A 144,179-nucleotide genomic window follows, 5' to 3' on the forward strand; every position below is an offset into this window, starting at 1 on the left:
AACTATATTAGATGGGGTTAATGGGAATTGGGAGTCGCACAACAATTGGGAGTGTTCACTCCTTCCTAAACAGCTTGGACCATTAACCAACCTACCTATATTCTGCAGTGATACCTGCCAAGGTGGCCATCTTTGTTGTACCATCTGCACCACAGAATCAGATGGGGAAAGTTGCTTGTTGGTTTCCCTATAATTATGGAATTTTCTTCTTTAGAGACTCAGTAGATCTGGACTCTGAAAAACAGTTTGCATGATGAAGTTATCACCTGAGAAATATGTTTGTGGACAGAATTTCTACAGAAATACTGGGCATTGCATGCCGCGATAGCTGTTGGGTGTGGGGTACCAACTAGGGCTGTGCATAGCTTCCCCAATCTGCCTTGTGCCCCCAATCAGTGACCCCCCAGATCAATCCAATTCATCTGGTGCTGCTCTCGGGGCTACCTGCTCCCCCCCAAAAAAAAACAATTCAGGGGCAGGGTTAAGAAAGGTTGAGCAGAAGGCAAACTGCAGCTGAATGGAGACAGTGCTGCAAATGACAAATACAGGGCATAATTGAAAACAATGCCTTATTAAATCCCTACACCCAGTTCATGAGAATCATAAAATCGTAGCATTGTAGGGTTGGAAGAAATCCCAAGAATCATCTTTTTTGATTTTGGTTTTTTTATTAAAGATTTTCTTGTTTTACAGAAGTAAGTGTAATGTCTCTCATATTTTTTCCATGTAACATTTTTACAAATCAATTTCATTTGTTGAGACATTAGGGGAAGAAGAAAAAAAGGGGGGGTGGAGAGAGTGAAGATGGGTGGGGGTGGGGTCGGGTGGCGATGTTTCTATTATGCTTAATTTATGTAGGGTTTGGTGTCAGCGTTGCTTGTTTTGTTCACTTGTGTTCCAATTGTGATGAGAGAGGTTGGGGTTGGCCTAGAGTGTGGTTGTTTGTTTGTGATTGGCTGTGGTGATCTTTGTTTTCATGTGTGAGTGGGGTGGGTGGGTGTTTGGGATCAGGTTAGCCATATTGATTTGTATGCTGTTGGTGGATTATTATCATTGTCTTGTTGGGCTGTGTATGTGATAAAGGGGAGCCATACCGGGGTGAAGGCATCTTCTTCTGTTTGTCCCCATGTCAGTTTCAGTTTATTGGTCAATTTTTCTAGTAGGGCTGTTTCCCATACTATTTGGTACCATTGGTCCATGCTTACTCCTGACAGGTCTCTCCAGTGTCTGGTTATGGTGTTTCTGGCTGCTGAAAGTAGGTGGGTTATGAGTTCTTTGTGGTGTAAATGGGCATTGTTGTCTTGGAAGATGTCCCCCTGCAATGCAGGAATCACAGCCATTCAACCTCTGCTTAAAAACCTCTAGTGAAGGAGAGTCCATCACTTTCTGATACTTATTGCCACACTTTCCCCTCCCCCTTTGAATGCAATCTCCTTCCTCATTAATTTATAGAGAATAGTTGGGGTGAGATGGGAGAAATTTTCAGCACACTTCTATTCCCTTTTCCATCCCAAGGCCAACTTCAATCTTAGTTCAGCTTCAATTAACATCAATCTTCACTGAATTTCAATTGACTTGCCTGCCAATTCTCCTGAATTATTCCCCCCACCTCCAACACACACACACACACACACACACACACACACACTTTCTGTTAAATAGTCCTGGAAGTCATCCTAAAGCTGGACGGGGTGGGGAGGTGAGGAGTTGAAATAACGTGCGAGTCAAACTATTAATATTGATCTCAGCACTTCCTGCAGTTTAGCACAATACAACCATCATCCTCACACATTTTCTTTGACAGAAGAGTTGAGTGTGACAGCACTAAGTATTGCCACCTCACCTCCTCTCCCCTCTTCTTCTTCTTCTCCAACCCCATTCTGTATACAACACTAATGTTTCACTTGAAATGTTGAAAGAAGAAGAAGACTCTACAACCTGAAAAAGAGGCGATGCATGTGCTTTTGTAAACCAAGAAAATCTTTAATAAAATATATTTTTTTAAAAAAAAGAATGAGTACAGGGGAAGGTAAGGTGTGTGAAGGTAAGAAAAACTGGTCTGTAGGGAGATGGGAAGCACTACGAAGAAGTGGAGTCACAGGCACCAAATGTCATCTAAGAAACGCAGCTTCTGTGGCAGGGCCGTATTGCATAACGGAATCTTTCCTTCACGTTGCATAGCTGTGAGGCAGCCTCTGCACAGAAGACAGTAAGCAGAAATGACAGAAAGGCCAAAACGGCGTCACAATAGGGGTAGTTCATCACAACTTGTCAAGAGAAGCATTTGTCCTTGGTCAAAGACAGCAGATGAAGACACAGCCGGGCGGAGGCACTCACCCTGCGTGACCATTTTAGCTTGCTGATTTAAAAAGGCCCAAAGTGTTAAAAACTTTTATCTTGAATTTGCTCACAGATTTTATTTACATCTTCCTTCCTTCCTTCCTTCCTTCCTTCCTTCCTTCCTTCTTTCCTTCCTTCTCTCTGTGTTTTTTAGTTTGTTTTGTAGTTTGTTTAGGAGTGGCATTATATGTCAGGGATGTGTATACCTGTGAAGAGATCCAAGATTTAGAACCTCAAAGCCAAAGTGAGAGCATTTGGGTCAAAATTAAGGGAGAGAAGAATAACAGGGACCTCATTGTGGGAGTTTACTATAGATCCCCAAGCCAAACGAAGGACATGGATGATGCCTTCCTGGAACAGATGGCCAAGCATGCAAAAGGAAGGGAGATAGTAGTAATGGGGGACTTCAATTCCCCGGATATTTGTTGGATGTCAAACTCAGCCAAGAGCATAAGGTCAAACAGATTCCTCACTGGCCTTGCAGACAACTTCATTGTCCAGAAAGTGGGAGAAGCAACAAGAGGAACAGCCATTTTAGATCTGGTCCTAACCAATGTTGATGACCTGGTTAGTGGGGTAGAAGTGGAAGGATCATTAGGCGCGAGTGATCATGCTCTTCGGAAGTTTACTATACAGCGGAAAGGAGCAGCCAAGCATACTAGGACTTAATTTCTTGACTTTAAGAAAGCCGACTTCATAAAACTTAGGGAAGTGCTGGGTGAGATCCCATGGACAGTAATACTAAAAGGAAAGGGAGTTCATGATGGCTGGGAGTTTGTTAAGAGGGAGATAGTAAAAGCACAACTTCAGGCAATACCAATGAGACGGAAACATGGAAGGTGCCTAAAGAAGCCAGGGTGGCTATCTAAAGAACTTTTAACTGAGTTAAGATTAAAAAAGGATGTGTACAAAAAATGGAAAAGGGGGGAAACCACCAAAGAGGAATTCAAACAGCACGTGTAGACACAAAGTCAGAAAAGCTAAAGCACAGAATGAACTCAGGCTTGCTAGAGAGGTTAAAAGCAACAAAAAAGGCTTTTATGGGTATGTTCGTAGCAAAAGGAAGAACAAAGAAACAGTGGGGTCACTCAGAGTAGAAGATGGTGAAATGCAAACAGGGGACACAGAACTCCTCAATGCCTTCTTTGCCTCAGTCTTCTCCGATAAAGAAAACAATGCCCGACCTGAAGAATTTGGAGCAAATGATTCAGCAGAGGAAACACAGCCCAGAATAACTAAGGAGATAGTACAAGAATACTTGGCTAGTTTAGATGTATTCAAGTCTCCAGGGCCAGATGAACTGCATCCAAGAGTATTAAAAGAACTGGCAGATGTGATCTCAGAACCACTGGCAGTCATCTTTGAGAATTCCTGGAGAACAGGCGAAGTCCCGGCAGACTGGAGGAGGGCAAATGTTGTCCCTATTTTCAAAAAGGGGAAAAGAGAGGACCCAAATAATTACTGCCCAGTCAGTCTGACATCAATACCCGGGAAGATTCTGGAGCAGATCATTAAACAAACAGTCTGTGAGCACCTAGAAAGGAATGCTGTGATCATCAATAGTCAGCATGGATTTCTGAAAAATAAGCCATGTCAGACTAGCCTGATCTCGTTTTTTGACAGAATTACAAGCCTGGTAGATGAAGGGAATGCAGTGGATGTAGACTACCTTGATTTCAGCAAGGCATTTGACAAGGTGCCCCATTATATTCTTGTAAAGAAGCTGGTAAAATGCGGTCTTGACTATGCTACCACTCAGTGGATTTGTAACTGGCTGACTGACCGAACCCAAAGGGTGCTCATCAATGGTTCCTCTTCATCCTGGAGAAGAGTGACTAGTGGGGTGCCACAGGGTTCTGTCTTGGGCCCGGTCTTATTCAACATCTTTATCAACGACTTGGATGATGGACTCAAGGGCATCCTGATCAAATTTGCAGATGACACCAAACTGGGAGGGGTGGCTAACACCCCAGAGGACAGGATCACACTTCAAAACGACCTTGACAGATTAGAGAACTGGGCCAAAACAAACAAGATGAATTTTAACACGGAGAAATGTAAAGTATTGCACTTGGGCAAAAAAAATGAGAGGCACAAATACAAGATGGGTGACACCTGGCTTGAGAGCAGTACATGTGAAAAGGATCTAGGAGTCTTGGTTGACCACAAACTTGACATGCGCCAACAGTGTGAAGCGGCAGCTAAAAAAGCCAATGCAATTCTGGGCTGCATCAATAGGAGTATAGCATCTAGATCAAGGGAAGTAATAGTGCCACTGTATTCTGCTCTGATCAGACCTCACCTGGAGTACTGTGTCCAGTTCTGGGCACCACAGTTCAAGAAGGACACTGACAAACTGGAACGTGTCCAGAGGAGGGCAACCAAAATGGTCAAAGGCCTGGAAACGATGCCTTATGAGGAACGGCTAAGGGAGCTGGGCATGTTTAGCCTGGAGAAGAGGAGGTTAAGGGGTGATATGATAGCCATGTTCAAATATATAAAAGGATGTCACATAGAGGAGGAAGAAAGGTTGTTTTCTGCTGCTCCAGAGAAGCGGACACGGAGCAATGGATCCAAACTACAAGAAAGAAGATTCCACCTAAACATTAGGAAGAACTTCCTGACTGTAAGAGCTGTTTGACAGTGGAATTTGCTGCCAAGGAGTGTGGTGGAGTCTCCTTCTTTGTAGGTCTTTAAGCAGAGGCTTGACAACCATATGTCAGGAGTGCTCTGATGGTGTTTCCTGCTTGGCAGGGGGTTGGACTCGATGGCCTTTGTGGTCTGTTCCAACTCTATGATTCTATGATTCTATGATTCCTCAGTTCCACATCAAGATATTTATTTCCTCACGGTCCACTTGTCAGCTGTGAACCTTTGGCACCTAGTTTGTGGCCAGTCAGGTGAACCCACATTATGTTTTTGGCTGAAAGTTGTTCTAAACTGTTTTCAAAATGCATTCAATTGTTGTAATCCACCCAGGGACCTTAGGATGAAGGATTCTTTAATAACAACAACAACAACAACAACAACAACATGTACACCACCGCACCACAGACTGGACCTGATTTAACAGCCCTTCCTTCTCTGTAGGAAAGCGTGGGGATCATAGTTTTGTGAGGGGGCTGGGAACTGAAATTGACCTGAAAGGATTTTTTATGTATTATGTACTGAGGTCAGAACCAAATCACGTGGTTGGTGCACAGCTGCAGCAAAAAAATATTGTTAATAAATAAGGTTAGAATGACTAACAAATGCAGGTAATAAAACAAATGGACTGTCAATGAATGGCTAATGAAATGAATGCGATTTGTGCAAATAAATAATGAAATGAGTGTGGTCTTTAAAATAAAAAAGACTAATGGAGAAATAAAATGAAAAATATTTTATAGCTCACCCCTTTTGGAAAGTTTATGGTTCTTATCTTGCCTTAGGATCATCCCTTGTTCCATCATACTTTGCTTCGCTTCTCCAATGCCCCAGCCTCCTTTGTCATGGTGTTGTTTGGCTGTCTCACCTTGTTGTGTGCCATACTTTAATCATTGTCTCTGAACTTAATATGCAGGAAAGCAGTGTAGCTCTGTGGTAGGGCATCTGCCTTGCATGTCAAAGGCTCCAGGTCCAATCCCTGGTATCTCCATGTAGAGCTAGAAGATATCACTTCTCTGAAATTCTGGAAAGCCTCTGCCAGTCTGTGTAGACAGTACTGAGCTGGATGGATCAATGGTCTGACTCAGTATATGGCAGCTTCCTATACAATGGTACCTCTGGTTACATACTGGAGGTACGTTCTTAACCTGAAACTGTTCTTAACCTGAAGCACCACTTTAGCTAATGGGGCCTCCTGCTGCTGCCGTGCCACCGGAGCACGATTTCTGTTCTCATCCTGAAGCAAAGTTCTTAGGTAAAGGTAAAGGGACCCCTGACCATTAGGTCCAGTTATGGCCGACTCTGGGGTTGCGGCGCTCATCTAGCTTTATTGGCTGAGGGAGCTGGCGTACAGCTTCCAAGTCATGTGGCCAGCATGACTAAGCTGCTTCTGGTGAACTAGAGCAGCGCATGGAAACACCGTTTACCTTCCCGCCGGAGTGGTACCTATTTATCTACTTGCACATTGACGTGCTTTTGAACTGCTAGGTTGGCAGGAGCAGGGACCGAGCAACGGGAGCTCACCCCGTTGCGGGGATTCAAACCGCTGATCTTCTGATCGGCAAGTCCTAGGGTCTGTGGTTTAACCCACAGCGCCAACCCAAGGTAATATTTCTGGGTTAGTGGAGTCTGTAACCTGAAGTGTATGTAACCCGAGGTACCACTGTATCCCTAATTTCTAGACTGGAACCTGTAGGGTTCATGCTGTTTTAGCTGCTGTTGGCTGTTTGGACACTTACAGAAAGTCATTGGTTAAGAATGGAAACCACCATTTTACTAACAAGCTGCAGTTAAAGAGGGGAATGGCCAAAACATCAGAGCGAAACAAGGTATCCGTCTGATTTCTGCCTCCTGACAACCTGAGCAGGTTTTAACGAACAGTTCCCAATCTCCGTTAATTTGAATAAGATTAAGAGTCTGCTTGCTCTCTTGGTAATGGCATATTGGACGTACTGTGCAACGTGCTAGCAAGATGCCTTTTTAAAAACAGCTTCATTATGCTCCCTTCAGGTAGAGGGGATGGCCAGAGGCAAATTCTTGCCCGAGATGGATCACTGGGCTGATCTGATATGGCAATTCCTGCGTTTTCTGTGTTCACAACGAAGATAAGGTTTTAACCAAGCAGAAAGGTTTCACAGCTGGCTGGAACAAATCCATTTTGTTGTTATGGAAAAGGGAAGAAGGGGGAAAATACATTTTTAATCAGAGTTTACCGACATTAGTCAACCAGTTGTCTGCCTGTGTGGAGTGGTGCTGGCAGGAGGATTGTTGGCAGATCGATGGGAAGAAACAAAATTTCTTTGCATTATTGCACCGGGAAGCCATGTTGGCTGAACAGGCTGGGCACAGAAAATGGAAAACGTTCAGAACAAGAGTGGAGCCAGAGTATAATTTGTCAAGGGAAGGGTGCTGCCAGGGCAGAGACTGATGGGTCATGTTAGCACTTGTGGAGAATTCGGAAAATTATGGGTGGAGTCAAAAGAACATGGGAAAGCGTGTTCTCCATCATGGAGAGCATGTGTTGTGGTGGGGGCTGACAAGACACTCCGAAGTTGTGGGGCGGGCTAATTGATCATTGGCCACTGTTGTGATAGGACTTCCCTTGTTGTTGGGAAGAAGTTAATGTTGCCATTCTGTGATTGACAGCCTGAAATGTTAAAGCTCCCTGCACGAAGCGTAGAGCTTCCTCTTTTCGCTCCATGCATCAGATTGCCCGACCCCCCTCCCTATAATTAGGGTTGTTCGCTTTGACCTTGCTATGCCTGTCATGGGGTCATCTGCTCTTGGGGCAGGGGCCCGGTAGGAATTTTGTCTATATGGCTGATTGGCTGGTGCCGTTTGATTTTTGCCTACTGCGTAGCAAATCGTCACAACTTGTAAGGTTGCGGTTAGGCATTGGTTTATGGTTTGGTTGGTTGAGGGGCATGGATTGGCTGTGCCTGCCCCTCTAATGCTGCTGCTGCAGGGTATTCCATTAAAGGAATACAGAGGCTCACCATTGCTTTTGTCCGAACCCTGTCAAGGGGCTAGGGCCGTCACTATCCCCCAAACGTACAGTGGTGCCCCAGAAGACGAACACCTCGCAAGATGGAAAACCCGCTAGACGAAAGGGTTTTCCATTTTGGAGGCGCTTCGCAAAACGAATTTCCCTATGGGCTTGCTTCGCAAGACGAAAATGTCTTGCGAGTTCCTGCGGGGGTTTTTTCCCTCCCCTCCCCTTTTTCTAAGCCGCTAAGCCGCTTATCAGCTGATCCGATAAGCCGCTAAGCCGCTAAAAGCCGCTAAGCCGCTAATAGCGCTAATCCGCTAAGCCGTCAATGGGCTTGCTTCACAAGACGAAAAAACCGCTAGACGAAGAGAATCGTGGAACGGATTCTTTTCGTCTTGCGAGGCACCACTGTATTCCCCCTTTCTGGCTTTCACAGACTTGCAAAATGCCAGTCTGTCCCCACTGGGGGCAGATAGTCGCAACCAATGCCTAAGCAACCACTCTTTTTATTTTTTGTATTTTAATAAAGTTGTGGCCAAAATTATGCCAAAAACCTTAAACAAAAATTCTGTGTGATGTGTGAGTTATTTGGGGTGGCTTGGGGACCTCGACACGCAAGAACCTGCTGAATTGGGCCAATGGCCCATCTTGTCCAGCATGCTGTTTTTGCAGGGTCCAACCAAATGCCTATAGGAAACCCATTGGCAGGATCTGAGCACAAGAGCACCCTCCACTTTTCAGATAACCTTTAAACTCCTGAAAGGGAGAACTTCCAGTTTCCATTTTAACAACCTAGATTACTTATATGTTTTGTTGCTTATACTGGTTGCAAGCCACTTTGGGATTAATTTTTTAAAAAAGGAAACCAGGTTAAAAATTAATCAGATTAATTTAACTGAGCAGTTCAACAATGCAGCCAATGAACTGTCAGGGAACTGCCATCAGAGCCAGAGGCAGAGGGAAGGCTCCAGAGCGATGCCGGAGAGGGTCCCAGCAGGGAGAGAGGCAGCCCAGCTGCTGGGGAAGGAAATCAACGTTACACCAGGAGAGAAGGGGGGCAGATGGGGGAATCGGAGAAAAGGCTCCAGGACTCTTCACCGGAGACTAGTGGGGAGAGCACGGGTACTCCGCTGCCCACACCCTCCCTGCGCAGAAGACTTCCGTGCAGGGAGAGTAGGAGGAGACAAGGCGTCAAAGAACTTTTTTGCTGGAAGAAGTTTAAGAAACTCCCACTGACGGATTCTGCCAGTGACTGAGACAGCCACGAAGTGAAGGGCTGTCCAGACAGAAAGGGTTCAACCAGGCAACCAAGCCAAGAGCGGCGGCAACTTACGCATGAGCAACCCCCTAGAACCATTACATGAACCTACGGATTCCCTTCACCTAGACCTTCCAGCAGAGGCTGAACAACCATCCATTTGGGATGTCCCAGCTTCCGACTGCTTGCTTATAAATTCCCCTTCAACATTCTGATTCTCTGTGTCCATTCATGCTACTCTTTCTTCAGTTTGGGGAAGGTTTTGAGTAGCATGCAGGTCGTGGATGTCAGGTGGTTGCCTAGCAACCTCACCCTTTGATTTGATTTGCCAAGACCAGAAGCCACGACGCTGATGGCAAAACAAAGTGGTAGGAAAGCTGTTGAACCATGTGGGGAACAGTGGTAGTGGGAGAGATGAAGGGACATTTTGGATTGCTCTAAGTTTTCTGAACATCTAGGATTGGCTCTGGTAAATTATGTGTATGTATAAAGTAAAAAAATGTAAATGCACAATTTCTACTTTTGCTAATTAAATGGGATCGGGGGGAAATGTGCATATACTGTAAAGGATAATCAGTTGGTGTGTCCCCTGTAATTTCGTGGAGGGAGATTTAATGGCTGAGTGTAGCATTAGTAAAGAAAGAACACCCCGGAGAGAGCTGACTTGGGCTTTTCCTTTCATTGCACAGCTGCAATGTTTCGTCAATTTCCTTTGGATGCAGATCAAATTGTAAATTGCCACCATCATCGTCTGCTAAAGCTACTGTGCATTGCGTAGTAGAATCACAACGAAAATAAGATGTCATTTTATAAAAGCGTACTCATGTTTGTTTGTTTTAAAAAACTTATAACAAGGCGGAAAATGGTGGGCTCCTTATCTGACAGATAGTCCAGTCTCAGGGAAGTTAAGAATGATAATTTCACTGTTATCTGGCTTGCCTTTATTGGATATTTAATTTTTTTTAAGAGAACAGAGCTGCTAACAAAATATGTATTAGTAGGGTAGACATACGGTGGTAAAGGTATAGGGACCCCTGACTGTTAGGTCCAGTCGCGGATGACTCTGGGGTTGCGGCGCTCATCTCGCTTTATTGGCCGAGGGAGCCGGCATACAGCTTCCGGGTCATGTGGCCAGCATGACTAAGCCACTTCTGGTGAACCAGAGCAGTGCACGGAAACACCGTTTACCTTCCCGCCGGAGCCGTACCTATTTATCTACTTGCACTTTGACGTGCTTTCAAACTGCTAGGTTGGCAGGAGCAGGGACTGAGCAACGGGAGCTCACCCCATCACGGGGATTCGAACTGCCGACCTTCCAGTCGGCAAGCCCTAGGCTCTGTGGTTTAGACCACAGCACCACCCACATCCTAGACATACAGTGGTACCTCGGGTTAAGAACTTAATTCATTCCAGAGGTCCGTTCTTACCCTTAAACTGTTCTTAACCTGAGGTGTGCTTTTGCTAATGGGGCATCCCGCTACTGCTGTGCCGCTGGTGCCCCATTTCTGTTCTTATCCTGGGGCAAAGTTCTTAACCTGGAGCAACCACTTCCTGGTTAGCGAAGTTTGTAACCCAAAGCTTCTGTAACCCGAGGTACCACTGTACTGAACCACTCATGGATCATTCCACTTTATTCTGCAATGTTTCCTTCATAATGCAATGTTGTCTGAGGGGAACTCTTGCCCTCTAGTTCAACAAAATTGGGACAATCCCTCTCCCCCAAAAAATTTCTTATGAACAATTACAGGATTTCTGCAGGAATCTAGGGGGTATGTAACAACTGGAAACAAAGCAGGATGCCTGCTCTGAAACTTTTGGGAAGGAATGAACAGTGCTGAAAGCCGTATGAACCACTCCAACAATATCATGAATGCAAAACTGAAAGGTCATTTTGAGGCACTCCCATAGGAAGGCATGGAATGAGGGAAGGAGGGAGAGGGAGGAAGAAGGGTCTGGTGGGGAAATGTCTGCTGCGTCAGCTGCTCTCCTCCATGATGAGTACAGCTGCCCTAAGCCTGGAATGATCTGGGGTCCTGTGACATTGAAGAAACCTATGAAGAAAGGTTGCAGAATTTGGGATAGTTTTTAGTTTAGAGCATCGGTAGGCAAACTAAGGCCCAGGGGCCAGATCCAGCCCAATTGCCTTCTAAATCCAGCCCACGGACAGTCCGGAATCAGTGTGTTTTTACATGAGTAGAATGTGTCCTTTTATTTAAAATGAATCTCTGGGTTATTTGTGGGGCCTGCCTGGTGTTTTTTTTACACGAGTAGAATGTGTGCTTTGATTTAAAATGCACCTCTGGGTTATTTCACCGTAAACGAGTGGTTCTATACCATTTCTATACCAGCAGGTTCTTCTTATGTTCTTATGACATCTTCAAATAATCAGTGGCAGGGGAGGGAGAGAAATCAAACGGAGAGAATGAAAAAGAAAATGCAGGTCAATCAAGAGAATTAAACTCTTAAGAACCTCCAAGAGCAGACCATTAGGTAACTCCCAACATCTAAAGGAGAATGGCAAAGTGTGAGACAATTCCTGCAAGACATTTGTGAGATAAAATAGCCACAGCTTACAGCATTGATCCATAGCAGTTGAATTTGGCTCAGGACTCAGGAGCTAGAAAATTTCCCAGCATCGGTCTAAATGAAAGGTTTCATCCACAAAATGGTTAGGATGCCTTTTGTCCTTACACAAATGAGTCATTTTTCATTGCTAGAAAGTGAAAATGGAAGAGACAAAGTATTAACAAGCTTAACCAAAATAAGACCACAGAGCCAAAAGGTGTGCAGAGAGCAAAAGAGACTAAAGGGAGAGCTGAAATAATAAGATGTTGTGACAGTCTTGGTGATCTTAATGGCTTAACAAGAAGAGCACAATGCAGAGGAGGAGGAGATCAGTCCCATGGCAGCTGAGTGGATTACAGGAGAGGGGTGCCATGATTCAGGACCACAATATCCAGAAATCTCCTGAACAGATCAAAAAACACCCTTCTGGGAAGATAGTTTTGCCCAAATCAATGGAACTTCCATCTAACCTATAGTGCTCAGGATCACGGCCTCAGTGGGTTTAGATTTCACAGGTGCTACATGAAAGGCAGTTGTCAACAGAGCAGAGACGCCATCTTGCGAGGGTCACATCATGTGTGTGAAGTTGTGTGTGACATCAGGACGTTGGGAGGAGCCAGGGGCGGTGCCAAATGCAGCAAGTGAATGGCTTCAATGGCTAGCAGCTCCTCCTCTGCCTCCTTCTGGTACCACCACTGGCTGGAGGCTGCTTTGACCCTCCTAGTGTTACGTATTGTGATAGGAATTTTATGGTCTTAGATATATGGTAATGTTCATAACCGCACATACATAGATCAGCACAGGAAGACCAACCTGGAATAATTTTGATTCCTAAACTGACCAAATGTTTTCTCTGCAAGGTCAAAATGGAAAAGCCTCCCCATTGTCTCTTCCTTCATAAATCCTGTCTTAAGGGTATGTCTGTGTTTGAATAAGGGTGTGAGCCTTATCATTACAAAAGACTGGCCAGGCTCCTCATGGGGAGGCAGATAGTCACAACCAATGCCTAAGCAACCACTCACATTTTTGTATTTTAATAAAGTTGTGGCCAAAAATATGCCAAAAACCTTAAACAAAAATTTCTGTGAGTTATTGGGGTGGCCCTGGGGACCTCGACACACAAATCTCTGTGTTGTCTGCTGTGTCCATCCACAATTTAATAACTTCCCCTCCGCAACAGGAGGAGAAGAAGATGGTCACTGGAAAAGCACCACACTTGGCTCTGTGTTTTGCCTCCACACTTTTTGGACATGGGATTGGCCCCTACCTCAAAAATATTGGAAGGGCAAGGGACTCAGTCCCTGGGAACTGGTGACCCTGCAACAGAGTGGGGGTTTCCTGGCCTGGGGCTGTCAGCACAGAACACCTAGGTGCCAATGTGATTGAACCCTCCAAGCAGCCTATTGGCTCCTGACTTGACCTAGCTTGGCTATAGGAATAGGGAATAAATGCAATTCAGTTCACATTTACAGTGGTACCTTGGGTTACGAACTCCACAAACCCAGAAGTAGATGTCCCAGGTTGCGAACTTTGCCCTGGGATACGAACACAATCCACTTGTGGGGCCGCGGGAGGCCTATGTAGGGAATGTGCGCCTCGGGTTAAGAACGGACTTCCGAAACGAATTAAGTTCATAACCTGAGGTACCACTGTACCTCTGGTTACGTACTTAATTCATTCCTGAGGTCTGTTCTTAACCTGAAACTGTTCTTAACCTGAAGCACCACTTTAGCTAATGGGGCCTCCTGCTGCCGCTGCGCCACCAGAGCACAATTTCTGTTCTCATCCTGAAGCAAAGTTCTTAACCCAAGGTACTATTTCTGGGTTAGCGTAGTCTGTAACCTGAAGCGTAGTCTGTAACCTGAAGCGTATGTAACCTGAGGTGCCACTGTAAAGGCAAACCTGTGTAATCTGCACTTTCCCAAATGATACCTGAATTGAAACATCTCCAGCCTTCAAAATTTGAACTTCTCTGTGGTTTGCAATTCAGTTTTCACATACAGCCTGAACGCCAAAAACTAGTTTCATAAATGCATATGGAAGGATCGTGAAAAATGATTATTTAAAATTATGCACAGAAACAAATAAAGGAAAATAAAACTAAATATAAATGTCAGACTACATTTTCAAATTAATATATTGGAAGATATTTGGACCCAACAGGCATATGGGTATTTTGAGGTCTACTAGTAAGGTACACAAGATTTCTCTTGTCAGGTTACAAAGAAGGAGAGACTTGTACGTAGTATTTTAAGGTAGGTCTGCAAGGGGATGATTTTAAACCATGCAAGCAGGTAGTGATCCATATGAATGAAGAATGAACCAGGTAAAAAGTCCAGTCAAGCACAACTCCTCACACCACTGATGTTCAAAGCCTTCTAATTCATCAGCGACACGTGGATCAAAGTCTTAAGATCACCTTGAGAAGTTCAAAACATTTTTAATAAGTTCTCTTTTATAGTTGGCAGACATTCTATACAAGGAAAAAGAACAGTTGCTGAGAATATATTAACTTGGCATGAAAACAGCCTAATGCACACCAAAGATGATTCCACCCATAAATCGTTTGATTTTATGGTCACGTTAAACAAAGGATAGCTAACATGCTGTCCTCAAAATGCTGCTAGACTACAACACCCATCACCCTTGACCATTGGCAATGTTGGCTGAGGCTGATGGGAGTTGTAGTCCAACAACATCATCAACAACATCATGACAATCCCTACTTTAAACTCATGAAAGCCTTTTAGATGACAAAACATCATCCATGCACAGACTAAACCTTTAACTGGAGCTTAGTGACAATTTTTATTTTTGTTCCCATTGTAAGAGGGTGATGTTATGGCGTTAATGAAGCCAATTAAATTCAGCAGAGACCAACAAGGCGGAGAGAGTGACCCAGCAAAAGCAAATGCCTGTTGGGCTCCAATTCACTAGCAAAACCACACTCGCCCATCAAGAAGAGACCTGTCAGCTCAGTTTATGCTGATAAGGTCAGACAGATTTCATAGCTGGGTCTTGCTGGGTCTTGCTTTATTTTCTTTCCGTAGTCTTTGAATTTGGGAAGCTTTCAAGTCATTATATAAGCAACTGCTGCAAACAATCATTTTGAGAAGAAAGAAAGAAAGAAAGAAAGAAAGAAAGAAAGAAAGAAAGAAAGAAAATGTTGTAAACAAAAATTGCCCTTTTCCCTTATGGGGTATCCAAGAGCCCATATAGAGTCCTTACATAGGTTCCCTATTGGTAGGAGAGAATAACAGAGGCCAACCAGAGAATATTGAGAAGCAGAGCAGCTAGTAAGCTTGATCTTTATCGATCTGTTGCAACAGGGTGCTCCCCTCACCCTCAGGAGAGAGAAGGAACCCAGAAAAATGGCCCGCAAGGCCTTATAAAGACTTTTGAAATTGCCACCCTGTAGATCAAGACCACCCCCAGAAACATCATACATACATCACAGAAGAAGCGGTCTAAACAGAAATTTGAATGTTGTTTATCTCTTGTCCTTGTTTATCTCCTGTCTGGCAGGTTACTTGATTGGATTGCCTGGGGACCCTGGTCAGTCTTTTGTAATGATAAATACTTAGTTCCTGGGCCAGGTCACAGGCTCACACCCTATTCAAACACAGACATACCCTTAAGACAGGATTTGTGAAGGAAAAGACAATGGGGAGGCTTTTCCATTTTCTTTTGACCTTGCAGAGAAAACATTTGGTCAGTTTGGGAATCAAAATGGTTCCAGGTCAGTCTTCCTGTGCTGATCTATGTACGTGCTTGGTTGGTACACTTATGAACATTTAACATATATCTAAGACCTCAAAATTCCTATCACAAAAGAAAGATTCATATTTGGAGGAGGTTGAGTTGTGTATCGCGTAGGTCAAAGCTGAGGGTGCAGAGTTATGAATTCTCTGTGGGCCCCTGTGCAGTGAAGCTTCGAAGGGATGAGTGGGGAATAAAGGCCACAAAGTTGTGGTAAAATAAGGCCACAACTTTATTGATTGAACTAGAATAGGTTTGGCATAATCACAGGGCGTGGTTCTGTTGACTGGCTAGCCAGAATGTTTGTCAATATGCTCAGTGCTTTTTTTTTTTGCTTTTTTTCTAAAAAGCTTAGGGGGACTCTCATTTTGTCTCAAGAAAATCACTATTTTATAGTTTAAATCAGGGAAAAGAAATACAGTAAATGGACAAAAGTACAAAGACTCACAAAATGTTTAAGGGTATGCGTACCCCTGCACACACACCCAAACCCAGAAAAAAGCACTGGATATGCTCCTAAGGAATTATTATTATATATTTATTTATATCCCACCTTTTCCACTGAAAGGGACTCCAGGTGGCATACAGATAAAAATAAGAACAGTTGAATACATAAGGCGGGAAACAATCGTTAAAAGCACACAGAGAGAAATATTGAAACCATACAAATAACTGCCTATGAACATATGCGCCGGCTCCATGGGGCCTGAGGGGGCCCGAGCCACCTCAAAAATTCGTTGGGGGGGGCTCTGCCCCCCCAATAATTTAAGAAAATTATTAGTTATATTATGCTTTGTAAAATCACAAAATTATGTTGGTATTTTTTATTTTCCTTGTTTGACGATAGTTACCTTTTAAAATACATTCAGTAATGAGTTAAAACAAAGCCACTCCCGATCTAGAGAGGGGGTGGGGTTGCGGGCTCTCGACCCATCAACAATCTCGCGGGGCTGACGTCAGCCCCGCGAGAAGCGGGGATTCCCCCTAGCTCATTAATATTCACCGCCCACGGCGGCAGCCAATCGGCTGCCGCAAAGGGCGGGCCCTCACAGGTTCACTTAAGGTCGGGGCAGCCCAGGGCTCGCCCCTTTCGTTCCCCCAGCAGCAGCGGTTTGGAGGTCTTGAGCCCCCCCAATATTTTTTATAAGTCGGTATGGGCCCCTGCCCCCCCAATATTTTTTATAAGTCGGTGCCCCTGCCTATGAAGAACATCAAACACAGAATTCCACTGACTCTGTACCCACATCTATTAACACCTTCAATCAACCTACGCCTGCACACATTCACCCACCCATCGTCATGGTGGCATACCACATTGACCTGTTCATGTGTTAAGACCTGTGAGAGATGCTCTTCTCCATTTCCTCCTAAGTCCGGATATGTTTCATGGGAACATAGAACTTCTCAATGGCTGCACCCAGGTTTTGGAACTCATCTCCCAACCTGCTGCAGAGATGCCCTCCTAGACCCTTCATTAGAAGACTTCTGCTGAATAATGAAGACCTTCCTTTCTGCCAGGTTCACGTCCTGACAGATTGGCTATTATTCTGCCTTGATGTATTGTATCATCATTTTATGGTTCTTTATTTTCGGGACCTGCCATTTTTAACTTCTCTCCTTGTTAGCTTTGAAATATTTATTATGTTTTGTTCTGTAATTTTGCAGGGTTTTTAAAGTTGCCTCTGACATTAAATATGGTAGGCATTCTAGCTTTCCATATTCAATACTGTATATCTGTTTCGGTTTTGTTTTTGTTTTTTGCTATCTATCATCACCAGTAGTGATGTATGGAAGTGAGAGCTGGACCACAAAGAAGGCTGATCACCGAAGAATTGATGCTTTTGAATTATGATGCTGGAGGAGACTCTTGAGAGTCCCATGGAGTGCAAGAAGATCAAACCCCTCCATTCTTAAGGAAATCAGCCCTGAGTGCTCACTGGAAGGACAGATCATGAAGCTGAGGCTCCAATACTTTGGTCACCTCATGAGAAGAGAAGACTCCCTGGAAAAGACCCTGGTGCTGAGAAAGATGGAGGACACAAGGAGAAGGGGACGACAGAGGACGAGGTGGTTGGACAGTGTTCTCGAAGCTACCAGCATGAGTTTGACCAAACTGCGGGAGGCAGTGGAAGACAGGAGTGCCTGGCGTGCTCTGGTCCATGGGGTCACGAAGAGTCGGACACGACTAAACGACAACAACATCTATCATCTATCTATCTATCTATCTATCTATCTATCTATCTATCATCTATCTATCTATCTATCTATCTATCTATCTATCTATCTATCATCTATCTATCTATCATCTATCTAATCTATCTATTTCAGGGGTTGGCAAGGCTTACCGGACATGGGGCGAATCTCTCTCACAGAGATCCTCTGTGGGCTGGACTGGCACAGTGCGATGCTGGAAACTGCGTCTGTGCATGTCTGCGGTGCTGGAAATCACTTCTGCGCATGCCCAGACGCCGAAAATCGCTCCTGCGCAGAAGCAATTTTTGGCATCTGGGCATTCACGGAAACTATTTCCAGCACTGCGAACATGCGCAGATGCGATTTCCGGCATCTGGGCATACACAGAAGCAATTTCCAGAGCCGCAGAAGAGAGTCCCCACACCACGCTGAGCCAGTTTAGCACAGTGTGCGGGGACTCACTGAGCGGGTGACTCGGTTCAGGGGCAGCTCATGGGCCGGTTAAGCAACCCTCATGGGCCACTTCCGGCCCATAGGTCTTAGGTTGCCGACCTCTGATCTATACCATGTGCAGATGTGTGCATGTGGTTTCATCTGTGATCTTGCTATCCTGATGGTATTCCATTGATTTTACTCTATTTCTCTCTCTCAAACTATTTTATGCATCTTTTGTGGCTTTCGCTTGTTTCTTCGTTTAATATTTGTGTGCTGGCTCTTGTTGCTATTTGGTGTTGTTTTCCAGCAGAGAATGAAGCTCGCTAATACGTGCATTAATAAGAAAGAAAGAAAGAAAGATTTAATTTATGATGCACATTTGCACACTGGCTCAGAGCTGTCTCCTTTCAATCTCTGGCTACCAATCTATAGAAGCCGAATGCACATGCCGAAAATGCATGGCAGCAATCAATAGTGAGAAATCAAGTAATATATTCAGGAGGCTGCCAGTGCTTTCTGTAGTGCTGTTCTTCCTACTGAAGAGGCAGAGAGACAGAGTCGAGGCTTTCACCTTTTCGAAAGCGCAGGATGTTGAACAATGCTTTGATTCAGTGTTTGGATTGGTTTCAGTCTGTGGATTTCATCGGCCTTTTTCTTGACCTGACACTTCAGGTCCGTGCTTTAGAAGGAGTGGCTCAACTTCCCAATCAATAGTGAAATAAAGATATGATGCGATGAACTCTTTGTAAATATATACCGTATTTTTTGCTCTATAAGATGCACCAGACCATAAGATGCACCTAGTTTTTGGAAGAGGAAAACAAGAAAAAAAATATTCTGAATCTCAGAAGCCAGAACTGCAAGAGGGATCGCTGAGCAGTGAAAGCAGCAATCCCTCTTGCTGTTCTGGCTTCTGGGATAGCTGCGCAGCCTGCATTCGTTCCATAAGACGCACACACATTTCCCCTTACTTTTTAGGAGGGAAAAAGTGAGTCTTATAGAGCAAAAAATACGGTATATATACAGAAAAATGGGAGGTCATAAATCTGGGAAGGATATTGCAGATATCAATACTGTGCAGTTTGAAGTGACTGGATGCATTGTCCATATCCATAACAAATATTATTCAAATTTTACTAGCAGACCACTTCAGAAACAAAACAGAATACAATAAACGATACATCCAAAACACCCAGGGAATGTCTTGTGTAGTTCAGCACAGGCTTAGCATCTTAGAAAATATGAAATAACCCAAACAGACCTAGAAGCAAAGGCCTCTCATTCTTTAACAGCATCAATTGCCCTTGAGCTGTTTTCCTTAAGAACTTCATTTACATCTTCTGTTCCTTACGGCCTTCAGAGAAAGACTAACAGCCACCACCCTTGCAAAGATGGCAAATTTTCAACTCAGTAGCTTTGTCCCATAATCAAAGATTCACTCTCAGCAAAGAGCAGAAAAAAATCAACGGGTAATCATTAACCCACTTAGGAGCTTAGGGACCCTGAGAAAATTACTGTGGAATAAAACCCCAATGTTAGCAATACACATTTAGCCATTTTCCATTTTAAACATTCATTAATACACAAGTGTTTTCCATTTCTGTGCCAGTTAGATCAATTATACTTAGCAGACCCTGCCACTTTTGTGTTCTGTATCATGCCTAGTATTCTGCTGCTGCTGCATCAATGGGTTGAATCCAAATGTAGGGGGGGGGCACTTGTGTCTAAAAAGAGAAATCATAGAATGCAGGAGACTCAGCTAAAACATCCATGACAGATAATAATAATAATAACAACACCAACAACAATTTATTATTTATACCCTGCCCATCTGGCTGAGTTTCCCCAGCCACTCTGGGCGGCTCCCAATCAAGTGTTAAAAACAGTACAGCATTAAATATTAAAAAGTTCCCTAAACAGTGCTGCCTTCAGATGTCTTTTAAAGATAGGATAGCTGCTTATTTCCTTCACACCTGAAAGGAGGGTGTTCCACAGGGTGGGCGCCACTACCGAGAAGACCCTCTGTCTGGTTCCCTGTAACCTCACTTCTCGCAGTAGGCCCTCGGCGCTAGACCTCAGTGTCCGGGCTGAACGATGGGGGTGGAGACACTCCTTCAGGTATACTGGACCGAGGTCGTTTAGGGCTTTAAAGGTCAGCACCAACACTTTGAATTGTGTTCGGAAACACTGGGAGCCAATGCAGATCTCTCAGGACCGGTGTTGTGTAGTCTCGGCGGCCACTCCCAGTCACCAGTCTAGATGCCGCATTCTGGATTAATTGCAGTTTCCGGGTCACCTTCAAAGGTAGCCCCACATAGAGCGCATTGCAGTAGTCCAAGCGGGAGATAACTATAGCATGTACCACTCTGGCGAGACAGTCTGCAGGCAGGTAGGGTCTTAGCCTGTGTACCAGGTGGAGCTGGTAGACAGCCGCCCTGGACACAGAATTAACCTGCGCCTCCATGGACAGCTGTGAGTTCAAAATGACTCCCAGGCTGTGCACCTGGTCCTTCAGGGGCACAGTTACCCCATTCAGGACCAGGGCATCCCCCACATCTGCCCGCCCCCTGTCCCCCCAAAACATTACTTCTTTCTTGTCATGTTTTAACCTCAGTGGCCATCTAACCTCTGCTAATAAAAACCTCCAAGGAAGGAGAGTCTACAACCTCTGGTGTAATTCTCCTTTCTTGTAACTTGAAGCCATTGGTTGGAGTCCTACCCTCCAGAGCAGGAGAAAACAAGCTCGCTCCATCTTCCATGTGACACTGTGTCCAAAAAGAGGACATTGATTTGCATAAGATTTGCATATGCTAATTTTAAGTATAGGTGTCAATTTGGTACAGTGGTAGCTCGGGTTACAAACGCTTCAGGTTACAGACTCTGCTAACTCAGAAATAGTACCTTGGGTTAAGAACTTTACCTTAGGATGAGAACAGAAATCGTGTGGCGGCAGCAGGAGGCCCCATTAGCTAAAACAGTACCTCAGGTTAAGAATGGTTTCAGGTTAAGACCGGACCTCCGGAACAAATTAAGTTCTTAACCAGAGGTACCACTGTAATGTAAATAGAAAAACTGTATCTCAGCACAGTGGAGAAGTCTGTGACCAGGTGACCTTTGCACTTGCCAGATGGTCAGCTTCAAGGTAGCAGCTCCAAGCTCAAAGGGCTGGGAAGGGGTGAATAGGAACCAGAGACACTTCCCTCCTCTTCTACTTGACTGGATGAAAGACTCTTCTGCAAAACGACTCTTCTGCAAACAGAAGGAATCCTCCCATTTCTGGAATGGCAACGCCTGATACAACCCAGTGTTATATGATTGCACCTTTGCTATTTACTAGCAATGGCACTTATAGAAATGGCCACAGTATCACCAAGGTTCTGATGAATCAAACGACCGCATTCAGTCAGCTGCCGAACTTGCTATCATCTATCATTTTAAAAGTCAGAGATCTATCCAATAGTTATGGAGGTTTCAAAGGTTGCAGCCTATGCTTATCTCAGGGTTGTTGATGTTACAGATAGGTAGCCGTGTTGGTCTGCCATAGTCAAAACAAAACAAATTCCTTCCAGTAGCACCTTAAAGACCAACTAAGTCAGTTCTTGGTATGAGCTTTCGTGTGCATGCACACTTCTTCAGATACACAGGGTTGTTGATGTTCTTCATCGACTTTATCTGATTGTGCAGGTAAATTGGCCCCGAGAACAGCTTTCCTGAAAATTGGGATGTTCTTCACTTTATCCGATGCATCACTGGGCTCTCTGTAACTAACAATGCTCATGAAAATGTTAGATTGCTTTGGCTTCAAGAATAAATGCAGAGATGTATGGCCAACCCTACCATTGGGCAAAGTCAGCCCAGTCAGCTTCTGTACATGGAAGGGGGTAACAGGCACCATTTTGTCCTTTACCCCAGGCAGCAAAATGTATTGGGCCATTCTTGTCTCTGTGTCAAAGCTATGTCCACATTTCCTTCCAACAGTGAGTGAGGCAGCCCCATGGGACCTGTCCTGAAAGTGAACTATCAGTGCCAATTTAAGTTCTTTGTGCAGGTGTAAAGGTAAAGGGACCCCTGACCATTAGGTCCAGTCGTGACCGACTCTGGGGTTGCGGCACTCATCTCGCTTTATTGGCCGAGGGAGCCAGCGTACAGCTTCTGGTTCATGTGGCCAGCATGACTAAGCCGCTTCTGATGAACCAGAGCAGCGCACGGAAATGCCGTTTACCTTCCTACCGTACCTATTTATCTACTTGAACTTTGACATGCTTTCGAACTGCTAGATTGTGCAGGTGTACACAGCCCTAAATGCACTCAACCCAAGTACATAAAGGAGCTTGCATACCCTCCAACATTTTTTTCTGATGAAAATAGGGGTGTCCTGTTCCATCATAATAATAAGTTGGGTCCTCCATCATGGAGAGCATGTGTTGCGGTGAGATCACCAGAAACTGCCTCCCTGTTCTGGGGCGCAACGATTTGGATGGCCACAACACCCCATTGGTTGCCCCTCTGTTGCTGGGACAGAAATTTGGTCAGTTGGGTTGGCTATTGGCTGCTGAGGGGCTACTTAAGCTGCTGCACGTCGCTGAAGAGCTTAACTCTCTTGCAACGTGCAGCAGATCACCCGCCCTCCTCTCCTTATATTTAGGGTTGTTCTTATGGCCTTGCTATGCCTGTCTAGGGGTCATCTGTTTTCGAGCAGGGACCCAGTAGGAATTTTGCCATTTGGCTGATTGGCTGGGGCCACTTGGTTTTTGCCTACCGTGTAGCAAATCATCACAATTTTGTAAGGTTGGCGGTTAGGCATTTGGTTCAATGTTTTGGGGAGGGGACGTGGTTGGCTGTGCCTGCCCCTCCATTGCTGCTGCTGGGGAATTTCATTAAAAGAATCCAGTGGCTCGCCTTGCTTTTGTCTGAACCCTGTCAAGGGGCTAGGGCCACGCCAGAGCCCCTGGGAGCATCTGGGGTGAGCTGTGAGATCGTAGAAGTTCTCACTCCCCCAGAATGCTTTCCCTTACTGACTTATGGTGGTGCCCAGTGTCCGTCCTGTTCCTGCCACCATGCAGGTTCAGGTAGCCTGGAACCAAAGCCTAAGCAACCACTCACATGCTTTAATCAATAAAGTTGTGCCCAAAATTTAATGCCAAAAACCTTAAACTAAAATTTGTGTCTATTGTGTCTTCATTTGGGGGTGGTATATAAAAACATAATAAACCATTAAACATTAAAAAATACTTCCCTATATGGGGTTGCCTTCTAGTGTATTCTAAAGGTTGTATAGTTACCGTATTTTTCGCTCTATAGGGCGTACCTGACCATAGGGCGCACCTAGTTTTCAGAGGGGGAAATCAAGGGAAAAAATATGAAACCCCCCCCCAGCTCTGGGAGCAGCGGGCAGCCTGTGCGTTTCTCCCAGACCTTCTCCCTGCTATTGTGGGAGGTGGGGGAATCCCCCCAACTCCCGCAAAAGCCCACAGGAGGGAGAAGGGACTGACTCAGCCAGTCAGTCCCTTCTCCCTCCTTGGGGAAAAGCCCTCAAGAGCGGCACGCTCTTTAAAGGCTGTGCGGCTCCTGCGGGCTTTTCTACGAGGTGGGGGAATTCCCCACCTCATAGAAAAGCCCGCAGAAGCCGCGCAGCCTTTAAAGAGCACGTGGCTTCTGTGTGCTTTTGCGGGAGGTGGGGGAATTCCCCCATCTCCCACAAAAGCCCACTGGAGCCGCACACCCAGGTCCAGGAGCAGCGCGAAGGTGTCACACGCCTTCCTGCTGCCCCCCGAGCCTGTGGGGGTGGCGATGGGGGGAAGCGCTGCTTTCCCCCACCGCCAGCCTCAAAGACCAGACTCTCCTGGCTTCAGCGAAAGCAACGTGAAGCCTCCGGAGCGCAGGTTTCGGAGGCTTCACATTGGTATCGCTGAAGCCAGGGAGCCTGCATTCGCTCCATAGGATGCACACACATTTCCCCTTCATCTTTGGAGGGGAAAAAGTGCATCCTATAGAGCGAAAAATACGGTACATCTCCTTGACTTGGGGGGTCACATAACTCCATACCCTCCCACATTTCTCCGATGAAAATAGAAACATTCCTAAGGATGTTTTCCTAAGGAAAAACGGGACATTCCAGGATCAAATCAGAAACTGGAAGGCTTCTGTAAATCCTGGAAAATAGGGACACTTGTTACATTATCTGAACATTTCCTCCAATATCAACAATCCCAGACCCGATGAATAGCGTGGGAGGTCCTGCTGGTGACGCGCCAACTGGGGGCTGCCCAGTTGGCTTCGTAACTTGTAACAAGGTGTGAAGGAACTGGGACTTGCTTTTATGGATGGTTATGCATGGAAATGTGTGTTTTCTTGTCTGTGCATTTGGGTTGTGTAGCCTGATAGGAGGAATTGTGATGCAAAGGCAGTGGATAAAAAACGGCTTTTTGAAAACGTGAGCAAATCACAGTGGATCTCAGTGTGATAAGGAAAGCCACTGGGAGAGAAAGGTGCAAAGAAAACTACAGTATACGAGAGAAAGTGAGATTCAGCAGTAGAGTAAGTACTGAGAGAAGAGGGAAAGGTGATTGCATTTTAATCTACTTTATTTTGCTCTGCTGGGGAATATATGGGTTTTCTGTAACTTTTCCATGTAATATACTTTTGCTTAAAATGCCATATTTTTTCCATCTTAGTATTTCCCCCCACATTTTTTATACACCTGTGAGTTCTCAGTGTATTGTAAACACCCTCAAACCTGGAAGCCATAACCTGTACTACCCTACCTTGAGAGGCATCAGGGAGACCATAGGGAAGCATTTAGGCTGATTAATAAAGGCAGGCAAGTAAAAATATCCCCCATCCTTTATCTGGTGGCAGCAAGATCTTTAAGTGGGAAAGGGGGGGTGTTGAAGTCAGAGGGGTACACGCTGTTGTGGCTTGATTTCCCTTCCCCAGGTAGTACCAGACCCCCAGCTGGATGTGTGGCTATCCCATAGGACCCTTGGGGTGACCATGCCTGATTTATGGAATGCCCTCTTTGGTGAGGGGCATCTTCCTCCCTCAATATTAGCATTCAGGAGGCATTCTAAAAATACCTGTTTACCCAGGGATTTGATGGCTGAAATCTGTGACTCATGTTAACCTTGAAATTATTAGCTGTGTGGGTGATGTGACTGTTTTTAAACGTGTTTAATGCTCTATTGGAAGTGAGAGTTGGACCATAAAGAAGGCTAAAGAAGGCTGATCGCTGAAGAATTGATGTTTTGAATTATGGTGCTGGAGGAGACTCTTGAGAGTCCCATGGACTGCAAGAAGATCAAACCTATCCATTCTGAAGGAAATCAGCCCTGAGTGCTCACTGGAAGGACAGATCCTGACGCTAAGGCTCCAAGACTTTGGCCACCTCATGAGAAGAGAAGACTCCCTGGAAAAGACCCTGATGTTGGGAAAGATGGAGGGCACAAGGAGAAGAGGACGACAGAGGACGAGATGGTTGGACAGTGTTCTCGAAGCTACCAGCATGAGTTTGACCAAACTGCAGAAGGCAGTGGAAGACAGGAGTGCCTGGCGTGCTCTGGTCCATGGGGTCACGAAGAGTCAGACACGACTAAACAACTAAACAACAACAACTACAACAAAATGCTTTATTTCTTTATTTTTTAATTGCCTTCTTTTGTTATTTGCTGCCCTGGGATATGAATTATTATCATCACCATCCTTGACAAAAGTGCGCAGGGAAATAAGCTTGTCTGCCCTTAGGAGTATGTGTAGTTAGGAATACCGTACAACCATTTCAGGATGTTTTATGTTCATCATTGTAAAAATAAAAGGAAATCCCATCTGAACCATTAGCCAACCACCCATTCCCCCCCCCAAAAAAAAATGTTTGTCTCATCTGCACAGACACTGTTCAATGTTTTATCTTATTCTAGGATGGTAAGGATAAGATGTGATACATTTTTCATTTTATTCCAAATGGCCAGTTTTCCATCCAGTTCTCCAGCTTATAACACCCAAAGCCCGCTTCCTTATCCGCTTCCTTTTCCTTAACTGTGCTTAATGATATGGATCGCCATGTTTAAAAACTCTCTTCTGAGCTGATGTTGAAACATTCCAATTAGCCCTGCAATGGAAGGGCTTGTTACAGCAGGTCAAAATTTCTGGTGGCATTATTTTCCCATGGGAAATACTGAGAGTAGATCTTGGCATTTTCTGGTTTTTTGAATTAAAGCTAGGGGAGAACTAGAGAAACAGGGAGGCCCGTGAGTTTCAGAAATGTGTGTGCATGTTTTGGATTTTTTTTCTCTCTCTCCTGTTCAGAAATGCTGAAGCAATTAAAAGTTGAGCCAAACTCCCTTCCAAAGTTGAGCTTGGTTCATAATCAGTTCCTAAAAAGAGCCATGCAATTACTGCTCTAGCATTGCTTAGGAAAACAGGAAGCTGCCATAGATTGACTCATGGCATTAGTCTACCTAGCTCAGTGTTAGGTAGAGGTTCTCCATGCTTTCAGACCCTCCAAGTCCAACTTGGATATGCAAGGGTTTGAACCTGGATCCTTTTCCATTGATGGGCTCTTCTTCACTCACACCTGCTGACATGGCAGGATGAAGGGAAAGGAAAGTGGCTGATCCCAGACACACCCCTTTAAATGGATGATTAATACAAGCAGATGTCAAGGAGAAACTTGTAGAATAGAGAGAGAGAGAGAGAGAGAGAGAGAGAGAGAGAGAGAGAGAGACCCTCTTCTTCCTTTCTCTCCCTAGAAGCAAGGGTCATTCAATGAGACTGAAGAGTGGGAGAGTCAGGAAATATCCATCCAATAGTGCATCATTTTATGATGTAATTAATGTTAAGTATAATTGGTTTAATTGACAAGGAAATGAAAATGTGTGTGTATTAATGAAGGTTTAAAATCGGAAATGGCTAAATGTCTATTGCTAACATTGGGGCTTTTCCACAGTAGTTTTTCTAACAGACTCTGAGCTCCTTAATGGGTTAATGAATAAATGCTGATTATTTTCTACTCTCTGCTGAGGGTTGAATCTTTGATCATGTGATGAAGGTATTGAGTTGCAAATCTCCAAAGTATCCTTTAGTCTTTTGTCTCCCATATTCCATGGAGTAAGGATGCAAATGAAGTTCTCCTGAAGGGAGAGTAAACAGCTTAAGCCCAATGGAAGCTGAAATGCAGGCTGTGGAGAGAGAGAGAGAGAGAGAGAGAGAGAGAGAGAGAGAGAGAGAGAGAGACCTTTGCTTTTAGGTCCGTTTGGATCTTCTAAGATGCTAAGGCTGTGCTGGACAGCACAAGACATCGTATGGATATTTTGGTTGTTTCTTTGATGCTTATGTTTTGCTTTGAAGAGTTATGCCAGTCAAAGCTTGAATAATATTTTTATGGGCCTGGTCTGACTCCAAAAGGAATCTGTTCTTATGCTTCCAGTCACTTCAAACTGCACGGTAATAATATCTGCAACAATTGATACCCTTCTGCAACATGCAGTGATGGCTAACAACTTGGACAGCTTTACAGGGGGGTTAAATAAATTCCAGGAAGATCAGTTTATCAATGGCTAGTAGCCATGATTGCTATATATTATGCCCAGCTTCAGAGGCGGTATGTCTCTGAGCACCAGACATTGGGGAATATGAGCAAAGAGTTCTATTGCTCTCAAGTTTTGCTTGCAGCCACCCTGGTAACATTTGGCTGGTCACTGTAAGAACAGAAAACCAGAATAGATGGGTCTTTGGTCTGATCCAAACATTGGTTTGAGAACACCATTGGGGATCAACCAATGGAATTATTCGGCAGTAAGTTCAATGCAGATAACAAGAAGTGCTTATTAATCTGTAATTAAGTAATGAGGTTCACCACCATAATATGTGGTGATGGACTCCAATTTATTTATCTTTTGAAAGTACAGTTGTACCTCAGAAGTCGAACAGAATCCGTTCTGGAAGTCCGTTCAACTTCCAAAACTTTCGACTTCCAAAGCGCGGCTTCTGATTGACTGCAGGAAGCCCCGTCAGACGTTCGGTTTCCAAAAGAACGTCCGAAAATCAAAACAACCACTTCTGGTTTTCGATCGTTCGGGAGCTAGAACGTTTGACTGGCAAGGCGTTTGGGAACCAAGGTACGACTTGTACTGGACAAATTCATATGGTAGTAGAAGATAGTCATAGCAGCAAAATGAATCTTCTATGAGCAGAGATAGCACTTGTCCGAATCTCATATTACAGGGAGGCTCTTGTCTCTAGGCATAAGATCCAAAATTTAAAAATAAGGATTTAACCACTGTTAGCTCTAACAATTTCATAGGTTCCCATTCCCTCCTGTTGCCATTTGGGAAATCCAGGCAATTAGGACATAAGAATTAGCATACACTCCTATCTGTATCATAGTTATGTGTTTTGAGCATTCCTAGAGTTGTTTCCTTGAAGGCCACACCACCTCACCAGGAGAATCCAAAAGGTATGTTTCCTACCTTGAGGCACTTTTGTTTTGTTTTGTTTAGTATTTGTTTTGTGACCTAGAGAAAGCATGCAAGCGAGCAAGCTAACAAGCAATGGTTGACTCAGAGTGTGCCTTTCTATAATAATGCTTAACTTTTTTTCTTTGCTTAATAATTTTACAACTATTTTTGTGAACTGGATAGGGAGGAGAAATGGTGGATTGCTTGTGATGCATTGAGACAAGCTCTGCACTAACCATTTACCTATTAAAAGCTACACCATCGACTGGATAGGGCAGGGAAGATTTATTTGAGCCCCATGCAGTACCAGAGTATTTTCCAGAACATTCCCAGAAAAGGAGGGTTGGGTGTCAGTGTATACATACATAGAGATCTGTTTCCAATAGTTCATGCTTTCCATATACAGTAGAGAAATTAGTGTTTTGGATGGTAAAGTTGAACTGATTTTTTAGGGAGGAAAACAGCATTCAACTAGAAACAAACGTTCCTCACATTTTAAATTTTTTTGTGTGTTTGCTTACTTTTTTGGCAGTGGAAGTTTAGCTGTAAACAATACATGAATTGAAAAATATATGCCTTGTGTTATGGCTTAATTTTTAAATAAGACATATGGAGTCAATATTGTCTGAAAATCATAATTGGGCCTTCTTACATAGAAGTTCTTCTCCTGTCTGCAAATGTGCAGAGAATAAATTATTATTATTATTATTATTATTAGGGCGACAGTGACATTCTGCTTATCATGAAACAATTTCATAAATAAGTGCTATACAAGTTGTATTGCAAGGAAAACAGCAAGGTTAAAAATTGCATCCCTACCAAGTCAAAATTTTACCAGCTTCCACTATCCAAAATCTGGGGAAATTTTGGATAAGAGCATGGGGGGGGGGATCCTTAAATGAACACTTTCCAAATGTTTACTTTTCCTGCAAAGATATTTTCACTCTTTTGCCTTCTCCTTCAACTCCCTAGAGTCTAGAATAAACCTCTTTTTAAAAGTTTTATCTCCAAGTAAAATAGCTTACCCTACAGAACCTAGGATCTCCAAGCATTGATCATTTTTCAAACTGTTCTTTGACATTTCATATATTCCAGGGAGAAATCTGTGTTGCACCAGCAAAAAATCTGGTGTAATTCAACTTGACCTTTCCAGGAGATACACAACATTTAACATTAGCTAAGGCACACCTATGATTTTTAATTAATTTGAAGCCTCCCTCCTTCCAATGTTCTTGTCTCTCCCTAGTCCCTTGATACAGAAAAGCTGTCAAGTTGGAGGGCGGGGGAGAATCAGATTAATGGATTAATTTGGGAAATGCAAAGCAAGTTGAGTGATAACATAATACTCAATCATCAGCCACTTCCTTTCTCCTTCTTTTTCCTCACAAGGGTGGACAGGCTTCCGGACAATTATCTAGAGCCAACAAAAAATTGCCATGTGCATTTGCTGGGCTTGGAGGATCCATTCCATTTTTTGGATTAATTTCAAAACATCTCAGTGCAATACTTAGACATGAAAATGGACCTTGATCCCTTAAGACTATTCTCATACTCAGTGAGGTATATGCCTCTCTCAGAGTGGTTGACATCAACCTCAGCTATCCCCAGGAAAAACAAAATATAAAAATTCCTTAAAGTAGCACCTTAGAAACCAACTAAGTTTGTTATTGGTGTGAGCTTTCGTGTGCATGCACACTTCTAGGTATCTGAAGAAGTGTGCATGCACACGAAAGCTCATACCAATAACAAACTTGACATCTTTCCGCAGGGCCTGCAAGACGGGAGCTGTTCCACGAGGCCTTTGGCCATGGCACAGTCTGACTCCCTCCTTCTGTAATCCTCATAGCATTGTAGCCCAATGGTTGCCATTAATTTGACTCTGAATTGATTTTACAATGAATTGATTTTGGAATGTATTTCAATTAATTGCTTGTGATTTTATGTAAACTGTGTTATTTTTATTGTTATTAGCCGCTCTGAGCCCGGTTTCGGCTGGGGAGGGCGGGATGTAAATAAAATATTGTTGTTGTTGTTGTTGTTAGTTGGTCTCTGAGGTGGCGCTGTGGGTTAAACCACAGAGCCTAGGACTTGCCAATCAGAAGGTCGGCGGTTCGAATCCCCATGACGGGGTGAGCTCCCGTTGCTTGGAACCTGCTCCTGCCAACCTAGCAGTTTGAAAGCACATCAAAGTGTAAGTAGATAAATAGGTACCACTCCGGCAGGAAGGTAAACGGCATTTCCATGTGCTGCTCTGGTTCGCCAGAAGCAGTTTGTCATGCTGGCCACATGACCCGGAAGCTGTACGCTGGCTCCCTCGGCCAATAAAGCGAGATGAGTGCCGCAACCTCAGAGTTGGCCACGACTGGACCTAATGGTCAGGGGTCCCTTTACCTTTAAGGTGCTACTGGAAGGAATTTTTTTATTTTGTTTTGACTATGGCAGACCAACATGGCTACCTACCTGTAACTGTCCCCAGTAAGACATCTTGACATAAGAAAGACAGTGATGTAAGGAAAAACCCCGAAAGACCACACCAATGGCCCATCTATTGCAGCATCTTGTTCTCACAGTGGCCAAACAGATGCCCATTGAATGCCTGAGAGCAGGACCTGAGCACAACAGAACTTGTGATTCCCAGCAGCTGGGATTCAGAGGCATGCTGCCTCCAGGTGTGGTGGGAGAACATTATGGCTTGTAGTGTTTGTTAGCCTTATCCTCCATGAAACTGCAATCTTGGCTTGATTTAATAAATTAATTTAATAAAAAGGTAAAAGTAAAGGGACCCCTGACCATTAGGTCCAGTCGTGGCCGACTCTGGGGTTGCGTGCTCATCTCGCTTTACTGGCCAAGGGAGCCGCTGTACAGCTTCCAGGTCATGTGGTCAGCATGACTAAGCTGCTTCTAGCGAACCAGAGCAGCGCACGGAAATGCCGTTTACCTTCCCACCGGAGTGGTACCTATTTATCTACTTGCACTTTGATGAGTTTTTGAACTGCTAGGTTGGCAGGAGCTGGGAACGAGCAACGGGAGCTCACCCCATTGCAGGGATTCGAACTGCCGACCTTCTGATCAGCATGTCCTGGGCTCTGTGGTTTAACCCACAGAGCCACCCGCATCCCCCAATTAATTTAATACCTCGTTCCATTTCTAGCACAACTTTCCCCTAAGGAGCTCAAGATGGCTGAAGGAGCCCTTCCCTCTTTTATTTTCACAGCAACCCGATGATTTAGGTTGGGTTAAAAGACTGTGACTAGGCCAAGGTCATCCAATGAGCTTCAGGGAATTAGAACCCCTGTCTCCCAGTCCCAGGCTTTGTCCAACACTATACTGCACTGCTAACAGTTATGCTATTAGGCATTTGAATAGGCTGAGGAGCCAACTAGCAGCTTCCTCCTGCTTCCTTTTGTCCATGGATGTTCAAATGGCTTCAAGACAGCCTGGGGTTGGCTAATGGCATTACCCCTCTACCAACCAATGGATGGTTGACTGGTGGATAATCCCCTCCACTTGTCAAAGCTGGCTTGGGGGTGGGGGTTAAAGACCTGGCTTGCTGGGCCAAAAAGATCTCTCACCCTGATCTGCATTGAATGTCTCTCAATGGTTTCAGGCAGAGGACATCTCCAGTTCTCCTTGGAGTTGCTGGTGATCAAAACTCGGGTCTTCTGTACATAAAGGAGATGCTCTGCCTTCAAGCTACAGGTCTTCCCTGAAGCCTGGTGAGGGGGGAAGAAAATCAAGTTCCAATCATTCAATTTTTGTTGCTCATATTTTGTCTCATCTCCATCTTTCCTGACTTCAGGCAGATGTGCTGCTGATGCTGTGGCAACACCTTCAAGAATTTTAGCTGTGAAATATCTGCAGGAAGAAGTGAAGTCACCTGCAGGCTAAGTGCACACCATGTGAAAACAGCAGCTAAAATCTCATATGGTTGTGATTTTAACATATTAATCAAGATCCTCGTTTGATCTAAAAGCAAAGAGACCTACACAACCTGACACTCCTACCTGATTATTCTCCCCCCATTCCTTGGAAGACAGGGGGAGAAAAAAGGATGCTGACTGATCCTCTTGTGGGTCCTAGAATCATAGAGTTGGAAGAGACCCCAAGGGCCATCGAGTCCAACCCCCTGCCAAGCAGGAAACACCATCAGAGCACTCCTGACATATGGTTGTCAAGCCTCTGGTTAAAGATCTCCAAAGAAGGAGACTCCACCACACTCCTTGGCAGCAAATTCCACTGTCGAACAGCTCTTACAGTCAGGAAGTTCTTCCTAATGTTTAGGTGGAATCTTCTTTCTTGTAGTTTGGATCCATTGCTCCGTGTCCGCTTCTCTGGAGCAGCAGAAAACAACCTTTCTTCCTCCTCTATGTGACATCCTTTTATATATTTGAACATGGCTATCATATCACCCCTTAACCTCCTCTTCTCCAGGCTAAACATGCCCAGCTCCCTTAGCCGTTCCTCATAAGGCATCGTTTCCAGGCCTTTGACCATTTTGGTTGCCCTCCTCTGGACACCTTCCAGTTTGTCAGTGTCCTTCTTGAACTGTGGTGCCCAGAACTGGACACAGTACTCCAGGTGAGGTCTGACCAGAGCAGAATACAGTGGCACTATTACTTCCCTTGATCTAGATGCTATACTCCTATTAATGGCATGGTTAGGCAAACTAAGGCCCAGGGCTGGGTCCGGCTCAATCGCCCTCTAAATCTGGCCCGTGGATGGTCCAGGAACCAGCGTGCCCCCACATGAGCAGAATGTGCCCCCCCCATTCAAAATGCATCTCTGGGTCATCCGTGGGGCCCGCCCAGTGTTCCCACATGAGCAGGATGTGAGCCTCTACTTAAAATGCATCTCTGGGCTTATTCGTGGGGCACAGGAACTCGTTCATCCCCCCCCCAAAAAAAATATAGTCCAGTTCCCTACAAGGTCTGAGGGACAGTGGACCAGCCTATGGCTGAAAAAGCTTGCTGACCCCTGGCTTAAGGTATATGACAGAAATTAAACCATGCCTCTAACAAACAGAGCCTTTTCTGCTGTAAATACCTGGCCCCTTTCCTGATCAGTAAAGACTTATACTTTTTCCAGAGTCCTTTTTTATTTGGGGGGGTGACAACAGAGGCTATTTGCACCCCCTGATTCTTCCATTTTGCATATTTAAATGGTGGTTTTGTTATTTGATTATTTGGAATGACTGCTTTATTGCTGTTTTGTGTGTGTGTGGCTTTTTTAAAAAAATAAAATCCTATTGCTATTCTAATACATTGTTTACCGCTCACGGGGGTTCTGAAGACAAAAGGGCAGTACAGATAAAAGATTTAATAATCCTAATAAAATAACATGGCAAGTAGTCTGCATCCAGCTTGATGGCTCTCGTGTCATACAGACCTGATGCAACGTTCAAAAAATAATAATTGGTAATCTGCCAAGATCTATAAAGCTGCTTGAAGAGGCTAAAAAGAATAGTTAAATTTATGGGCTGACTTTCTCTCTCTCTCTTTTAAAAGGGTTTTTGCATTGTCTCTTTCCTAAATCCAGCAAATGCAGATGGGTAAAAAAATAAAAAAATAAAATGTCAGAGCAGGTTATAAATAAAGAACCAGTGTTGGGACAGCTGATAAAATATGAATACTATTCCAAAGAGCTTAATGTGTCAGCTCCTCGCAATAGGAAAGGGGATGAAGTGCGTATGTGCTCCTGCTGCTTAACAGTAGGGTTGAAAGAGGCTGTCGCAGTAGCACAAGTGGAAAATTTCCCCCGTCTTTTGGCAGGTTTCCAAGGTGTCGATTCAACTTATGAAAAATGTGATGTTTCATTTGATTCCAAATGGCACGCATTGCATCCTGCGCATGGGGTTTCCGTCAGGCAGAAACGCAAGGTGGCTGGGATGGCTTCAAAAGAGGACTGGGCAAACCCACGGAGGAGAAGGCTACCAGTTGTCAAGGTGTCAGGGAATCCGATCCCAACCTCCCCAACCCCAGCGGTAGGCTGCCAGGAATAGATAAAACAAGGAAATTTATTCTATATTCACAGAGAGAGGCTTTGGAAATGCAGTCTCTTGGAGTAATCATAGAATCATAGAATCATAGAGTTGGAAGAGACCAGAAGGGCCATCGAGTCCAACCCCCTGCCAAGCAGGAAACACCATCAGAGCACTCCTGACATATGGTTGTCAAGCCTCTGCTTAAAGACCTCCAAAGAAGGAGACTCCACCACACTCCTTGGCAGCAAATTCCACTGTCAAACAGCTCTTACTGTCAGGAAGTTCCTCCTAATGTTTAGGTGGAATCTTCTTTCTTGTAGTTTGGATCCATTGCTCCGTGTCCGCTTCTCTGGAGCAGCAGAAAACAACCTTTCTCCCTCCTCTATGTGACATCCTTTTATATATTTGAACATGGCTATCATATCACCCCTTATCCTCCTCTTCTCCAGGCTAAACATGCCCAGCTCCCTTAGCCGTTCCTCATAAGAAGAGTTTGGATTTGATATCCCGCCTTTCACTCCCTTTAAGGAGTCTCAAAGCGGCTAACATTCTCCTTTCCCTTCCTCCCCCACAACAAACACTCTGTGAGGTGAGTGGGGCTGAGAGACTTCAAAGAAGTGTGACTGGCCCAAGGTCACCCAGCAGCTGCATGTGGAGGAACGGAGACACGAACCTGGTTCCCCAGATTACGTGACTACCGCTCTTAACCACTACACCACACTGGCTCATAAGGCATCTTTTCCAGGCATTTGACCATTTTGGTTGCCCTCCTCTGGACACGTTCCAGTTTGTCAGTGTCCTTCTTGAACTGTGGTGCCCAGAACTGGACACAGTACTCCAGTTGAGGTCTGACCAGAGCAGAATACAGTGTCACTATTACTTCCCTTGATCTAGATGCTATACTCCTATTGATGCAGCCCAGAATTGCATTGGCTTTTTTTGCTGCCGCGTCACACTGTTGGCTCATGTCAAGTTTGTGGTCAACCAAGACTCCTAGATCCTTTTCACATGTACTGCTCTCTTCTTCTTCTTCTTCTTCTTCTTCTTCTTCTTCTTCTTCTTCTTCCTACTTTCAATGCTCGCTGGGTTCTGGGAGATGGTGGGTCTGGAATGCTTTCTAGTGATGACTCCTCCTGCTGCTTTCCCATTATTTCCCCACTTTGCTCTTCATCTGCCTCTGAGTTGTGACCTCCTGCAGACCACTGTTGCAAATCTATACTGTCTTCCTCTTCTCTGGAAGGTTCACGCTTGGGAGGCGGTTTCTGCCACTCCTTCTCTGTCCTGTCCCTGACACTAGTACTGTCTGCCTCTAAGGTTGCAGGCAATAACGTGTCTGAATATCACTTTCTGGAAGCAGGGGCGAACGAAGGTGTCGTGACACCTGGGGCATGGTGTCGCTACGTACGACACATGAGGGGTTGCTTGGATGAATCAGGCCACCTTTCCATTGTCTTGGGACCTCACATTCTGCACTGAGTGGAGATGGCAAGGACTGAACCTGAAACTTTCTTTATGCAACACATGGTGGTATAGCCCATAGTGGTACAGCCCTGCCTTGAGTTCATGGGCCTCCAGTGTGAAATATAGCTTCATAAGCAAAGATAGAAATTGTGATGCACTCCGCAGCTGATAATCAGGCCAATTTCCACCTCCAAGAGAATTGGTGTATTAAATTTACTTTCAAGGACTGACATTGGGGTCGCATTAACATTCGCACTCTGGTCATTGTAACATTTCCAGACCATTAACATTATTCCAGTACTCTATTGTTGGGAATTAAACATTTATGAGATATTTAGCAAGAGTCTGTCTGAAAGAAGGAGAGGCCAGGAGGTACCGTGAGGTACAATTGTAATACTTATGCTTGGATCTAAGGAAGATATCATTCATGAAACATTCTCTTTTGCCATGGAAATGTGTGTGTGGAAGCTATACAAGATCAAGGTGTTAACATCCTTGTTGTGAAATTTGACCAGTCTAATGCAGGGGTTCTAAATTGGCACTGAAATTACAAGTGGATTTAGTGGTCCCTCCTCTAGCTAGTGAAGATGTTTTGAGGCCTTGGGGGCTCGGTATGACCCAATGTCTTTCTAAAATAAAACCCAAAGTGATTCCGCAAGGTCATAAAAATGCATTAAGAGCACTGCTGGATCTGAACAAAGGCCCGTCTAGTCTATGTCCCAGGAACCTATGAGAAAGACATGGGTACAATGTTACTCTCCCTCTCCCAGCAACATGTTTTCAGAGGAATGCTGTCTTTGAACCTGAAAGAAGTAGCTGTTGATAGCTATATCTCCCATGAGTGTATCCATTTTAAGGCCATCCAAGTTTGCGGCCATCACTACATCCTGTCGTATTGAGTTCCTTAGATTACTATGTGCTTTCTTTTGTATGTCTTGAATTTTCCAACATTCACCTTGATTGGATAACCCTGGGCTCTACTTACAAGAAAGGGAGACAATTTTACACACCTCTATCATGGTGATGTATGGAAGTGAGAGCTGGACCATAAAGAAGAAACTTTACTATGAATCAGCAGCTTTCTGCTGGTTGAAGGACTGGCTGCTTCTTAAGAACACAGACATTTTAGATTTGGAAGGTTTTAACAATTTTTTTGGGTGGCATGCATATTTGTGGTATGACAAGGTTAAGGTTCATAAAGGCTTTAAAAATCATATTGTCAGGAAAGCATTGTATAATGTTTGGATTAGATATAAAGACCTATTGGAGAACAAAACTCCAAGGTGGCTTTCACCAATGGAGGCAAAAGCAGTGAAAAAACTTAATATGGAGTGTATATGGCCAAAATATTGGGAAATTTTAGAACAGGAGGGTAGTAACCTAAAATTGCAGAGTTTTGAGAGATTAAAGTCCGAGATTGGCTCCATTATTACCAAATATTGGAGGTTTACAAGGTGGATAAGAAAATTGGCTTCCAGGTGGAGAAATCCAAATTGGAAACTGAACTGTTAGAATCCAATACTAAGAACTTGTCAAAAATGTACAACTTGCTGCTGAAATGGAATACACAGGATGAAACGGTTAAATCAGCTATGATTAAGTGGGCACAAGATATTGGACATAACATTTTGTTTGCTGACTGGGAAAGGTTGTGGACCACCGGTATGAAATTTACGGCGTGTAACGCCCTGAGAGAAAATATTATGAAAATGATTTATAGGTGGTACATGACCCCAGTCAAGCTCGCAAAAATTTACCACTTGTCAGATAATAAATGTTGGAAGTGTAAAGAAAATGAAGGCTCATTCTTTCACCTCTGGTGGACGTGCCCAAGGATTAAAGCTTTCTGGGAAATGATATATAATGAAATGAAAAAGATGTTTAAGTACACTTTCCTGAAGAAACCAGAGGCCTTTCTCCTGGGTATGGTCAGCCATGTGGTGTTAAAGAAGGACAGAACTTTGTTTTTGTATGCTACAACAGCAGCAAGGATCTTGATTGCAAAGTATTGGAAGACACCAGATCTACCCACTCTGGAAGAATGGCAGATGAAAATGACAGACTACATGGGACTTGCAGAGATGACGGGCCGAATCCGAGACCAGGAGAAAGAGACAGTGGAAGACGATTGGAAGAAATTTAAGGACTATCTTAAAAATATTACAAGATAAATGAATGTTAGATGGACAAGGGTTTAAAAATAATGTGGTTTTCAGAGATGTTGAGTAAGGAATGACCGCTCCCCACTTAAAACGGGGGGCGCCCTTTGCGGGGACGCATGCAGCCCTGGATCTGGAGTGGCCCCATCAGCATAGGCTTTGCCTTCCCTCAGGTGGGATACCTGGAGGTCCCCGCCTACCCCAGTGAGTTGTCCAATCCCACCTGGGGGAAGCGTTGCCAGGGAAACCAGGCCAGGTAGGGGGAGGGATTACCTGCCCACACAATAGAGGGTGGATCTTAATTGGTAATCCTCACTTGGCTCCAGAGCTTCTCCCACCCTACCCACCCTCAGTTAATGTCTTCTTTTGCAGGTTAACTTTTCTTCATAGGTTTTGCAGGTTAACCTGTCTCCACAGGTATGCGAGCGCTGCTACGATAAGGTCGCTGTTAAAGGGCCGGAAAGGAATTTCCCTGCATTGGCAGGTTTCGCCTTTCCCGTAGCAAAACGTCACAACTTTGGCGGTATCAGGCCTTGGGCGGAATCCTTTAGTCCATCTTCCTCTTTGCGGCGGCGATACCAGGGTTCCCCGTTAAAGGGGTTTTTGAAGGGAGGCTTTGGCCGTACGCCGAAAGGTCGTCATTGCTCTCCCCTGCGGCGGCGTAACGGGGGCGGCTATCTCTGCTTGAACATATGTTCTCCAGAGCCGGCCCATCCCCCCCACACACACTGGATAACCCTGATGCTCCCTAGGTCCCCGGCTGGGGACTGGGGAGGGAGAACGCCCAATGCCTGAGCCAAGGTCTACCCACATTTGAAATTTAATAAAGTTGTGGCCAATTTAATCCCATAGCACACTGTCTAGAGTCGTTATTCCTCATGACGGGGGGGACCACTCGGGATCTGGGGACTCCGCCTGTCCACGCAAAGGAATGGAATTAGTAAAAAAAAAAAATTGGGAAATAAGGGAATGGATTTGCTGATGGGATAACGAAATTAGAATACAAAACGGTGAGGTATGAGGAAGTCGGGGAAATTAGGTTGAGAAAATAAGGTTGGAAATTATACTTGTTGTCTTTTGTTTGTGTTTGTTTTTATCGTTGTTGTTTGTATTTGTATGTTTTTATTGGAAAATTTAATAATTTATTTTTTTTTTTAAAAAAATGAATTTTCCAACATTCACCTTGATTGGATAAACCTGGGCTCTACTTACAAGAAAGGGAGACAATTTTACACACCTCTATCATTTCCTTTTCCCAGTGGTGATGTATGGAAGTGAGAGCTGGACCATAAAGAAGGCTGATGGCCGAAGAATTGATGCTTTTGAATTATGGTGCTGGAGGAGGCTCTTGAGAGTCCCATGGACTGCAAGAAGATCAAACCTCTCCATTCTTAAGGAAATCAGCCCTGAGTGCTCCCTGGAAGGAAAGATCGTGAAGCTGAGGCTCCAATACTTTGGCCACCTCATGAGAAGAGAAGACTCCCTGGAAAAGACCCTGATGTGGGGAAAGATGGAGGGCACAAGGAGAAGGGAACGACAGAGGACGAGATGGTTGGACAGTGTTCTCAAAGCTACCAGCATGAGTTTGACCAACTGCGGGAGGCAGTGGAAGACAGGAGTGCTTGGCATGCTCTGGTCCATGGGGTCACGAAGAGTCGGACACGACTAAACGACTAAACAACAACAACATTTCCTATCTTACACACATTTTTTAAAAAACAAATGTTGGAGAAGGTGCCAGATTAGGGGAGGAAGTCTCTACTTGCTGGAACAGGACGAAGAGGCAACACTATAACATGTCTGAATGAGAAGTGGTCAACTAAATTCAGCTTCCTGTAAACTGGAAGTAGAAAATGAAAACACCATCTGGAGCAAAAGTATGACACATCCACAGTTTCGATGCAAAGCTTACCACTTTGTAGCAGCCAACGATCTTTTATTGAAATGATTTCCAGGCCATGACTAAGGAACCAACAAGTTGGGAGATGGGAAACCTTGTGGTTTCGTGGGCGATGATTTTAGTATTGCAATGGCATATGGTGGAGAGGTGCCCCTAGGAAAGCAAGCTATAAAACATCTTCCTAGTGGTAAAATATTATCTGGTTTTAGAATGGCCCTGCCCACCCAGGCTGACCATTGGGCTCTTGTGGACAGGACGGGCTGTAAAGGGCTTCCTGTCTGAGCCTTCTTCTTTTCTTCTTTGACGATCACTCGTAGCTGAGTAAGATTGTCTTCCATAAACATGGTTTTAACAGTGAGTCTGTAAGTGACTGTGGAGGCCAATTCTGGATCCACACGTCCTTCCACAGTGGGGACATAGGTTTCTGGGTGGGAGTTGATCACAGTGTGGATTTGTCAAGCGTACCTTCCTCTTAGCACATTTCTCCCTTGCATCCTGTGTTCGAGTGTCTTCAAAGCCCATGACACCTTTGGTAAAGGCTGTTCCCCAATTGGAGCACTCACAGGCCAGTGTTTCCCAATTGTTGGTGTTTATACTATTTTTTTTTATTTTCCTTGACCACCAGCATTATGCTTTCCATTTTCAAGTCTGGAATAGAGTAGTTGCTTTGGAAGACAATAATCAGGCAATGAAGAATTCAGTGCTTCGACACTGGTGATCTTTGCTTCTTCCAGTACACAGGCATTAGTTTGCCTGATGCATAAAAAATTTCAGAGACGCCATTGATGGAATCTTTCAAGGTCTTCCTGAATCTAGAATTTGTCCCATGGTCTGGTTCTTCTCCTCACCACTTTGAAGAATGGGTGTAGCTCAGTGACAGAACATCTGCCTTGCATGCAGCAGGTCCAAGGTTGAATCTCCAAGTAGGGCTAGGAGAGTCCCCTGCCTAGGACCCTGGGGCTCTGCTGACAGTTGATGTAGATAGATCTGAACTAGTAGACCAGGGGTTGGCAAACTAAGGTCCTCGGGCCGGATCAGGCCCAATTGCCATCAGGATCCGGCCTGCAGACTGTCCATGGATCGGCATGGGGATTCTGTTTGTTCGGGCTGTGCCATTCCCCCCCCCTGCGCCATTCTATTTGCCCCCTTCTCCCTCACACACACCGTGGAGGTGCCTCCTCCCTTCTTCCTGGCTTCTCCCAGCCCTGCCTAAAGAAGGAAGGGGGCTGGGCTAAGCTGGCTGAGTGCCATTTTAAGCAGCCCCTCTCTGGAGCCAGCCCTTTCGTGCCGCTCATCTTCCCTCCTCCTCCGCTGCCCTGGTGCTCCTGTGGGCCAGAAAGTAGAACGGATGAACTCGCTCTGCCTACTCACCAGAAGCAGCAGCAGAGGTGTTGGCGGTGGTGGCAGCCCCAGGGAAGGTAAGCACAGCGGCTGGGGCTGGGGTGGGGTGGTGAGGAGGACTACGTGCCCCCCTCACCTCTTCTTCCAGCTTCCCCCCCCCCCCCCGCTGTGGTTTCTCCAGCCTGCCACAAGGTCTGAGGGACAGTGGACCGGCCCACGGCTAAAAAAATTGGCCAATCCCTGTAGTAGACAGTACTGAACTAGTGAGGTGGCCTAACTATAAGGTCACTTCCTATGTTCCAAAAACTACAGATGGAAACTTGTTCCAAACTTTTCATCAATACAGGGGTGCAGCGATTTTATTTACTGTTTTTTCCTTGTAGTGCTGCATTGCTACACACTATAATAGAATTATGTAGCACTTTGACCTGTTGAGCTTGAGCTTGAAGCCTTTCCTTGCTTCCTTCCAACCCCTATCAGCCATTCTGTCACAGGATCTGGATAAAGATATCTGCTTCTTGACCAAGTTCTTGATCCGTGTCCGAAAGCATTCACTTAACTCAGAGCTCTGCTTCCCCCGAGGGTCAAAGTTCAAGTTTTATTCTGTGTGAACCAGCAGGAAGTATCTCAAATCAAGCCACACACTCAGATCAACTGGGCTTATGGAAGGAATTTTGTTGGCTATTTTACACAGTGGGAAGATAAATGAACTACCCATCCAAGCTAAGATCACTTGGAACCTGCAGTGAGTGCACTTTATAAGGCTTTCTTGAAGTGCAGAGCTCTGACACATGAGGAGAAACTTGATAGCTCCAGTAATCACCGGGTCTATGACAATGTCCTGCACAATTGAGGCTCCCCACATGAAGAAGGGAAAATTAATCAGGAATCGTTTATCTTACTTTTTAAAGCAGAGATACGGAGCCTATGGGCCTACAACAATTGTTGGACCCCAACTCCCATCATCCATGTTCAGAGACTGCAGAGATGAGATAGGCCGAATATTCAAGAACTCTAATATGCACTTCTTTGAAGCCTGCCTCAAAGTTGCATGCCACCTTGCCAATATTCAGGAAAAAAATGTGCTTTCTGTCCATTTCAATGTGAACTGTCATTATCTGCAGCTCCTGGATTAAAGTGTGGATTAGGAATTAGGATTTGTCAGTTTCAGCTCTCTCGGTTTCTGGTTGTTCTAATATTAAATTTATTTTTCCACTTTTCTGCAGAAATTTGCATTGTTGAAAAATAAAATTAAAGCAGAGGCTCACATTGGACAGTCATCTCTTGTGGCTGCTTTAGCTCTCTATTATCCTAGGTATCCTCCCAATTAAGAATTTTTATTCTCTCAGTTGCCCATTTTTCCAGTCTTAAATTCAGTTCTCTACATTTTGCAGCAATTAGTGATTTTTTAAAAATTAAAATCCTCATGAAAATTCTCCAGGGTTTTAGTGCAAATCTATTCTAAAACACACATTTTTGTATGCAGTTTTCACTAATGTACATATTTTTGCAAGCAATTTCTTTTGTATGTTTTTTTCACTAGTATATTCATTTTTTGCCTAATAAATTCAATTTTATAAGCATTGCTTGGTTGGGTTAACTATATTTGGAAGGATGGCTGGTTTTAGTTCCCATATCATTTCAGAAATTGCAAATTATTTAATGCAATCTAAATTGAATTTCTCCTTCACCCCTAACTGGAACAAAAATATCCTTTTGAAGTCACACTTCTCTTAATTTTATGATGGCGTTCTCAGCTCCAAAAATGTGTTTCAAATATATATTTCAGGACAAAGTATATTTAGAAACATGTTCATTGAGATAATGTGTGTGTGTGTGTGTGTGTGTGTGTGTGTGATGAGATATGTATTTAAATTAAATAAAATTTAAATGCAAAATTTCGTATGCATTTTTCTAATGTCATATTAATGCAGAAAAGGGACAGAACAGATTTATGAATCAACACATCTGAAATAAACAAGGACCAGATGCACAATGACTATATTAGATGTCTTGCCTGTATAATATATGTCAGTAGATTAAAGCTTCTACTGATCTGTGCATTTTATTTTGAATAATTTTATGAATTTGGATGTAATTGTTTTTCTTGTAATTCACCTTGTTGTTTTTTATGATGAAGATATATATGGAAGCTTTTCATTTTTCACCCAAGTTGCAACCATGTTGTCTTGAGTTTTTCCCTTATAGCATACAGAGGAGAAAAAGAAATCATTTGAAATAGTTAATCCAGTGCATCTCCTTACAAACTGGTGCTAGCATGCAGCTCGCTTTGCCCAGGGCAAACTGTCTTGCTTTGTAATAAGCAAGGAGTCTGGGCAGAGGGAAGAGAATGACTGAAAGAGCCTATAATTTCCTTTTTCTTGTCCTTGGAGGCATTGATCTCCACTGAAGAATGGTTCTGTCTTATGCATCAGATACCTCAATTAGAACAGCATCACGCCTGCCTAGGAGCAACATTTCATTTGGTCTGAATTAGGGCTGTGTCAATATTCACCCATTTTTGATGTTCAAGAGGAAAGTGCTGCTTTTGAGGCAACTGATTTCCAGGGAGGGGGTGGCCGTAATGTTGAGATGTAGGAGGTGTTTTTTTTAGCCTATTAATTACTGTTTTCTCTCTGCTGCAGCTGCTTTGGTATCATTGATGTTCTTCAGAGTTCAACAGACCCAGCCAATCAGGGATTGCATAATGTCTGGGATGATGTCTCAATGCCAGTCATATCTGGTTTCATGAGAGCATCGCTGAGAGCAAGTGGTACCCATGAAGGGAAAGGGCGATGCAACCTGAACTAGTCAAATAGGTGATCTCAAGCAATCACAACATAATACATGGGATGTCAATACACTTGTAGTCTGTAAGATATGACAACATGCCGGTGTCATTGAAAGAAGGCAAGACAGCCTTCAGAAAGTATAGACAGATCTCATTCTCAATGGGCAAACACATTTGCCCCTTTAAAATGCAATCTCTGAAAAGTAACAGAAAAGGGGGTGTATTTTTTATGCTACTGAAAATGTTTGTGGGAAGCATTTCACTTTTAGTTTATCCCTACTCGGAAAACAAGATATGTCCTAAGTATGGTTGGCATTTCCTTCAAGATTAGCATAACTATCATTAAAATTATGCTTGACCCTCTATAGGGATTTCTGTTGTTGTTGTTGTTGTTGTTGTTGTTGTTGTTAATCATGTCATGTTTGCTGGAAGGAGGGTGTGGGAAATTGCAGTCAAACATAATTATGCATGAGTGCTAGTTAGTGCATGATGGGGTTAAGACAAGGGAGCTGCATTCCTAGACTTGGCCTTCTCTTCTCCGATGAGAGAGGAAGTGAAACCTTCTATTTTCTTTCCCCACTCTGCGCCATGTAACTGACCAAGAAAGACATGACTAAGCAAGCACCAAGCTCACAGCATGTATCTGAAGCTATTTTTCTGTATTCTCTTTTTTTAAAAAAAATAATATTTATTACTTTTAAACCTTACAAAAAAGAAGAAAAAGAAAAGAAAAAAGAAGAAGCAAAAGAAAGAAAAAAACAATACAATACAATATATAAACAGTACACAACACAACATTAACACATTAGACTAAACAAAACAAAGCAAAAACAATTTAAAAACATACATCATACCATTTCAATGCCTTATCTTTCATTCCCTTGTTTCATTGACCTCCTCTCACCTTCCTTTTTGTATTCCACTTCTATTAATTGTTTCAGCAATTCCTTTCCATCTTTCTATAATTTCTGTCATATAATTATCTTAACTTATTTTAACCTTATTTTCCATTAATACTATAATACTTATTTATGCTTAACTCCTTATAACATTTCTACTAAAGCCATATAATTTCATTCCAACATTTTTCTGACACTCATTAATTTTACAGTATTTCTATAAATAAACTTTAAACTTTTTCCAATCTTCTTCCACCGTCTCTTCTCCCTGGTCTCGGATTCTGCCAGTCATTTCTGTCAATTCCATATAGTCATCAACCTGGTGATCTTCTGTCTGAGGCTCTTAACTCTTTTCCAAGTCCCTTCTGCAGGTCTTCTTCATATTTATACATGCACTTTACTTTGTCTTCTGCTGATCTTGTTCTTAATTTCTTTCCTTTGATGCTGAAGAGTAGATCTCGGGGAAGCTCCGACCTAGCAATGTTTTTATTCCTTCTCGACAGGTCAGCCAAATCTCTGTAATTAAAACTAAAATCCAAAAGATATTTCAGGATGTGTTTCAAAATCCCTCCAAATCTGAAAGTCCCCACAACTCCAATCTCCTCCTGACCCAGGTCCAGGTCCCAAAGGTCAGTAAATCCCTGCATGAGGTGATCTATCCAACTTTGCTTCTCCAGTCCAAGCAGGGATCCAATCCTCAAAATCTGACTTTCTCTGAATTCAATCATAGAAGGCAACAACTTATAGTCATCAAATTGCCTCTGTAAGGCTGGGGCTCTCTCCCTCTCCACTTGTATTACTTTAGGTTCAACAACAACAACTTTCTCCCTCGCCTTCTCCACAGTTTGCCATGTCAAAGTAGATCCCTGTATCGATTCCTGAATGGTTTCTGTATAGATGTTCACTTTTTGTCCCAGATTAGTCACTTTTTGTCCCAAGTTATCAATTTTGATAGTCATCAGATCCGTCTTCTTGTGGAGCTGTTCCAATGAATCACTTATCTTACATAATGCAATCACTAAGGCTTCTTCTGTTGACATTCTTAACCTATCCAAGGTCAATTCCTGGTTCTCACGGTTTTTTATCTTGCAGCTGGAGATTCCACCAGCTCAACTCTTGTAACAGTTTCAAAGGCTCCCTCTAGAGGGAAACAATTTCTATTTGTATCAATCCTTTTAAGCACAGTTCAAGCAATAAAATTAGTTTCAATTTTCAGTTACTTTTACTCCTTTTTAAACGCAGAAGGAGACAATGGAAACAATGTATTTCTCTTATTTAACTAGCTGTCAAGATACGTTTTATTCACAGTCAATGAACTTTCCCAAAACGTCAGTCTTACTAGCAGCCCGTTTCCAGGTTCAGAGCGGTGGTAATTTAACTTTCTTCACTCTCTCCTGCAGGCTTACGTGATCCCAAATTTCCCCCCCTCTTCTCCTGCTTCCAAGGGGGGGGGTGTTTAATGATTTTAGCCGATGGAAGTTTAATCCTTTACAGAGGACTTTCCAAGACTTTAGCTTGCAAGCTCTTTGCTTCAATCTATTTACAAAAGGGGGAGGCGGACTTCCTGTTTGAAACCTCCCCGTTTCGGTGCCAAATTAAGACGTTTAAAAATCCAATTTTCCGTTCTACTCACGGGTAGTTGTTTAGGATCAAATTGTCCACAGGAAAAAGTCAGCGCTCTCCGGCAACAGCAGTGCGGCTTCACTCCGTGAAAGAAGCAGTCAATTCGAAGCACCGTGCCGCTCACCCCACGTCACTCCGGATCCCCGAAACTGGGTCTCCCTGTGAGTAGGGGAGGCACAAAAGGTGCCAGCCGAATCCCACGTTCACAGGCTTCTCCTGCCTGTGATTTTTAGTGGGTCTCCGCCTTCGCCGTGGCGGCCAGACCCTGATTTCCACGGAGCAAATTCCTCCCGATCAGAGGAATTACGCCATTGTCGGAGGCGCCAACCCGGAAGTCCCACTATTTTTCTGTATTCTCTACCCAATAATATTCTGCCTGTGTTCTCCTTGATACTGCTTGGATAAAGGCTTGAATCTGACCTTTGGAACGTTTTGTAAGTAAAGCATTTTAAACTTACTTAACAGTGTGCGGTCTGTTCATTTCAAGAGGGGTAGCAAGAAAGGAGCACTGTTTGCAAGCAAACTAAATGGAATAAAACAATCTAAGAACCTATATTCATAATATTATATTACTGCTTGACTTGTGAGTTTAAACTCTGCTTTGTTTGGTTGTAGAATGAGTTTAGCCCTCTTTTTAGAATCCAGGCATCCAGCCAATTCTTCACTGGATTTGGTTTTACATGTGTTGGTTTTAACCTCTGATTTTGTAAAGTACATTATGTAAATCACCTTGAGGCCATTTGTATAAGGCAATCAATAAGACTAATAAATTAGCAGTAATAGCGTTTACTATATCACTTAACAACTGTAACAACTTCCGTAGAATTTCCCTGCTGAGCACCATGGGATAAGCCTTTGCTCGCTTAAGTCTCGACATATTACAGCCACTCGCTGACAGGGTCAACATGGTTTTAGAGCTCAGAGGTCAACAGTTGACATGATTTTCTCACTGTGTCAGCTGCAGGAGAAATGCCAAGGGCAGAGACGTGAGCAACTTACACCCTCCAGAAGCAATGCCTCAATGCCTTTTACATGCGCTGTGTCAGGAAGATTTTGGGCAGGACAGCGTTTCAAACAAAGATGTGCTCTCCCAAGCTCCCCATTCCCAGCATGCTCGCACTCCTGTCTCAGCGACGTCTATGCTGACTTGGTCATGTCCACAGAACAGAAGATGGCAGGATCAACAAGGATGTCTTCCGGCACCAGGACCATTGGTAGACCAACTCTGTGTTACAAAGATGTCTTAAAATGGGAAATGAAGGCAGGCAACAGGAGAGATGTTGTGGTGCATCTACATCAGCAAAACAAGATGCCTTCATCTGCCCCAGCTGAACAACAAAACAGCTCTCTCCAGCCATAGCATTCGCTGTAGCTCACCAACTGTTTGACTTCACCCCCAAAGGTTCTCTCTTCCATTGCCTCCCAAGACATATGGAAGCCAGCCATATCACTTACTACATAAAACGTCTCAAAGTGTAAACAACAACACACAAATGCAAAGATTGAAGACAACATCAAAAAAAAATTACAACATTATTTACTTATTTACTAAAGGTGCTCATCCTGCAATACCATTAAAGGGCAGGTCCTGCCCCACCTTATTATATGCCCTAGGACCCTCGAACCTCCTGGTATGTCCCATGGAGGACCTTACAGTCTTCAAACAAAAATACCTTGGAGGTCCCGGTCCACAGAGAGGTTAGGCTGGCCTCAACCAGAGCCAGGGCTTTTTCAGGCGTGGCCCTGATCTTGTGGAACGCTCTGTCACAAGAGACTAGGGCCCTGCGGGACTTGACATCTTTCCACAGGGCCTGCAAGACAGAGCTGTTCCACCAGGCCTTTGGCCAAGGCACAGCCTGACCCCCTCCTTTGGTAATCCTTATAGAACTCTAGCCCAATGGTTGCCATTAATTTGATTCTGAACTGATTTTAGAATGTATTTCAATTAATTGACTGTGATTTTATGTAAACTGTGCTACTTTTACTGTTGTTAGCTGCTCTGAGCCCAGCTTTGGCTGGGGAGGGTGGGATATAAATAAAAAATTATTATTTTATTTATTTATTTATTTATTTATTTATAAAAAGATGAACACCAAAGCAGGCAAGGGTATATCATTCCAACAATAAACATACATACAATTTTCTTTCTTTACCAACAAACTAGAACGATAATTGTAAAAGTGAAATCTCACTCCATACCTATTCTGACCTATGAAACAATTACCAAAATGAAGGGGAGGGTGTATTCCTAAGCAGAGGGGACTGGAAACTCCCTGCTTCTATAACATAGTTGTTGTTTTTAATTTGAGTATATAGTACTTTTATTTCTGGTAGCTTTTGTGTTTTTGGAACAATGGTTCCCTCGTTCATCCTATAAGCTTGCACGGCTTCCCCCAAGAAACGGCAACTAAACTTTCACCTGCTAAGTCTGCACTGAACAATGTCTCCTGATTTTTTCTGCTCAGAACATGAGATTAGACACAAGAAATGATGAGACACAGAGGGGGAAGGAGTGAATCACAGGTAGGAAGGTAGGGGGTAATAACATGAGAGGCAGCCACACAGCAGAAAAAAAGGGGGGGGAAGGACTTCAACATAATAGCAGAGGGAAAGCTGAATATGACTCAGCTAAAGTGAGCTGGAGTTCAGATGGGCAGGCTTATTCTGAGACGAGGAAACAGAACATTCACAGCAGGGCTTGATGGAAACACTCTCTAGCCAAGGCACTTGAAATGTGAGTCAGGACTTCCCATAGAGACAAGGTCAGCTCATTTTTGACCCCCATCATACCAAATTCATATATAACCACACCACTCAGGCAAACTATGAATCAGCTTGTTGAATGACAAGCCATAGGGTCAATGCACTCCGGCTAGAATTGAATGTACAGTTTCAGGAAAGAGGGTAGCAGTCATGGTTCTCAGCACCGAGGCAGCTCTGAATCTTCATTCTTCTGTGGCACTTGAAAATGTGCCTGCTCTTCCCCCCACACCGCACAAAAAAAGCACAAGATGACAGAGATCTTAAAATAATATCGCTGTATTTTCCTTTTTCATACAACGGCTCTCACAGATTTGCTTCTCATCACTTCACAGCTTGGCTCCCATTCTTGGAGGAAAGGGATTAAGAAGCTTGATCCAGGGTAGATAACCACAATGGGGGCGACTGATACAATTTTGCAATGGGGGATGCTTGAGGAATTTTGATGTTTGCCAAGTCCCATATGGTATGCCCTACACCTCTCATATTAATGCGAGCAGTAGAATGAGCCTAGCTACTAGAATTCATACTTCTTCACATAGTTCACAGCAGTATAAATTGAGTGGCATTTGCTATACTCCAATTCCCATCAGCCCCAGCCAATATGGCCAATGATCGGGTGGTGGGAAGTTCTTGTTGTTTTCTTCTATATATAGTGGTACCTCAGGTTACAGATGCTTCAGGTTACAGACGCTTCAGGTTACAGACTCCGCTAACCCAGAAATAGTACCTTGGTTTAAGAACTTTGCTTGAGGATGAGAACAGAAATTGCACGGCAGCAGCGGGAGGCCCCTTTAGCTAAAGTGGTACCTCAGGTTAAGAACAGTTTCAGGTTAAGAACGGACCTCCAGAACGAATTAAGTTCTTAACCTGAGATACCACTGTATTTTAAAAGTTTGTCCTTTTGGTATGCACTTGGGCACCTCTTAAGATAGCATAAAAAAAATTTGCATTGTGGTTCCTGAGATCAAGGGGCAGATTGTCATCTATGTTCCATCTATCTGGAAGCCCAGCCTTATGAGGAACAGTTGATGGAGTTGGGCATGTTTAGCCTGGAAAAGATGAGACAGAGAGGAGGTACGATAACCATCTTTAAATATCTTAAGGGCTGTCACATGGAAGGTGGAGGAAGCTTCTTTTCTCTGGCTCCAGAGGGTAGGAACTGAAGCAATGGATTCAAATTACAAGAAAGGAGAGTCCGATTCAACATTAGGAAGCACTTCCTGATGGTAAGAGTTGTTTGACAGTGGAACAGACTACCTTGGAAGGGGTGGGAAGAGCTTCCTTGTTGGATTTTAAAGCCATCTGCCAGGGATTCTTTAGTTGCAATTGTTGCCTTGCACCGGGTTGGACAAAATGGCTCTTGGGGTCTCTTCCAACTCTAGATGTTATTATTTTTAATAGCATTTTGATGATTGCTGCTTCGGGCTACTTGAGGAGTAAGGAGAGAATACAGTCATATCTCGGGTTACAGGCGCTTCAGGCTGCGCATTTTTGGGTTATGGATGCGCCGAAACCTGGAAGTACCGGAACGGGTTAGTTCCGGGTTTCGGCGCTCGCGCATGCACATAAACTCTAAATTGCACTTTGCACATGCGCAGAAACACCAATTGCAACCCGCGCGTGTGCAGGCGTGGTGCTGCGGGTTGTGAACATGCCCTCCACATGGATCATGTTCACAACCCAAATGTCCATTATATTACTACTACTACTACTACTATTATTATTATTATTATTATTATTATTATTATTATTATTATTATTTTATACCCCGCCCATCTTTCTGGGTTTTCCCAGGCACTCTGGGCGGCTTCCAACAAAAGATAAAAAATATCATTAAAAACTTCCCTAAACAGGGCTGCCTTCAGATGTCTTCTAAACATCAGATAGTTGTTTATTTCTTTGACATCTGATGGAAGGCCATTCCACAGAGCGGGTGCCACTACCGAGAAGGCTCTCTGCCTTGTTCTCTGTAACCTCACTTCTCGCAGTGAGGGAACTGCCAGGAGACTCTCAGCGCTGGACCTCTGTGTCTGGGCTGAACGATGGGGGTGGAGATGCTCCTTCAGGTATACTGGGCCGAGGCCGTTTAGGGATTTAAAGGTCAGCACCAACACTTTGAATTGTGCTTGGAAACGTACTGGGAGCCAATGTAGGTCTTTCAAGACCGGTGTTATGTGGTCTCAGCGGCCGCTCCCAGTCACCAGTCTAGCTGCCGCATTCTGGATTAATTGCAGTTTCTGAGTCACCTTCAAAGGTAGCCCCACATAGAGCGCATTGCAGTAGTCCAAGCGGGAGATAACTAGAGCATGTACCATTCTGAGGAGACAGTCTGCAGGCAGGTAGGGTCTCAGCCTGCATACCAGAAGGAGCTGGTAGACAACTGCCCTGGACACAGAATTGACCTGCGGCTCCATGGACAGCTGTGAGTCCAAAATGACTCCCAGGCTGTGCACCTGGTCCTTCAGGGGCACAGTTACCCCATTCAGGACCAGGGAAACAGCAACTGTTGCAGCTTTTTTCACATCTGTAACGTGCTGATTTCCCCTACCAAGGCAAGAGCAAGAGGCTGCTTGTGCACGTTGACTATTGTTCCACAGTTTTGCCTGATTTTGCCGGATAGAAAAATGCTGGGAAAATTTGTCCCAAATTCGTGCTGCATTCCAATGATTTTTGCTAATGAGACACTACTGGGGAAGGCGTGGAGAGAAAAACCCATCCTTTTCATACCTTGCATGAACAGGCAGAACTACTTAATGCACCGCGGAGCCAGAGAAGCGTTTAAAATAACAGCACCTGTCATCTGGCTGGGATGACTGTACAATTTAGCAAAACTCTCTCACTACTATCCAGGCAAGGTTTACAAAGTCCTTCCAACCCTCTGCCATTCCCGCCCCCTCCCTTTAGAATATTCTGGAGATGTTGCACCTGCTGAAGCCCTTAAGGAGACAAAGGAATCTTTAAAAAGATTGTAGTGAAAAATGTCTGTGTGTGTGTGTGTGTGTGTGTGTGTGTGTGTGAATTGCAGGGAAATATCACAGCTAATGTTTCATCCCTGTATAAATGATTCATATAAGCATGAACAATGTGTGTTAAATCACTTTTGCCTGCTGTGTGGAAAATGGGATGGGGCAACTCCTCTATGAGGAAAGGTTACAAGATCTAGGTTTTTTTAGAAGAAAAAAGAGGAGCAAGAGGAAACATAATACAGGTGTATAAAATTAGGCATGGTGCTGAGAAATTGGACAAAGATAAGTTTTTCTCCCTCTCTCATAACACTAGAACTTCATGGACATGAATCTGAATGCTGAGAGATTCCGGACAGACAAAACAAAGTTCTTCTTTGCAAAGTGCAGAGTTAAACAATGGCATTTGATCCCCCAACTTGCTGCCTACCTGGAAGGTTTTAAAACAGGATTACAGTGGTACCTCAGGTTAAGTACTTAATTCGTTCCGGAGGTCCATTCTTAACCTGAAACTGTTCTTAACCTGAAGGACCACTTTAGCTAATGGGGCCTCCTGCTGCCACCGCACCGCCGGAGCATGATTTCTGTTCTCATCCTGAAGCAAAGTTCTTAACATGAAGTAATATTTATGGATTAGCAGGGTCTGTAACCTGAAGCATATGTAACCTGAAGCATATGTAACCCGAGGTACCACTGTAGACAAATTAGTGGAGGAAAAGGCTATTGTGATCAGAGGTTTGGTAATGCTGTGCCATGGATTTCCACTAGAGTGCTGGGTTGGAAGCTCACTCTTTTTGGCCATAGGTACAGCTAGCCAGGGGACGCGGGTGGCGCTGTGGGTTAAACCACAGAGCCTAGGACTTGCTGATCAGAAGGTCGGCGGTTCAAATCCCCACGATGGGGTGAGCTCCCGTTGCCCTGTCCCAGCTCCTGCCAACCTAGCAGTTTGAAATCACGTCAAAGTGCAAGTAGATAAACAGGTACCGCTCCCGCGGGAAGGTAAACGGCGTTTCCGTGCGCTGCTCTGGTTCGCCAGAAGCGGCTTAGTCATGCTGGCCACATGACCCGGAAGCTGTACGCCGGCTCCCTTGGCCAATAAAGTGAGATGAGCACCGCAACCCCAGAGTTAGCCACGACTGGACCTAATGGTCAGGGGCCCCTTTACCTTTACCTTACAACTAGCCAGAGCAGGGTGGAGACAGCACTTTGGTAGGGAAAGTTGAGAACTTGAGTTCCTGGCGTTCTGCTGGATAGGAGGATAGCCTCTGAGCTGTGTGTGCAAAATTTGCCGTGAGGAAACCCATCCAGAACAGCCAGAGAAAGAAGTCTCTGAACTTCGATCGAAAGACAGTGGTTAGTGTATTTTGAGAGTGCACAGACAAGCAAGACCTGGGAAGCTGAAGTTGAGAAAGAAGTAGAGTTGTGAGGGAGCTCTCTACTTGGGTCTCGATTTGGATTGTTCTTCTGAAGAGAGAAGAATAATCCCAAACCAGTCAGAGAGAGATGTGGTGATCCCCTGGTCTGGTAGATCAGTAGAGGAGCCTCAGGAGTGAGATGTATAGAAAGTTGAGAAGCTGAAAGTACCACCTTGTTTCACAACCAAAGTTTTAAGACCTAAGCTGTAGCACCTCTGCAACTAGTTTAAGGAACTGAAGTGAAAATAAGCTGTGCATTTACCATCTTGTTTAGAAGCCTGTGGCATACAGACATATTCATATATTTATCGCCCAACACATCTTTTTCTTTTTTTTTTACAAATTTTGCTCTTATGAAGCTGCAGGTTATTACAATAATCCTGCCAATGTTTTTACCTGTTTGCAATTTATCTGTAAATATTCAATAAACCATTTCCATTCTTTTATAAAAAGTTATCTTGATTTCTTATTCTTCCAGTAAGTTTCGCCATTTCTGCATATTCCATAAGTTTTTGTATCCGTTCTTCCTTTGCTGGGACTTCTGCTTCTTTCCATTTTGGGGTGCTGTAGTTGCATACAAAAATAAATTCCTATACAATTTAGGTAAGTTCTGTCCCTATATTTCCCAAAAGAAAAGCTTCTGGTTTGTTTGTTTGTTTGTTTGTTTGTTTGTTTGTTTGTTTGTTTGTTTTACAAAGGTTATTTTAAACATTCTTTTCAATACATTATATATCATTCCCCAGTAAGCCTTACTACAAGACCACCACATATGATAAAAAGATTCTTTCTCTTTACATTTCCAACACGTGTTTGATTTAAATTTATACATTTTTGCCAGTTTACTTGGTGCTAGATACTTACGATATATCATTTTCATATCATTTTCTCTTAAACCATAACATGCTTTATATTTTATATCCCTATTCCACAACTGTTCCCATATATTTTTCCTTGGATAACTTTCCTACGTCTCCAAGTGCCAGAGGTTTCTTTAAAGCAAACAAATAATAATAATTGGCCAGTAGGAAGAGGGGGCATGCCTCAGCTATCAACAGCTACCACCCACAATGGCTATGTTCTGCCTCCACTGTCAGAGACAGTATGCGCCTGAATCAGTGCAGGATTTATGTATAAGCTAAACAAGCTATAAAGGTAAAGGGACCCCTGACCGTTAGGTCCAGTCGCGGATGACTCTGGGGTTGCGGTGCTCATCTTGCTCTACAGGCCGAAGGAGCCGATGTTTGTCCACAGACAGTTTTTCCAGGTCATGTGGCCAGCATGACTAAGCTGCTTCTGGCGAACCAGAGCAGCGCACGAAAATGCCATTTACCTTCCTGCCGGAGCGGTACCTATTTATCTACTTGTACTTTGATGTGCTTTCGAACTGCTAGGTTGGCAGGAGCAGGGACCGAACAACGGGAGCTCATCCCATCGCGGGGATTCGAACTGCCAACCTTCTGATCAGCAAGTCCTAGGCTCTGTGGTTTAACCCACAGAGCCACAAGCTATAGCTTCTCCCCCCCAAAAAAAAAATTAAAGGTGGGGAAAAAACCCTGGATGTACATTTCCAGAATATAAGATAAAAACAAATAAATAAAACCTAAATACGGAAACAGTGTTTTGTGTTGTGCAGGCTCCTATGATGTAAGTCATGGGCCCCACCTGCTAGCCTGCTCCCTAAAATATCATTGGTTTGCTCATTCCTATATATAGGGTGCCTACATTCTGCATGGACTGGTTGCAGGGCAACATGTAGCATGCAGCTGCAGAGTGCAGTGCAGCACAGTTGAATGCAGGTCAAGCTGTTGTACCTGTTACCTAATATTAAAGAGTGCTTGTAGACTGATGATCAGGCAGCATAGATGATCCCTGTTAGAATTCCTGTTCCATGATTGCAGTCATGGGATTGCTGTCTATCACATGACGGTATATGTTTTGACTCTACAGAGTGGGAAGTGACGGAAACAGGATGTCTGTGTTACTGTGTTCCGTGAAGTGGGACTATTGTCCTTTGTTTTGTTTTGTTTTGTTTTTTTGCTGTCTGATGCTAGAGAGAGAGGGAGCCATGTTGGAGTGCTCCGTGTGTGTTTCTATGTAAATAAAGTAGATTAGCCAAAATGCTGAGTTGCTGAGTTCTGTTACGCATGATGCACAAACTCTGCGGATCCCTAAGTGTGCCGGTGTCGGTTGGCATAGGTCGTGGTAATGTTCAGGCTGAAGAAAGCTTTTGAAGCTCCCGAACGAAAGACCAGGAGGGAGAGAACATGCCAGTCAGGCATGTATCTCTGCCAGGGTCCTACTCGAGTGTAGGCTGAACTCCTGACAATGCCTACTGCTTGATTCCATGTAATACCTAATTTATTTATTTTGATCCCATTATGGCTTTAGATACCTATTAGTGTCATGAGACAAAGGTTCCTGAGATTAGAAGAAGCAGTAAGGCCGACAAGGCCTACACAATCATTCAAGCCTAAGCCTGCTAAGTGCTAACTGTTAACAGCAGACTGCTAAGTCACTGTGACTTGTGACTCATGACTCATCTTGGGTGATGACTCATTCTCCCTATAAGAGTAGCCAGCCCCCGTGTGTGTGCTGTGTTGTTGCAGAGTGGCTCCCAGACTCCAGTTAATCAGTACAGTTGTACCTCCTTTTGCGTCCGCCCCGTTTAGGGTCCATTTCATCCAACGTCCGCGGCAAACCCAGAAGTACCAGAATGGGTTACTTCCAGGTTTGCTGCTCACGTATGCGCAGATGCGGTAAATTGCGCTTCATGCATGCACAGAGCGATGCTTTCTCGAGCGTCCCTTTCGTTGAGCGTCCGGGGCTCCGGAACGGATCCCGGATGCAAAGGGACATACAACTGTAACTATGACTGTGCCTCTGTGAAGAGTCAGATAGCTGCTATAAGCACTCTGTGTATGCTCTTTATGCTGTTTATGAACAACTTTATTTTCCTCAAGTAAAAGTTTTATTCTGTTTATGAAGAAGACTCTGCTTTGATTCCTTTACCGGTGCGCGACAGTTAGGTCCATAAATTACCATATAGCATATGTTGTTTAGTTGTTTAGTTGTTTAGTCGTGTCCAACTCTTCATGACTCCATGAACCAGAGCACGCCAGGCACTCCTGTCTTCCACTGCCTCCCGTAGTTTGGTCAAACTCATGCTGGTAGCTTCGAGAACACTGTCCAACCATCTCGTCCTCTGTCATCCCCTTCTCCTTGTGCCCTCCATCTTTCCCAACATCAGGGTCTTTTCCAGGGAGTCTTCTCTTCTCATGAGGTGGTCAAAGTATTGGAGCCTCAGCTTCAGGATCTGTCCTTCCAGTGAGCACTCAGAGCTGATTTCAACACAAAAAACCAGCGGCAATTTTTTGTTGATGAAGGACAGCTGGACATATAAAGGGCCCCATTCAGAAACTTAGGGCCTCAGTTTATAGATGTTCATAGATTCATGGGATCATAGAATTATGGAGGTGGAAGGGACGCCGAGGGTCATGTAGTCCAAGGAAGGAATCTCAACGGAAAGCCTCCATAACAGATGACCATCCAAACTCACATAAGGTTTTTTTGTTGTTGTTGCATTTTAGCAATTAGTGAACTTCTTTTGGCCCCGCTGAAGTGTGGCCATACTGTGCTGCTCTGCCAGGAAGAAAATCTTCCATCAGTAATTTCCTGATGCCAGTCCATATGAATTTTCAGGACTCTTCCGTGCATATATTTCTCATTGCCTCTGATTATTATTCTTTAGATAATAGAACTTTATAGAGAAGGATAGTGAAATTTCCTGAGACTGCTTCACGAGTATTCTGCTGAGGTAGAAAGTAAAATTACAGTCTTCTCTTTCTTTGCCAAAGACATTCAAATTTCTTCTCTTTTTTTAAAAAAAAAAATAATACAAATCCTCCCCTCCCTCCATTTTTGGAAACATGCCATCATTTCAAGCGCTTCTAGTATCCAGTGAGAAAATGATACCATTATATGACAAAAGTGAGTAGTAATTTGCAATGCTGGAGACTGAGGGCTGATTGGTAAGTTGAATTTAGAGGTGTGCAAACTGGAGAGCTTTTCGTGAATCAGTATGCAAAGATAAAAAGCACAACTTCTTCCTTTCTTTAAAAAAGCAGTAATTAAAAATGCCAACTATAAACAAAGCAAATCGACAAACAGTATCAAAACAAAACAAAATAACGTTAAGAAATTCACATACATCTAGTGGTGCCAGATTTCAAAAAGCAAAATTCCTGACACCCACAGAGTTGAGCTGTTTTTGGGAACAAACCCAAATTGTTGAGCTATTTTTTGGGGGGGGGACCTAACCCTAAAATAGTGGTTTTAAGCATTTTGAGCTGGTTCCACTGCTCTTCTCATCGTCTTGCCATACACCTGGGTTTTCCCTGACATTTTGCCAATTTAGAAAAATCCCCCTGCACGCCATTTTTACACCCAACAACCAAGACATGTCGGGAATTTCCCTGATATATGGCAAGCCTATATACACCATGAGGAAAAAAGATGGGGAAGGATTCAGCTAACTATGTCCACGAGCTGAAGTCCAAACAAGGACAACTGCTAGCACAATATTGTGTTCATTCTGCAACCTTGGAAATTCACGGGGGGGGGGGGAGGAAAAAACCCAGAACAAGACATGGATATTAGGAGGCCTGTATTACCCACACAGAGCTACAATTCTCAGAGTGGCAATCCCTTCCCCCCCCTTTTTTTTCCTTTTATTTTGACAAAGCAAGCAATCCCTCTTCCCAGAGGACTCTAGAAATTGTAGCTCTGTGGGAGGAAAGTGGGGTCTCCTAACAACTCTCAGCACACTTAACATGCTACAGTTCCCATAATTCTTTGAGGGAAGCCATGACTGCTTGAAGTGGTTTCGTCATGCTTTGAATGGGTAGGACTGACTCCAGCTACGAAAGCTGAGACTGCTGAACAGACTCATGGGCTGTGAAATTTTGCTGGGTTATTTTGCTGCTGTTACTGATATTAATTTCTGTCTCTTCATTTTCAGAGCTTATGGTTTACGATTAAAAAAATTTTTTATATGTAATTATTGTTTATGGTTGCTTTTGTAATCATGAAAATCCTTTCTTGTTGTAAGCCTCCTTGAGCGTGATTTAAAATATGGAAAGGTGGCATCCAAATAAAATGGTGATGATAATGAAATGTATGGTGCAAATGTGGTCCATTCCAGGTATTCAGGGACATTGTGGGGAATATAAAATGGCAGCCGGTTATTGATGCCACTCATTGGGAGCCCAACGATGTACAGTGGTACCTCAGGTTAAGAACTTAATTAGTTCTGGAGGTCTGTTCTTAACCTGAAACTGTTCTTAACCTGAAGCACCACTTTAGCTAATGGGGCCTCCTGCTGCCACTGCACCGCCACCGCGCGATTTCTGTTCTCATCCTGAAGCAAAGTTCTTAACCCAAGGTACTATTTCTGGGTTAGCGGAGTCTGTAACCTGAAGCATATGTAACCTGAAGCGTATGTAACCCGAGGTACCACTGTATAAGTGGAGTTTGTCCTCACTTCAACAGCATCAGAGCCCAGTTCCAAGAATAAGGGATGGGATCGATGCAGTTTCCTATTCTGGTCAGCCCATGAGCTGTGTTTGTGCACTGAATTGCAGCCACTTTATAATGATCCAATTATTAGAGTCGCCAAATTCTCTCAGAATTCAGAGAGCCCTGAAGCTCTCCGCATAATAATATTTGTATTTGTCTAATCATTCCTTTTAATTTGGAAGTTCATAAATTAATATACAATGGCTGTGTTATGATTTCGGCAAGACGTTCTGCCGCAAGTGGTGTGTCTTTCCATCCAGGATGCTGGCGCAGGCCATCTTAATGAAGCAATTAAATTAATTAAGGTGATGAATGCACTGGGTCCACATTTCTTTTCATCTGTAATCAGCAGGTCAGTTAGCTTGCAAGGAACAGACATGACAATTTTTGCATTTTGAAAAGTCGAAATTAGTGTCGGATCTCTGAGGGCAAACTAAACAGGAACTTATTAAGGGAAGGTTTCGAGAAACTCATTAACTGGGGGTGGGTAGAATACTAGAGGAGAGAACAAAGTGCAAAAAATAAGATTGCCAACTTCAAATACATTGCATCTTTGTAATTAAAGTACTGCTAATTGCCTGCTGGAGAACCATACACTTGTAGCTGAGCAAGTACTTCCAATGAACATAAGAAAATAAAAGTTCATATTCAGAACTGTGTATCTGTTTCATTGGCCAGGGCTCGACAACGAATGCAAGATACTCAAAATACAGTGAGTCCTCTGTTAGGATGAACCAAAATGTCACAAAGATGTCAGCAAGCTTTCACACTTCCAAGACTCTTCATCAGACTAGACATTAAGCAAAACAGAGGGAGTGCGGAGAGAAACAGTTGGCTTGGTGCTGGTGCCATAAAACCGGGATGGGTAACTCTCAACCCACCCAGCAAAATTTTCTGCCCACTCCAAGGCCCCACCAAACACAGTAGCAAAAATTAAGAGGGCACTGAACAGGGTGGGCAGAGATGTTTAAACACCGATAGCCCAGCACAGTGTTCTGATGGGAATAATTATAATTCTAACCCCACCATCTCCCTCATAAGCTGGTGCCTCTGGACAGGGCAATAGCCTTTATTCTCAGTGGCCCAGAGTGCCTTCCATCAGCTTCAGCTGGTGGCCCAGCTATGCCCCTATCTGGACACGGATAGCCAAACTACTGTTGTCTATGCTCTGGTAACCTCAAGGCTAGATTACTGCAATGTGTTATATGAAGGGTTGCCTCGGAAGACAGTTTTGAAAATTCAGCTGATGCAGAATTCAGAGGCCAGGTTGCTCACCGGAGCAAGACCGTTTGAGCATATTACACCGATCCTGGTCCGACGTCACTGGCTACCAATTAGTTTCTGGGCCCAATTCAAATAATAATAATAATAATAATAATAATAATAATAATAATAATAACAATAATAATAATTTATTATTTATACCCCGCCCATCTGGCTGAGTTTCCCCAGCCACTCTGGCCGGCTTCCAATCAAGTGTTAAAAACAATACAGACACTCCTTCAGATATACAGGTATACAGGTATACTATTCAAAGTGCTGGTTTTGACTTATAAAGCCTTAAATGGCTCAGAACCACAATACCTCAAAGACCACCTCTTTCCATATGAACCTATCTAGACCTTGAGATCACCTTCTGAGGCCCTACTTCGTGTGCCTCCTCCTCAAGAGGTCCGGAGGGTGGCAACATGAGAACAGGGTCTTCTCTGCAGTGGCTCCCAGTCTGTGGAATGCTCTCCCCAGGGAAGTTCTCCTGGTGCCTTCATTATATACCTTTAGCTGCCAGGCAAAAACATTTCTTTTTAACTAGGCCTTTGGTTGATCTGATCTACATTCTATGCCCTTTTAAAATGTGTTTTCAGGGGTTTCGGCTATTGGGTTTTTGTTTTTATTTTTACGACATATTTTGTGGTTTTATATCTTGATTTTATTCTGTGAACCGCCCTGAGGCCCCCAGGTATAGGGCGGTATATAAGTTCAATAAATAATAATAATAATAATAATAATAATAATAATAATAATAATAATAATAATTCTCGACTTGCGTAGCCCTGCTCATGTGGCCAACAATACTCAGTGACAGTCTGCATTGCTTGAGTTAGAGGTGAGCAATAGTGATAGATCAGGTCCAGCAAGGATTTGTGAATGATACTTGTCACAATATTGTCTTTTTGTACCAGGGCCTGCTCTTGATCCTAAGAACCATACTGCCAGTAGAATCAGGAGCATCTGCAATACAACAAACCCTCACTTCTTATTCCATGATATAGTAGCTGTCTTATTGCTCAGGAGCTCAAAGAAACAAAGAAACAAAAATCATCACTGTTGTAATCAGTGGATGAAACAATTCTGAAAGGCCAAAACCCCACCATCTTGATTCAAAATGGCATCCAATTGCATCCCAATATAGATACAACCTGCTCCTTGATCTCAGGATCAATTATGCAAAATTTGGTTGAAATTAACACAGTTTTGAAAGGTTCCGTCTGTGATCTTGATTCAAAATGGTGTCCAATTGCAACCAAATGCAGATGAATACTTGCTCCTTGATCCCAGGAGCCATCATCATCATCAACAACAACAACAATAATAATATATTATTTGTACCCCGCCTATCTGGCTGGGTTTCCCCAGCCACTCTGGGCGGCTTCCAACAAAGATTAAAAATACGTTAAAATGTCACACATTAAAAACTTCCCTGAACAGGGCTGCCTTCAGATGTCTTCTAAATGTCAGGTAGTTGTTTTTCTCTTTGACATCTGATGGGAGGGCGTTTCACAGGGTGGGCGCCACCACCGAGAAGGCTCTCTGCCTGGTTCCCTGTAACCTCACTGCTCACAGCGAGGGAACCACCAGAAGGCCCTCAGCGCTGGACCTCAGTGTCCGGGCTGAACGATGGGGGTGGAGACGCTCCTTCAGGTATACTGGGCCAAGGCCGTTTAGGGCTTTAAAGGTCAACACCAACACTTTGAATTGTGCTCAGAAACATACTGGGAGCTATTTTAATGTATAGCTATTTTAATGTATAGCAAACTGACAAACAACTTTTCAAAATATGAAGTAGAAAAAGCAGCAGCAGAGGAGACACTGTCTATTTCCTTCCTAATTAGCTATCATATCCTCAGAATGACAGCCAAGAGGGGCAATCTAACCCAATGAAGGCTAGTTACCAAAATGAAAAATAATCCTCCTAGGGTGCTAAAAAATTTCTACTCTATGCCAGTCACTAACTTACTGAAAGCACCATGTGCTTGGCATTTTCTATGTCTCAGCTTCTCCCCAGAACACTGGTCTTGTGCAGGCTTGAGCCAGAAATGGAGAAAACATTGTTTTCTGTTCCTTATCATGTGTGTTGGAAATGGCTTCCTGTTCACTGCAATTTTCAGTAGTTTTGTGCCAGCTGGCCCAGCTCATGCAGATGAGTGTGGCTTGCTTCAAACACCAAGATTTGGTTCAGTTGGCATTCAAGGAGAACCAACATAATTTCCACTTCCCCAAGCAACATGCAAACTGAAACACAGCCAACCCTCTCGATTTTACAATACAGTTTTCCAGCAAAGTAATCCATGCCCCCCAAAAAAGATTTTTTTTTTTATGGGAACTAAATTATAAGACTAATAATCGCAAATGGATGTGGGGATGTGGAGAACTGAACTTCAGATTGGGAAAAGGAGAAAGCGAAGAACTCAGCTACACAGGTCAATTTATAATGTTAAAAATGCGTTATAAAAATATGGCAGCAGATGGCTCTGTACAGCAGAATCCAAAATTTATTTATTTATTCAACTTATACACCACCCTACACCCAGAGGTCTCAGGGTGGTTCACAACAAGACCACAACATATACAGTGGTGCCTCGCAAGACGAAAAGAATCGGTTCCGCGATTCTCTCCGTCTAGCGGTTTTTTCGTCTTGCGAAGCAAGCCCATTGACGGCTTAGCGGATTAGCGCTATTAGCGGCTTAGCGGCTTTTAGCGGCTTTTAGCGGCTTAGCGGATCAGCTGATAAGCGGCTTAGCGGCTTAGAAAAAGGGGGGAGGGGAAAAAACCCGCAGGAGCTCGCAAGACATTTTCGTCTTGCGAAGCAAGCCCATAGGGAAATTCGTTTTGCGAAGCGCCTACAAAACGGAAAACCCTTTCGTCTAGCGGGTTTTCCATCTTGCGAGGTGTTCGTCTTGCGGGGCACCACTGTAAAATCAAACCAAAAGCAGTAACCCAATACCCCCCCACACACAAAGCCACATTCTAAAAGGGTTTTGGATGTCAATAAGATCAACAAAGGCCTGGTTAAAAAGGAAAGTTTTTGACTGGTGCCTAAAGGTGTGTAATGAAGGCGCCAGGCGAACTTCCCTGGCATTCCATAGACGGGAGCCACTGCAGAGAAGGCCTTTTCTCGTGTTGCTACCATTTGGACCTCTCAAGGAGGTGGCACACGAAGGAAGGCCTCAGAAATTAATGGCAGATTGCCTTGGGGGCTTCCCCCAACCCCATAATGTTCTTTTCCATAGCACTTTTTATATCTGTTATATCTGTTAACTAATACACAAATACAGTGGTACCTCGGGTTACATACGCTTCAGGTTACAGACGCTTCAGGTTACAAACGCTTCAGGTTACAGACTCCGCTAACCCATAAATAGTACCTTGGGCTAAGAACTTTGTTTCAGCATGAGAACAGAAATCGTACTCCGGCAGCGCGGCGGCAGCAGGAGGCCCCATTAGCTAAAGTGGTGCTTCAGGTTAACAACAGTTTCAGGTTAAGAACGGACCTCCAGAACGAATTAAGTACTTAACCCGAGGTACCACTGTACTCACTGCTACAGTTGTGTGGTCCCAACCTATTTCAGAACTTGAAATGGTGTTTCTCAGCATGCTCTGAACTCTAATTTAGATTGCACAGTGTAACGCGCAGTGCATTGGAAGTGCCAGGGTGGAGCGCAGAGCTTCAAATCTCATGAACCAGAAAACCTGTATCATTACCTGACATTGGAAACTTCAACTGGTCCAAAATGCATCTGTGGTTGCCTTTAGAACTATTATAACCCCTTTTTCTAAAACAGCTGAATTGGGCATCAATTTAATTTCAGGGCCCAATTAAATGTGCTCATCATTTCTCGATAAAGACATTATGTCTTTTTTATAATGTACAGGAGTAATAAGGTACAAGATGATTTTAACCTTGTGCCTGTGTTTACTTGGAATCTTGTGATGTTAATTTACAGTGGTACCTCAGGTTACAGATGCTTCAGGTTACAGATGCTTCAGGTTACAGATGCTTCAGGTTACAGACTCCACTAACCCAAAAATAGTACCTCAGGTTAAGAACTTTGCTTCAGGATGAGAACAGAAATCGTGCTCTGGCGGTGCTGCAGCAGCAGGAGGCCCCATTAGCTAAAGTGGTGCTTCAGGTTAAGAACAGATCTCCAGAACAAATTAAGTTCTTAACCCGAGGTACCACTCAATTATGTTCAATTTTGGTACAAAAATTTCATCCTGTATTTTTAGTTCTAGATCTCCCTTTCTACTTTTAATTTAGTTTACTTTATTTGGCATCCGTTATTATACTTTATTATGTTAGAAATAAATATATGCCAATAAGAGTTTTTAAAGGTGCTCATGTTACTGTTTAAAGTCCTGGAGAAATCTTTCCCTATAAATCTTTGTATGAGAGGCACAAATACAAGATGGGTGACACCTGGCTTGAGAGCAGTACATGTGAAAAGGATCTAGGAGTCTTGGTTGACCACAAACTTGACATGAGCCAACAGTGTGACGCGGCAGCTAAAAAAGCCAATGCAATTCTGAGCTGCATCAATAGGAGTATAGCATCTAGATCAAGGGAAGTAATAGTGCCACTGTATTCTGCTCTGGTCAGACCTCACCTGGAGTACTGTCTCCAGTTCTGGGCACCACAGTTCAAGAAGGACACTGACAAACTGGAACGTGTCCAGAGGAGGGCAACCAAAATGGTCAAAGGCCTGGAAACGATGCCTTATGAGGAACGGCTAAGGGAGCTGGGCATGTTTAGCCTGGAGAAGAGGAGGTTAAGGGGTGATATGATAGCCATGTTCAAATTTATAAAAGGATGTCACATAGAGGAGGGAGAAAGGTTGTTTTCTGCTGCTCCAGAGAAGCGGACATGGAGCAATGGTTCCAAACTACAAGAAAGAAGATTCCACCTAAACATTAGGAAGAACTTCCTGACAGTAAGAGCTGTTCAACAGTGGAATTTGCTGCCAAGGAGTGTGGTGGAGTCTCCTTCTTTGGAGGTCTTTAAGCAGAGGCTTGACAACCATATGTCAGGAGTGCTCTGATGGTGTTTCCTGCTTGGCAGGGGGTTGGACTCGATGGCCCTTGTGGTCTCTTCCAACTCTGATTCTATGATTCTATGATTCTATGAAAGCAGATGCTCTAACCACTGAACTTTAGCCCTTCACTCAAGGCACAGTTTCTAGGTCAAGTAAGGTGTACCACTGCATCATATGGAATATTTCATGACATCTCCTTCAAGGTGATGGCCAGGGGTGTGTGGGACAGAGCAGTCTCTTATCTAACCTTGCCTTGGGTTATAATATACAGTGGTACCTTGGTTTATGAATTTAATCTGTTCTGGAAGTCCATTCTTAAACCAAAGTGTTCTTAAACCAAGGCATGCTTTCCCATAGCAGCGGGGGACTCAATTTACAAATGGAACACACTCAACAGAAAGCAGAACATGTTCTGCTTCCAAGGCAAAGTTCACAAACCAAAACACCTACTTCCGGGATTGCAGCATTCTTAATCCAAGTTGTTCTTAAACTAAGCTGTATTTATACACATCACTTCACACAACTGAAGGACATTCACAACCATCCATCTCCCAAAGTGAGTTACAATAGCAAAAGACCTAAGAAATTCAATAAATCAATAAAAAAATAGACACCTCAGAGTCTGAGTCCAAAACAAATGTCATCAAAAACACCACAAAATATACACCATGCAGGATAAACTCCATCAAAAACCCAGACAGACACCAGTGTTCTCCAAATGCCTAGGTATAGCCTGACTAAAGTTAAAAGATGTGTTGCTTGATGTGAGCTGTTTTATTTCTCCCGCAAAAGAGCCTTCAGATAAAAATAATAATTGCAGAGGTCCAGAAAGAAAAGTTGACACACACACACATTCTTGCACCTGTCAGGAGACTGTAAATCATAAGCTCCAGGCACCCATCTTTGTAAACAAATGGTGCTGGGATAAATATTGTCAGATCTGTCTTGTAATCTGAAGGAAAGGAAAGGAACCATCCAAAGGGAAATCATAGTGGGGTGAAAATCTGTCGAAGTCAGGCTTTTTTGTGGTGGTGGTGGAATTTTGCCTTTCACTGGAAACCAAGGAGCTTTGTTAAAAACCTCCCTTCCGCTCCATCCCCAGGTGAACCACAAGGTAGAATTAATCACAGCCCTGCAGATAGCTGAAATGTTCAGCCTAATAAATGCACTCTGTTAAAGTGGCGCGGGGGGGGGGGCAGAGAGAAAAAAATCAGGAAGCTGGAAATATGGTAAACCTAAAGGAGAAAATGCATACAAGAACTGGGCACAATTTGCAGCCATCTGTCTGGAGGTAACAAGACAGCAGATGATGAGCTGAATATGAGTCAGCATTATGGTCTCATTGCAAAGGATGCCAACGCCATGCTGGGCTCCATTAATGGGATCTTATTATGAGTTAGCCATGGGAGGTCATTTGGCCATCTTGCCAGAGATGTTAGTGAGAACTTTTTTTCTTGGAGGATAGCGTTCAGCTCTGGTAAAAACGTCTCAAGAAGCACAGTGTATATTTGAAATGGAAAACTTTACTCCAACAATAGTCATGTGCATGTATGTATGTATGTATGTATGTATGTATGTATTTAAAACCCTGCCCATCTGGCTGGGTTTCCCCAGCCACTCTGGGCGGCTTCTAACGAAGATTAAAAATACATTAAAACATCAGTCATTAAAAACTTCCCTAAACAGGGCTGCCTTCATATGTCTTCTAAACGTCAGATAGTTGTTTTTTTCCTTGACATCTGATGGGAGGGTGTTCCACAGGGAGGGCACCACTACTGAGAAGGCCCTCTGCCTGGTTCCCTGTAACTTGGCTTCTCGCAGTGAGGGAACCACCAGAAGGCCCTCAGCGCTGGACCTCAGTGTCCGGGCAGAACGATGGGGGTGGAGACACTCCTTCAGATATACTGGACCGAGGCCATTTAGGGCTTTAAAGGTCAGCACCAACACTTTGAATTGTGCTCAGAAACATACTGGGATGAAAACTGTTCATCCAGAGCATGGATTATACTAGTGAGCCATGGTCCTTCTGTGTTGCCATTGTTATGCAGTAGGCAGCCCTCCTCTAGGAACGGTCACCAAACTATCACACTCCTTTCTTCTGCTAAACTAGGAAAGGCCACAGATGAGTGGTAGAGTATCTGATTTGCAAGCAGAAATGCCTAGATACAATTCTTCATGTCTCCCTGGGGAACCACTGATAGCCAGTGTAGAAAATATTGAGTGAGGTGTACCAATGGTATAAGCTCCTTCTAGTTATCTCTCACTTGGATTACTGCAATGAGCTCTATCTGGGGCTACCTTTGAAGGTGACCCAGAAGCTACAACTAATCCAGAATGTGGCAGCTGGACTGGTGACTGGGAGCGGCCACCGAGACCACATAACACCGGTCTTGAAAGCCCTACATTGGCTCCCAGTACGTTTCCGAGCACAATTCAAAGTGTTGGTGCTGACCTTTAAAGCCCTAAATGGCCTTGGTCCAGTATACCTGAAGGAGGTTCTCCACCCCATCACTTAGCCCGGACACTGAGGTCCAGCAAAGAGGGCCTTCTGGTGGTTCCCTCACTGCGAGAAGCCAAGTTACAGGGAACCAGGCAGAGGGCCTTCTCGGTGGTGGCACCTGCCCTGTGGAACATCATCCCACCAGATGTCAGAGAAAAACAACTACCAGACTTTTAGAAGACATCTGAAGGCAGCCCTGTTCAGGGAAGCTTTTAATGTTTAACAGACCACGGTATTTTCATACTTTGTTGGAAGCCGCCCTGGGCGGCTGGGGAGCCCCATCCAGATGGGCGGGGTATAAATAATAAATTATTGTTGTTATTATTATTAAGCTGCCATTATAAGCGCAAAACATGGATCCAGCCCCGTGAACTCATGGGCATCGTTGCATTGTACAGTAGTACCTCGGGTTATATACGCTTCAGGTTACATACGTTTCAGGTTACAGACTCCACTAACCCAGAAATAGTACCTCGGGTTAAGAACTTTGCTTTAGGATGAGAACAGAAATTGTGCGGCAGCGGCATGGCGGCAGCAGGAGGCCCCATTAGCTAAAGTGGTACCTCAGGTTAAGAACAGTTTCAGGTTAAGAACAGACCTCCAGAACGAATTACCGTAAGTTCTTAAACTGAGGTACCACTGTACATCGTTGGGCTCCCAATGAGTGGCATCCATAACTGGCTGCCATTTTAAATTCCCCACAATGTCCCCGAATAGCTAGAATGGACCACATTTGCGGACCTCTGGAACGAATTAAGTACTTAACCTGAGGTACCACTGTATCTACCACACTGCCTGCACAGCAGGAAGTATACTGCAGTCCCTGAGATGCTATGTGGCAATGAGCTTGCAGTGCAAGGAAGCCCCAGGGGATGTTAATTAACTAGCAAGCACCGGGATGTGCAATGGCATTCCAATTATTGCAATCTCTCCTAGAGAGGAATATGAAATGGAACGCGGATTCTAATGCAAATGCCTCTGCCTCACACTGTGGGCTGTGAGGGGCTGTTAGCTGATCTCTTCTGGGCCAGAGATGCACACAGATGCAGCAAATTACAAAGCTGAGGTTTACTTTGTATTTAATCAATCGCTATGAGAGAGAACATTTTAATCACTTCAGAACTCACTAGAATCATGTTCCATTTCAGTCAATTTCATAGAGAATGTGAGAGAGGCATTCATTTCCAACACGCCTTTTAGGCAGCAAATCACAAAGCCAAAGCGCTGAGGTTTTTACTTTTCATTTAATCCCCAAAACTTTTTAATCACTTCACTTTGCTTAGTCGTATTGTATTTTACAGCTGCATCGCCAACTGCAGATAGGCAACCAATCACAAGGTTGGGCTGACAACATCGTGAAACTTCCTGATTAGCTGCGCTGCTGCCAATGCTCAACAGTAACGGAGCCACTGGAATCCTCAAGCTGTTACATCATATTTGTGTAATATGCGTGCCTAAGGCTTCATCCTCAATGCTCATTCCACAACCCACGGATATAGCTTGGAAATGTAGTTCCTGTCGTTGGACACTCAGGGGTGCCTGATGGCTAGCAGTGCCTTTTTACCAGTTGGTTCTCCAACTATGAGCCCTTTGGGGTCAGACATGACTTACCCACTGTACTCCTTGTTCTGGTATTTCCAGACTTGATTACTGCAATGTGTTCTATGTGGGGCCAGCGGCGGAGCAAGCTGATCAGGTGCCTGGGGCGGTGTGTGTGCCCTGTGCTGGTCCCATGGGTTACCTGACAGGTGAGGTCCAAGTCCAGTCTGTGGACAAAGGTGCAACAGGAAGTCAGTCCATAGTAGCTGAAGCTGGGTGCAGGGCAGGGAGTCGGGTGAAGTCAGGAACAGGCTTGCAAGCAGGGAGCCAGGGCGGGTCAGGAGCTCAGGCAGGAAAGCAGGGCAGGGTTCAGGCAGGAATTAGCAACCAACAATATTGCACCCGCAACTTGGGACTGGGGCTGGCCAGCTTTTATCTGCCCCGAGGCATAGGGCGGCCCCAATCCTCTGGTGACTCGCTCCTCCTGGCCTGGAGGCTAGCACTCCTCCTGCGGGAACTTACCGGTAGTTCCCTCTGCCTCTCTGCCCTGAGCCTCTGTAGCTCAGGAGAGGCTGGAGGGTTACCGGACCCAGAGGCAACCTCAGCTTCCTCTGACGGGGCTGAGAATGGAGGACCTGCAGGCAATGGGTCCTCCATCACCTCAGGGGCCAGAGCAGACTCAGCTGATGCCTGCACCTGAGGATCCAGCACAGGTGAGGACCCTTCAGGTTCATGCCCCAGCCCCAGCTCAGCTGGTTCTGGAGGCGGGGAATCCTGTGCAGGCTGGGATTCCTCAGGTTCAGCATCCGAGTCTGAATCCCAGGCCATCACACGCCCAGAGGAGGGGCCAGCCGCACGTGGGGCGGGGCAAGCCAGGGCAGGACGCTCCGTGGGGCCTCTGAGGAGTCTGCCTGCCTCCTCCCACTCAGCTGCCCTACAGTTGAAGGGGAGGCAGTGGACAGACCATTGGGGGCAGCGTGGAGTCTGTTGGTGCCCAAGCCACCACGTCACTCCCAGGAGAAACGCATGGCTCGGGCGCACTGCAGGCCCCACGGTAAGTGCCACCTGGCATATTGTCACCCCTCTCAGTGGTGATACCCAGGGTGGACCACTCCTACCACACCCCCTTCCTCCCCCCCTGTGTGGGGCTACCCTTGAAGATGACACAGAAACTTCAGTTGGTCCAAACTCCAGCAGTTGGTTGGGAGGTTTCATTTAGATCTCATATAGCCCCTGTTTTAAAACAGCTACACGCATTGTTTGTTTCTGGGCCTAATTGAAGGTGCTCATATTGGTGTTTAAAGTCCAAATGACTCAGGCCCCAAATATGTGAAAGGTCACCTCCTTCACAACAGGCCCTCTTGGGTACTGAGATTGGCAGAAGAAGGCCCTCTTGGTAGTTACTCCACCCTCAGAGGTTTGGGGCATGGCAACCTGGAAGAGGGCATTCATTGTGCCTGCCCCTAAGCTGTGGAATGGCCTCTGCAAAGATATGTGTCTGGAACCTTCATTATATAGCTTTTGGAGAAGGCTGAAGACATATCTCTTTACCTTGGCCGTTGACAATTGATGTGTATGTTTTTAGGACCTGCCTTATTTTAAACCGCTTGTTATATTGTTGTTGTTGTTGTTGTTGTTGTTGTTGTTTATTACTTATACCCCACCCAACTGGCCAGGCCTCCCCAGCCACTCTGGGTGGCTTCCAACAGGATATTAAAAACACAACAAAACATCAAACATTAAAAACTTTCCTAAACAGGGCTGCCTTCAGATGTCTTCTAAAAGTCAGATAGTTATTTATTTCCTTGACATCTGGTGGGAGGGCGTTCCACAGGGCGGACACCACTGCCAAGAAGGCCCACTGCCTGGTTCCCTGTGACCTCACTTCTCTCAGTGAGAGAACCACCAGAAGGCCCTCAGAGCTGGACCCCAGTGTCTGGGCTGAACGATGGGAGTAGAGACACTCCTTCAGGTATAGGGCAGTGTATAAATTGAATGAAGAAGAAGAAGAAGAAGAAGAAGAAGAAGAAGAAGAAGAAGAAGAAGAAGAAGAAGATATTGCAGCTTAATGCTGTAATCCACCTTGGAACCTTAAGGTGAAGGGCAGGAAATAAATAAATAAGAATAATAAGGATTATAGCTGTTAAGTTGTGGGGGAACATATCAGACAACACAGCAATTCTTCAAACAGTTCTTGTTTATTCACAGGCCAGAACAGAACTGAATTGAAGGGTTCAGCCAGCCTGCTTATATAGAGCTTCACTACAATGCAACTGTAACCACTTTCTGTAACTATCCAATCACTGAACGTCACTTTCAATCCTTTATTTGCATATGTGGACCTGAGTGAAAACAATCTACAGTATCCCCCTGCTGGCCCAAGGGGAGAACTTCAGTACATAAGAATAGCTGTGTTCCAACATGTTCCATTACCTAGAGTCACCAACCTCCCCTACTTATTGCCAGGGACTGGCTGGACACTGGGGAGTGGTGGCTGACAAGTGGGCACTAGAAGAAGCAGGGTTGGAAAATGACTTGGAATAAGGGATCAGTGAATTGGAGGAGTCTGTAACAGCCAAGAGACTGAGGGGAAGAGGGACTCAGATGGACCTCCTGCCAGTTTGGGCATCTTACAGAGCACTCTGGATTGAGGCAGACTCTGTTTCAAAGTGCTGAACCCATGTTCAATCTGAATCTTGTGCTTGGTGCGCACAGCTAATTTTGCGGCCCCGCACAAACCCATACATACAGGCCTATTTCCATTTCTTCTGTAAAATAAGCCAAAGTGCACGGATTGGTCTAGGAGGCTCAGCCAATCACTAGTGTTCACACATTGCATAAGCCTTCAATGATTCTTACAATCTCCTTCCTCGTCCCTTAGAGTGACTATAGTCACCAAGAATAGAATAGCACATTCATTTCCCTTCTGGAATTTATATCTGTCTATCATTGTATTTCCCAGGCAGGGTTATTCATAGTGCAGATACACTCCCTACAAATATGCCCTAGAATAGTTTTCTTTTCTGATTCCCAGCTGATTAGCAAAGTTCACTGCACATTATTTATCTTCTTCTGCCTACTCAGCATACATCATCCTCTGTCACTCATCTTCAGTTGCTCGTTTCTGTTCAATTATCATCACCTGAAATGGCTCATCTCGTTTACCTCCCATGCATTCCATAGTCATCACCTGACATCATTTTTCAATACAGGATTCAGACAGCCATTTTCTTTCCCAATTATGACTGATGGCAATTAACTGGAATTAGAATATTCATGCCAGCCTACCCAGGAAATTTGCCACCCGATGCTGATCACAGCAATCATTACCGCTAATAGGAGCCCTGCTCATACACTCACCCAGCTCCTTCTCCTTAAACCTCAGACCTTCAATGGACAAATGAAGGCCTGGTTGTCTAAGAATTAGGTCCTCTGAAAAGGTCCTCAGCACATGATGGCTACTGAAATAATAGACTTGAACATCTGGTTCCGAATGGTTTCATTTAAAACAGATTGATATGGAGGATGCAACCCGCCCCCAGGTATTTGGAATTCATACACTTCCAAAATGACATTTGAAGTTAATCTGCTTTCAAACTGGACTCAGTCTGAGTAAGTGGAACATCACATCCCCAATGGTGTCATTGGGCTACAGACTTGAAAAGCATCACCTTCAACAGCAGATGCATCCAAAGTAGAACACCAGGTGGGATGGAGCCACTACACTATTTTCTTGGAATGTGGGTTGTTGTAGCTTACAGGAAAGGGCAAGCCAGCCGGGATGTCAGTGCAGTGCAAAGCTACCAGTGGAGCCAATCCAGAGCTTCTGCTGGTGGGTTTGCACCATGGAGACCTCCTCGCCAATTAATACCGAAGTCTAGGACCAAAAATACTAAAGGCAGACTCAAACTTGACATCAAAATAGTATTTCAAATCACCATAACAAGAGAATAGACTGAATCACAACAGCAGATCTCATTTCTCACCAGCTCAAAACAAATCAGCAAATTTTAAATCCAGATTTCCTACCAGAATTGAAGGGGAGCAAAACCAACAGTATGTCTGAATTATAGAACTGTTCCCCTCCGCTCTTCATCAGCGGTGGCCTATGGGCCAAAAGAGAATGCTGCTGTATAGCCAGTCTCCTATTAAATATCACCAGACTCTGAAGTAGTTGGTGCTTCATATCAGCAAGATATCCTTTTCCTTAAAAGAGATTTAAATGTAATAGGGCTGCAGGGAGGGAACAGATTAAATTGCTTCACGGGTCACTTCTGGCCTACAGGCTGCCTGTTGCAGGAAGATGGACCAGTTGATGTCATTGATCTTCTCCTCTTTATCATCATCAGGAATGTTCCTGGCTTGAAGACATAGCTGGATGAATTTTATACTCATTGATCTAAGCCGGCCTATTTTCTAATTTGAACATAGTCAGGAAATAATTGAATGACAATTAATCACTGCAGCTTTTGGAAAACTGCTTTTTTTTTCAGCTGCTGCACAGGGGAAAAAAATAAGGTTCCATAACTCATTTCTGCCAAAACAAAAAATAAAAATGGAATATGCAGCCGATTGGTTTTAATAACAAGAAGTTAATGAAAACAGTGATTTGTATTTTAAAAAACATTAATCAATTACAAAAAGGCATGTATTTTAAACCAAATCCTTTCCATTCTGTGCACAGTTTGTGAAGCTCTTCAACCCTTGGAAGTGAAGACTATGAATGAAATAATAGATCCATAATAGATGACTCTGAGGGACATCTAGTCCAACCCCCTGCAATGCAGGAATCTCAGCTAAAGCATCCATGACAGATGGCCACCCAACCTTTGCTTAAAATCTTCCAGGGAAGGAGAGTCCACAGCCTTCTGAGGGAGACTGTTCCAACATCAAACAGCTCTTAGTGCCAGAAAGTTCTTCCTGATGTTGAGTCAGAATCATTGGAGAGGAAGAAAGAGTGCAGAAACTTCTGCTGTCTTGCATGGATTGGGATGTAGCTTGCTGTACAAAACTAAGAGTCACATCTGTTGCCCCACCTGGGCTTTCAAACAGCCCCTTGATGTGCTTTGACTGTGACAGCCTGTTCCCAGCAAAGTGGTGAGCAGAGAATGTTACCTGCAGTCTGCACAGCCCTAGGAACAAATCACATTATCTGTATATAATCTCAGCGTTTAGGGGGTTCTAAGAATTCCTGGGCAACACCGGGTACAGAATGTAATTCTTACTTTGTTTTAGATAAGTGGCGATAAGCTCTCTCTTACACATGTGAATCCATGCATGTGCACAAATTATTATTTCCACACAAAAGCTACCCAATTTGATGGGTTTTGTTCGCCATGCTGCATCTGCTTTGGCCTTCCCCAACCTGGTGACCTCCACATGTTGTTGTCCTACAACCGCACCACAGGATGTGTGTATGCATCGTCTTGGAAAAGGCTAAAGCACCTTATTTCCTGTGCATGGAAACAGCCAATCAACCAATCAAGAGGTTTGGAATATCCCTTATGAAAAGACCCTTGGCGCAAAGGCTTCTGATGACACCCAAATAGCTGTTCGCTCCTTTGTAAGAGAAGATCATTTGAAAAAGGTCTTTCTCTCTGACTTTGCTGCTGTACCAGTTCATAATGGGTCAGGAAGTGGCTTGTTCTAGACTGTGACTTTGCTCTAAAGCAGCCTTTCTCAACCTGTGGGTCCCCAGATGTTGTTGAACTACAACTCCCATCACCCCTAGCTAGCAAGGCCAGAGCTCAGGGATGATGGGAGTTGTAGTCCAACAACATCTGGGGACCCACAGGTTGATGACCGCTGCTCTAAAGGGTTTAGTTTCATCTGGCTGAGCCTGATGTTGCATCACAATATTTTTATTTTTTGCCATGCTACAATAACAAAAACCTATAGTTTCAGGCAGATACGTAAGAAACTCCCATGAGTTTTAGAGCTCTCTGTGATTTGAACGGTTCGCCACCCCTAACGGCCAAGTTAAAAGCAAGGGCCGTAGTTGTGGAAATATGAAAATGCTCCACTTAGACCAGCACAAGCACCATGATAGAGATTTAGTGCAGCTAATCATAATGGTGCTCAGGCACATGGAGGTGTTGTGGAAGAAGTCGTTTTATCAAAGTGACAGCTTGATGGTGCATAGATACGGCTCTGTTATGACTCCCATGTCATGTTTGCTCAGTTTAATCAGGCAGGCAGCATTCTTGTTATCATCCACCTTTTGGGGCGGAACAAGCTGCGCATTGGGGGCAATCTGAATTTAGTCTCACATGTTCATGTTACATTGCCGGTGACAAGCTTCTCAAAGACAGAGTTAGCACTGGTCAAAGACTGATATGGAAGTCAATCCCCATTACCACCAGCACCCACCCACTTGCCTGGACTTTCCTCTTGTCGGCTTTTTAATACATCAGTGGTAGTCAGAAGGTAGATCAGAATTAACTGGTAGATCTAGGGGTGAAAACTCACCCGCCAGCAAATTAGGGGAGGCAGATTGGGGGGAGACACTTCACAATATTTGCCATTTACTCCTGTGGAATAGGAGGGAGTGGGCAGAAAGTACAGCATTGCATTTGGAGCTATGAGCTCTTTTCAGGTGGTCAGCATGAAATGTCCCCTGCATCATCACCTGAGCTGAACAACTTCAGAAGCCTCTGCACAATAGTAAAGGTAAAGGGGACCCCTGACCATTAGGTCCAGTCATGGCCGACTCTGGGGTTGCGGCGCTCATCTCGCTTTATTGGCCGAGGGAGCCAGTGTACAGCTTCCGGGTCATGTGGCCAGCATGACTAAGCCGCTTCTTGCGAACCAGAGCAGTGCACAGAAACACCGTTTACCTTCCCGCCGGAGCAGTACCTATTTATCTACTTGCACTTTGACATGCTTTCAAACTGCTTGGTTGGCAGGAGCAGGGACCGAGCAACGGGAGCTCACCCTGTTGCGGAGATTCGAACCTCCAACCTTCTGATCGGCAAGTCCTAGGCTCTGTGGTTTAACCCACAGCGCCACCCACACAATAGGAACCCTGAAAATGAAGAACTTCCAATGGCAAGAAGACATCGAAGGCCATTTAGCTGAACGTTTCAGCCTTTTCCACCCAGGACCGAAGAGGCAAAAGCAGTTCCTGTGATGGCAAGTGACTGACAAGTGACAATCTCCACCCGTTTGTAGAGCCTGACCCATGTGGGTGATCGGGATCCTGCTCACTGGCTATATGCAGTTCCCCTCACCTGCACTAAATGCATAAAGATCAGAGTGAAGTGGGGAGTGTGGGGCTGGCACATGAAAACCTTGCCTCAAGCACATATTGGGTTTGTTGACTGCTTGAGATGATGACAGCAAATCTGCCCCCTGAGCGACTTAGAGCAAATACAGTGGTACTTTTGGTTAAGAACTTAATTCGTTCCGGAGGTCCGTACTTAACCTGAAACTGTTCTTAACCTGAAGCACCACTTTAGCTAATGGGGTCTCCTGCTGCCGCCGCACTGCCGGAGCACAATTTCTGTTCTCATCCTGAAGCAAAGTTCTTAACCCAAGGTACTATTTCTGGGTTAGCGGAGTCTGTAACCTGAAGTGTCTGTAACCCAAGGTACCACTGTATATCAAAATAGAAAGGAAGGTGACAAAGCAGCATTGCTTTATTCCAACACCCCTGAAAAGAGCATGATCAGATTAGAGGGAGACCAGATGTACATTGCTCCTCCTTTGCACCACAGCACCCACTAATTGCTTCACAGCGGGCCTTTGCAAAAAGACGCCGAAAATTGAGCTGTGTAATCTGGAAGTCCTCTATCAACTCTGTTCAGTACAGCAGGAATTCAGCTTTCATTCAATTACTGCGCACTTACTCAATAGGAGCTTTGCCTGAAGAAAGATGGGAAGTTTTGGCCATGGATTCCTGCATTATCAACTTCAAGGTGCACCTCGCTAGAAGCTTTTCTCCTGCCTCCTGTCCAAGTCATCCCTGAATGTCTTCCACATCACAAAGAAAAGGGTGCCAAATGGCAATATAGCTAGTACAATTAATAGACCTTTGCTGTTACTCTCCCAGACGCCCCCTGCTTTACTGGGGCTTTATTGGGATTCCCCACACAGTAGAACCAATATATCAGTTCCACTGTCTTCTGTACAATAGCTCAGGGTTTGCAGAGACAAAGCAGAAGGGGATGCATGGCCATTCAGAATGTTGTGATTGCACCATGGAGGGCGTTGAGCAAGTCTGAAGGGGCAATCATAGGCAGGGAAGGTGTGAGATTTGGTTGGACTCAACTCAGAACAGGATTTGCTCCCCTCTGTCTGCAGCTACCCAGGTCTTCCTGCCAGTCTCTCCTGTAAAAAGAAAAAAAGGGAGGGGGAGCCTTGCATTAGAGCTGGTCATGGACATGACAAGCGCTTTCTCCCACATGAGAGACATGTAAGCACTTTCAGCAGCTGGAAATGGTCCTTGAAAAATGTCATATCCTATCAGGGATCATGACACTTGCACGGCTGGAAACAGCTTTCCTTAACCATCTTGCTTTGTTCCTCTCAAGCTGGAATGCAACAGATGTCCATTCTGCTGTAAGCTCAACACAATCGCCTCACCATTAAGCTGGAGTGCTCCTTAATTGTCTACAATGCTTCTCCTACCCTCTCTTCTCAGGTATACACACACACACACACACATGCTTCCTTTATGAGTAAGTCATGCCAGATGAATCTCATTTTTTAACAGTTACAAGCTTGGTAGATCATAGGAATGCTTTGAATGTAGTGTATCTTGATCTGGATTTGTAGCTGGTGGACTGAGCAAGGCTCAAAAGTGCTTACTAATGATTACTCATCATCCTGGGGAAAAGTGACAAGTAGTGCGTCACAGGGTTCTGTTGTTGTTAATGTCTTTATAAATGACTTGGATAAAAGTATTGAGGGGTTATCAAATTTGCAGATGACACCAAATTAGGAGGGTTAGCTAATGTGGCTGAAGACAGAATCAAGATTCAAGATTACCTTAACAGATTGGAGAATTGGCCCAAAACTAACAAAACAGATTTCATTGGGGACAAATGTAAGTTTCTGCACTTTGGCAGGAAGAATAGCTGCAGAAATATAAGATGGGAGACATCCAGATTGCCAGTAGTACATGTGAAAAGGATCTAGGGGTCTTAGCAAGTCTACTGTCCCGTTCAAGGGAAGTCATAGCACCTCTATATTCTGTCTTGGCCAGACTACACCTGGAATACTGTGTCCAATTCTGGGCAACACAATTTATCAAGGATATTGATAAACTGAAATGTGTGAAGAGGAGTGCAACCAAGATGATTAAGGGTCTGGAAACCAAGCCTTATGAGGAATGGTTGAAGGAGTTGGGTATGTTTAGTCTGGTAAAGAGGAAACTGAGAGGAGTTATGACAGCCATCTTCAAATATCTTAAGGGCTGTCACATGGAGGATGGAGCAAGCTTGTTTTCTTTTTCTCCAGAGGGTAGGATCCAAAGCAATGTCTTCAAGTTATAAGAAAGGAGATTCCGACCAAACACCAGGAAGATGGCCCTCTGCAATTCAATGATTCTATGAAATGCATTTGCTTATAAACATACAAAGCCACTTGCTAAATCATCGGCTTCACTGTTTTGACAGAACTGTAAAGAATTCTTGAAAGGATACTTTCCAGTGAGTTAATTTTTTCAATACATAATTGATGTTGATAGACTGAAGTTCCAGAAACACACCTGCTTTGTTTATTCCGTTCTGTTGAGCTTCCCTTTTCGAATCTTGCTCTGTGGCTGTTCCACCTAAGAGGCTAATAAGCACATGAAGCATTAAATGAAAAACGGGAACCTGAAGCAGAGGAAAGATATTTCCAGAGTTTGCATAAGTTTCTGTTGCTAGGGAAACAATTTATTCATCTCTGAAGAGCATGGGGTGCCTTGAACATCTGCCTCATTTGCAAGCCTGGTTTTGTAGCATATAGGTGGCATCGATGCAACCAGAAACACAATGCAAACAAATTAATTTCTCCTTTATTAAAAGAAATACATGCCTTTTCTTATGCACAGTGATCCTCTTATCTGGAGAGAGAAAACTTACTTAGCTGTGAAGTCCTGACTTTTGCATGCACAAAAAGCACAAATCCATGATCTTGATAAAACATCATCATTATGGGTCCCGTGTGGTTCTCCCAAAGAAGGAAGATATTATCTCCTGTGCCCTGGCCTCAGTCCAAGTTGGGTAATTGCATTCTGCCTAATGTACCTAGAATCCCCTGCTGCTTTGATAGGATAAGGAAGCCGCTTCTCCTCCCTGTGTAGAAGTGTTGAGTAGCTTAGCTCCTAGAGTAATAATGACTGTTGTGTTGTGCCCAAAAGCCCCAAACAAATGGCATCGTCTCACCCTAGAGCCAACAGTACAAATTAATGTGCTGTTTGATTGCTGTCAGTTGCCTAAACTGCTGAAGTGCAACTTAAAAAAAAAAAAAAAAACATTTTAATATGTAGTGTCTAGTAATCATCTTTGGAAATTAGCATCTGATCTTTAAAATCCAAGATAATAAATCATGCACTTTTTTTCTGAAGCTGATTTTTGAGTCCATTCGCTTGTATTTATCCATGACATGGTAAGGCCATCTCAATGACATTTGAAATCTGTCTGAAATCCTGGAGAGGTGCAGTCAGTCAGCTTGGAGAGTAGAGCTTCGTAGGAGTTCCTGACAGCTTGCTAGAATCAGCACTTCTCATAGAAAGGCCAGCTGAATGGAGAAATGTGATGTAATAATAATAATAACAACAACAATAACAATAATAATAATAATAACAACAACAACAACAACAATTATTATTATTTATATCCCGCCCTCCCCGGCCAGAGCCAGGCTCAGTGCAGCTAATACCAGTAAAATTACAATAAAAACATAATGGGGGGGACAGACGAGGAATTTTTTTTATTAAAATACAGGTTAAAATACAATTTAAAATGCAGCCTCATTTTAATAGTAGCCCATAGATCAAAACATAAGGGAAACATAAGGGTCAGACTGAGTCCAAACCAAAGGCCAGGTGGAACAGCACTGTCTTGCAGGCAGTGCGGAAAGATGTCAAATCCCTCAGGGCCCTGGTCTCTTGTGACAGAGGTTCCACCAAGTTGGGGCCAGTACTGAAAAGGCCCTAGCCCTAGGTGAGACCAATCTAACCACCTTGCGACTTGGGACCTCCAAAATGTTGTTGTTTGTGGACCTTAAGGCCCTCTGTGGGGCATACCAGGAGAGGCGGTCCCATAGGTATGAGGGTCCTAGGCCGCATAGGGCTTTAAAGGTCAAAACCAGTACTCCACTGGGAGCCAGTGCAGTTGGTATGAAGGGTCATGTGCCCTTTAGAGATAAGAACAACTGGGTCCCCATGTTAGCCACAAGACACTGGCTCAGCACGGGAAGATCTCAGCCACCACACCCTTTGCTATCCACCACTTGCTATGACTGCTCCCCTGACCTTGCCACACATAGACAAGGTCATGGGAAGGTGACCCTAAGCCCATGTGGTCAAGTGTCGCCAGCACTCCCAGATCAAAGATCAAGCCCACCAAGCAGGAATCTCAGTGCAGACCTTGCCGTTGCCACCTGTGCTGAACCTCTCACCTGTCAGAAGTTTGACCCATTGCCTGCCCAGGAAGGAAGGCGATTCTCTGGCAACATATGGGACGATAAGACGTCGTCCATTTCTTCTTCCTTTATTTCCCTCATCCTTTAAATAAAACCTGTTAAAACTTTGGTGGTTTCCATAGTCTACCTGAATTCTAAGAAGTATCGCTTTAGGCTGCCAGAACCTTTGGCAGAACACCCAGCCAACATGATCAATGGTCATGTAATGATGGGAGTAGTACTTTAAAAACGGACGAGGTTGTGGGAAGCAGTGATGCTCCTATTGCTTCCATACAGTGGTACCTCAGGTTACATACGCTTCAGGTTACAGACTCCGCTAACCCAGAAATAGTGCTTCAGGTTAAGAACTATGCTTAAGAGTTGTACAAGATTATGATTTTAGCTGGAATGGCAGTTATTGCTTTGGGATGGAAAGAAAAGGCCAAATGGAATATGGAAAAATGGAATGATTATGTTTTTGAATACGTACAATCAGAAATATTCACACAGATAGTGGCAGAGGATAGATGGGAAAATAAATGCCAAAGAATCACAAATAAATGGGCATTTTACAGGAAATGGATAGAAAGAGGGGAAGCCAACCCTAACATACAAGCTCGAATAAACAGACTGTGTATATGGATAAAGATAAGAATAAGGAAGGCCTGACGGGGGGTGGGGCGGGCTGGAGTGGGGAGGGAGGGGGAAGAAAAGAAAAAAAGTAAACCGGATGGTATTTTGAATTGATTTTGTTATGTAAGCCTTTTTTCAGAAACCATATGTTATGTAGTTTCAGAAACTAATGTTATGCAGTTATGCATTGTAGTATGAATGAATTTTGTTTTGTATTCTTTGTTTTATAGAATACATATAATAATGTTATGTTACTAAGCAAATTTAATAAAACAGTAAAGGGGGGGGGAAGAACTTTGCTTCAGGATGAGAACAGAAATCGTGCTCCAGCGGCGCAGCAGCAGCAGGAGGCCCCATTAGCTAAAGTGGTGCTTCAGGTTAAGAACAGTTTCAGGTTAAGAACGGACCTCCAGAATGAATTAAGTACTTAATCCTAGGTACCACTGTACTTGGAAAATAAATGAAAAGGAGGAGAATGCTGTTTGGGGGGAGGGTGGGCTTGTAGAAATCACTGGTGATGATGCTGGGAATGGGCAGTTGGGGGGCAGGCATGCCCCTCTGACTCAGATTTTTGTCCCAGTTGGGGAAAAACATTAGGGATGATGTCCATCTCTTCTTTGAGGCAAACCAGCCTCCATGGACCATTTCCCTACTCAAACCTGGCAGTACGCCAGCATCTCTAATTGAGATATATATGCACATTGACACACACAATATATGCATATGCACTTGTCATTTTGTTTAGCACCGTTCTTGACACAACTGAACTATCCCTTTATATCTCAATTTTCAATGTAGAGAACTCATCTGACATCACTAACATCCGGGGGGTGGGGCGGGGTGGGAGGGAAGAGATGGTAAATGAAGCCAAACTTGTAGGATTCGAATTCTCCCAAGCAGGAAGCGAGGAAGAAATCTTATATCCGTACCAAAGCACTATCCCATAATCCTGAATTGCTAGGCAGAGCTACAACATAATGGAAATGAATGTGATTGATAGCAGGTGTCAGTCACAGAGGGGTAATTTTTAGAGTGAAATAGATACCTCATAAAACTTTGACATAGGCTGACCCTTCACATGAAAAAAGTAAGAGAAATTGAAGATAAAGATGAAACAGTAATAAAACTGGGAGTTATATTTGGACTGTCCCCAGGGATGGGGAACACAAGCCACAGGGCATTTTAAGCTTAGTATAGACTCAGCAATGGAAAGGCAATAATCATGCATGGTTAAGATAAGACAGCGAGAACAATTCTGCTAAGTCACACATATTGTACAGGTATCTCTTAGATGTGTCTTTGACCATGCTTAGAACAGAGGTGGTGAGCATAGGCCCCATCAGATGTTGCAGACTACAAAACATATCAACCCCAGCCAGCATGACTAATGGACAGAGATGATGGGTGTTTGTAGATCTCAAGCTCTGGAGGGGACCATGAGATCTACTCTGACTTTGGAACATATGTAAACTATCATATCCTTCATTTATGTCCCACAGTTAAAGATGGAACCAGTCTTTGCAATTAGTGGGTCAGGTGGCAAGAGTTGAGGTGTGCCTTTAAAAAAAGAAGTTTCAGTACCCCCAAGAAATGTGCATTTTGAACATAGAATCATACAGCTAGGCCCCCAAGGTTCATCTAGATATATAATACTTCTTGAAATACATAAAAGATAAAGGTAAAGGGACCCCTGACCATTAGGTCCAGTCATGACCGGCGCTCATCTCGCTTTACTGGCTGAGGGAGCTGGCGTACAGCTTCCAGGTCATGTGGCCAGCATGACTAAGCCACTTCTGGCGAACCAGAGCAGGGCACGGAAATGCCGTTTACCTTCCCGCTGGAAGGTGAAATACCCGCTGGTGTTTATCTACTTGCACTGTGACGTGCTTTCAAACTACTAGGTTGGCAGGAGCAGGGACCGAGCAACAGGAGCTCATCCCGTCACAGGGATTCGAACCGCTGACCTTCTGATCGGCAAGTCCTAGCTCTGTGGTTTAACCCACAGCACCACCCGCATACCTTGAAATACATATTTAAATGCTATTTTTGCAAAGCATTTTTAATGTACACTCATTAGAAAATAGGACATAGTGGACAAAACACTATCCTTCTCCTCCTCCTCCTCATCATCATCATCACTATTAAAAATATATAATTTAGCACCTGATCTGCTTTATATAAAATGAAAGTGTCTCTGTGTGCTCCCCATTCACCATAATGGGGAATCTTAAAATGGCTAAAACTTTTTCCCCATTTTGCCCCAAGAGGTTGAAATGAACAGGAATGGGAGCCCCTCTAGAGTAGATTAAGCCTGCAAATGAAAGGAAAAGAAGGCAGGGATCTTTTTATGGGGGAAGTAAACAGGGTTCACTTTCCTCCATAATCCCCTATTGGGCAGGAAGTGTGGGGTGTGGTTGCCTCTTTAATTTTTTTTGGGGGGTGAAGTGGGGTTTGCCTCTTGCTCTTTCTTACTGAGCTAGCATGCAACCTAGCTTGTATATGTTTACAAACTTTGCCGCTTCACCCTGGCCTTAATTTCCAGTGCCCTCTGATAGACTACACAAGCCTTCGATAAATAATTCTAGAACACCGCCTGTGGCATTCTGAAGAGCTCTGTTTTTATTTGTTTTTGTTAATGGAGAGCAATGTAGGATTGTGTTTTTGCTTCTTCAACTTAAATGAAGCTTTCAGCTTCCTTATTTATTTATTTATTTAAAAATCACCCGCTGCTGTGTTTTACAACTACAGCAGCAGCAACCAATCCAGATCCCTTCAGTTCTCCACGGGCAACATTTTAGACAGCCTCACTTTGGGCAAAGCCCGTGGACCTAGGGAAACACCAGGCTGTACACAAACATCCAGCTATTCTGTACAGAAGAACAGAGTGACAGAACCCTATGTGTTTGCCTGTGGGAGCTGTGTTCTGACTCAAGGGAGGGTTATTAACATTATGCTACAACTTGGGAAGGCTGCCAAGGCCCCGAATCACCCCAAATTTGCCTTGCCTTTTGGTCACCACACAGAACCTACTAAATCATGGAAAGATTATACAGTCATACCTCGGGTTGAATGCGCTTCAGGATGAGCGCGTTCGAGTTGCACTCTGTGGCAACCCGGAAGTAATGGAGTGTGTTACTTCTGGGTTTCGCTGCTTGCACATGCGCAGACGCTCAAAATGACATCACGCGCATGCGCAGAAGCGCAAAAAGCGACACGCGCATGCACAGATGTGCCATCACTAGATACGTTTGCTTCTGGATGTGAACAGGGCTCCAGAACGGATCCCGTTCGTATCCAGAGGTACCACTGTATAAGAGAAGACACAAAACTACAAAATGCTATTCATCCAGCCATTTTCTACACGCGGATGATTATTGCTGCTTCCCAACTCACTAGAATGTGCTAATCTTCATTTCGTTACAAAGATGTGAGGATGCTGCATAGGAATTCCGCACCGAGTGAACGGAGCAATTCGGATAATTGGGGTGTGGATAGCTGGAGTTCTTTTGTGTTAGTTAATGGTTAACATAACTTAAGAGGTGATTAAACAAAGCCACTGTAAGAGTAGCTCAGGGGACTCAATCGTCTAATTGCCTTTCTACCGGCATATGCCAATCTTTTATAATAAGCATAGCAATGATTCATAACAATAAGAAACAGTTCCCTCGGTGTTCGCTATTTTATTATATAGATGCCAATTATGTTGGCTGGGGCAATCATCTATTATACCAGTGGCTCAATTGATTGCCATGCTACAGAGGGTTATGCTTTCATATATCATACTCAGTTGGGTTAGTAAAGTACTTGGATTGCTTTCATTTCTTAGAGGCACTACAGCTGTGCTTGACCTTATTTGGAGACTTCTCTGGTTTCCAAGGAAGGCAAACTCCCAACCCCAACCCCCATTGCCTGTGCTATAGCTAACAAAAGAAATAATTCATTTTATAGATCCCAAATCACAGCCTTTGTGAAGGGGAGACAGCTGAGAATATTCCTAGGAGAACTGGAGAGTCTTTCATTGGGGCAGCAGAAGTGGGGTGGGTGGCTTGGGGGTTGGGGGAGATAGCGCAATCATAGAGGCAATCGGTGGAAACAGCCAGCTCCAAATCTTGATAAACACCGGGCGAAATGCAGGAATGTATAATTCACTTCTTGAAGGTAATTACAGCCCAATCAGCCTCTGTTTCCAGTTCAGGTTAAATAGCACATTGTCAGACTTCTAGGAATTTTTTAGGATACTTTGCCACTGGAAAACCTTTCCCAGATGTTATCTCTCACTTGGAGAATTGGGCCATGTCTGTGCAGGACTAGGTCCCAGATCAACTGAAATTATATCTTTATTTAATCCGACTACATTTCTATGTAACCTCCCATCCATCATGAAACCCAAGGCAGGTTATAGTGTATGTAGTTGCCGGCAGTTACCCATCCAAACGTGGACCAGACCCAGATCTGTTTAACTCCACTGGTGGAGTTAAAGCTGGTGGCTGAGTGTTTCTTCAGACCATGTTTTGGTACCTGTGAGCTAAGTCTGTTGATTCCAATGTATATATAGGAATCCAATGTATATATGGGAAATGTATATATAGATATATAGATATAACCTTCACATAGTTCTGCACTTACCATGAGTAAGGTCAGTTGACTGGGTCACCTGACACTTCTGTGAATGGGTGAATACTCTGTGAATACTCATTTGAACAAATTACATATCCATCAGGCTGAAGCCATGGGAGAGATCAGGGCCTTTCTATCAGCTCTGCTGGAAGATCAGTTCCATTAGGCTCCTCCTCCCATTAACTGACATGCGGCCACAGTAGAGGGAGAGATGAGAAAGAGTCATTTTATTGTCTTTGCTAGCAGGCAAGTTCTACTTGTCATCTCCCAGAACTGTTCCATAGTGGCTGCAACTTTAAAAATGGGCATCTGAGGTTGATAATTTCCTTTTTCCTTTTCATCCCTTTTTTGTGCCATATCTTACAACTTTTTCTGCATCCTTTTTGGCTAATCCTTCTAGATATGAATAGTTGGTTGCAATCAACCTCTTCATTGGCAAGCATCTCCCTGTCCACAGGAGCACAGCACACTGCTTTATACTGAGTCAGACCACTGATCCATTTCACTCAGTATTACCTACACAAACTGACAGCAGCTGGCCATGGTTTCAGACCTAGTTCCCCCCCCCCCAGCCCTACCTAGAGAGACCACGGATTGAACCTACTACCTTCTGCATGTAAAGGAGATACTCTACCATTTTGTTAAAGATCATGACTCTCACATCGCTGAGCACACATGATTCCTGGGGGAGGGGGCAGACTCTTTCAAAATTCAAAGTAGAACTGTAACAGAAATTGGAAATAAGGCTTCAGGCCTCAATGTCCTTCCTCAAAATTTATTCTCCCCAAAATACTTTATCTGAACACTTACTTTGGAACAAAGCTTTCCTGTTTGCCCCCCCCCCTTTCATATCCCTCATGGTTACGAAAAACCATCGTTGCAAATGAAGTACAGACTGATGTGTTTATTTCCATTCATTTGTTTATCACTCTGCCTCTGCCTTTGCTCATCTTCGTAGAGGAACTCCCTAAGCATGGTCAGAAAAACTCAAGAATCACAGAGCTCCTCGCCATGCTTTGTGCACCCAAGTGCTCAAGGATTTCATACTTCACTGAGCCCTTAAAAACCAGCCTTTGTGAGGTTTTCGCCCAGCTCTTTTTTGAGCTGTCCTGACTGTCCAGGACTTCTGTGAAAAACAGAGGAATAATGTGGATTTTCATATAATTTCCTTACCAAATTAAATATATATCTGTATTCTTTATTGGATATGCCATACATGACATGGGAATGGGAACTACGTACAATGGAAATTTGAATCAAAGGTCAGAGAATATTGGGGAAGGGCTAAGAGACAGTATGCAAAATTTAGCCATTTTGCTGGATATGATGCGTGCTGTGGAATTGGATTCACCAACTGCTTCCATTTGCTGATTTCCTACTGATAGTTTTCTCTTATTGACAGATGCCTTGTGGATTTCTGTTGGGATTATAAGGAAGGATAGAAACATTTCTTAAACAAAAATAAAGAAAGAAATGTAACACTGGAGAACCCGTATATTGCTGATGACATCTACTTATGAGAAAATGACTCCCATGTCAGGGATCATTAAACTCATTCCCGGCCACCCTGAAAACTCTTTCACGGAATGCATCTGTGGCAGGAAATGATAGAGAGAGTCTCAATTCCCCATCACTGCCAATGTTCCAAATAGCAAGCTAATCTCAGCGTAACCAGATTAGGATGCTTCTGAATACGACCTGCTGGGAAGCACAGGTGGAGACACAGGTGACCAGCACCCTCCCCACTTGTGATTCCCATCAACTATCCAGTTCCTATCCAGAGGCATATAGCCTCAGAAGGCAGAGGTGGAACACAGCCATTGTGGCTAGTAGCCTTGGGTAGCCTTCTCCCCTCCACAAATTTGTGTAATCCTCTTTTCAAGCCATCCAAGTTAATGACCATCACTACCTCTTATGGATAGGGACACGGGTGGCGCTGTGGTCTAAACCACTGACCCTTGGGCTTGCTGATTGGAAGGTCGTGGTTCGAATCCCTGAGATGAGGTGAGCTCCCATTGCTTGGTCCCTGCTCCTGCCCACCTAGCAGTTCGAAAGCACGTCAAAGTGCAAGTAGATAAATAGGTAACACTCTGGCGGGAAGGTAAACGGCGTTTCCGTGCACTGCTCTGGTTTCACCAGAAGTGGCTTAGTCATGCTGGCCACATGACCCGGAAAAACTGTCTGCGGACAAATGTCAGCTCCCTTGACCAGTAGAGCGAGATGAGTGCCGCAACCCCAGAGTCGTCCACAACTGGGGGTCCCTTATCTTTATCTTTACCTCTTATGGAAGCAAATTCCATAGATTAGCTATGCATTATAGAAGAAGAAGAAGAAGAAGAAGAAGAAGAAGAAGAAGAAGAGGAGTAGTAGTAGTAGTTTGGATTTGGTATCCTGCTTTATCACTACCCAAAGGAGTCCCAAAGCGGCTAACATTCTCCTTTCCCTTCCTCCCCCACAACAAACACTCTGTGGGGTGAGAGGGACTGAGAGACTTCAAAGAAGTGTGACTACCCCAAGGTCACCCAGCAGCTGCATGTGGAGGAGCGGAGACACGAACCCAGTTCCCCAGATTACGAGTCTGCAGCTCTTAACCATTATACCACACTGGCTCTCTAAGGCTGATAAGGTATCAGCCAAGGTCTCTGGCCCCTCCTGATTTTTTAAAAAAATAATTTTTGAGGCTCTTTTTTCCCTTTCCCTTTCCTCCCTTCCTTTTTCTTGATTTTAAGTGGGTTGCTTTACATGATGTTGCCTGCAATTTTCTCCTCATTTTATTTGCTGGGGGGGGGGGGGGGCAACTGTGTCAATGTTCTACCTGAGATTTTTTGTTGTTGCTTTTTTAGAGGAGAGGTTGAACATTGTCAGTTTCCTCTTGTGAAATAAATATTTTGCTGTGTCTGACAGCTCTCTGGATTTCCAAATATGTCCCAGGTCCAAAAGGTTTGGGTACTTCTGTTTGATGGAGTTTCCAGCCTGTCATTCGTGGAGCTGCCCAAGGTACCTGGCTAGCCCCACTGCTTCAGAGGCCTTCACTCAGAATAGTTGGGGCTGAAGTGCTATGATCAACGTAGGCAACAGTTAAGGCTGAAGTTAACTATTGCATCTGCAAAACCTGATCATGTTTATGGTTTGAGTGTTTCCTCTAGACACCAGATCTCATATTCACCAGCAAGGCAGAACCATCAAGAGCAACAAGAGATGCTCTCCAGTCTTTTGCCCTTAGCTGTACTAGGGCTACAAACCACATCTCGATTCTCCAGGCAGGATAATGATGTCAACAAAGAGCAGGTTTTCCTTCTCAGTTATCCTGTTAAACCAGCACATTGTTGACATCATGAAGTTGGGAGAAAATGAACCAAATGTCAGGAAGCAGTGGGGAAAAAATTAAATTGATCCTTGGTCACCTTGATAATTATTTCTCTGAATCAATGTGGGGCCAAACAAACAAACAAGATAGCTAGATGCATAAATCTGTGCACACACACACAAACACACACCTGTTTTAGAAAGATGTGGATTTTGTATATCAGCAAAATCACCAGAGGCTGTCATTGAACTGCATTTCTTTCATGGCTTTGAAAAACATAATGCATGGGGAAATGGGAAATGGGAGAAAAATAAGGCATGGGATTGAGACAGAAAATCAAATAGGTTACCTCCAGACAGAGAGGGGATTAGGGCACCTCACCAGTGATATATGTGTAGCTTACAGAACTAGAGGAGAATTGGGTGACAACCACCCAGAAATAGATCTGTTCTGTATGAAGCCACCTTAGGGCATCATTGGAACATTTCAATGATTTTAATCAAGGCTTGGTCTGCCTATGTGCAGATAGGGTGATAAAACTGGGGATCAGTGACAGCTCCAGAATTTGGGGGCCTTTGGGTTAAGCACTCACTGTGCGTCCCGTTGATCTGGAGGAGGCAGATGATTTGAGTTTCTACCTGTTCCTTACTTCAACGAAGGTGTTTCTTTATTCCTCCAAGCTAATAAGGAATGCAGCTTATTTCTTCGTGTGTGTGTGTGTGTGTGTGTACTCGTACTCTAAAAGGTATTGTTAATATCCTAACACACATAAAGCATCACTTTCTTAAATTTCCACAATGTACTCCTTATTTTGTGTGACCACAGTGGCACATGCCTTATCTACATCCCCATTTGGATTATTGTAACATGCTCTATATGGGGCTGCCTTTGAAAAGTACTCAGAAACTTCAGCTGACTCAGGGAGCTGCAGATTGTTGACTGGGGCTGGTAATATGGAGCATACAATTCCCTTGATAACAAAAACTGCACTGGCTACCAGTTTGTTTCTGGGCATTGTTCAAAGTGCTGGATATGACCTAGAATGCCCTTTACAGCTTAGATGCAGGATATCTAAAATACGATTCATATGAACCTGCCTGGGGTATAATATTTTTGGAGGAGCCCCATCTCTTGATCTTGCCACCCTCACAGACATGCTTTGTAAGGACATGGAAGAGAGTCTTCTTGGTGGCTGCTCCCAGACTTTGGAATTCCCTTCCTAGAAAATTAGACTGGGGGTAGAGGGGAGAGAGAGAGTTTAAATTCTATTAATGTTTAATTGAATTTTAATGATGGGTTTTTTCCTGTGGTTTGTTTTTTTTAGCTGTTTCTGTTTTATCTGTAAGCCACCTCACGCATTTAAAAGGAGTGGGGATCACAAAATGGCAGCCATGGGTTTGGAAATGGCCAAGGCACAATGTGGAAACACAACTGGTGAATCCACAGATGGATGGGCTCTGGCTCAAAGTCCTCTTTCTCATTTCCAATGGGCTCTTCCTCCTATTAGGTGTCCTCTTCCATAAGAAGAAGAAGAAGAGTTTGGATTTGATATCCCGCTTTATCACTACCCGAAGGAGTCTCAAAGCGGCTAACAATCTCCTTTCCCTTCCTCCCCCACAACAAACACTCTGTGAGGTGAGTGGGGCTGAGAGACTTCAAAGAAGTGTGACTGGCCCAAGGTCACCCAGCAGCTGCATGTGGAGGAGCGGGGAATCGAACCCGGTTCACTAGATTACGAGTCTACTGCTCTTAACCACTACACCACACTGGCTCTTCCTGTACTTCACTGTTTGGTTGTTGTCGTCCCCCATAAGGCTCCCCAGTTCTTGTTTAAAAGTTCTGATCTTATGAGTCTTTCATATGAACAAGGATTCCAAGACCTCCTTAATTTGATGCACAAGTTTACATAGTGATTACAAGACTATCAGAACCGTACATACGTACAGCCCATGATGTATATACAATAGCAGGAACGTTCAGGTCATGGACAGGGCAGGAATTCCCATGCAATTGTCACCTGCAATATCCACAGGGATGAGACCTAAACATGAAGGTTTTTTTTAGTGTGTTTATATAATATATAATAATAATTTATTATTTGTACCCCGCCCATCTGGCTGGGTTTCCCCAGCCACTCTGGATGGCTTCCACAAAGACCAAAAATACACTAATATCTCATACATTAAAAACTTTCCTGAACAGGGCTGCCTTAAGATGTCTTCTGAATGTCAGGTAGTTGTTTATCTCTTTGACATCTAATGGGAGGGCGTTCCACAGGGCGGGCGCCACTACCGAGAAGGCCCTCTGCCTGGTTCCCTGTAGCTTTGTTTCTCGCAATGAGGGAACCACCAGAAGGCCCTCGGCACTGGACCTCAGTGTCCGGGCACAATGATGGGGGTGGAGACGCTCCTTCAGGTATACTGGGCCGAGGCCATTTAGGCCGTTTACTTCAACATGCTGAATCCTCTCTGGGATCAGGAGCCTTATCAAGGTCCCTTATCATGGAAAGATAGCTACAGTAAGCATTCAACAGAAACCACCTTCAGACCTTGGCACTGGTGCACAAAGGTGCAAAGAGGAGTCCACATGCCTCAGATTCTTGATGGCAGAGGTGCACTCCTGCCCCCATCCACCATTTAAGGTGAAAGCGTAGACATGCCAAGGGATGCTGTTTGCTTTAGCAAAAGAACATCTTGATGCTTCCCAGGTTTCCCTATGTGGTCAGTTGTGCTTGCCTCTAGACTAGCAAGCCTGTCTGTGACATCATGGCTGTTGAGTGCAAGGAAGCAAAAGGCAGAATGACACGTCAAGTTGCATCACAAACAAGGCAACAAGAGAATTTCCTGGTACTATTCTAAAGGAAGTCTAAAGGAAGAAGGCAAGACATTATATTTATATGCAACAGTAGCCGCAAAGCTATTGATTGCGAAAAATTAGAAAAGTGGTATTATACCAAGAAAAATAGAGTGGCTTTCCAAATTATTGGAGTACTATAATATATCCAAAACAATGGGAGAAATTGGAAGGATCTCAAAAGAGAAGATAGACAGGGACTGGAAGGTGTTTAAAGGATACTTGCAAAACCATATCGAAAAATCAGAACTCCTATTAGAACTCCTATTAGCATAAACAAGTTCCGTTTTAAATACTGAAATACTAAATAAGATGGATAACAATGTATAATAGAAAAAGAAGCATGAAAGTAGGTTAAAGGTGTGTGAAAGAAAGTAATAGAAGCGGGAAGAAATGGCAATTGAGTAGATTGGAAGTCTAACGCAAAGGTGGGGTGAGGGGTGGTGGACTGTGATGGGAAAAGGAATTATCTGTGGGATTGAGTGTAGGTATGTTTGAACATTTTTAAGGATTGTATGAAATGTATGTTTGTATGCTTGTATATTTGCAATATGTGTGTATTAAAGCTGAGAAGAGAAGAGGACCAATGACATCTGATACCCAGAAGCATTGAGAGATCAGAGCCCCACATAGATATTACAAGGAAAAGGAGGTCAGAGGGCAAGGAAGAGGGATTCAAGACTGTTTAGAGGATGGTTCACTGATCAGCCTGTTGCACTGAAAAGCCCTAAACTAGGATAGCTATCTAGAGAGTGGATGTAATTCTTAGGTCAAGCGATCAACAGTTCAGTTTGATCTAATTGGAAGGGCTTGGCTGGAACTACAGCTAGAATATTTGATTTTTTAAGTTATTTTTTAAAAAGGAACCCTATATTTTAACAAGCTCAGGCAGCCAATTAGTAATGTACTTTGGACTACGGAAACATGCCTTTGCATGCAGAAAAATAACTGGAATATCTTTTAAAGTCAATTTTGCATAGATTAACAATCTGCATACCAGTTAAGATGAAAGGCTCCAGATCCAACAGGTTACATCTTGCACTCCAGTCACAAACACATCTACATAGATACAAGTTGCACTGATTTAGTGGGGGGAACTGGAAGCCTAGATATGTAGACTGTTTATTAAGGAAGGTATTCAATGGTTTCTCCCATTCTGCCTCTTTATTGTCCTTCTGGTTTGCTCTGGTTTGTTTTGCACTCCTCTAAACTTGCAGTTTAGCTATGAGAATTTCCACATTGCAGACCATTCATAAAAACTAAGTCCCAAAACATGTTGTTGGCTACCATTTCCAGAGTGGGTTGCCAATCACTTCCTGGGTAATTCTGCAAATGGTAGTTCTCTGAGGGGAATAGGGTTCTCCTAGCAACTCCCAGCACCCTTAAAAAACTGCAGCTCCCAGAATTATTTGGGGGAAGCCAGGACTGCTTAGAGTGGTTCCACAGCGTTTTATATGGATGGTGTGACTGCTGCATGTGGTTAGATATTGGTCCATGGCTAGTATATGTATGATGATGGGGGAGAACCACCATATTAAAAGGTTTACACGATACTAACAAGAAAATGTGCCCAACCTGAGATGATACTTTTCGCAAGGAGCTTGGTGGGGTGGTCTGGTTTAGTGCTTCAGTTAGATTAGTGGTAGTGCCGCCCCGCCCTGTGGAACACCCTCCCATCAGATGTCAAGGAAATAAGCAAGTATCTGAATTTTAGAATTTTAGAAGACATCTGGGAGGTTTTTTAAAGTCTGATGTTTCATTGTGTTTTTAATATTCTGTTGGGAGTCACCCAGAGTGGCTGGGGAAACCCAGCCAGATGGGCAGAGAATGAATGAATGAATGAATGAAGGCAATTATTATTATTATTATTATTATTATTATTATTATTATTATTATTATTATCACCATCACCATCATCTAGATTATTTTTATATTTTAAAAAAATCATTGCATTTAATACACACACACACACACACACACACACACACACACATGATTTGTGTAGATATCCCCACCAAATGAAATGCATGGAGCTGGAACAGGAGAAGCTTGAACCCGGCCCCAAATGAAACTGGGACCCGCCTGGAATGTGGTTTTCAGCCCAGGCTATTCCTAGGCAATAATTGTGCATTTATGCCAACAAGATCAGCCTAAAGCTTCCTCACAGCCCTTTTTCTTTCTTGAGAGCTAAAAAAAGAAACCCCGAAACTCTATAGCCCACTCCTGAAATTTCAAACAAGATCAATCACCTGCAATCTCCAAATAACTAATTTGTTTTTGACTGAAAAGGAGAACTGGCTGTATGTGACTAAATTAAAATGAAGTCCTGGAGATTAAATTTCAAGTTCAATCAAATTTACATATATTTAAATATAATCCAATTTAGCTATTATATAATCGCAATTATTTTCTTCTCTTTAAGTTGTAATTGCTGTGTGATGGACCCCCTTTTAATTTGCTTTTAAAAATAGCTGCATTGTGAGGCATTTAACACCATCCTTCTTTGTCATTGGAAACCTGCCATGCGGCATTTACCCAGCTCTGACCTCTCAATGAGAAGGAGGAGATTGCAGCAGTCTACAAGAAACAACTACTTTTCGATTGGGAATACTTAAGGATCCTCTATTATCTACTGACTTCCTACAAAATAAGGCAGACAGTCTAGACATTGGTGGGAAGACAGGCAAACTAATATCAGTGTACTGGAAGAAGCAAAGATCACCAGTGTTGAAGCAATGATTCTTCAACATCAACTTTGTTGGACTGGCCATGTTGTGCGAATGCCTGATTATCGTCTTCCAAAGCAACACCCTATCCTGAACTTAAAAATGGAAAGCGTAGAGCTGGTGGTCAACAAAAGAGGTTTAAAGGCTCTCTCAAGGCAAATCTAAAAAAATGTAGTATAAACACCAACAACTGGGAAACACTTGATTCTGAGCACTCAAATTGGAGAACAGCCTTTACCAAAGGTGTCATGTGCTTTGAAGACACTCAAACTCAGGACGCAAGGGAGAAACGTGCCAAGAGGAAGGCACGCTTGGCAAATCCATGCCGTGATCAACTCCTGCCCAGAAACCAATGTCCCCACTGTGGAAGGATGTGTGGATCCAGAATTGGCCTCCACAGTCACTTACAGACTCATTGTTAAAACCATGTTTATGGAAGACAATCTTACTCGGCTATGAGTGATCGCCAAAGAAGAAGAAGGGGCTTTCTGTCATCTTTCAGTGCTGTTGAACTACAACTCCCATAGTCTCAATCACTATGCCCAATGGTCAGGGATGATGGGAGAAGTAGTTCAAAAACATCCCAAAAGCCACAGGTTCCCCACCCAGTAGTAGCTGGTGCCCATTGGTAGGCCTGCCAATGGGCACCAGGTAGAAGGGATTGGATTTTGGCACTGTCTAAGGCCAGCAAGAGGGGTGGATTGTTAACTTTCATTTTTTTTTAAAAAAAAGTTTCTACTTGATTCTTGTATCAAATGCACATTAAAAGCTGTGGTGGATGTGCAAGATAACAAAAATATTATGGGAAATGATATATAATGAGTTGGGAAAAATGTTTAAAATAACATTTGTGGAAAAACCAGAAGCTTTTTTACTAGGTGCAGAGATACCAAAGGGACAGAAACTATTATTTATGTATGTGATGGCAGCAGCAAGGATACTACTGGCCCAAAGATGGAAAGAAGATAAAATCCCAACCAGAGACGAATGGCTGATGAAGATGATGGGCTATGGCAAAAATGACCGGGAAAATCAGAAACCACGAAGAGACAGACTTTAATAAGGAATGGGGTTTTTTGGGGGGTTTTTTTACAATTGACCTAAGAGAACACTGTAAACAGCTAAAAACTTTGGCAGGATTTGAGTAATGCTTGTAATGTTCTAAAAGCTAAGGTGAAAATGGATTATTTGAAGAAAAATAGAGAAAATATATGATACAGTTGAAAAAGTTTGAAAATGGAAACCATGGAAAGGGTGGAGGGAAGTCTTGGGGTTCAGGGAATCCTAAATGTTGATGATTTGCATTTAATGTTTGCATTTAAATTTGTAGTGTAGTGTAGTGTAGTGTAGTGTAGTGTAGTGTAGTGTAGTGTAGTGTAGTGTAGTGTAAAACTGAATAAAAAAAGATTAAAATAAAATAAAATAAAATGCACATTAAAAGCTGTTCCAACGAGGCTCTTGACAGTAGGGTCACCCACCAGTGGGTGAACCTCATTGTCAATGAGGTCATCAATACCTGGGTTCACTTGGACCAATATGCTGCGAGAACTAGGCTTGGGTCAGCCTCCCTTCATCATTCCAATGCATTGGGATGCAGGGACACAGGTGGCGCTGTGGTCTAAACCACTGAGCCTCTTGGGCTTGCCGATCAGAAGGTCAGTGGTTCGAATCCTCTTGGGCTTGCCAATCGGAAGGTCGGTGGTTCGAATCCCCACTACGGGGTGAGCTCCCATTGCTCTGTCTCAGCTCCTGCCAACCTAGCAGTTCGAAAGCATGCCAGTGCAAGTAGATAAATAGGTACCACTGTGGCAGCTAGGTAAACAGCATTTCCATGCACTCTGGTTTCTGTCGCAGTGTCCCGTTGCACCAAAAGCAGTTTAGCCATGCTAGCCACATGACCCGGAAAGCTGTCTGTGGACAAACACTGGCTCCCTAGGCCTGAAAGTGAGATGAGCGCCACAACCCCATAGTCGCCTTTGACTGGACATAACTGTCCAGGGGTCCTTTAACTTTTACCTTACTGGGTTGCTTACCATCAACCCCTGCTCTATAAACCCCACATCTGGATGCAGCCTCAAGTCACAAAGGCTTCCATTTAGTTATCATGGCTAATAGCCAACATATTTACTTATTCTTTTCCCTTCTCTCTTTGCCTACGTTGGTCTAATTACAAAATTAGTTATGCATGCATTAGTCTGCATCAAAGCTGTCTGTTTCCAGAGAGGAAAAATGTGAATAAAGGATGGAGGCAAAGACCAAATATTGAAAATCTGAACCCAAGACAACAATTAGTCATTTGCTTCCCTATCGAAAACACCAAAACAATTAGGCAAGGTCTGATATCAAGGCAACATTTCCTGACAACACAATCAGTGTTTCATTAGGGTTGCCTACCCCTATTAAAGCTTCACATGAGATAATGAATGTGACTAAGAGTGTCATTTTCTTAGTATTAATATTCTCATTAATATTTTTCAGCTACAAAGGGATGAAGTGGTTCATATGGAGTTCAAAATGAATGTGGTTTGATTTTGCAGGGGGGAAAGTGTATCTATCTTTGAGTGTTGCCATTTAGCACATCAATTTGACATGAATTAAACATTAACTCATGATAAAATCATCAAAATGCAGAAACAAAGGCATGGCTGTGGGATCAAAGGCACCTTTCAGTTGCTAAAGAAACCAAGGATGGAGGAGATACAGTCGCCACACCGTCTCATGAGATGGCTACACAGAAGAGAGATGTGAAATCCGTCTCTTCATTTCTCCAGTTATTTCCACCTTCCCCACACAGGCATCACAGGTCCGGGCAAATGATGTGGGAAAGCAGATATATGGCTTTCACAATACAGCTCCAAAACATTGCTCTGAGATTCAGGCAGATGGCTAGGGCAGCTTGGAAGGGCCCTCACGCAAACATGTGTGTGTGAAATAGTAGGTGCCTGACTGGAAAGCTTAAAGCCTGTTGCTGCTACATGAGAGATGGATTGAAGAAAAGGAAATACAAATTGGCCCTGCCCCATAGCTTGACCGATCGCAGCCAGGAGTGGCTGGGAGCTAGGTAGAATCATGGTTCTAAAAAAGTGTAGGCTTGCACACACTGGCCAGTTTCCATTTTGACTTGAAATGTTCATTTGGGGCTTCCCAGGTGTACATAAAAGCAAGAAGCAAAAAGGAGGAGCGTTGGCCTGCAATGATACCCATCTTAGAGGAGCTGGAACTGCTCTCCATCTCACTCTGGCTAAAAAAAAAAAAAAAAAAAAAAAACCACTATTTTTTTACTATTTTATGTTTTTTAAAAATATATATTGCAAACTGCTCTGTATCCTTGGACTAGGGGAGGTATAGAAATTTAATAAACAAAATAAATAAAAAGCACTCCTTTTTTGTTAGCTTGCTAATGTGGATTTCAGTGTTACATTATGAAATGTGTTTGATATGTTTGAACAGAAGCTGGTCACCAGGTGGAATAGAATCACTTTGCTAGCTTTGCCTGCTGGACAAGTGAGTTGCTGCTGTTTATCAAGAGGGAGATGGATGAGGCAGCAGAGATGCATTCCTTATTGCTGTGTTTTTTACCACTGCAATGACTCGGCTGCTCCTCTTTCTTTTGGGTAAATAATTTTATTAGTTTTCCAATATTCCCCCAATAATAACCAGATTATAACAATACCAATTAGTCCCCATTTAGTACAGTTATTCAAATGCCAGCCACCTTCCAGTTAATACATTTTAGTATTAATTCATTAATTGTTAATTAATAAATTATTTCCCCCCGCATGATGTATTAGATGCATTTCCGATCTTATGTCACTGTGTTTCATAATCTTCTTAATTTCAGCAACATTTCCATTATCTTCTGCTCCTTTCTGTCTCCCTACTGGTAAACAAGAGTGACCCAGCTGCTCTGAAGCTAGCACGGTTGCTCCACCCCACTCAGAGACCTGCTTTTGTATTTGACTGTGCTTTTATTGTACCTGTGCAAAAGGTAACGTAAAGGACCCCTGGATGGTTAAGTCCAGTCAAAGGTGACTACGGCATTGTGGCGCTCATCTCGCTTTTCAGGCCAAGGGATTTGTCCACAGACAGCTTTCCGCATCATGTGGCCAGCAGGACTCTGGTGCAACGGGACACCATGATGAGTGCCAGAGAGCTCAGAAATGTCATTTACCTTCCTGACTCAGTGGTACCTATTTATCTACTTGCACTGGTATGCTTTCGAACTGCTAGGTTGGCAGAAGCTGGGACAGAGCAATGAGAGTTCACCACTGTCACATGGATTCGAACTGCCAACCTTCCTATCGGCAAGCCCAAGAGGCTCAGTGGCTTAGACCACAGCACCACACACTCCCTTGTATACCTATGTACTAATCTGCTTACTCTTCTCATCAGCCACTTGGAGCATTATTGGGGAAGCAGCATATAAATGAACAGGATGGAGGATCCTGGAACAGAATGTGGGTGGATGGCCTAATTACTTTCACTACATCCCCCCCCCCCAAAAAAAACCCCACTCTTAAATTCAGCTAGTTTGAAAGGATATTATGTGGTGGAGATACCTTTACTGGCATACATATCCTAAGCCACAAATGATGTTCAGAACAACATTTCTTTCCCAAGAGATCATGCGCTTGTAGTTAGCAAACCACAACCCCCACAATTCCCTGGAAGTAAATGGTACTGTGCACAAAAATAAAAGCAATGGAGTTGGTTGGTTTGGGAAAGTCTGGCAGGGAAGGAAAAAGCAGCAGGAAAAAAAATAGTAATTGGGTTTTCAAGCATGGTGGGGTTTTTTTAATGCTTAAAAATAAAAGACCTTGGATTTGACAGGAGCACTCGAAAACTCCAATTAATTTTGGAAGGGAGCAAAATGGGAATCATGCATCCCTATCTCAGGAAAAGTAACTGCAGAGCAGCTACCTCCAGATAATTAGCCAGCAAGCACAGCTCCATGTCACACTCTCAGTATCCTAAAGATATAAGAAACACAGACAGTGGCTTCATATTGAGTCAGACCATGGGCTCATCTACCTCAATATCATCTATGGTGGCTGGCAGTGTCTCTGCAGAGTGCAGACTAGGGTTGCTCCCAGCTATACCTGGGAGGCTATGTTCTATTGCTGCATTACAGCTCTTCTCCAACACTCCTCTATATCAAGGATAGGAATTCTGTGGGCCTTCAGATGTTGCTGGACTACTGCTCCAATCATCCCTGACCATGGACCATGTTTGTTGGAGCTGATGGGAGCTGAAGTTCAACAACACCTTGAAGGCCATTGGTCAGCATAATGTTGTTCTGTCTTGTGCTGCTGCCCCTTGTAGGGTGATACCCAGTGACATCATAAATTCCCTGCTTAGGTCCATTGATTTAAATGGGACTGCATATTGAATAACCCCCATGGTTGTGAATGGACCAGTAGATAAGGAGTTGATTAAAACTAAGTAATTTCTTACCCAACAGTAACCACAGAAATGTAAAGTAACATCTGTAGATGGCCTCAGAGAATTGTTTAATTAGAGTGCCGATAATTAAAAGTGAAGCATATAGTGTTTAAACTTGATTACATTCAAGTCAATATGTGTTATGTTATTTCACCAATATGTTATTTCCCCAACTTAAAATATAGTGGTATAAAGTCATTCTGCTTTGTTATATTAAGTTCCAGTTTCAACATAAAGTTGAACTCTAGTTTAGCTTTTACCATACAGATGTGCTGCACTACAAGAACAAGGCTGGGTGAGGGCTTGATAGGAGGGATTGACCAAAGGTAGGGAAGGTGAAATGTATTGTTTTGTAATGGTCACACCATTACCTGATGGAATTTGGCTTGGTAGTAGCAATTCACACCTTGAAGGTGGTGAACCCATTTAGATGGTCCTTGCACAGACTGATGGGAAGTGATGTGTTCCTGAATGCTCTGGGGGATTTCCCACAAGAAAGCTGATGATCCTTTCGAAGTCCTGGTCTCATTATGGAATGGCAAGATGAAGGTGGCAGTTCACGCCATCACTGCCAAGTATCCTGTCTGGCACTGTGGAGCTCAAGTGGTCTTCTGGGAAGCTTCAGGCTATGAAGCAAGCTAAATGAACACTGCAGAGCAAGAGGCTGCAAGTCTTGTACAGAAGCCAACCAAACAATGATTTAGGCCTACCGTAAATGTGTGATCTCCACACTCAGGACCGTCAGAACATAGCTGATGTCCCATGGTAAACACAAGGTTGTTGGGACTGGCTGGCTTTCTCTCATTTTGTGTTAGCTACGTTCCCATAACAGTTATTTTATGATGGGTGCCACCAGCACCCTTCTCAAAATTCTAAATGTGCCCACTGGTCCAAAAAGGTTAGCAACCCTTGATATAGAATATTGAGGTAGGAGTTCAAGACACAAAAGGTGCCCACCTCTGCCCAAGCCATGAGCATCTTTGGTGCATACATCCAAAAAAGGGTTGGAAGGAGCTTAGCACACGCCACCTTTTGTGGAGAAAGATCATTGGGGCTAAAGGGCTGCTTATATGGCACGTGCATGTGGGGGTCCCATGCTGTCACCTCACCACAGACCACAGGGCCCTCCAAGAGGTGGTTCCTTAAGGTTAAAGTCATATTTGGCCTCAAGGGCACAACGTAGGTCATTTCCCTCTGACCGCTCCTGCCCCCTCTTCTACAAAGGTCACATTTCCTGGGTGTGCATGCTAATAAAATGTGCTGTGCATGCCTTTGTGTGTGGGTCCTTCCATCCAAATCATTGCCCCCAAACCCAGTGAAGCACCAATTGCCCAGGAGGGGGCTGTGCAACTAGTCCCGCCATTCTTGCTGCTAAACCTTAAAAGAGTAGCACTCTGAGATGAGAAACAGGATTTCCACTCCACTCCTATGATATCTAAAGGGCATCTTTGTCTCCTCTAATTTCAGTCTTCAGAGTGCAGGATTTCAGCCTCGTGCTCTTCTTTCTCCCACTTCCAGGTAAGACACTTTTCCTCTCACTGTTTTTTTTTGGGGGGGGAGCTCCAAATGCCAGAAATTTCAAGCAGCATCGATGATTTATACTCCCCCCCCTCCCAGCCCCCATAATATCTTGGGGGAAGAAATATGAGAGATTAATTCCAGTCTAGCTCCTCTGTGCTGTACTCCAAGTTGGAACTTTACAGCCATAAGACACCATGGTGTTTAATCAAACCAGCCGTTCTCCATATTATTCATTTGGATACCTTGATGCAGATATAATTTCAGGAACCTTCCAAGATGAGTTTAACACAACAGCAACATGCAATGCATTTTCCTTGGGACATTGTGTGTCTTTAACCACTGCATGCTGACGCTGATTGCTTCCCTCATTTTTTACTTTTTATTTTTTTCATTTTGCAAATAAATGTTATGGGGTGGGGAAATTTTTCAAGCCAAGCACTACATTCCCACCTGGGCAACTTTCTGGCTGGCCACATGCCAGTGCTGAGTGGGGCCAGAGACAAAGTCTCCCCCCCTGCCTTTCATAAAAGATCCCCGAGGTGGATGACATTACAAACATTTTAAGATGCAATAAAAGCCCGAAATACAATTGGCAGGATAAAAAGCTGCCGATTAAAATTGCAAAAAAAGAGGAAAGCCAATGAAAATCGGTTGTTTATTTATTTAAGCAATTTATATACTGCTTGACTACAATAGTCTCTAAGCAGATTACAAAGATACCCCCCCCAAAAAAAAAAATCATTTAAAACTATAAAATCTAATATCAGTTAAAACAGCTGCTGGAATAAAATAAGTATTCAGTAGAGAGGGGACCTCTCTGAAAATTTGTTCAGTTGAACCCCCCCCCCCCCCTTTGAAATCTGCCAGGAGTTAAGAGAGCGTCGAAGGACAAGTGGAATTTCTTTGGCAGACAAAGATAATTTCTTTTGGGAGAGAAGTTCACAGCTTTTATCAGGAGGCCATTTTGTTAATAAGTACTTGGATCACATGACCTTTCCTGCTGTAATCCTGCCTGTCGTTCTCTCTGTGTGTTCACTCAACTCTTGTTTTTCCCTCCTAGATTCTGTCTCTCTCACACACACACTCAGTATCTGTTTTCTTCAGGTAGATTTGCACTTCTTTCCGCCCATTTTTAAGGTTATGATAGTCGTAAATCAAATATAGATGAGCTGTCTAACAGGTGGCAAAAGAATTGAAGGGGTGAGATAGCTGCAGACGAGTGAAACTATTTATGGCCAATAGCTGTTAAAATGGCAAAGGAAGTGAAAATGGAAACAGAGTATGTAGTCTCATATGTGAAGTGCACAGAACCCCAGAGTTAACACCAACTTTTTGCTGCCTCAGATGTGTGGTTCCTGAAGCAGTTTATCTACCCACCCCCCTTGTTGCCCTACTAAATTTTAATCAAGGTGTGGAAATGTGCCCGCAGTTTCACTCTCAAGAGCAGGGGGAAAGTTTTCTAAATTCATGACAGGTAGAAGCTGTGAACTGCCATTTCAGTCTTGTATATAATTTTTTGGCCAGCTGCAGAGATGGATTGGATAGCAATATAGACTTTGTGTGTTGAGGTCCCCAAGCCACCCCTCAAAATAAATTCACAATTCACACATAATTTTGTTTAAGGTTTTTGGCATAATTTTGGCCACAACTTTATTAAAATACATAATCTGTGAGTGGTTGCTTAGGCATTGGTTAAGACTATCTGTCCCCTGCCTGCGACAGAACTGACTTTCCGAACTCCCTCGGAAGCCAGTGAAGGGAAAGCAATATTGGGGATCAGTTGAGCTGAGTGACAAGCCCTCACCACTCACCCAACCTGCTCCCCAGGGCTTGTCGGCCCTGGTCCCATTTCAGGGATTGGACGAAATCGTGGCAAACCCCTGGGTCCCTGGATTCCTTTAGTGGAATTCCCTTCCACACCACCATTGGAGGGGCAGGCCCAGCCTATCCTGACCCCTCCTCCACCAATTTTTTATAACCAATGCCTAACCGCAACCTTACAAGTTGTGACGAATTGCTAAAACCAAATGGCACCAGCCAATCAGCCAAATGGACAAAATTCCTACCAGGCCCCTGCCCCAATGGCAGACGACCCCATGACAGGCATGGCAAGGTCAACCAGAACTCAGGTCGGGCGGGCGGGTGATCCGATGCACTCAGCGAAAGAGAAAGCAAAAGCTGAGTGCCCCAATATTTAAAGCCTTTGGTCTCACCCACCACATTGCAACATGCAATTTGCCCCCAGCAACCCGGCCATCCAATCGTTGCCCCAGGCCAACTCACTTTTACCTGCCTGGCAACAGAGGGTTGGCTTGGCAGACCCCATCGCAACACGTGCTCTCATTTCAGGGAGAACGCTTTATGCCTTTGGACCTCTGACTGGAGACTAAACTGTCCTCCCCTAACGCTACTGATGCTATTCACCCTTCTTCTTTGATCATCCTTTTTCTTTGAGGAGAGAGGACCTTTTCAGTGGTGGCTCCTCTGTTGTAGAAGGTCCTCCCCAGAGAGACTTACCAGGTGCACATTTTGCTTTTCCATGCCAAGTGGAGCAGTGTTATCATCCCAGGCTTTTCAATTAAGATTTTATTTTCATTTTAGCATATTTAGGGTGCAAACCCGTAGTCCCTGGGAGGGCATTTCAGAGACCAGATGATTTTGTAGAACTCCATCACCATCTGAGAAATTTTGGGACAGTTCTACTAAAATAATAGCGAACTCAGTTAAGATTTGCATAAGCCCAGAAAAAAGAACTTTAGGGGGGGGGACCTGGAAGGAGTGGGAAGAAACCCCAAAAATGTGGATTTCTGGGTGACTTTGAGGTGTCGTGGTAATGAAGTATTCAGGAGCAGGGCATGGCTAGCTGAAACCGTAAACAGGAGCACTCACATGAAAACACTTGGTTGGAGCAGGTGACACCTGTAACCTCTCGTAATATCTGTTCCCCAGCATTTATTCCCATTAGCGTAGCTTTCATATATGAACCTTTTACGTCTTATTGATCTCATGCTCACACATCAAATATTTATGGGGACAGAGAGACAGGCCAGGACACCACAAGGTCAGAGCACCTTGCACTGAGTTTGACACTCTGCATTGATTTTATTATTAGTATCTTGATTATTATTTAATGTGGAGCATGGGTATTGTTGTGTCTTTAGCTTGGCTGTGCAAAGAGAAAACAGAGAGGAAATCATGGCTGGTTTTGACATATGCTGAAGCCCTTTCCTCATGTATTCTCAGAATTCATGGAGGGAGGAGAGCCCCATTTTCAACACTGGCTCCTTTCCTAAGCTTCACACATTGAACAGAAAGCTCCAAAGGCAGAATCTCCAAATGTGTGAGAGCATGTTTAGAACTCTGCATGTGTAGTTTGGAATGCCATCCAGGCAAAATTCCAGGTCTTATGGAAGATACACAGCACATTCAACTGAATGCACAAAGATTTCCCCTTCAGAGCTTCCTGCTCAGCATGCAAAGTCCCAAGGCTATGTCTAAGAGGGGGTAAAGATGTTGGGAGCAGAATTAACATGGCCTTTCCCTTTCTTCTGTACATACTCATGTCACCTCTGGTTAGAGATTCAGTTATCTGGAGGAACTAAGGCTGTGTACACGCAGCATTTTATTCCAGTATCAATGGAGACCAAATACAGTGGTACCTTGGGTTACATATGCTTCAGGTTACAGACGCTTCAGGTTACAGACTCCGCTAACCCAGAAATAGTACCTCGGGTTAAGAACTTTGCTTCAGGATGAGAACAGAAATCGTGCTCCAGCAGCACAGCGGCAGCAGGAGGCCCCATTAGCTAAAGTGGTGCTTCAGGTTAAGAACAGTTTCAGGTTAAGAACACACCTCTGGAATGAATTAAGTACTTAACCCGAGGTACCACTGTATTTGATTTTTCTACAAAGTCGACACACAATAGGGATCCATGGCACATATTTGCCACACTGAAAAATGCTACTTGAGAAACTGGTTTCATTCTGAAAATGAAAGCCCATTGCAGATTGATTCCGCACAAATTCACAATGTTGCCATTTTCTTCTCCTGACTGCAGTCGGTGGAACAACACCACCTCAAACCCAACAATGGAACTGAATCACTTCAAACCCATCAGTGGAACTACAACACTTTGAAGCAATGATACCACACTACCTTAAATCTTATTTGATTTTGGATCACAGCCATTTTGCCTCTTCAAAATGCAACAAAACAAAACCCAGGATATTTTAATTACAGCTTTATCGTTGTAATTTGCAACAAAGGTGGGGGGAGAGAGAGAGAATGATCTTCAGTTTTGCTCCATCATGTTTCTGTGCCACTTAAGTTATGCTTCATCTAACACAACATTATATTCGGCGATAAGATACAAATCAACCAAATACGGGAAAAGGCTTGGGGCAAATTGTTCCTCCTTGTTAGCATATCCATCATGTTGGTGTTATTTTGAAAGCTAATTACTGTTGTGAACCATAAGCAATAAGGAAGCATCAACCTGAGCAGCAAATTAACCTCTCTTCCCACCAGATGTTCTTCGTACCCAAAACAAAGGTAATATTTGCCCCTCCTCCTGCATGGGGTCATTAAACTACCAGAGGAACAACTATCTAATTGCTGAAGACAACTTCGAAAAGTGACATCACAGCATTAAGAAAGAAAGAGAAAGGAAAGAGAGAAAGAGAGAGAAAGGGAGAGAAAGAGAGAGAGAGAGAGAGAGAGAGAGAGAGAGAGAAAGAAAGAAAGAAAGAAAGAAAGAAAGAAAGAAAGAAAGAAAGAAAGAAAAGCCTAGTGATAAACTACCAGGAGGAAGACAGCCCTTAGCTTAATAAAAGCCATTGGACTGATTGCCTAATTCTTTGGGGAAGGAGAAGGGATCAATGAATATAACTCATCACTGTTCACTACAATCTTTCATTTCAGCATTGAACTGTATATGCTGGATTCAGCTGCTTTATAGCTCAAAGAGAACAGAAGTAAATTGCTGCAAAGCCAGAGGAACAAGACAACTAGGAATGAATGAATGAACACTTTTACTTATATGCCACTTTCCCACAATGAGTTGTGCCCAAAGCGGCTTACAGGAAACATTCAAAACATCAAAATATAAATATATGAATCACAGAGCATGTCAGTGAATTCAGAAATAATCTCAACAATTTAACATACACAGAATGAATCGAATTGAGTGTGTGTGTGTGTGTGTGTGTGTGTGTGTGTGTGTTTAAATACATAAATTCAAAGTAATCTGGCTTAAGTACAGTTCAGATACAAGGAGTTCTTACCAGGCTAGATAATATACAGCTGACTCCCATATCCTTATTCCAGAGGAGGCTGGCAACCACAAAAAGCAAATGTTGGGGAGATTTCTTAAGGGATGACCTGGCTTCTTATACCCCAGTCCAGGTTCTGTATTTGTCAATGTAATATGATATCTATGAGAAGCAGGGTGTTTAGTGTAACCGTCAGTACCTTCAACAGAGCTGTCCAAACTTTTCATGTTGGTGACACACTTTTTAGATGTGCATCATTTCGTGACACAGTAATTCAGTTTTACTAGCAAGCAGGAGGTTAAACTAACCCCTTTCCAGGCCTGGGATGAACACGAGGAGCATTTGTGAGACACACCTACACACTGCAACCGACACACTAACGTCTCACAACACACAGTATATTGTCAGTATACAGAAGCGGGTGGGGCTGTGGGTTAAACCATAGAGCCTAGGACTTGCCGATCAGAAGGTCGGCGGTTCGAATCCCCGCGACAGGGTGAGCTCCCGTTGCTCGGTCCCTGCTCCTGCCAACCTAGCAGTTTGAAAGCACATCAAAGTGCAAGTAGATAAATAGGTCCTGCTCCGGCGGGAAGGTGAACGGTGTTTCCGTGCACTGCTCTGGTTCCCCAGAAGCGGCTTAGTCATGCTGGCCACATGATCTGTACGCCGGCTCCCTCGGCCAATAAAGCGAGATGAACGCCGCAACTCCAGAGTTGGCTACGACTGGACCTAATGGTCAGGGGTCCCTTTACCTTTACCTTTACTGACCTACAGTATATATCTGCTAGAATTAATTTTAAATGTGCTGTTCTTGATGCTGTTTTTTTGTTTGTTTGTTTTTCTCTCTTTATATAACGTGTGTGTGTGTGTCACACCTCCAGGACGCACGCCACGCCCCCGCCTGCTCTCCACCCCCCCTTGCCAGAGCATGAAGTTCCGCCACTGTGTGTGTGTGTATGCAAATGTTGTTTTGTTTTTATATGTACAATTTTTTGACATATTTTAATATTGCAAATTGTTTTGGGAAGCTTTTAGGGTGCTTTTTATGTTGTGAACTGCCCTGAGATCTATGGGTATAGGGCACTATACAAATTTGATAAATAAATAAATAAATAAATAAATAAATAAATAAATAAATAAATAATAGGGACCTATTCCTACACACACACACACACACCCCTAGCTGTAGCATTTTAGCCTGCGTTCAGTACCTGTCATTGTTTCCATCAAAAAACCAAATCAAGTTGCTTCACATGGTACCCTGCTCCCTTACTTTCTCTTGGAAAGTTGGCAAGTTCCCTCTAACTCAACGCAATGAAGTCTCCATTGTTTTCACTCCGATAAATGAATTTAATAAGGGTCCCAGCAAGACTCTGCAAACATGGTTGACTTGTCACACCTCCATCACCCTAGGCGACATTTCCTTCTTGATCTGTTTATTGCTTCCGCTGAGAGAACATTGTCAATCCACCTCTGTCAGAGCCCCAGCCCTCGCAGAAGGGAGCAGACACCGTTATTACCATTTAGGTGAGAAATGAGGCTCGCATTTCATTCAGCGTTCTGGGCAAAGTCACATATTTATTTCTTCCAAAAGCACAGATATTTAAGGGCAAGTGAACATCTAGCCTCACTGTCAGGAAAAATCAATTGCATTTGGTGGGAATGTCTTCGCAAAACACAAGGTTGTGGGTATCAGTCTCCAGCGCTTTTGCTTCATTGGTGTGAAATTAATCCTTTAGAAGCCCCAAACATGCTCTTTGGAGGCAGGTGATGAGGAGGACCTTGCCATTGGTCCAAATGGGCATTGGACTCCGGAGAAGAACCTAGATGTCCAGATTCTAGGATCATCTTGCAGTCAACTTCAAATAATTTCAGTTCGATTTCACCAGCTTAGATGGCCTGGAGACAACTCAACAAAGGTTAGCAATATTGAGCCTGGGAGGGATCAGCAGAGAGAGGTGACTGCTGTAGAATCTGATCAGGCTCATCAGGAAACCAAAAGAGAACCAGTTGCGGTGGCATCAGGAAAAAACAGGGTGAAATATACTTGGAGTCGAGAGTGGATTTCATGCTCTTTATTCAGCTCATATTGGTGAAGAGGAATGGAAGTTCCCCCAGAACGTCTGCCTTATATACATTATTTACATTATTATAGGCCAATCAGGTTGCGGATTCCCTTCCACCTGGAACTGGATTGGGTGGCTCCTGTGGACCAATCAAACTGCTGCATTCTGGATCCTATTGTTCTAGGACCAATCAGATGTGGGAGTTCAGAACTTAACTGGTTAAGTGTTCTGAGCTGTGCGTCACTTTCTGACGTCAGCTATGGAAGCTGGGAGGAGTCTGGGAGGAGACTGTACTGTTGTTGTTCCCTCTGTGTATCCGGAGAGGGAGACATGTTTTGCAGCAATGGCTGCCAGCAGTGACGGACTTTGATGTTGTAATGTTCTAATAAAGTGCTGTAAATAGACGAATCTGTCTGTGTATGCTTGCATGGAGCAAAGGGAGAAAAAGACTGTTTTACAACGCTGCGTGTTTCACTCTGCTTAAAGCCGTGACTGAAGAGACAGCAGAAGAAGCGTGCCGGACCGCTGTAAGTGATTGATTGGGATCGTAAAGCTGTCTGAGATCGCGGCTCCATCGATCAAGCTCAGAGATCGATTTCCGCATAGGTTATGGGACAACGCTCGTAAAGCAGTCGGTGTGAGCTCCAGGAACGCTTTGAAGTCAGCGTGGATGCCGGTGAGCAAGAATGATTAATTGCCTGCTTCCGAGAGACAGTGAGAGCTTCTGATACAGAGAGCTGGCTGGAGCTGGAGGCTGAGACGCAGCTGCTGTCGTTTCTCCACGGAAGGGAGAGCCGGAGCAGCTGGGCCGTTTCTCCACGTACAGGAGCCGGAATCAGCTGGTACTGAGTAAGTACAGCTTGTGGGGCACCTTGGCAGAACGGGAGAAGATGGCAGAGAGCCAGGATATGCCGGTGGAAGAGCTCACTTTAAAAAGTTGGGCAACCTGGAGTAGAAGAATAAGGGGCTGGTTCCTGGTCCATGGGCTTTGGGAAGGAAGCCAGAGGGAGCCAAAAGCACCACCCCTTAGCTGGGACGATGGCCAGCAGAAAACGCAACAAGAGCTGGATATGCTCAGAGCATGCATTCATGCGTCGCTGCAACCCCATTTGGAGGGTGTACAGTCAGCAAGGGCTGCCTGGGATGTGCTGAAGGGCTTGTGTGAAGCTTCAGCAGAAGGCCAGAGCCCTGGAGACGCTGGGCTGGCAGGCCCATTTCCCGATGGGAGCGCTGGTGAGCAGATCGGGGGGGCGAAGAGTTCCAAAGACAAGTTTGAGAAACTTTCCACTGGTGCTGAAGCGAAGAGGAGCTTCAGGGGGGGGCCAGGCTGGTGGGAGGCGCCGTTCCAGGAGAAGGAACGCCAGGCCAGCTGGGAGGAGCCCCGGGCAGTGTTTTTCCACTGGAGTTCAACATATGCGTCGCAGTTGCCCCCACCGGAGCACAGAGCCAAGACAGGATGTTTTCAAGGACACTTCTCATGGGAATCAAGCGGGTTTCCATGGCAACAAGCCTGCAAAGGCAGGCAGGCGTGGGATTGAGTCTGGACGTCGTGGTAAACAACAGGAAGAGTCTTTTCAAACAACTGCCTGCATGGCCTTGTTTGAGAACAGCTGTGTGGAAAATTCCAAGCTTAGCTTTGTCATCGACTCTACAGCTAACCGCAACATGGTTCCAGAGACCCCTGCAGTCGAGATGTGGAATTGCACGGCAGTTCCAAAAGGACAGGGACAGACTTATAAGTTTGCTAATGCCTATTTTTCTGTTTTGCAGGAACAGATGGGTTTTTGTATCGTCCCAGAGGCGGATCATTGTGTGTTATCTGTGCCTTATTTGTTGAAAAAAGGGTTTCAGGTTTGTTTTCAGGATGATGTCTGCACAATCTCCAAAGGGGAGAGGGTACTTGCCAAGGTTAAGAAGGGGCAGAATGATCTTTTCATTCTTAAAACGTCTCTTGGGGGTGAGGGGAAGGTTGAGAGAGCACAGGCGCAGCGTGCTACAGTTCCCACTCATGTTCAATGTGCTTGTGCATGGCATCAGAGGACCAATCATAGTTCTGTAGAGGAACTGCAAGTGCTTCCTGAGGTTACCAGAGGGTGTAAAATTAGAGATTGTGGACGTGCCATTAGTTGCACCACATGCAAGCAAGCAAAGGTGAAAGGGTGCAGTTACCCAAAGGTGGAACGGGTAACCACTAAACCTTTTGAGCTGGTTCACATAGATTTGGCCGGTCCTGTCAAGGAACCAAGTCTGGGAGGGGCCAGGTTTCTGCTAACTTTTTTGGATGATTTTTCGCAGAGCACCTGGACCCACGGCCTCAAATCCAGGGACGATGCAGCACAGCTGATCAAGAGCTGGATTGAGGGGGTGGAACAGAGATTCTCCACCAAGGTGCAAGCAATCGTCAGTGACAGAAATGCTAGGTACACTGGTTCTGCTTTGCAGCAGTTCTTTCACAGAAGAGGGATACGTCACACAGTTACTTCACCCAGTAAGAGGGGGGTGGCAGAGCTGAGGAGTGAAGCTATGGTTAAGGCTGCACAGGTGATGCTGAAAGAAGCCAGGTTACCTCCAAAGTTTTGGCTGGAGGGAATCCGTTGTGTGTCGTTCACCTGGAATCGTGTCTACAACTCACTGGTAGGTGACACACCGTACTCTTTGTTGAATGGCAGGAAACCCCAGGTTCACTTTCTGCGCAAGTTTGGATCTCCTGCGGTTGTCCCTGTGCCTAAGGCTTTGCAAGGGCCAGATGGAGCCAAAGTCCAGAAAATGATCTTCTGTGGGTATGAGCCAGACGCTCGTGCATGGAGATTTGCTTACCCGTCAGGTGATCAGAGTAAGGTGCTGATCAGTAAACACGCTGAATTCTTTGAGCAGGATGAAAGGCCAAAGATTTCTGCACAGCGTGATGTTCTTTCAGAATGTCTCTCTGATCCAGAGGACAGTTCTGTTGAGGAGGAAGAAGAGGCTGAGTCTGCTGATGACGACCAGTTCACTGACCAGGGTCAGGAGCAGGGTGGGGCGTCTCCACAAGTTGTTAGAAAAGGACAGCCCAAGAGTGAGCCTAGTTCCCCTGTAAGTGTAATGGAGAGGATTCGAAGACGCTTTAAGTCAGAGGGGGAATCCTGTGATGCAGAGGACACACCTGCTGGTGACAGTGAGCCAGAGGAAACACCAGAGTTTGTGCCTAGGCGATCCAGTCGCACAACCAAGGGTATTCCACCTGAGAGGTACCAGGCCACAGGTACATGGGTAAGTTTCGCACAGTGCGATTCTGAGAGTTGTGAGGTGATTCCACAGATGCCCAACAGGTACGCCAAGGTAGGGCGCAAGGCATTGGGGAAGGGATTGATCTCACAAGGTGTTGCTGAAGATGTTACACAGGTTTTGTCAGAAAGCAACGCAAGGGGGTGTGTGGGAGTTCAGAACTTAACTGGTTAAGTGTTCTGAGCTGTGCGTCACTTTCTGACGTCAGCTATGGAAGCTGGGAGGAGTCTGGGAGGAGACTGTACTGTTGTTGTTCTCTCTGTGTGTCTTGAGAGAGACGGACATGTTTTAACATGGCTGAAAGAAGCCCTGGTCTTTTATGGGCTGAAATGTTCTAATAAAGCGCTGTAAATAGACGAATCTGTCTGTGTATGCTTGCATGGAGCAAAGGGAGAAAAAGACTGTTTTACAACGCTGCGTGTTTCACTCTGCTTAAAGCCGTGACTGAAGAGACAGCAGAAGAAGCGTGCCGGACCGCTGTAAGTGATTGATTGGGATCGTAAAGCTGTCTGAGATCGCGGCTCCATCGATCAAGCTCAGAGATCGATTTCCGCATATCAGACTGCTGCATTCTGGATCCAATTCAACTCAGTACATAACACAGGGTTTGGGGATCTTTTAACTGTTCTATTTCCACAATCAGGACCGCCAGGACAGAGCTGATTTTCCAATGGTAAGCATGAGAAATGGGAGAGAAGCAGCAAAGACTCTCAGAGCCCAACCCTTTCAGCAGGGAGATGGCACCATTAGGACTCTCTCTAAGTTTGTGTTGTGCCCCACCCAACCCTACGGCACCCATTTCATGCTATGCCATGGGCCCAAGGCAGCCGCTCTGTGACTGGAGCCCACAACACCCTTTCAGATTTCAAATTACACCACAGGGTGGTGTTAGGGTTAGAGCGTCGGGCTAGGGACCCAGGAGACCAGTGTTCAAGTCCCCCCTGAGCTGCGGATATGACCTTGGACCAGCCTTATCTACCTCACAGGTTTGTTGTAAGGATAAAATGCTGCAGAGAAGGAGAAGTATCTACACCACCTTGAGCTCCTTGGAGGAGAGGTGAGATATAAATGTAATAAATAATTACATTAAATTGAATTATACTTGCCCACTGATCCAAAATGGTTGGTAACCCCATCTTGGGTCATGGCTATGTGAGAAACCTAGAACAACAAAGAAGAGAGGGCAGACCCTCGCCACAGCTTGGCACCCAGGATGTACAGCTTCAGATGGGCTGACATTGATACCAGATGGTGACCCTCTTTGTACACCTACAAAAATGAGATTGGACCAGAAAATACCTGTATATGCAGCTCTTTGGGTGATGATGATGATGATGATGATGATGATGATGATGATAATAATAATAATAATAATAATAATAATAATAATAATAATAATTTATTATTTATACCCCGCCCATCTGGCTGGGTCCCCCCAGCCACTCTGGGTGGCTTCCAACAAAACACTAAAATACAATAACCTATTAAACATTAAAAGCTTCCCTAAACAGGGCTGCCTTTAGATGTCTTCTAAAAGTTTGGTAGTTATTTTTCTCTTTGACATCTGGTGGGAGGGTGTTCCACAGGGTGGGTGCCACTACCGAGAAGGCCCTCTGCCTGGTTCCCTGTAACTTGGCTTCTCGCAGCGAGGGAACCGCCAGAAGGCCCTCGATGCTGGACCCCAGTGTCCGGGCAGAACGATGGAGGTGGAGACACTCCTTCAGGTATACTGGGCCGAGGCCGTTTAGGACTTTAAAGGTCAGCACCAACACTTTGAATTGTGCTCAGAAGCATACTGGGAGCCAGTGTAGGTCTTTCAAGACCGGTGTTATATGGTCTCGGCAGCTGCTCCCAGTCACCAGTCTAGGTGCCACATTCTGGATTGATTGTAGTTTCTGGTTCACCTTCATGGTAGCCCCACATAGAGTGCATTGCAGTAGTCCAAGCGAGAGATAGCCATAGCAGGGTCATGGACCTCAAAGGGGGTTTTTTGTTGCTAAATTCCCCTTCCCCTTCGATTCTAGTGGCACTTTATATGAAGCTTCAACTCTGCCACTGACTTCTGCATGACATAATGACCCAGCAGATCACAGTGCGACAAAAAAGACGGAAACAATCTTGGACGTGGGTAAAGCCAAGCCACTATGTAACACCAAATCAGGTTTCTATCATTGGTTTCTCCCTATGGTCTAAAGCAGAGTTAGCCAACATACAGATGCCCTTACAGGTGTCTTTAGACTACAGTTCCCATCATCCCTAGCCAGCATGAACAGTGATCAGGAATGATGGGATTTGTAGTTCAGCAGCATCTGGCAGGCACAACATTGGTTGTCGCTGATCTAAAGGGTTACAGTGTTTGCTCATATAAACATGCAAGGGGTTTGGAAGCTGCAGAAAAGATGGTGGTGTGAATGTCTATTTTTATTCTGTGCCATCTCCTTCCTTTCTAATCATGACGGACTAGAATTTCCCCTCTGCTTTTATGCTGGGAGTATATAACATACACACCCTTCCTGTCTCCTCGGTGCTCTTTTCTGTTTGTGATAAAACATGATAAATGGTTTCTCTCCACCTAACCTTGAATCTCAGAGTCCTTTAAAAACTTCCACACAAAAAATGTCAGTCTTGCTGTGCTTGAAATAAGTGTAAACTACAAATCTTGCTTAAATGGAGGCATGATGAACCAAAACTCCAAGCTTCTATCTGTCTGTCTGTCTATTCCTCAAGAATTTCGATACGTTCATTTTGCACCAGGACAAAAATAAATAAAACCTGTATCTGTTTTTAATGCAAAGAGGGGTTTTTCCCCATTATTATTATTTTATGGAAATACTGTAAGGTAGGATGTGTTGACGGCATGATTATCCTTGGTGAATGACATGATTCATGTGCCGCTGAAGACATGCCTGAGTCATGAATCAATTTCCCCTGCAATCATATTGATAGTTGGTTGGATATTTTATTGAGCGGACCTTTTCCCATGGTTTGTTTGTTTTTTTTTCTTTTAGAAAAACGGGCAGGTTCCACCAGATAAAAAGGTAAAAGGACCCCTGACCATTAGGTCCAGTTGTGACCGACTCTGGGGTTGCGGCGCTCATCTCGCTTTATTGGCCAAGGGAGCCGGCGTACAGCTTCTGGGTCATGTGGCCAGCATGACTAAGCCGCTTCTGGTGAACCAGAGCAGCGCATGGAAATGCCGTTTACCTTCCCGCTGGAGCAGTACCTATTTATCTACTTGCACTTTGACGTGCTTTCGAACTGCTAGGTTGGCAGGAGCAGGGACCGAGCAACGGGAGCTCACCCCGTCGCGGGGATTCGAACCGCCAAACTTCTGATTGGCAAATCCTAGGCTCTGTGGTTTAACCCACAGTGCCACCCGTGTCCCATCAGATAGCACAATATTAAAAACATCCAACCCCCACCCCACAAGTGCCTTCCCTTCAGGCAGCACAAAGGACTAACTAATCATTCTGGAGGGAGGAGAAATTGACTCCAGCCATATTTTTAGAATCCTGGGTCAATTTTATGAATGAAAAAAAATGCAATTGGTTCAAGAAGAAATAGAAGTTGTTGTACAACCCTCTCTCTCTGCAGGTGTGAGGCATGCCAGACAGGACTGATATGAAAAACAGAATACATATTTTGTGTATCTGGAGCCGTCTAAATATGCTATCAGGTCTGGTTTTGTAACAGAAACTGCACAGGATTCTCTGATGGATGATCCTGGGTGACAGAGACAGGGACTGTTACACTTCCTGGATCTTCCAGTAAGTTTTGAGAGTATATCAGCCACAGTATCACTCTGTATAGACAATCCAGGCTGAGAATTGGGGGCACAACACTCTAGTGGTTTGGTCTCAGTTCCTACCCAGAAGGTGGTGCTGAGGGAATACAGTCATACCTTGGAAGTTGAACAGAATCCGTTCCAGAAGTCCGTTTGACTTCCTAAATGTTCAGAAACCAAAGCACGGCTTCTGATTGGCTGCAGGAAGCTCCTGAAGCCAATCAGAAGCCATGGAAGGCCCATCAGACGTTCAGGTTCTAAAGAACATTTGCAAACCAGAACACTCACTTCCGGGTTTGTGGCGTTCGGGAGCCAATCATCCAAGTACCAAGGCATTTGGGATCCAAGGTACAACTGTACTGACTGGTCTTGTGGGACTTGTGTTAAATGTCTACACCATCAACAACTGCTGCCTGATGAAACCACCAAAGTTAAGCACCTAGGAACAGTTCACCCAGATAGGGCCTATGCTGTCACCAATGGCTGCGAGAGCAAATGTTTAAAAGCCATTTAAATGAATAAGGCAGGTGACTCCCATATTTTAGGCTAACTTTCCCTTATTTGTTCAAGTGATGTTAAAAAGAAATTTGCTGCTCTCTGGGAAATGATCTATAATGAACTTTCAAAAAAATAATAAAAAAAAAAACCCAGAGTCCTTTCTGTTGGGGATAATTCAAAGTGAAATTCCCAGATTTCAAAAAAAAAAGAAGGTTATTTATGTATGCAACTACTGCCTACTGCAGCCCGTGTTTTGTTAGCCCCAAAATGGAAAACGAGCGAGGTCCCGACTAAAGAAGAATGGCAACTTAAGCTGACAGAATATGTGCAGCTTGCGGACCTAACATACAGAATAAGAAAACAAGAAGAACATATGTTTAAAGAAGATTGGAAAACTTTTATTAAATATACGGGAAATAATTGTGTACAGCTGAAAATGCTGGCAGCATTAAGATAAATTCAACAGTGTAAACAAGTTTTGATGGATGCAATTGATATAATACTGAATGGTACAGTTTTTGTAAAATATGCAGGGATTTACGATATGTAAAATGAACCATGGAAAGAGGAAAGGGAAGTCATTTATATCTTAAGGATGTAAAATGAGTATTTTAAATTGTAAAACAAATTTAGGGCAGGCACTCTCTGGGTGACCCTCGGCCATAGCCCCTTCTTTAAGCAAGGAACCCTGTCTCAGAATTAGGCGTGGAGTGCTTGTTCCATTCCTTTGTAGGAGGGAAGCCTGTCAGGCCATATAAGAACATTAGAATTGCCCAATTATTATTATTACTATTATTTATTTATTTATTTATACCCCACCCATCTTTCTGGGTTTCCCCAGCCACTCTGAGTGGCTTTCAACAGAGCATTAAAAGCAGAATAAAACTTCAAACATTAAAAACTTCCCTAAACAGGGCTGCCTTCAGATGCCTTCAGATGTAGATCTGAAGGCGTTGTAGATCAGGCCAATGACTCCTCTAGTCCTGCATCCTGCTCTTAAAGGGGCCAAGAAGATGCCTGTGGGAAACCAAGGAGCAAAATGTGAGCATAAGAGAACCCCTCTGTGGTTTCCAGCAACTGATATTTGGAACCATGACTGCCTCCAGCTGTGGAGACAGAGCACATCCGCCATGGCAAGTAGCTATCGATGGCGTTCTCCTCCATGAATCTGTCCAATCCTCTTCAAAAGCCATCTACGTCGGTGGCCATCAATGCCTCCTGGGAGAGAGAGTTCCATAGTTCCATGGTTTCGGTTGGTGACTGTAAGCAATGGATGGGTGAGTGCAGCTGGCAGCAGGATAGGCAGTGGTCCCTGCTGCTCAATCAGGTATAGTGGTGACCATCCCATCAGTGAGTCAGCCAGGCATAAACACACACAGAGCACTGCAACATGGCTCCCTCTCTCTCCAGCATCAGACAGCAAAGAGAAAAAGAACAAAGGACAATAGTCCCACTTCACGGAACACAGTAACACAAACATCCTGTCTTCATCACTTCCCACTCTGTGGAGTCAAAACATATCACGTCATGTGAAAGACAACAAACCTATGACTACAATCATGGATCAGGAATTCTAACATCCTCCCCCAATTCATGATCTGTGTTGCAACAACCATACAGATGTCATACACACAGCATACCCCTGTATCACCCATTCCACCCTTGGAACTACCTGCAACTGTATTGGCCTTGGGCCTCACCATCTTGCACTTCTGACTAGTCTTGGCATCATAACCCTTCTTACTATCAGGAAGTCTCACACCAGGCTTTGTTGGGACCCGAACTCTAGCCACGTTCCTCTCTGAGGAATCAGTTTCGGCACACACAGCCTCTGGACGTGGTCCAGCTTCCTTCTCCAAGAAAACAGCCTTTGGGCATGGTTTCCCGTCCCTTGAGGACAAACCCTGTACCCCTTTCAAGACTCCGGGTTTCAAGACCTGTGCTGAGCCACTAACCATAGCTAAATCTGCAACATGGCCCCGTGGAGTTTGCAACTACTGTGGAATCAGCACCTGCCTGATGGTGCAATCAGCCTGATTATGCTATGAACTGCTTAAATAGAATGTTCATCTTACACTCTTTGCCTTGTTTAGTGACGTTTTCCTCCAGCGAGGGAATATTCTTTAGACCCCCATCCCTGCCTGTCAGGTGGTTAGACTCTTATTTGGCCTTTTGAAGCAGAAACCAGAGGTCTTGCTGACATCTCGTTTTCTATTTGGAGGGGCTTTTTTCTTCCTGTGTGAAAGGACTTTCAGCTGGGTGATGTGGTTTAGGCCGGCCTACACACCTCAGCGAGAACTAGACCAAACAGTAAATAAGTAAATTATAAAAATGGCATGCTTTGCATGCCACATTTCACTCCTGAGGCATGACCTCATTACTCACAGATTGCCTTGGACTCTGTTGTCCAGATGGCACTCATTCCTCTGACATGGGGGTGGATGCATCTCGCACAGATGTCCAGGAGGATTGCAAGACCGAGGGGGTGGAGGAGCAATTGTCCTTTCCCCCTTCTTTTTCTTTTCGGCAGGGAAGGATACTTAAAATGGAAAGCTCCACGTTTGATTTAGGGCTGCAGTCTTCTGCAAAGCTGGGGTGGACAGCACAGCAACGGTCAATGCTTTGAGCAGAGAAGCTGTCTCAAAACAAAATGCCCAGACGCATTAGGTAGCCAAATGCAAGCAACCCCGTCCCGCTGTGTTGGCGCCATCTCTTTTGGAAGGCAGAGAGGGGTTCTTGAGCAAGTTGTCCTTAATAACAGAAGAAGATCCCAGATTTCCTTAAGAATGGATAGGTTTGTTCTTCTTGCAGTCCATAGGAGTCTCCTCCAGCACCATAATTTGATGCTTTTGAATTATGGTGCTGGAGGAGACTCTTGAGAGTCCCAAGGACTGCAAGAAGATCAAACCTCTCCATTCTTAAGGAAATCAGCCCTGAATGCTCACTGGAAGGACAGATCCTGAAGCTGAGGCTCCAGTACTTTGGCCACCTCATGAGAAGAGAAGACTCCTTGGAAAAGACCCTGATGTTGGGAAAGATTGAGGGCACAAGGAGAAGGGGACGACAGAGCATGAGATGGTTGGACAGTGTTCTCGAAGCTACCAGCATGAGTTTGACCAAACTGCGGGAGGCAGTGGAAGACAGGAGTGCCTTGTGTGCTCTGGTCCATGGGGTCACGAAGAGTCGGACACGACTAAACGACTAAACAACAACAACAACAACATCCCAGCTGGACCACATTAGGCAGGCCAAGAGAGGGGTCTTGTTAGGCAGCCCAGGATCTCCATATGCACTGCCCAGACGTGTGCCCTAGAGATGCACTCCATTGACTCTTGAGATAGACAGATGCCACTACCCAAATGTAAGTCACCGAAACCCCCCAGAGCACTGCTGTACTGCTAAATGGATTGGCTCCATCGATGTCGCATGGCATTTGGGCATTGTCATGAGTTAGGTTCCTGATTGGGAAGTTGGCTGTTTCCAAGGATGCTGGGTCCATGTAGGGCCGGCCCTATAATTGGCCAGAGTGAAGCAGATGCCTTAGGAGGCAAATGCTGGTAAGCTGGAAGTGTCAGTGAAGTGTTGGATGACAAAACTGGACGGGCTATGCAGTCTATCCTTGTGCCTTCTAAACTAGACTACTATGCTCAAAAGGATGCTGCCCCATGACCAGTGCTGAAAAATATCTTCAACAGCAAGTCTGATGAATTTGCACATGTGAAATGAAAAGGTAACAAATATCTGGGCCAGCCCTGGAAGTATGTCTGCCATATTGGGGGGGGGGTCTTTTTCAAGACAGTATGTGTTTTCTATTAAGGACCCCGCCCACCCACATTGACAGTAGCAGAGTCCTTTCTGAGGGTACATGTGACCTTTTCCAAACCCCAGTCTTTCCTGGGAATCCTTGATCCTTTTCCCATCACCACTGCGTGACTCTTATTGTACCCACCCCAAAATAGCAAAGTTTCAACTGAAAGTAGCATTCTGGAATTGGGTGGCTTTGTCCCCTCAGAAGCGACACAAGTCTGGTAGAAAATAAAAGAGACGTTTTCTTTAAAACCAAAATGTAAGAAAATCTAAATTGAAAGGTTGTCCTGCATGAAAACCACTTCATTCAATTTGGTCAGCTTAATCCATTCTGGAAGGTCTTCTGTGCCTGCAAATTCCATCCACTTCTGTGAAAAAGGAAAATCTATATAATCGTTTTTTATCCTTCGTTATAGGAAATGAGGGAAGAGAACAGCTTCTTAATATATCTAATTCAGCACCAAATAACAAGATGAACAGGAAAGCACACAGCTCTGAAACAGACTGAGATGTTTCCCAAAGCTATAGATACAGATTGAACCATGTGGCCAGTGCTCAGCTCTAATATATATGCATACTGACCATGCAATTCATTTAATTGCTATTTAATCTGCATGTTCACTTGCATCGTTTGGAAGCTCTACACATGGACCACACAGTATATAAAGTCGTCCAATGATGATGTTCATCTGTGCACACTCTCCATGATGTCTGGTGAAAGGTTATGTACACACACACACACACACACACACACACAATAGTATATAACATAGTGTAATTCACAAGTGAAATCGACAGCCATTTCAATAGAAAGTCCTCTAGCATCGTGTACAAAGAGTTATGGAAAGGAGGGAAATAACTTGAGTTGATCAAAACAAAATAAAAAAATTCCTTCCAGTAGCACCTTAAAGACCAACTGAGTTAGTTCTAGGTATGAGCTTTCGTGTGCATGCACACTTCTTCAGATACACTGAAACAGAAGTCACCGGACCTTTCTATATAGTGAGAAGGTGGGGAGGGGTATTACTCAGAAGGGTGGTGGGAATGGGTGATTGGCAGATAGCTGCGATGAGCCTGTTGACGACTCTTACCGACTGCAATAGGTCTAACAGGAAAAAGCAAGGGGTGAGAAGGTGAAAAATGGCTTTGTCATGTATAATGAGATAAGAATCCAATGTCTTTGTTCAAACCAGGTCTCTCTATAGTTTTAAGTTTGGTGATAAGTTGCAATTCAGCAGCTTCTCTTTCCAGTCTATTTCTGAAATTCCTTTGTAATAGAACAGCTACTTTGAGATCTTGTATAGAATGTCCTGGGAGATTGAAGTGTTCTCCTACTGGTTTTTCTGTCTTGTGGTTCCTGATGTCGTGATGATGTGGTTCCTGACGACATCATCACGTGATGATGTGGTTCCTGACGACATCAGGAACCACAAGACAGAAAAACCAGTAGGAGAACACTTCAATCTCCCAGGACATTCTATACAAGATCTCAAAGTAGCTGTTCTATTACAAAGGAATTTCAGAAATAGACTGGAAAGAGAAGCTGCTGAATTGCAACTTATCACCAAACTTAAAACTATAGAGAGACCTGGTTTGAACAAAGACATTGGATTCTTATCTCATTATACATGACAAAGCCATTTTTCACCTTCTCACCCCTTGCTTTTTCCTGTTAGACCTATTGCAGTCGTTAAGAGTCGTCAACAGGCTCATCGCAGCTATCTGCCAATCACCCATTCCCACCACCCTTCTGAGTAATACCCCTCCCCACCTTCTCACTATATAGAAAGGTCCGGTGACTTCTGTTTCAGTGTATCTGAAGAAGTGTGCATGCACACGAAAGCTCATACCTAGAACTAACTCAGTTGGTCTTTAAGGTGCTACTGGAAGGAATTTTTTTATTTTGTTTTGACCATGGCAGACCAACACGGCTACCTATCTGTAACTTGAGTTGATCAGAAAGGGATGGGTTTATTTATATATTTATTTATTTATCCATCCATCCCACCTGCATTTCAAGAGAGAGAAAGGGAGATTTTCCATTAGGATTTTCCCCACTGATAGGGGGAAATTGGCAGTTCATGGATGGAAAACATTCATTCTACCTGACATTATGTATCATATAAATGCAAAAAAGTGGCTTTGAGTATCACTTTAACTGGGAGCAGATACTGTTAATGTCAGCAATATATGTGCAGTTTAATAAGATATTTTTCTGCGGCGAAAGTATAGTTTTTGAAGGTTTTACTATTTCAGAAGGAAATAGACCCGTGATTTTCACTTATATCTCGAATCCCCGATAACGTGCAATGGGCGAGCAAATTCTACATACAAAGCTTTCTGTCATGGAAAACCTTTCATAATCATTTTTTTCAATATACTGGTACTGCAACTGAAAGAATTCAGAACGGTGTGCTTCTCTCTGGAGCTCTGCTTTTTAAACTCATAGGCTTCACAGACAATGTAATATATATATATATATTCTCATTTCAGCAAAGAAATGTTCAGGCATATGTGTGCATGTTTCTGATGCTCTGATTCCTTAAAAAAACACAACCTTTTGAAGTTATGCTGCACACTGATTTTAATGATCATTTAAATTGACACATAGCTACAATGGGGGATATCCAATATTGTTCATACAGCAGACCCAATTGACACCAACGGACTTAAGTAACTCAATACTTGAAACAGTGCCTGCACTGAAGCACAGCTGCCCTTGGGAATTTGCACTTCTCCAAATTCTGTATTTAATTCTTTCACAAAAAGAATGTGTAGAACAATGCAAATACTAGGAGAAGTTGTGTATAAATATGTTGGTGAAAATAACATTCAGAAATGCATTCGGTCAGGAGAAATTGTTTGCAAAAATATTCGCAATCAGGAGAAAGGCGTGCTAAGAGACGGATGGAATTTCAGGAGACTTTGTGGATATTTAAGTTATAATTAGAAAAATCTTAATAATTATTCATAAAGGAAACAGTTTATAAGAAATAAATAAGGAGGCAGGATACCGGATAAAGGAAGTCTCTTATTTGGTTGTTTGTATTGTTGTATGTTATGCTCATTGTATGTTATGTTTGCGTTTAATGAGGGTGGATTTGTGTATTGGGGAGGTGGGGTTTATGTTCTGTTGTAAATAAAATGCCAATAAAAAATTAAAAATTAGGAATTTCAGGGGAGCTTTGTTTTTGTTTTTTAAAGTCTCAAAGTCATGTGAATGTGTGGCAAACTCAACTTGACTGGGGAAAGGAGAAGCCTCAGGAGAAGGGAGCAAAGATGTTGGTGAAGGAAAGCTGTGGCAAACTGAGCATGCTCCAATCCCACAATCAATTTGAGAAATTGCTCCTGGTTCAACTGGCGTTTAGGAGGAGCAGAGCAGAGAGTGAAAGTTCAGAACAGTAAAGGAACGGACAGGGGGAAGTTTGCTCATCCCTCAGACCCGCAGAGTCTTTCTTCTCCTGTCAGTATCCATATATGGAATTAGTCACAAAGCATTTCACACTCCAGACATCCTCCACCGATGGAGCCTCTTTTCATGTTTCCAGCTGGCTCTGGAAATTGATCCCTGCCCACTCACTACCTGCCCAGCTATTTAATGGAATCCGCTCATCTCTCAGACCAACTGGGTCTTTCATCTCCTGCCAGCATCTCTGACGACAGAACAAAGACCCGACTCTCTGTCTCTTTAAGGACATTGTACCTCCTAAAGACTCTCCATCCATGAGAGCAAAGCGAACAATGCAGGTAGAGGCCACAGGTTTTGCTGAATACACCTGAGCCTTAGCTCAGGCTGAGAAGAAAGGCAGGGAGGTCTTCCTTAGTTCACAGCTCTCTTTCCCTGATTCCCATGAATGGTGTTTGCTAAACCCCTCCTGTAAGGTAAAGGTAAAGGGACCCCTGACCATTAGGTCCAGTCGTGGCTGACTCTGGGGTTGCGGCGCTCATCTCGCTTTATTGGCCGAGGGAGCCGGCGTACAGCTTCTGGGTCATGTGGCCAGCAGGACTAAACCGCTTCTGGTGAAGCAGAGCAGCGCACGGAAACGTTGTTTACCTTCCCGCCAGAGCGGTACCTATTTATCTTCTTGCACTTGACGTGCTTTCAAACTGCTAGGTTGGCAGGAGCAGGGACCAAGCAACGGGAGCTCACCCCATCGTGGAGATTCGAACCGCCAACCTTCTGATCAGCAAGTCGTAGGCTCTGTGGTTAGGCTCTGTGTTGGATTACCACAGCACCACCCACGTCCCTTTTAACCCCTCCTGTACTGGACAGCAAACCCACCACAGCATTTGTTGAATAGGGGGCTTCCCCCATCACTAATCAGTCATTGTCCTCCTAACCCACACTAGAAATTGGAGTGTTTCTTGTATGTGAGGAACCTTTGACCCTCCGGACACTGCTGAACTATAACTCCCATTGGCCCCAAAGAGCATGGCCAGATATCAGGGATGATGAGACTTGTAGCTTCACAATACCCCAAAGAGTCTTGTTGACATGTTACCGTTTACTGTATGTGTTTGTATTCTTTACAAATTATTTTTATTAAGTTTTCACATTATAAAAAAGGGATAACATATAAAGAGGAAAAAAAGAAGAAACACCAATAATATACAGCATCATTGCAGGCAGGAAAAGAAAATTATTACAATATTTCCTTGTGTAAACAATTAATCTTAAATGTCCATGTGCAGGCTTCACAGAGGAATAGAAAGAAAGATAATAACATTACTTTCTGTGGTCTCTTTTCCCCAGTTTGTCTTAATAAATGTGAAGATATATTCAGTCAGGTGTGTGATTTTATATATATATATATGTATATATCATACACCTGGCTGAGTATATTTTCACAGACTGCGCAGCTGCCTGACCATGTGCTTCCTCATTTGTAAATGAATTAAAATCATACCATGTTGAAACAAAAACATTTAAAAAACACAAATAAAAAGTATTCCAAAAGAACAATATCTGGAAGGCCAAAGGAGACCCCGGTCCCTCTCACAGAGCTACAATTTCCAGAGTTACTTGCAAAGAGGGAGTAATGGGTAAACTAGTCTGAGAATAAAATAAAAAAATTCCTTCCAGTAGCACCGTAAAGACCAACTAAGTTAGTTCTTGGTATGAGCTTTCGTGTGCATGCACACTTCTTCAGATACACCCTGTGTATCTGTGTGTATCTGAAGAAGTGTGCATGCACACGAAAGCTCATACCAAGAACTAACTTAGTTGGTCTTTAAGGTGCTACTGGAAGGAATTTTTTTATTTTGTTTTGACTATGGCAGACCAACACGGCTACCTATCTGTAACTAGTCTGAGAATTGTAGCTTGGGGTGGAGAAAAGAGAATAGTCCGTCAACAAACTACAGCTCCCAGAATTCTTGCGGTGGAGAGCCATGACGTTTTAAAGCGCTTTAAATGTATGTTGTAAAGGTGGCCTTGGATCAACTCGCAGCAAGCAGCAAGCCATCTTAAAATACATGCGTCCAAAAGATAACAATAGTTATTTCTCCTCTCTTTTTTTTGTCCTTGTCTGAAACCTTTTACGGCACGATTTCCAGTCCTCTCCGCGGTCCACTCGCTGAGACACAATTAATAATTCACCATCGCGTTATGAATAATGAAAGCTTTGCCTCGACTATTTGTCATGTCATCCAGCCCGGACCGCTTCTGATCGACAGTCTTGTTTGTTGTACACAGACGCAACTGGCGCTGCTCCATAGGAAAACAAGCTTCCTGTCCATCAATCCCTGGGTGGTGGGTCCTTCCTGCTGCAGTTTCTTCATGCAGATTCTCATTGGCAAAGCATAAGGCTCATTTTGTGCATATTACCTCAAGCTCGGGCTGGCTGGTAGAGATCAAAGGTTGCATCGCTCGTGCGATGTTAAATGCACAACAAGCTGCTGAAAAGGAGACAGAGAGGGCATTAAGTGATCACCTGCCATGATCACAGTTTCTAACATTTCCTGTCTTCTCTATAACATTGCATTTTGGCACACTAAGCAAAGTCTCCAACTCCTATCAGAGAAACTCTCTATACAGTGGTACCTCAGGTTAATTCGTTCCAGAGGTCCGTTCTTAACCTGAAACTGTTCTTAACCTGAAGCACCACTTTTGCTAATGGGGCCTCCTGTTGCCACCTCGCCGCCGGAGCATGATTTCTGTTCTGTTCTCATCCTGAAGCAAAGTTCTTAACCCGAGGTACTATTTCTGGGTTAGCAGAGTCTGTAACCTGAAGCGTCTGTAACCCGAGGTACCACTGTATATTCATGGCTTCAGAGTCTGGTCTGAGTAATTTTTAAGGGCAGAACCTCCAAGTGTCCCTATTTTCCAGGGATGACCCTGATTTAGAGAAGCTGTCTCAGTTTCTGATTTGATCCTGGAATGTCCGGCTTTTCTTTAGGATGTCCCTATTTTCATTGGAGAAATGTTGGAGGGTGTGGAGTTATCTGACCCTTGAGCCATCTGAAGGCAATCCTTCAGTATAGGGAAGTTTAAAAAATAATAATAATAATGTTTTATTATGTGTTTATTTTTATATATATATATATATATATTTGCTTTCGTAGATTTTCACGGGTACAGGAATGCAGGTTTTGGTGTCCTCGGGTGTCTTCCCGTGTAAAAGTTGGGGTGTCTAGGCGACGTTTCGACGAGGTCTCACTCGTCATCTTCAGGCTGGTGCTTTCGGCTTCTTGTTACTGGAACAGAGCAGGATCTCAGTGTTTGAGTTCCTATAAATACTGTAGAGGGGGTGTGGTGTATAGCCTCCAATGTTCTGGGCAGAGAGGAAGTTCCCAGGCTAGTGTGCCTTTTCTTCTTTTGTTCCTTAATTACTTGAGAGATATCTTGAGTGATTTCTTGAGTGATATCCTGAGTACCACTTAGGTGGGTCATTAGGTGTGGATTAGTTGTTAAAGTCTTTGTGTCTTGACCTCTTGAACTTTGTGAAGAGTTTTCCTGAGAAGATGGCTGTACTGTACTTAGTTGTGCTCTGGCTTGGCTTCGTGTATAGGGGCGAGCTGTGGTTTTGTGGCTTGTGTCAGCCAGATCTGTGTAGGGATTGCAGGGGGGTGCAGCATCCGGAGGTGCCACCATGGATTGGCTACTGGATGGTGTCTGTAATTCATCTGTGGAGAGGGTCTGGGTTTGGGTCTGGTGTGGTTGATTGGTGTTGGCGTTCTGTGTGCCTCTGGATCTGGTGTCAGTTTTTGTGGGGAGGGCTAATTTCCAGATGTCTGGCAAGCGGGATGTGTCGTCACGCTTGTTCATGTTGTGAGGGTGTTTCTCTATCTCGATGGCTTCCATGATTATTCTCTTGTGGTGATGTTCCGTGTTAAAGAGCAATTTGGAATCTGCAAAATTAATTTCGTGTCCTGTTTCTTTCATGTGTTGGAAAAGAGAGGAAGTTTTTTCTTCTTTTTTGACGGCATTCTTGTGTTCTGCGGTACGTGCATTTATTCGTCTGTTTGTTTGTCCAATGTACGTGGCTGGGCAGACTTTGCAGGGTATTTCATAGATCCCTTGGTTTTCCAACTGGATTTTATCCTTGGGGTTTCTGAGGATATTGGCTATTTTTTGGTTGGTGCAAAAGGCTGTTTTGATATTGTGTTTATGGAGGATTTTGCTAATTTTATCTGTAGTGCCCTTGATATAAGGAAGGAGGGCCATGCCATTGTTTTCTTCTGTGTCTTGGTTTTTGGGGGGTGTTTCCTTTTGGATTAGCTTCGTAATCCTGTTTTGCTGGTATCCATTGGCAATTAACACGTTTGAGAGATTCTGTAACTCAGTTGTCAAGTGGTCTTTGTCAGCCAGGCGTTTGGTTCTGGAGATGAGAGTCTTGGCTACGGAGTTTATTTGTGCAGGGTGGTGGTGTGATTGTGCATGTAAGTAGCGGTTGGTGTGTGTTTTTTTCCGGTAGATAGTGTGTCCTAGGGAGCCATCAGGTTTTTTGTAGATTAGGACGTCAAGGAAGGGAAGTTGGTTGTTGGCTTCTATTTCCATAGTGAATTGTATTTTGGGGTGTAAGTTGTTGAGATGTGTGAGGAAGCTATCCAGTTTTTCTTTCCCGTGTGGCCAAATTACAAAGGTGTCGTCAACATATCTGAGCCAAAGTTTGGGTTTGTGTTCTGACTTGTCTAAAGCATTGGTTTCAAAGTGTTCCATGTACAGGTTTGCGAAGACACAGAAGAAAACAATGGCATGGCCCTCCTTCCTTATATCAAGGGCACTACAGATAAAATTAGCAAAATCCTCCATAAACACAATATCAAAACAGCCTTTTGCACCAACCAAAAAATAGCCAATATCCTCAGAAACCCCAAGGATAAAATCCAGTTGGAAAACCAAGGGATCTATGAAATACCCTGCAAAGTCTGCCCAGCCACGTACATTGGACAAACAAACAGACGAATAAATGCACGTATCGCAGAACACAAGAATGCCGTCAAAAAAGAAGAAAAAACTTCCTCTCTTTTCCAACACATGAAAGAAACAGGACACGAAATAAATTTTGCAGATTCCAAATTGCTCTTTAACACGGAACATCACCACAAGAGAATAATCATGGAAGCCATCGAGATAGAGAAACACCCTCACAACATGAACAAGCGTGACGACACATCCCGCTTGCCAGACATCTGGAAATTAGCCCTCCCCACAAAAACTGACACCAGATCCAGAGGCACACAGAACGCCAACACCAATCAACCACACCAGACCCAAACCCAGACCCTCTCCACAGATGAATTACAGACACCATCCAGTAGCCAATCCATGGTGGCACCTCCGGATGCTGCACACCCCTGCAATCCCTACACAGATCTGGCTGACACAAGCCACAAAACCACAGCTCGCCCCTATACACGAAGCCAAGCCAGAGCACAACTAAGTACAGTACAGCCATCTTCTCAGGAAAACTCTTCACAAAGTTCAAGAGGTCAAGACACAAAGACTTTAACAACTAATCCACACCTAATGACCCACCTAAGTGGTACTCAGGATATCACTCAAGAAATCACTCAAGATATCTCTCAAGTAATTAAGGAACAAAAGAAGAAAAGGCACACTAGCCTGGGAACTTCCTCTCTGCCCAGAACATTGGAGGCTATACACCACACCCCCTCTACAGTATTTATAGGAACTCAAACACTGTTCCAGTAACAAGAAGCCGAAAGCACCAGCCTGAAGATGACGAGTGAGACCTCGTCGAAACGTCGCCTAGACACCCCAACTTTTACACGGGAAGACACCCGAGGACACCAAAACCTGCATATATATATATATATATATATATATATATATATATATATATATATAATGTTGGAAGCTTAGTTGGTCTCTAAGGTGCTACTGGAAGGATTTTTTTATTTTATGAGTAGAATGTGTCCTTTTATTTAAAATGCATCTCTGGGTTATTTGTGGGGCATAGGAATTCATTCCTTTTTTCTTTCTTTCCAAAGTATAGTCCAGCCCCGTGCCCCCAAGGTCTGAGGGACAGTGGACTGGCCCCCTGCTGAAAAAGTTTGTTGATCCCTGGGACCCAGCCAATAAAGAATCACAGAGTGAACATAATGGAATCTCAAGATTCTGTGCGATCCTGGCCAATCAGGAATCGGAAACTGAACATGATGAACTCACAGTGCTACAGATATGAGAGCATCACTGAAGGCATGTGCTACCAAACTGAGACAGAAAGGAAGCCGGAATAATACAAACAAATAGGGAAAGATTTATCAAGGAACGTCACAAAGCTGTTTTTAAAAGCAGGTGGTTTTTGACACTGTCAAAAAAAATTCATGAAAAACTGTTTCAACTCATCCCTGGTTCTAATTATACAAAATGCTTCTTTTTATCACCATATGGACTTGACAAGTGTATAGAAGTTAATTTCGAAAACTAGATAAGGAGACGTTTGCTGCTGGGTGTATGTGTGCTTGTGTTTGTGTGTCTGCTTTAATTACAAGCAATAAAAAGACCACAGGAGCCTTTTTTCCCTCTTCATACAAGGTGCAGCAACATGTAACAGTGAGCCTCCATTGCACTATCACCAGCAAGCTATGTAAATAAAACTTTTGTCTTAGAATCTTGTGTCTTAGAATTTAAGGACACAACCCGATGTTTTAGAGGAAAAATTGGTGAATCACTGGCCCATAGGCCAGGTCTGGAACCTCAAGCATTTTTGTTTGGCTCCCTAGACACCAACACCTGGATACAACAGTAACCTCCCCCCCCCTTGTAGTTTTGAGCAAAGTGTATTCTCCTTCAATGAGAGCACGTGTTGTGGTGGGGTCCGCTGAGTCACCCCTCTGTTGCTAGGTAGGGTGATAAAATATCACCCTGGCATTTAATTGGTTGGATGTGTTGCTGGGGGAATATACTTGTTGCAAATTTGGTGGGAGGGACCGAATGGTTTAAATTCTCAGAACGCAGCTTGGTGCTTTCTCTTTTGCTGCGTGAGCCGGATCACCCGCCCACCAGCCCTCAGTTTGGAGATTTTGCTTGACCTTGCTATGCCTGTCATGGGGTCATCTGCCGTTGGGGCAGGTTCCTGGTAGGAATTTTGTCCATCTGGCCAATTGGCTGGGCCATTTGGTTTTTGCCTACTGCATAGCAAATTGTCACAACTTGAAAGGTTGGCGGTTAGGCATTGGTTAGCAATTGGTTGGAGGAGGGGTAAGGATTGGCTGGGCCTGCCCCTCCAATGCTGCTGCGGAAGGGAATTCCGTTAAAGGAATCCAGGGGCTTGCCACGATTTCGTCCGAATACCTGGAGAGGGGCTAGGGCCGGCAAGCCCCAGGAAGCATGCGGGTGAGCGCTGAGGGCCTGTGACTCAGCTCCTTTGCTCCCCAATATTTGTTTTCTCTTACTGGCATTCGACGGAGTTCGGATGTCAGTAATGTCCCCAGGCGGGGGGGGACAGATAGTCTTAACCAATGCCTAAGCAACCACTCAGAGCTATGTATTTTAATAAAGTTGTGGCCAAAATTATGCCAAAAACCTTAAACAAAAATTATGTGCGAGTTGTGATTTATTTGAGGGGTGGCTTGGGGACCTCGACACGCAACTGGAATTCAAAAGCATACTGCCTCTGACAACAGCATGCTAATGATTGAAGATCATAACAGTAAGCTTTAGTCACAGGACTAAACTAAGCAGAGGTTAAGCAGACTCTGTTAAGTCTGTTAAGCAGAGGTTGGGTAGCCATGTGTCATGTATGATCAAGTTGAGATTCCTGCATTGCAGGGGGTTGGACTGGATTCCCGCCAGGATCCCTTCCAACTCTACAGTTCTAGGAGACCACACCTGGAATACTGTGCCCAGTTCTGGGAATCACAATTTAAGAAGGATGTTGCCAAGCTGGAATGAGTGCAGAGCAGGGCAACAAAGGCAATCAAGGGTCTGGAAACATTTTTAAATTATTGACCCAAAGCCTTCCATATTGTTAAAACAGGCAATCCCTTCATAAAATCTGTGAAGAGGGCCCTGCGTAATAAGTACAGGAACACAGAGCAGAGATATAAAGCTTGATAATGCATTGTCGAGTTATCTTTTGATATGCAAAGGAAAAGCAAGCTTTTTGCAAATTTCACTGTTTGCCATCGCTGCAATGGTGACACATCTTCCCAAGGTGGACATGTAACCTTTCTCAAACCCTGAGGTTAACAGGCTGAGCGAGGAGAGCGCTTTGCAGTTGCTAACATCTTCTGGGAGCTGTAGTTTGTTAAGGGTGCTGAGAGTTGTCAGGAGACCCAAACCTCCCTCACAGAACTACAGTTCCCAGAGTGGTGTAACAATCGACCCCTCTTCCCAGGGAACTCCACGAGGCAAACAGGGGCCTCCTAACAACTCCCAGCACCCTTAACAAACTTCAGCTCCCAGGATTCTGTGGAGGAAGCCATGGTTGTTTAAAGTGGCATGATGATGCTTAAAACCTATACAGTGGTACCTCGAGTTAAGTACTTAATTCGTTCCGGAGGTCCGTTCTTAACCTGAAACTGTTCTTAACCTGAAGCACCACTTTAGCTAATGGGGCCTCCCGCTGCCGCCACACCACCGCTGTGCAATTTCTGGTCTCATCCTGAAGCAAAGTTCTTAACCCGAGGTACTATTTCTGGGTTAGCGGAGTCTGTAAACTGAAGCACCTGTAACCTGAAGTGTATGTAACCTGAGGTACCACTGTAGTCTGAATGTGGCCTGTGTCTACATAAAGCCTCCATTAGGAAATAACAAGGCGGGACCCATCGTCCTCCATGCCTTCTCCCTAGCCTGTTGCTGCCATCCCTGCTTATCAGTCATGCCGAGTTACGGCTTCAACTGCCTCTTATTTATCAAGGCCCCAACAATATTCCAGTGAAGGGAAAAAGGAGAAGAAATCAACATCAGTTCTTAACCCCTGAAATAATAATAATAATAATAATAATAATAATAATAATAATAATTAAAATCATTTTGTTTCTGATATCCTTTCCAATCGTATTTCAGCCTCACACAAAACAAAATGAATTTGCCTCAAAGTGGCTTATTTGAATTCTCATAAAATAAAATAAATGAAAATGAGTAATCCATAATGATGATAATTTGACTTATGGTATATGCTTTCTAGTTCAGTTGGGTTTCCTGTATTGATTTTTGAGCTGCAAAATTAATGAATTATTATTATTTTTCATGCAGCAGGCCCCCTTTGGGAATTTCAAGCTCTCGGAATATTATTGAATTAAGGTTGTTGGAGGCAAACACATTTCCTCCTTGACTGCTGGTCGGAATTCCAGCTGAGCCTTACTTCTGTTTACGATGTTCAGATTTTAAAATAAAATAAAATAACATAAATATATTGAGAGCATGATTCAGCAGCTTGATAATTTTTTTTATTAATTAAACATTTCATGAATATGCATCCTCATCTATATACAATCTCCAGAATTTTCATCTGAGATCATCATCGTCCTGGCCCAGTTGTTTGGAGGAAATGTCACCATTGAGAAAAACAAACCATGATTGGCAGTGGAGAGGGGGTGTTGCTTTTACCATTTATTGCTTTATCATCCATGGATTTCTCCAATCTTCCTTAAAGCAATAAAAGCTGGAAGTCATAGTTTCATAGTTTAACTATGGACTGAGCAAAGAAATATTTTATTTCAATAGTCCTGAATCTTCCAACATTCAGCTACATTGAATGTTCACAAATTCACGTGTGAGGAGAGAAGGAGGAAAACTATTCTCTGCCCCCTTTCTCCATGCCATGAATAATACAAATAATTAGGTTGTTCATAGAATCATAGAATCATAGAGTTGGAAGAGACCACAAGGGCCATCGAGTCCAACCCCCTGCCAAGCAGGAAACACCATCAGAGCACTCCTGACATATGGTTGTCAAGCCTCTGCTTAAAGACCTCCAAAGAAGGAGACTCCACCACACTCCTTGGCAGCAAATTCCACTGTCGAACAGCTCTTACTGTCAGGAAGTTCTTCCTAATGTTTAGGTGGAATCTTCTTTCTTGGAGTTTGGAACCATTGCTCCGTGTCCACTTCTCTGGAGGTTGTTGTTGTTGTTGTTGTTGTTTATATGCCACCCATCTGACTGGGTTGCCCTAGCCACTCTGGGCAGCTCCCAACAAAAAATAATAAAAATACAACACAACATCACACACTAATAACTTCCCTGAACAGGGCGGCCTTCAGATGTCTTTTAAAATTCACAAAGCTCTCTATCCATTTGCATTCTAATGGGAGGGTGTTCCACAGGGCGGGCGCCACTGCCGAGAAGGCCTCTGCCTGGTGGAGATGCTCCTTCAGGTATACAGGGCCCAGGCCATTGAGGGCTTTAAATGTCAACACCAACACTTTGAATTGTGCTCGGAAACGGACTGGGAGCCAGTGTAGATCCTTTAGGACCGGTGTCATATGGTCCTGGTGGCTGCTTCCACTCGCCAGTCTAGCTGCTGCATTCTGGATTGGTTGCAGTTTCCGTCCTCAGTCATTGTCAAAGGTAGTCCCACACAGAGTGCATTGCAGTGGTCCAAGCAGGAGATAACCAGAGCATGTGCCACCCTGGTGAGACAATGTGCAGGCAGGTAGGGTCTCAGCTGGCGATCCAGATGGAGCTGATAGACAGCTGCCCTGGACAAAGAACTGACCAACACTTTGAATTTCCGAGCCTCCATGGACAGATGTGAGTCCAAAATAACTCCCAGACTGCGCACCTGGTCCTTTATAATTGAAATATACTCAGAGTCGAGAGTGGATTTCATGCTCTTTATTCAGCTCATAGTGGTGAGGAGGAATGGAAGTTCCCCTAGAATGTCTGCTTTATATACATTATTTACACAATGGGCCCCACGTGATTGGCTATTTCCAGGATTCTCCTGTAGGCCAATCAGGTTATAGATTCACTGCCACCTGGAGCTGTGGACCAATCAGACTGCTGCATTCTGGATCCTATTGTTCTAGGACCAATCAGACTGCTGTATTCTGAATCCTATTGTTCTAGGACCAATCAGATGCTGCATTTTGGATCCTATTCAACTCAGTACATAACAATAATTGTATAAACTTCTGCTGTGTCACTGACCTTTTCTCTAAGCTAAAAAGTTATCCCACACTTTCCAATGCATTTCCATAGCGCTTTCCTTCTCTCGAAGAAGCCGTTCTGTTGTGCAACGCCTTCCAACCAGCTATCATTCTGCAACCTGCATCTGCTGGGATGCGATAGAATCCCATCCAAAAAATGCCAACTTTTTCCTTTAAACTTCCCTTTGAACAAAATCAGTTGCTTTCCAATTTGCTGGGGAGAAAATATTTCATTAGGAATTTCTACACTAGTTGAACTATTTTCTAATTCGATCATGGCTGAAACAACATGTCTCTTTGGTTAATTTACTGTCTCTTCTCCAGTCTATCATGATTAGATGTCATTCGAACCTAGGGTTTTACTCTTTTCATCGATGTCATTTTAAAAAAAGAAGAGGAAGAGGTCTGAATATAGGTCATTATTTTGTCTCTGGGTGAAAAGCTTAACTTGACACTTGTTTTGACTAACCTCCGCACTCTAATGCTTTGGGGCAGTAATAACTTGCATTAACAGCCTCTTTCTGCCGAAGTGGAGTTAAGTCCATTTATAACTACCATGATTAAATTGCTTGTCATAGCTTGGAACAGTGGAGTAGGTTGTTGTTGTGCTGAAAACATGAGGTGAATATAATTTTCACTTACTTAGCTGGGAAGGCAATTTGCATGGGTGATTAGAAATTATGATGGATGTCCACATTTCATAGGAAAGATTATGGTGACATGTACATAGGCTTGGGCTTAGCTTAGAAACAGTTCCATCCTTGGGGTGCATCCAGAGAAGACCCAGAATCCATTCGGTGTCCCTGTTTGAAACAAACAAAGAACTGAGCAAATCAATAACTGCCAGAAAACAGATTTTCGACAACTGGTTTCATTCATACAGGCCTGGGCCAGCAATGGGCTTTGAATGATGAAAGAGCATTGTGGGCATTCCTTTGATATGCAAATTAGAGACCCAAGCCGTATATATTTTTTATTTTAACAATGTTTCAGTATTTCACTTTTAATAGCCTTTAATATTTTAGAGTGGGAAAGGTTTGATTTCCTGTGGGCCATAAACAAGAGCTCCTATCTAAACTTGAATGTGCCACAAATGGCCCTCTAGGATGTTATTTTGAGTTAGCACCAGAGGGTAAAGTCAGCTCTTCCTGAAGATTCCTGGGAGATGGAAGACGCAAGGGAAGTAAGACAGAGGAAGGAATGTCAACAGCCTGACCTGGTTGTGAGATATCGATCTTCCAGCTCGATCTATTAGGCGTGACCACTGATTAGTTTACGATCTCAATCAGCCGTTTACAGCGTCCAGCACACTTCCTTCAGAGCTGCGCAATAAATTCTGCTTCGCCCAGTCACGCCTTAGCAGAGTAGCATACAGCGGTGTAAAGCTGTCAGTTTCTTCAGACAAACATACAAAGACAGGTCTGTCTATTTACAGCTCTTTATTGGTAGATTTCTCAGAAAAACTGTCCATCACTGCTTGCAGCCATGGTAAACATGTCTCTCTCTCTCAAACACACAGAGAGAACTGGAAGTACAGGAAACAAGCTCCTCCTTAGCTTCTAAAGCTGACGTCAGAAAGTGACGCACACCTCAGAACACTTAACCAGTTAAGTTCTGAACTCTCACACTGGTTGCCAGGGGAATGGTGATACAATTGTGACATTTCAGACCAGTTGTTCTGGGACACCGCAAGGAAGCTGATATCAGTATGAAGCCATGCGTATTTAACATCCCATGACCTTTCTTGATGTATGTAGAGGGATGTTTATGTTTTAAGAATGGTTAGATGTTTTACGACTCTTTGTGTGCTTTGCCTATAATACCCTTGTTCCAATTCTCCTTGTAGCAGATTTCTTCTCAGCTAGAACCCAACCACGTTAGGCTGAGCTCCTTCTTATTGCAGCAGCTACAATAAATGCTGGGTCCCTCCTGTATATGGGAATTTCCTTGGTTCTGTGGTATATTTAAAAGGCGTTCCCTCACCTGGGTAATGAACAAAGTGGAACAAATATTCACCACACCTTCATTCCATCACAGAGGGTGGGATCCAACTGATGCAATTGTACTTACAGAAGAGTTTTTGATCTAGGGCAGGTATCTGCTGCTGGAAATGGAAAGGAGGTGATTTTGCCAGCTCCCCTTTTTCTCTCGCAACCCCCACCATCCTCACCTTAGAATTCTCTATACGGTCCACAGAGACAACGTTAAAGATAACAAAACAGTAAAAACATCATGATAAAAAAGAGGAATTCAGAAATAACAGGTCTGTGCTTTCATCAGCAATGTCACACAGGCAACAGCGAAGTTCATGGGATCTATCATTCCACATTATCTCAGAACCAGTGAGGGCAAGTGAGATGGAGAGCAAGGGCAAGTAGGACAGAAGAGATGAGTCAACAGACTTTCAAAAAGGAGAGGCACTTCTGAAAACATTCGTGAAAAAGCTATAATATTGGTTTACTCACTCCCATAGTAACTCCCATGAATAGAGCAAAAGAGCAATCTAAGGGCAGAAATTGGGCTGTGACGTAAAAGACTGGCTGGGATAATAATAGCTTTGAAGACAGCCATGAAAACCTTATTATTAAAAATCCTATATTTTAAATCACCATAATATTTCCCTCTCCTTAGCCACAGCTCTAGATCAATAGCCTCTTAGAATATACACCCCATGAAATGCTTTGTACAGGAGTCATAACAGTCTTCATATGCAATGTAACAAAAGGTTTCCAAAACCACTTTTAAACAGCCGAGATTGAATGTTAAAGCTGGGGTCAGTTCAGTTGCTCTTAGCTTTGCAAACGGGTAAATATGAAATGAATGGGTTTTTTTAATATATAAAAAAGCCCCTCTATCCTTTCACTGTTGCTGGCACTCCAGAATAACTGGATTGATTGCTGGAGATTTAGGTGAAGACTTTGGGTAGGAGTGTATACCAGATTTCAAACAAATAAATCAAAGGCACTGGCCGAGGTTTAACAAAGGCGACCTGGAAATAATCCAGACATTTCAGACTATTTCTGAACACCCATTCAAATATTTCAGTAGGTCTGTGTTGTAGTCAGAGAGCCTAGAATCCTTTGGAATAAGCTCCAGAAGGCAGAATAAGGTTGATAGAGGGTCATAGAGTAGCAGGGGCATCAAGAGTGGCAGGAGGAGAATGCCCTGGTAGATGACACCAGTGGCTACTGGGAGTCAGGAGACCTCAGAAGACCTCAGCAATCCCATGGAACACCGGGAGGAGCTGGTGGACAAGAGGCCAGCAGGAGAGCCACAAGTCATCATACAATACCTGGAGGTCACACAGCCCTTCAACACAGTGGGAGCTAGGACCCTGGAGGAACAGGACCCCTGCTGTCTCTGAGGGCCAGGAGGAGGATTAAGAGAGCAGAACAGCTGGGGCAGCCTGTGTGGATGAGTACAAGGCTAAGAGCACCTGACTCACTACCTGTCACCAATGAGGCTAAGACCCAGGTGGTGAGTCTCCTTGCAGCAGCCAAGGACTTTGTAAGAAGGGGAGCTGGGGCATTCATGGTTGCCACAACCTCCTGGAGTGGATGCTTGCTTGATGTGAGAGTTGTGGGGAAGAGGACCATGGAGGCCAGAGATCGACAGAGGAGCAATGGCTGGTGGGTGGCGAAGGCAGGAGGAACTCACAGGGTATCAATCTTGCTGGTGCCTTGGGGACATCAAGGCAGAGGTCTATAGCATCTACAGCACAGCTAGCAGGTAAACTGGACTCAACAGCCCAGCGCAGGACTGGGATCTCTTCTGGGTCAGCACAGCATGTGGCACACTTGCCTCAGCACTGAGCACCCATCAGAACATAGATGTAGAGTTTAATGTTGAGTTTTCTTCCCTGCATCAAGCCAAGATCATACTCCTATATTTGTGGGTCCCTCCCAAACCTGTAATCCTGTCTCTGTTAGGTTAGAAGCTACAAGAGCAAACTGGCTGAACCAGCCAAACCAGTTCCTTTGTTAAGGCAATGGGCTTAGCTAGCCAGTTAAGTACTTCCATTTACATGTCTGAAGAATGAACTGTGTTGTCATAGAGACAAATGGGTGTGTCTTTTCCTACCTTACCTGGCTGGGTGCTACATCATGGAGACATACATCATGAGACCTGCCGGTATAAAGCAATATATTCATTAAATAAATAATAATGATAATTATTTGTATGCCACTTTTGTATGCTCAAGGCGGCTTACAACCTAAATAATACATAATTACAAATGTAACAAAAGCTGTCATAAACGCATCAAAAAGGACACAATCAAATTGAACAATCTCCACATAAATTATAATAAAGATGCATAATATTGATATTGAAATATACTCGGAGTCGAGTGTGGATTTCATGCTCTTTATTCAGCTCATAGTAGTGAGGAATGAAAGTTCCCCCAAAATATCTGCTTTATATACATTATTTACACAATAGGCCATACGTGATTGGCTAATTCTGGAATTCTCCTGTAGGCCAATCAGGTTGCAGATTCACTTCCACCTGGAGCTGGATTGGGTGGCTCCCGCGGACCAATCATACTGCTGCATTGTTCTAGGACCAATCCAACTGCTGCATTCTGAATCCTATTGTTCTAGGACCAATCAGACTGCCGCATTTTGGATCCTATTGTTCTAGGACCAATCAGACTGCTACATTTTGGATCCTATTCAACTCAGTACATAACAAATATCAAGAACAGCAACAAAACCCCAAAGCAATACCCCACCCCAAAGTTGCCTCAGCTTCTGTAGCTGGAGTTAGTCAGGGCCCCACCTTCCCATACCAGTTAGAAAAAAGGCCTGCAAGGCATGGAGCAGGTCTTGCAGGACTCACAGCCAAGATGGTCGTCCTAGCATGGAGAATAGGTCAGAAGGTCAAGGGGAGTTTCCAATGGGCATCAGTTTGAGGATCGTGAGAGCAGAGTGCTGAAATAGGTGGGGCTTATGCAACAGACCATGATTTTTAGTGGTCTTATCAGAAAAATATTGATTGGTTGGCCACCTTATTAATCTCAGATAGCCACCCACTCTCTCTCATTGAAGCCTTTCACAAATAATTACACTGCAATCTCTGCTCAGAAATCCTCACTTTCTTAGCTGCAGGTCAAACGCAGGCATTTTAAAAGAACGTATTTGCTTGGACCCAAAAAGTTTAACATTCCTCCCAATGCATTGTCCCTCCAGCTATTAATTCCTTGTCTGAAAGGTTTTCGGTGGGATTGAAAGCTTCTGTCATTAAGTGTGAGGCCATTACTCTGACCTCTATTTTGTCTTGGTTAACCTTATATTCTGAACAATAGCCCTTGCTCAAGGCAACCTCTTATTTTCCAAGTTTCTCAAGATTGGGATTTTAGCAAGACTTGGGAAGTGTCAAGGCTATTTTTCAGCACTCGAGACTCTATTCAATAAAACATTATCTCCAGGATTTCTATTTTCCCTTCTTTCTGCATTCAGTTGCTTTGTTGGTGCCCCAAAATGTATATTATTTAGTGTAATAGTTTCCTCTGGGCTGACCAGAGCTGGCCTTACTTTTTCCCGTAATAAGAGAGGAAGCATTATACCAAGATGACTATATATTCGGAATCGTAACCGAGGAGTGTTGTGTAGTAAAACAAGAGGAAGGGCTTTTACAGTGGTGGCCCCATAGCTTCAGAATGCATTCGATTAGGGCAAGGAAACTCAGGCCCAGAGGTGAAATGTGGCCCTCCAGACCTCTCCATCTCACAGTTGGGACTCTTCCACACCAGCCCACATGGTTTTCCATGCCCTATATAATCCCCACAACAACCTTGTGGTGTAGGTTAGGCTGAGACAGAGTGAGAAACCCAATGTCACCCAGGCTGTTGAGAAGCCCAAGGCCACCCACAACATGGCTGTTGATTTGAACTTGGGTCTCCCAGGTCTCTATCCAAGACTTTAACCGCTACATCAGCTAGTGACTGGTGACTGGGGGCTGCCGCCGAGACCATATAACACCGGTCTTGAAAGACCTACATTGGCTCCCAGTACGTTTCCAAGCACAATTCAAAGTGTTGGTGCTGACCTTTAAAGCCCTAAACGGCCTCGGTCCAGTATACCTGAAGGAGCGTCTCCACCTCCATCGTTCTGCCTGAACACTGAGGTCCAGCGCCAAGGGCCTTCTGGCGGTTCCCTCATTGCGAGAAGCAAAGCTACAGGGAACCAGGCAGAGGGCCTTCTCGGTAGTGGCGCCCGCCCTGTGGAACGCCCTTCCAGCAGATGTCAAAGCGATGAACAACTACCTGACATTCAGAAGACATCTTAAGGCAGCCCTGTTCAGGGAAGTTTTTAACGTGTGATTTTACTGTATTTTTGGTTTTTATGGAAGCCACCCAGAGTGGCTGGGGAGGCCAAGCCAGATGGGCGGGGTATAAATAATAAATTATTATTATTATTATTATTGGTTCTGAAGGCTGTGCAGCCCAGATTTATACTCCAAATGTAAAAACCAAGCAAGGAAACAAAGTGGAAACACTGCTTGGCTCAACCATGGAGGATTTAACACCCTGCAAAAAAAAAAAAATTAAATCACAGAAATGGACTCCCATATTTGCCACCAATGAATGGGGTGGTGAATTTTCATGTTCACTGGATGTTGCTTCTGTAAATGGTGGTGTTGCTCTAAACTCTGTTTAGTGGTTGTATGTTTTTCATTGTGTGTTTTCATATTTTTGGGCAGGGGTAGACAATGCGGTACCCTCCAGATCCTGTTGCGCTACAAACATCCTCATCCCCCCAGCATTGATCATGCAGGCTGGGGTTGGTGATATTTGTAGTAAGGTAAAGGTAAAGGGAACCCTGACCATTAGGTCCAGTCGTGACCAACTCTGGGGTTGCGGCGCTCATCTCGCTTTATTGGCCGAGGGAGCCGGCGTACAGCTTCCGGGTCACGTGGCCAGCATGACTAAGCCGCTTCTGGCGAACCAGAGCAGCGCACGGAAACGCTGTTTACCTTCCCGCCGGAGCGATACCTATTTATCTACTTGCACTTTGATGGGCTTTCAAACTGCTAGGTTGGCAGGAGCAGGGACCGAGAAACGGGAGCTCACCCCGTTGCGGGGATTCGAACCACCGACCTTCTGATCAGCAAGTCCTAGGCTCTGTGGGTTTAACCCACAGCGCCACCCGCGTCCCATCACGGGTAGTACAACAACAATATTTGTAGTACAACATCCCAAAAGCACCATGTTGACTACCTGTATTTTGGGAACACAGGAACCTGCCAATAAACTGTGGGTCTGTGGCTATCTAGCTTGGTATTGCTTGTATAACTGACTAATAATAATAATAATAATTGTTATTATTTATTTATTTATTTATTTATACCCCGCCCATCTGGCTGAGTTTCCCCAGCCACTCTGGGCAGCTCCCAACAAAATATTAAAAACACAGCAAAACATCAACCATAAAAAACTTCCCTAAAACAGGGCTGCCTTCAGAAGTCTTCTAAAAGTCAGATAGTTGTTTATTTCAGCTGACTCTCCAGGCAGGAATCTTTCCTAGCGCCCTGTCTAGAGATGTCGGTGACTCCTTTGGATACAGGGCAAGTATTCTACCACTAAGCTACATCCAGGGAGGCCAAAGAATAGGATCAGAAATTGCCCATGTTGACTTACTTGTTCCCTATCCAGAACAGAAATCAGTGCAGTGAATATGATTTGTATTGCTGTTGCTTTGCCTGCAAACAATATGTAATAATAGATTGTGTTCTCCCTCCCCTTTGCATTCAAATGAATGGAATGGAATGACGGAATGAAAATAGAATAACATTATTTATTTATTTATTTATTTATTTATTTAAACCCCGCCCATCTGCCTGGGTTTCCCCTGCCACTCTGAGCGGCTTCCAACCAAATATTAAAAACAATACAGCATCAGACATAAAAAAATTTCCTAAACAGGGCCACCTTCAGTTGTCTTTTAAAGTCAAATAGTTGTTTATTGCCTTGACATCTGATGGGAGGGCGTTCCACAGGGCAGGCGCCACTACCAAGAAGGCCCTCTGCCTGGTTCCCTGTAGCTGCACTTCTCACAGTGAGGGAACCGCCAGAAGGCCTTCGGCACTGGATCTCAGTGGATGATGGGGTGGAGATGCTCCTTCAGGTATACAGGACCGAGGCCATTTAGGGCTTCAAAGGTCAGCACCAACACTTTGAATTGTGCTTGGAAATGTACTGTAATGTATGTAATGAATTATGTAATCATGTATGTAAATTTCTCACATGTGGTTAGTGAGATGAATGAAGTAGCTTTTGCCAGAAAGTGAACTGCAGCAGAAGAGAGACAGAGCTGCATGCGATGAACTCAGAGCAGAACAGAAAATGATGCCATTCTCCTATGGA

General features: G+C 44.0%; 2 long non-coding RNA genes across 2 annotated transcripts; both read right to left on the reverse strand.

Annotated features, from left to right (window-relative positions):
* Positions 1–27,219: 27,219 nt before the first annotated feature.
* LOC309338163 lies at positions 27,220–77,819 on the reverse strand. Its single transcript, XR_014154775.1, has 3 exons — positions 77,700–77,819; positions 32,209–32,349; positions 27,220–27,358 (listed from the first exon to the last, which is right to left on the reverse strand). It is a non-coding gene; the product is annotated as an uncharacterized lncRNA (long non-coding RNA).
* A 77-nt stretch (positions 77,820–77,896) lies between these two features.
* LOC309338698 lies at positions 77,897–81,618 on the reverse strand. The gene is made up of 3 exons (XR_014155028.1): positions 81,460–81,618; positions 79,562–79,632; positions 77,897–78,180 (listed from the first exon to the last, which is right to left on the reverse strand). It is a non-coding gene; the product is annotated as an uncharacterized lncRNA (long non-coding RNA).
* Between the last annotated feature and the right edge of the window lie 62,561 nt (positions 81,619–144,179).

Source organism: Podarcis erhardii (genome assembly GCF_964252035.2).
Source record: "Podarcis erhardii genome assembly, chromosome: 3".
Taxonomy (NCBI): domain Eukaryota; kingdom Metazoa; phylum Chordata; class Lepidosauria; order Squamata; family Lacertidae; genus Podarcis; species Podarcis erhardii.